The following is a 144,179-nucleotide window of genomic DNA, read 5'->3' on the forward strand; positions in this document are numbered from 1 at the left end:
AAATAAACGCAAGAAAAAGGACTAGGTTCTAGCTTTGTGACTCTCAATCCAACACTGAACACTCTGGGCTACTGTTCCCTCATCAGTTCCATGGAGCAAGTAAGGGGCCTCCAGCTGTTGCCCTCAAGGACATTGTCATTGGTCCACTGAGCAAATCAGGCTTGGCTTCATCAGTGTTTATGAGAAGCCACTAATCTGTTTCCTTATCTGTAACAAAAAGGATAAAATTGAAGAAGCCATCACGAGCAGTAAAGGAAAATGGAATTTAGATTTAGGCAGAGTCTCAATTCTTAGTCCTATATAAGCAGGTTACTTGACCTGAGCCTTACTCTCTTCACCTGCAAAATGGAGACAATCCTGTCTGTTCTAAGGGCTATAGAAGGATCTTGCTCACAAGGCCTTACGGTAGGTGCAAAGTAAGTATCAGTCTTCTTCCTTCTTATTCCACATTCGGAAATGTGAGGGGGGGGGATATGAATGTGCTGAAATGTCTACTAAAAAAAATTAAACCCTTCAAAAAAAAAAATGGTATCAGTGGGGACATCAGATAGAGTAACCTCCATCTCTGACAGAAGAGGGCCTAACTTCTGATCACCACACTCATCTCCGAGGCTATCAGGGACAGTCTGAAGGAGTGAGGACAAGAGACTGCAGGGAGCAGTGGGCGCCAAGGACAGAAGCACTGTGGTCCCATGGGCACCACCTCAGATGGGCTCTGCAGCAGCAGCAGGAGACTCAGGCAGGCAGTCTGGGCCCTCTGTCAGCAGGCACAGGAAACCTCCAGACTGGGGGGCTTTGCCATGATGCAGTGAGCTCCCTAACGTCCTGAGACCTGGCCCCCTGACGCAGCACAGGAAGAGGCACTACTCTAAAGTGCAGTTTTAGCTCTAAATTAACCACAGACAGAAAGATTCTCAGCACACAGAAAAATTTACAAGTTTCCAAAGCCAGCTATGGGAGGCAGTCACCTGAGGGGAATGGCGAGGGCCCATAAGCAGAGCTTAGGAAGGGACTCCTCCCAAGTTAGGGAGATGATGCTACACAGCCACCAGTCCTGGCCAGCACGCTTTCCATGTCCCCAACCTTCCCAGTGCCAGTTCTAGAACAAGTGATCCCAGCTTAGGCTCTCATACTCCACAAACTGGTACAGATGGCAATGGCTTTCCTGTATGGAGAAAACTCATCATTTATAACACAGCAACTGACCCGTCTGCTCCTCGTGAGAAGAATGTATTTTAAACCTCGAAAGAGTCATAATTCTGAGATGTTCCACATGTTGTCAGCTTTGCCTTCCACAGACACGGGGCCTCTCCCTGTGGATGAGGGACCCTGTGGCTGTGCTGAAGAAACAGCCGTGGGGAAGGGGGTGTTCTCCCTCCTGGCATGCGCCAGGTTCATGATCTGGAGTGTGTCCTGGGCAAACCGAGCTAGGGCAGTGGCAGTGAGGGAAACATTCTGTAGGTGGTGGTAACCAGAAAACTTGCCTATACGAAAGAACTCTGGGCATGACAACCCTAGTAGAGCCAGCAGGCAACTCCAGTTCTCATAAAACTCTGCCCTTGTTTGCCACTCACCACGTACCCTCATATGAAGTGTCAGCCCTTTCCTAGCTATGGCACCCTGCCAGCAAGTGAATGCTATAGGTCCCCAGGAGCCTCGCAGTGCTAAGGATGAAGACTCTAGTCAGGGAATGTCCTAGTGGTGGGTTCTAGGAAGCAGGTGGGTCCCAGTATAGTGCCCAGTCCCTGGAAGTGGCTACAGGTGCGAGGTAAAGGTACAAGTGGCTCGGGCATACTGACCCCCACGGAGGAAGCCAGGGCCCCCTCCCACATCTGCAGCAGCCACATGTATCAGAGGCCGGCAAGGTGGGACATATGAGAACCAGGTACATGCTAGCCGTGAACCCAGGATTCCCTCCCACCCCCAACTCCACGGCTGCAGGTGTCAGGGCCCCAGGGCCTGACCCTTCTAAGGCTCAGGTGGGCTCTGTGGCAGGACCAGCTTGACTTGCTTCAAGGACTGCAGTTCAGTAGCTGTGGACTCTCAGACAAACTGGGACAGGTTGGGGACTTTGATGTTCAGATCACCAATGTTGATGTTGCGAGGAATCTCTGGCAGATTGATGTTTTTCACAGCAGACACGGCCCGGGCAGGGGCTGCAGAAAGGCCACCCTGAGGAGAGACAGGAGGGGCATGAGACACGCTCAGCATCATCTGTCTAATGCTTAGGAACACAAGTGACGGAGACCTGGAACCGTCCATACTAAGTATACACAATGCGTGTTTTGATTTTTCCTCCTTATCCCTCAAAGATAGCCAACATAATGATCTTGAGGTTAGATGGGAGCTGTGGGGTAGGGACCTACACTCCGTGCTCTCAGAGGAGCTGTGGCTTATGCAGTGTTGTAGCCCCAGCACCTAAGAGTCCCCTGCATGCTGCAGGCGCTTAATAAATGCTTGCTGCAATAAACCTGAGATGGTTTAACCAAATCATAGTATTGGGGCACTTTTCAGGCTCTGAAACAAAATGCTTTCTTGAAGAGACTCTCAGAGACAAGTGTCATCACAGGGAAATTCATTCATTCATTCATTCATTCATTCATTCATTCATTCATTTCACAGGGAAATTCTTAAAAGTAAAAGGAAGTCAGCGCTTCGGGCAACTGCTTGCCAACTAACACAGTGAGATGGGAAAGAGCTGGCTTTGGAAATGTCATGTGGCGACAAGTGGGAGGAAGGATGTGGGTCCGATGTACCCACACCCATAGAAAGGCTGGTTAATAAACAGAGGAAGGTGTCCATGTTCGGCAAGCCCCTCTGGCTCATCCATGGAGGGCAGAGAAGGGGAGGAACCAATAAGACTTTCAGAACCATTTCCTCCTTAGTGACTGCTTTTAGGAGACCAACTCCAGTTACACTCTTGCCCAGCACGTCTCCATTCTTCCGCTTTCCAAACCCCTTGCCTCTGACTCACTTACTATTCCTGGAAGCTTCCCAGCCTGTATCTCTAAAAAAACTGTCATGCCACTCTAGCTGTGGACTGGAAAAGCTTCTTTAGCAGGGCTACCAGTCCTCAAAGAGGAATTCCTGGTTTTGCAAGATCAAGTTCCATTTCAAAAGGCAATGAAGCCTTTAAGACACTCAGCTCGTTAAAGAGGTAACTTCTTTTGTTCTCTCTGTCACGTATGAAGGTATATGCCTGTAGCCTCTACTCTCTGGTAAGGCTTATGGAGGTGACGGAGAGACTTCAGATGAGTAGGACAGAATTTATTGTGAGTTTTTTTTTTAAGTAACCTCTATGCCCAACGTTGGGGTCCAAACTTAGAACCCCAAGATCAGCATGCTCCATCAACTGAGCCAGCCAGGCATCCCTACTGAGCACTATACAGTGTTATTTGCAAACACTCTACTGCCCGAGTATAAAGCTAACTGGAAATAAGGAAACTGGCAACTCTGAGGTCTCAAAGACACTGAAAGAAATGGCCATGGGTAGATCAGACTGCCATAGCACTAGGAAACCATGCTGGGACCAGGAAAGGGCATTCTGGCTCCCTCCAGGGAATGTACAGCTTTAAAAGGAGGAATGACAAACCACAAATATGGGCCATAATCCCCATGTTGTTTGTCTTCCAGCGCCATCTGACTTTCCCGTTCATACTTTTAGCCATAATTCTTACAGGTTTAATTTTCACCACTGGCATTCATATCAATTGGTTTTGATGGACCAAGGAAGAAAGAAGAGCATAAATATCCCTAAGGTTCCATAGCAACACAAGCCAACACACATATCCATTCCCTATTCTGCCTCAGTCTCTTCGAACTGGCTGGGGCAAAATCATAGTGATGCACTCACCTCGGATTTCTCCAGTCTGTTTTGAGCTTCAATCTGAGCCACAATTTCATTCATGTTGGTTTCCAATACCATCCCACCCATCACCACCTCCTGAAGGATGTAGTGCACCTAAAGAGGAAATAAAAATAAGAAGGGTTAGAGCACTCTGTGGTAGCTGGGGTGTGGCCAAAACAGAGACCTCACGGCTTTTCCTGCACCAGCCCAGCAGCTGGACCTGACACTAGCTCCTGATTCCCAACAGATATCTGAGCCCCTTGGTCATTGACCTCTCCAGTGAGAGCAGACAGATGCTCCGCACGTCTCAGCATTCTCTAACATGAACCTCTTCCATGAACAGTGATAGCTCATTCTTACCAGCTGAATTGCCTGGCCACACTCAAGGCTGAGAGCACAGGCTCCAAAGTCAGACAGATCTTATTTAAATTTCAGCTCCGCTCTCTGTTAGCTGAGTGATTTGGGGCAAACTACCCTTTCAGTTCTCCAATTTCCTTCCAGAATTATGAGGACTGACTGCGATAACCTGTATCTAACACCTGGCCTGATGTCTGCCCCATAATGGTTTTTTTTTTTTTTTTTTTTTTTAAGGATTTTACTCATCCATTCATGAAAGACACAGAGAGAGAGAGAGAGAGGCAGAGACACAGGCAGAGGGAGAAGCAGGCTCCACGCAGGGAGCCCTACATGGGACTCGATCCAGGTCTCCAGGATCATGCCCTGGGCCAAAGGCAGGCACCAAACTGCTGAGCCACCCGGGCTGCCCCCCACAATGGGTTCTAAATGAGTCAGGATGGCTTTCATTACTAGTATCCCCATCATTGTCACCATTGATGACTAGTCCAGAACAAGCCCTGCCCAAGGGGTGTCTCCCAGCCTTCCTAAGATAGACCCTACAGAGCCTGTGCTCTACCGGGGGCAAAACAGGCCACTCCTTTGTACTTGTCCTCATCCCTTCCTTAGAGCCTGGATAAGAAACCAGCCTCAGCATGAATACTTTTCTGGTCAGCAGGCTCACGTGTGGGCCCAGGTTCCATCCAGCCAGTACTTCCCAACAAAGCTGAATCTCCGTGTACTCGACTGCTGTGCCAGTGGCCGTGCTGCTGACTCAACCACTGTACCCTACAGTGCAGCAGGAAGGTGGCCATGGAAACCCCCAGAGGGTTAGAGGTCACAGGTACCTGCCAGGGTGAGGGGTGGAACTTCCTCTTTCCAATCAAATCATATAAACATGGCCTTTGAGGTGCTTTCAGTCATGCTGGAAAGATCACAGGGACCACCTTCTATTATTAATTAAGCACCAAATTAGCAGTCTGAGAAGGAAGAGGGCAATGGCTTCAAGGACCAGAGAGAATCACTGAGATGGTGGGAGGGCTGAGTGGGGCTCTGACATCAAAGAAGCAGAGAGAAGGACTTTAGGTGAAAGGCACCGGAGGAAGCAATTCAGCTAGTGTTGGGTATGAGGAGCACTGGATCTGGCAGGAATTGCAGATTTATGCAATAGTCTAGAGACAATGCCAACAAGGTAGTTTGGGCCTAATGTCTGGGTACTACTGCCATTTGGGGCTGGATAATTTTCTGTTGCAGGGGCCTGTCCAGTACATTGTATCATATTTAGCAGCACCCCTAGACTCTGCTCACTACTTTCCACTAGCGCCCCTCCAGCTGTGACAACCAAAAATGCTTCCAGACACGGTCAATGTCTCCTGGTGAAATCGCCCCCAGATAAGACTCATTGGTCTAGCATCTAGAATGGACCATGGAGGATCTGAGGGCCAATTTATACTGCAGACAATGGAGAGTCAAGACAGTATATATGTCCATGTGCCTATGTGTGTGCATTTCTTTTTTTTTTTTTTAAGATTTTATTCATTTATTCACGAGAGACACAGAAAGAGAGAGAGAGAGAGGCAAAAAACACAGGCAGAGGGAGAAGCAGGCTCCATGCAGGGAGCCCGATGTGGGACTCGATCCCGGGTCTCCGGGATCACGCCCTAGGCTGAAGGCGGCACTAAACTGCTGAGCCACCTGGGCTGCCCTGTGTGTGCATTTTTGACACACGAAGCTCTCTGGCACATCAGTCCCTGGTATTTTGCCCAGATGTAACTAGGGTACTTCTTCTGGCTTCAGGGAGGAAGTGTAATAAAAACATATGTTTTTGGGTACCTGGGTGGCTCAGCTGGTTAACTACCTGACTCAATTTTGGCTCAGGTCATGATCTTGGGGTGGTAAAACTGAGCCCCTTGTTGGACTCTGTGCTTAGCAGGGAGTCTGCTTGAGATTCTCTCTCCCTCTGTTCCTCCCTACCGTGTGCTCTCGCTCTCTCTCTTGATATATATATGTATGATATACATATACATAAATAAATAAATAAATAAATAAATAAATAAGTAAATACATAAATAAAATCTTTTTAAAAATCATTGTTTAAATACAAAGTATATTGGTATGGTTGTTCCTCAAAAAATTTTAAAAAAGAGAATAACCATATAATCAAACAATTCCACCTCTGGACACATACTCAGAAGAATTAAAACCAAGTATTCCAAAAGACACTTGTATGCCTGTCTTCACAGCAGCATTATCCACAGAACAACCAAAAGGCAGAAGAACCCAAGTGCTCATCAATGGCTGAGTGGATGTGACATGTATGTACAAAGGAATATTATTTGGTCTTAAAAAGTTAGAAACCTCGGACACCAGCTACCACCTGGATTAACCCTGAAGACCTTACACTAAGTAAAATAAGCCAGAAACAGAAGGACAGATACAGATGATTTCCTGATCTGAGGTACCTAGTAGCCAAAAATAGAGGCAGAAAGTAGAATGGTGGTTGCCAGGCCTGACGGGAGGAGGGAATGGGGACAGTTTCAGTTGTACAAGATGAAGAGTTCTGGAGAAGACTTGCACAACCATGTGAATGTACTTAACATTGCTCAACAGTACACTTCAAAATGAAGATGGTAAACTTTATGTTACATAAAATTTACCACAACTAAAAGAAACAATTCTCTATACCAGTACTCCTAGTATTTTATTCCTTTTGTTTAATGAGCCCCTTCTTCATGGGCTTCTACTTCTTGTTGAGCATCTACTATACAATGAACACTTCGCGTGTAACTTAATTTTATAATATCCATGTGAGGTAGGTAATATAATCTTCACTTTATATATGAGGAAGTTGATGTACGGAAAAGTCAATCAACTATTCTGATGTCACATGTATTAGTAGCAGAACAGAGCACCGAGTCTAGGTCTGACTGACTCCAGAGCTCATGTTCTACAGGCTTTCCACCATTGTTCCTCAAAATCCCTAATGGTGTCTTTCATCCTGTCCATCCCTTACCGCTAGTCCATATGGAATCATTTTAAGACTTGCTTTTGGTATGTCAGAGATCTTGTGTGAATTCTTCCATGCTCTAACCCCAAGGCCTAGAACAATGCCTACTGAGAAGTAGGTATGTTGACTGAACAATGCCTAGTGAGAAGTAGGCATCTTTCCTAAGTCTGAGTAGTATATTCCTGGGGCTTTAGGTGCTTGGGAGATGGATGGAAGTGTGGTGGTGGAGGCTTGATGAGAAGGTGTAGTAAAAGGCCTAATACAGGATATCATGGTGACCAGCAACTGGTTAATAAAAAAACATGAGTTAAGATTTCTTTTAACATTGTATCACAAAATCATAATTTTAAGGTGCTATTCAAGATGTGTTTCTAAAAGCAAAAAGGAAAAATAAAAATGCAAACTCCATTTTTAAAATTTTTTTTAAAAATTTTATTTATTTACTAGACAGAGAGAGAGTACAAGTGGGGGGCCGGAGGGTGGCAGGCAGAGGGGGAGAGAGAAGCAGGCTCCCCACTGAGCAGGGAGCCTAATGTGGGGCTTGATCCCAGGAACTCAGGATCATGACCTGAGCCGAAGGCAGATGCTTAACTGACTGAGCCACCAGGTACCCCTCAAACTCCATTTTCAACACAACTGGAAGACAACCTAAATCTGACTCTAAGCTAGAAAAGCTGTCAAAAGTAGGGAGCGCAAACAAGATTCCTTTCCTTCACAGAAAGAAAAGAGGGGTGCCTGAGTGGCTCGGTGGTTGAGCATCTGCCTTTGAGTCAAGAGGCCTGATCCCAGAGTCCTGGGATCGAGTCCCGCATCAGGTTCCTCGAAGGGAGCCTGCTTCTCCCTCTGCGTATGTCTCTGCCTCTCTCTGTGTTTCTCATTAATAAATAAATAAAGATCTTAAAAAAAAAGAAGGAGAAGAAAAGATACTATGGAAATGGGACACGGGAGCTGGAGAGAAAGACCTGCCAAAATATACTTCCTGTAGGTAAAGGGCATGTTCTTTGGAACCAAACAGATTCCTTGTCTTGAGAGGCAGGAATTTCCATGGATCTGGAACTACTTGAGAAACCACACAAACAAGCTATATTCGCCTAACAGAGTTAAACTCTGTGGCAGCGTCTGCGTCGTGGAAAAGCTCACAGATGCCTATCTCTGCTGGCTGGATAGAGATAAAGGGTAAATGAACTCACCCAGAATCCTAAATCATGAGAATGACCACAGCCAGGCTGGAACACAGACTTGGCACCTCTTCTAAACAAGCATCCTGCAAACAGCTAGTCCCTGAAAAACTCACCTATTTAAAGATGAGTTATAAAAATGAAATCTGCACAGGATATATACAAAGATACAACAAGAAAAAATTAAGGAAGAAACTGGAAAACCAAAGGCAGACTAAGTCTACACACTGGAAAACGCTGTCACAGAGCAAATGAATGGCAATAAAATTTTTTACAAAACTGAAAAAAGAAAACCACAGAGCAAGCACTCAGAGCAGAAGAGCAAGAGCTCACAGGAGAGGTAGGGAGATGACAGTGTGAAGAGAAGGTGTCGACTAGCACAGCTCAGGGCAAAAGTGGAAGGAAAAAAATGACCCCAAATGAGGGTGAAACCAGAAGGAACAAAAGGGAGAAGAGACATTGTGGAAAGAATGGTAAGGAACCAAATGGAGGGACATGAAAAAAGCACATAAAATGAAACAGAAAAGGGGTTCAACAGAATAGAGAGAAGGGGAGCTACAGAAGACTGCCAAGGACTCCAGTGTATGCAGAAACAAGATCTGTAACATGCAGCAAACAAACAGGCAGATCTACTGGAAGATCTACTGCAGGATGTTATGAAACCAAAATCCACATACTAAAAGGGCACACTGCACCCCAGGAAAACTTCCAGAACAGTCAGTGCTAAGACAGACCCCAAGGGTAAGATTTCTGCAACTAGGCAAAAAGATCAAATCACTTAAAAGAGGGGCAAACTCTTAAAAATTCCCACAGTAAAATCCAGCACTAGCAGAAAAAGATGCAGTACTTACACAATTCCCAAAAAGAGAAAGTGCAATCCAAGAACTCTGTATGAGGCTGAGCAATAACAGAGGCCAATGCTACATGCCTTATGATGTCGAAAAACTACAGCTATAAAAAATTAGGACGAGGGCAAGAGACAGGAAAGAGGGAGAACAAGAACCCTGATTCTCTCCTCCTCAGTCACTGAGAACCAGAGGGTATCATCTAAAACAACAACTCATGTAATAAAGATACAGTTATCATGACTTTTACTGTGACCCCTCTCTCACCATGTCCAAGCCCAGAGTCACCTGCTATCAACAAAACTTTAAGAGCCACCAAACTTGTGACTTGAGGCCAACAAGATCTTCCCTGCAGACCAGAGTTCTATGCCACTTTTCTTCCATAAAAGTCACCCATATGCATCAGTTTCTCTAAAGCAGGGAGAACTCAGACCCCCATAAAGCAGTAAGCACAGACTCCTAGATTTTTAGGAGCCTCCACTTCTAGTCTTCTACACCTATCTTGCCCAAACCTGATTCAATTTCATTTCCTTTTTTAAGTAACTAGCCTTTCTAAAGGGTTCACCTTAGTTTTCAGAGAACAATTCTCTTTGCTCATTTATGGTTTACCTGTATACTATTAAGTTATATAATTACAATATCAGTTTGTCACCACAGGTCTACAAATATCACAGCTGATCTTTGGTCAGCATAGTGACTCATGTGCTATAAATGAGCAAAGGATGAGCAACTAAGAGTCAGCTTACCAGCTGCCTGGGTTAATCCAAGTCCATGAAGATGCCTTCCACTGAGCATGAAGTACACTGTGAAAGAGGAGTAACATTTCTTCAAGTGGAGACAGAGGGGACATGACAGAGTTGGAGGTTGCTAAGCATGGGTGTGTAGAAAAGGCAGCCAAGAGTCAGAACCACACACACACACACACACACACACACACACACACACAATATGACTTAGCAATAAAGACGAATGAGATCTTACCATTTATAACACAGATAGACCCAGAGGGTATTATGCTACGTGAAGTGAGTCAGAGAAAGACAAATACTATATGATTTCAATAATACGTGGAATTTAAAAAACTAAACAAACGAACAAGGAAAAAAGAGATATACAAAAAACCAGATTCTTTAAAACAGGGAACAAACTGGTAGTCACCAGAGGGGAGGTGGTGGGGGGAGGGGTAAAATAGATAAAGAGGATCATGACTACACCTGCCATGGTGAGCACTGAGTAATGTATAGAATTGTTGAACCACTATATTTTACACCTGAAAATAATGTAACACTGTGTTGTTAATTATACTCACACACACAAAAAAAAGAAAAATCAATATTAAACTCATGTACCTAAGAAACTAGATACAGGCAGATCACAAAGAATGGTTCTGTTAAATGATCAGAGCTGATGGATGGACTGACCTTGAGGACACCAGCAGAAATATAGGTGAGTACCTCAGAGAACACAGAGAGTCAAAAGTACCAAACCAACAAAAAGGAGACAGGGGAAAAGGAAATCTAAAATCTGAGTAATGCAGGTGGCAATAAAATTCACAAGAATAGAAGAAAGCGAAGAGTTAAAGGTCCTCAGGAGCCCTAAACCCAGCCTAACACCATGTGCGCTGAACAAACATGAATTATCAAGTAATAATAATTCATAGCTCTCTGATATTTTCACAACTGCCTAAAACAATGACAACAGCAAAATTCATTCAGAAGTACCTGTTAAGAGAATTTAAACAAAAGCACTACTGATTTCTTAGTTCTTGGCAAATCTAATGGTAATCTGACTTAGGAAATAATCACAACCAGGAGTTTCAATTGAACATAAGATTAAGATAACCCCAATAAACCAAATGGTCAACTTGATGTAAGAGGAAGGCAACAGAAAAGATACTAGGTGATGAATCTGAAATCTTAACAGGTAAAATGCAGGGTGGAAATGATATTTTATAAGATCAAAGAAGCATAAATTTGTGGCCATACTTTATTTTACCTTATTTTTATTTTATTTATTTATTTATTTATTTTTTAATTTTTTTTTTAATTTATTTATGATAGACACATAGTGAGAGAGAGAGAGGCAGAGACACAGGCAGAGGGTGAAGCAGGCTCCACGCACCGGGAGCCCGACGTGGGGTTTGATCCCGGGTCTCCAGGATCGCGCCCTGGGCCAAAGGCAGGCGCTAAACCGCTGCGCCACCCAGGGATCCCCTATTTTACCTTATTTTTAAAAGATTTTATTTATTTGACAGAGAGAGAGAGAGAGAGAGTACACAAGCAGGGGGAGCAGCAGAGGGAGAGGGAAAAGCAGACTCCCCACTAAATAGGAAGCCCAGTGCAGGGCTCAATCCCAAGACCCCGGGATCATGACTCCAGCTGAAGGCAGATGCTTAACCGACTAAGCCAGCCAGGTGCCCCTATGGTCACACTTTAATGAGCAAAAATTGGTTTTTATAGTTCTGTCCTATTTAAATTTTTCTCCTAAAATCCCTCAAAACAATCAAAAAGAAAGATATAGCTGAGTCCTGAACAACAAGAGTTTGAACTTTGTGGGTCCACTTATACAGATTTTTTTAAATAAATACACTCCAGTAGTGTTGATGTATTTTCTTTTCCTTACAATTTTTAAGATTTTATTTACTACTTGATGGAGAGAAAGCACCAGCGGGGGAGCTGGAGAGGGGGAGGGTGAAGCAGCCTCCCTGCTGAGCAAGGAGCCCAATGTGGGGCTCTATCCCAGGACCCTGGGATCATGACCCGAGCTGAAGGCAGAAGCTTAACCAACTGAGCCACCCAGGCGCCCTCCCTTATGATTTTCTTAATAACAATTTTTCTTCTCTGGCTTATTTTTTTTTTAAGATTGATTGATTGATTGATTGATTTATGATAGTCACAGAGAGAGAGAGAGAGAGGCAGAGACATAGGCAGAGGAAGAAGCAGGCTCCATGCACCGGGAGCCCGACGTGGGATTCGATCCTGCGTCTCCAGGATCTCGCCCTGGGCCAAAGGCAGGCGCTAAACTGCTGCGCCACCCAGGGATCCCAAGATTTATTTATTTATTCGTGAGAGACAGAGAGAGAGAGAGAGAGACAGAGACAGAGAGAGAGAGAGAGAGGCAGAGACACAGACAGAGGGAGAAGCAGGCTCTTCACAGGAGTCCAATGAAGGACTTGATCCCCAATCCCAGGAAAATGATCTGAGTCAAAGGCAGCCGCCCAACCGCTGAGCCACCCAGGCATCCCTCTGGCTTATTTTATTGTAAGAATATGGGATAGAATACATATAACATACAAAATATGTTTTAATCAACGTTCATGTTATTGGTAAGGCTTCTGGTCAACAGGTGGTTATTAGTAGTTAAGTTTCTGGGATAGTCAAAAGTTTTATTTGGATTCTTGTGTTGTGGATTGGTGCTCCCAACCCTGCATTGTTCAAGGATCAAATGTAATTACCAGAATCAAAATGACTATTCCTCTGGGGTGCCTGGGTGGCTCAGTGGTTAAGCTTTTGCCTTCAGCATGATCCCAGGGTCTGGGATTAAGCCCTGGGGCTGGCTCCCTCCTCAGCAGGGATAATCTGCCTTTCCCTTTCCCTGCCCCCTACCCCAATCAATCAAATCTTAAAAAAAAAAAAAAAAAAAAAGTCTATACCTCTAAAGGCAATCTAACCTATTAAACCTCTGTACTATCTTCCTAACACATCTGGATAACGGTCTTCTTTGTTTCTCTTCTCTAGGAAGCTGTTACATTGTCCTCTCTCCCCTGAAGATATCTACTTCTAGAACTGGATCCTATGGGCATCTGATGTGACCTCAATATAAGTTAACTGTCTGAGACCTTCCCCGTCTCATTTCCTACAGGCAATAATGAGTGTCCTTCAGGATGGAGGCCTACAAGATTGTGGCTTGTAGGGCGCCCCTAGGAAGTTTTTCTGTGACCCAGTTCATGGAGAGATGAAACAGGAAGAACAAATCTGGTGTGTCTGAGGATTCAGCAGTGCTTGGGCACAAGTTCTGGGATTCCTACTAGGAAGTGTGATTCTCCTGTTTTGAAGAGCCTGAGTCAGAGGTTCTGGACCAACAGAGGCTTGGCCAGCAGTTCCACTGCAAAGATGCAAAGAAAGGGGAAAATGATACAGGGAGGCAACAGTGGAGAGTTTAATGACTATTGAACATGCTGGGACCCCCTAAAGCAAAGAAAGCCCTTTTCCAAACTGGAACAAGGGCTGGCACTGTTACTGACTCTGCGGAGATTTCTAATCCTAACCTTTACTACCTTCTACCATTCTTTATGCTGATCATAGAAATCAGATTGACAGAAATCATTTCTGTCAAGAAATGCTATAAAAATCAGAGACATTCTTCTAGGATCTGAGGTGCTGAATACCCATGGCTTGGGTCAAGTAAACTCAAGAAAAGCTAAAGACTCTCTTGGTTGAGACCATCACATTCTTCTCAGTGATAGTACTGGGGCCAGTATGCATTTATACTGAGGTACTTAATATAGTTCACTGTCATATTTTTTACTTGTCTGCCTCTTCCCCTAGACCATGATTTTCCTTAAGGGTACATTTTTTTTGTTTTTGTTTTTTTTTTAACATTCAATTAATTAATTTCAGAGAGTAAGCGAGTGAGAGAGCAGAAGGAGGAATAGAGAGAGGGGGGCAAGCAGACTCCAACTGAGCAAGGAGCCCAACTTGGGGCTCAATCCCATGACCTTGAGATCATGTCCTTAGCCGAAACCAACCGTCAGGTCAATTGAATGTGTCACCCAGGTCCCTTGAGGGTAGATTCTAGGTCATATTCATCTTTGGGCCTCTAGTGCTAAGCACTGTGCTTGGTAACAGCAGAGCCTTCATTAATGCTGGCTGAATGGATGAAAGAAGCTCGTCTGGTTCAGAAGTCCTGATTTTGAGGAGACACAGCTTTTTGAGTTGGTCTGGTTTCCCATTTTGGCACTGAGAAACAAACTCTACTGCCCAGAACACAGAGTTATCCTCTACAGATAAAAGTGGGTTAAAATAAACTTGTTAGTTTTGTGTCAGGATCGAGAGTCTAAGAGGGTACATAAAAGTATCACTTCAAGGATAGAGATGCTCCTTAGATAGGGACACAGCTCCGGAACTGCTGGGGATGGAGATAAGTTGATTTCAACATCCCTATCCAAGGACAGAGGATTCCAGGATCTGCCAGAGTTCTACACTTGGTTATGTTTCTCACTAAGTCAAAAAAATTCCGAATCCAATCCTAGCTCAACATCTCTATCACTAAAACCAAACTGATCTGGAGCTTAAAGATAACAAACAAGACATTATTTTCTCCTCTAGTGAAAACACAGTCTTCACATCTTAAACTGCCATGTTCCATAAGTTTAAGTATTAAACTTACAATTAATTTTTCTATAGATATAAGTAAGGTTCTCATGCTAGCAGCTCATAAAAGCAGACTTAAATCCATAATGGTACCCAGAATATGGTACCAGTGAGCAGCCCTATGTCTACAGCTAAATAAATTTCTTTACAAATTTATAAAGTAAAATATATAAATTTCTATATCAGTTTCTTTTTTTTAATTAATTAATTAATTAATTTATTTATTTATGAGAGAGAGAGAGAGAGAGAGAGAGAGAGAGAGAGGCAGAGACACAGGAGGAGGGAGAAGCAGGCTCCATGCCGGGAGCCCGACACAGGACTCGATCCCGGGACTCCAGGACCACGCCCTGGGCCAAAGGCAGGCACCAAACCGCTGAGCCACACAGGGATCCCCTATATCAGTTTCTTTAGTAAAATGCAGTTCTTATTGGGATGACAGGAGCCTATCTAGTAGAACTCCTCACGCAGAGGGGATCAGTAAGATCTTCTGAGATACTAGTAGCACATTAAGCTTAGCACACCATACTCTAAGCTTAATCATATCCACAGAAACCTCTAGACTAGATAAACCCTTCCCCAGATTTTTGCATTAGAGGACAAAAGCCTATAGTACCACAAAAGGCAAGGGCTCTATTATCCATACTTTCATTTTTTTCTAAAAACTGTGTTATCACACAGAAAATAGTTAAAAACTAATCAAACAAAAAGAGCATGGTCACAGTCCTTATACTGGAACAGGAGGATATCAATATTTTAATATCTAAGTTTTAAGAAAGAATCACTGATAAGATATAGCTAAGTGCTGGGGTGCCTGCCTGGTTCAGTTAGAAGAGCATGTGGCTCTTGATCTCAGGGTTGTGAGTTCAAGCCTCACATCAAGCACAGAGATTACTTAAAAAAAAAAAAAAAAGGCAAATGCTGATAACTTTTTTGACCTCTTCCTGGTTTGGCTGGGAGAAAGGCTCCTAGGAAAGCCCAGGAATTAATGAAAGCCTCTGGAGAGTAAGGAGAGAAGAAATTCTTGGTAGGACGAGGTCTGCATCATCCACCTCCTTGTCCATGCTAGAGTGTAGTGGCTCTCAACAGACCAAAGCATGAAGGATACTCTAAGTGGGCTCAGTACTGACAGTAGAAATCATTTGAGTCATCTTGGCCAAGAGTCAGCCTCTAGTTCCCATATTTTCAATTTTAGAGAGAAATGAAAAGGGGAAGAGGACATAAAAGGCCTTTCAGAAACCTGATACCTAAGCCTTCTCTCTTCTCCCTACTTTCATTCCAAAGTCCAATATTTTATCAGTGTTTTGAAACATGCTAAGGACTGCCCATCCTCAACTCTGTGGTTTGCCTTTCATCTCACCTGTCTACAAATGAACCATGGTAATTAGACTTAACCACTGTCAGTCAAGTGTCTATGTAGATGCAACTGCAAAGAACAATATGGATCACACAGAGAAGTACCAGGCATACTTGATTCCACTAGGAAGTTGATTCTCTAGCTAGAGAGACAAAGCCATCTATGAAAAGCCCACAGCAAATATCATTCTCCATGGAGAAAAACTGAGAGCCTTACCCCTACGATCAGGAACACGACAGGGATGTCCACTCTCACCACTGTTATTCAACATAGTACTAGAAGGCCTAGCTTCAGCAATCAGACAACAAAAAGAAATAAAAGGCATTCAAATTAGCAAAGAAGTAAAACTCTCTCTCTTCATAGATGACTGTATATAGAAAACTCAAAAGACTCCACCCCAAGATTGCTAAAATTCATACAGCAATTTAGCAATGTGACAGGATACAAAATCAATGCACAGAAATCAGTGGCATTTCTTTTTTTTTTCTTTTTTTTTAAATTTTTATTTATTTATGATAGTCACAGAGAGAGAGAGAGAGGCAGAGACACAGGCAGAGGGAGAAGCAGGCTCCATGCACCAGGAGCCCGATGTGGGATTCGATCCCGGGCCTCCAGGATCACGCCCCAGGCCAAAGGCAGGCGCTAAACCGCTGCGCCACCCAGGGATCCCCATCAGTGGCATTTCTATACACTAACAATGAGACTAAACAAAGAGAAATTGGGGATCCCTGGGTGGCTCAGCGGTTTGGCACCTGTCTTCGGTCCAGGCATGATCTTGGGAGTCCCGGGATCGAGTCCCGGGATCGAGTCCCACATCGGGCTCCCTGCATGGAGCCTGCTTCTCCCTCTGCCTGTGTCTCTGCCTCTCTCTCTCTCTCTCTGTGTGTATGTCTATCATGAATAAATAAATAAATAAAAATCTTAAAAAAAAAAAAGAAAGCGAAATTAAGGAATCAATCCCATTTACAATTGCAACCAAAATCATAAGATACCTAGGAATAAACCTAACCAAAGAGGTAAAGGATCTCTACCCTAAAAACTACAGAACACTTCTGAAAGAAATTGAGGAAGACACAAAGACATGTAAAAATATTCCATGCTCATGGATTGGAAGAATGAATATTATGAAAATGTCTATGCTACCCAGGGTAATTTATACGTCCAATGCAATCCCTATCAAAATACCATGGACTTTCTTCAGAGGGTTGGAAAAAATAATCTTAAGATTTGTGTGGAATCAGAAAAGACCCCGAATAGCCAGGGGAATATTGAAAAAGAAAAATCTGGGGGCATCACAATGCCGGATTTCAAGCTGTACTACAAAGCTGTGATCATCAAGATAGTGTGTTATAGGCACAAAAACAGACACATAGATCAATGGAACAGAACAGAGATCCCAGAAATGGACTGTCAACTCTATGGTCAACTAATATTCGACAAAGCAGGAAAGAATATCCAATGGAAAAAGGACAGTCTTTTCAATAAATGGTGCTGGGAAAATTGGACAGCCACACGCAGAAGAATGAAACTAGACCATTCTCTTATACCATATAGAAAGATAAACTCAAAATGGATGAAAGACCTAAATCTGAGACAGGAATCCATCAAAATCTTAGAGGAAAACACAGCCAGCAACCTTATTTACCTCAGCCACAGCAACTTCTTACTAGACTTGTCTGTAAAGGTAAGGGAAACAAAAGCAAAAATGAACTACTAGGACTTCATCAAGATAAAAAGCTTCTGGGGACACCTGGGTGGCTCAACGGTTTGGCACCTGCCTTCGGCCCAGGGTGTGATCCTGGGGACCCGGGATCGAGTCCTATGTCAGGCTTCCTGCATGGAGCCTGCTTTTCTCTCTCTCTCTCACTCTCATAAGTAAATAAAATATTAAAAAAAAAAAAAAGAAAAGAAAAAAGGACAAATACCCACCATTTGCTTTGACATGGATGGAACTAGAGGGTATTATGTTGAGTGAAGTAAGTCAATTGGAGAAGGACAATCATCATATGGTTTCACTCACACAGGGAATATAAGAAATAGTGAAAGGGATTATAAGGAGAAGGAGGGAAAATGAGTGGGAAAAATTAAAGAGGGTGAAAAACATGAGAGACTCCTAACTCCGGGAAACAAACAAAGGGTAGTGGAAGGGGAGGCGGGAGGGGGCATGGAGTACTGGGTGACAGGCACTGAGGAGGGCACTTTATGGGATGAGCACTGGGTGTTATACTATATGTTGGCAAAACGAACTTTAATTTAAAAAAAAAGAAATGCTTTATATATCCATAAAAAAAGAGTCAAACAGTAAATTACCATTCCATTAAACTATTTTAACGGAAACCTTCAAGAATATAGACAATCTGAGTAAACATTTTTCGAAAGAAGACATACAGATGGCCAATACATATGCGAAACGATGCTCAAAATCACTAATTCTCAGAGAAATGCAAATCAACACCACAGGAGATCACCTCACATCAGAGTGGCTAATATCAAAAAGACAAGAAATAATTTGAGTATTGGTGAGGATGTGGAGAAAAGGGAATCGTCATGCATTGTTGGTGGGATGTAAACTGATGCAGCCACCTTGGAAAACAGTATGGATACGGAGGTTCTTCAAAAAATTAAAAATAGATTCAGCAATTCCACTTCTGGATATTTAGCTGAAGAAAATAAAAACATGAACTTGAAAAGATGTATGTACTCTCATGCTCACCATAGTATTATTTACAATAGCCAAGATATGAAAAAAATCTGTGTTCATCAATGTATGAATGGATAAAGAAACGGCAGAATATATATACATGACAGATTATTATTCAGCCACAAAAAGGAAATTTTGCCATTTGTGACAACATGAATGGACCTTGAGGGCATTATACTAAATGAAATAAGTCAGAAAAAGAAAGACAAATATTGTATGACCTCTTATATATGGAATCTTTTTTTAAAGTTTAATTAATTTATTTTAGAGAGGGAGAGCATACGTGCACCTGCAAGTGGGGGAAGAGGCAGACAGGGAGGCAAAGGATCCCAAGCAGACCCCACAGAGTGTGGAGCCCCACACAGAGCTTGATCTCACAACCCTAAGATCATGACCTAAGCCGAAACCAAGAGTTGGACGCTTAACTGAGTCAACCAAGTGCCCCTCTAATATATGGAATCTTAAAAACAAATAAACAAACAAACTCATAGAGAACAGATGGTGGTTGTCAGAGGTAGGAGGAAAGGGGATGATGGTGAAGGGGATGGGAGAAATATGTGAAGGAGGTCACAAAGTAAAAAAATTTTTAAAAGAGCGATACAATATGTATTACTGATATGCCAGAAAAAGAAATGGAACAATAGGAGAGAGAAAGTATACTCAAAGATTAATTAAAAAAACATGTAATTTGATTTTACATATTGAAAAGATCAGATGATATCCCAGAAAAACTGATTCAGAATGATTAACACAAGACTAGGAGCTTCAGGGGACACATGGGTGGCTCAGTGGTTGGGCACCTGCCTTTGGCTCAGGGTGTGACCCTTGGGTCTGGGACCAAGTCCCATATCGGGCTCCCTGCAACGAGCCTGCTTCTCCCTCTGCCTGTGTCTCTGCCTCTCCCTTTCTGTGTCTCTCATGAATAAAAAAAATCTTATAAAAAAAAAAAAGACTAAGAGCTTCAGGTTTTATATTGTTTGGAGGGATGAGAAAACTGACTTCCAAATTGGAATTTGTAGATTGATGCACCCAGCTATCATAAAAAATTAAAGGGCAAGCAAGGCAAAAAGAAAACCAAAAAAGAAGCAAGAAGTGTTTTATGATGCACACTTGAGTGTGTGTGTGTGTGCGCGTGTATATGCTTATGTATAAATGAGATAAACGACAGCAATGACACAAGGGACAGCAGAGAGGCATTAGGATTATTTTGCTACTATAAGATATCTGCACTGCCAAAAAATTATGCTGTAAAGAAATATTACCTAACAAAACTATGGATGCTGAATTACTAGGTAAAAAATAAACTGGGTATAGAATAGTAAGAAAAGACCGAAAAAGTATACTTCACATTCCTATGACTTCTAAAACAGAGTATCATGAACACAATTTAGCTTTTTCTTTGCTGCTCGCTGTTAACTTCTGTCAGTGAATGCACTCTGACTCTGAGATACCCTCTGGGAATGCAGGCACAGGGTTGTCTGGTCCCAAGCAACTCTGCTGAAGTAAAGAAAGCAGGCAAAGAAACAAACTGCTTTGTAAAGTTCGATTTTTCTGTTTTCCTTGTTATGAGTGTCTCCTGAACTACATTTATGACCTTCCTTAATCTTCAGATGGAGACAGGACATTTGCACTGTTTCCTCCAGATGTCCTCTTGTCATGTAACTCCACAAACCTCAATTCCTCGCCCTTGATTTTCCTTCCTTTTCACATTCACATAATCACACATTCTTTCAGTGAAACAGGAAGGGAATCTAGCGGAATCTCATCTTACATGAGTTTAAGCTGTAAGCCATCAAAAGAGGTGGAAACATACGTAGCCCCCCATCCCTGACATTGCCGTAGTCTTCCTTCCTCAATGGCACTGCTGCTTTTTTTCTTCCAGCTAGCACTAGCTAGGGACCATACAGACTGAAATCTGTATTGTGTCTATAAGCATTAAAGTCACTCCAAGCAGCAGAAGATGCTTATGAGAGGCACTTGACAGCCACATTAAGAGCAGAGACAGAGAAGAGCCGATCCCAGGCTCCTATTTCACACTCACTCCAGGCACACATGAATGGAGCAGAATTGTGCATGACATCAGTCTGTATTTGGAATTTTCATCCTTTATCTTTTTTCCAAATGGTGAGAGTTGAATCTGTATGAGCTAAATATGTTCATCTGAGCCCACCTGTACTCCCTACACACAAGAGGATGTGTTAGTTCGGGGCATTCACTCATTTTCACCAGAAGAATGTGACCTCAAGCAGTATCTGTTTTCAAATATGCTTAACATCACAAAATGGTAAGAGCTGGAAGGAGGAAATGAAGATAAGATGTGAACCCTGTCCTCAAAGGGTTTAGAATCAAATAAGGAAGATAAAGCATGGACAAAATGAACTGATAAAAGGAAGGCTGTAATAGTACTCTGATCCTAGTACAAAATGCTACGGAAGTTCAGAGGAGGGTGGGCCTCAAACTGGTAAATGGAGGAGAAGGTATATGGGCAGAGGAGACGGCACATTGCCCTGTAACTCATGAACTATTCTCCATGCTCCCCTAACAGTTCTTTAATAAAGGACTCCTCACTCACTGGCTTCATGTTTGACACTGTTTGAGTGTTTACAGTTGACTACAGCAAAGCATGCTCATTGTATATTATTCCTTTTTTCCAATTTTTTTCTTTTTCCCAAAGAATGCCTATTGTGAGTCAGAATGCTCCGTGAAATAAGTTCTTAAAGATATGCCAGCAAGACTTTCTTACTTGTCTACTGTTTCATCCTCCTTCACCTCCTGCCTATCTTCAGTATTTTGCAATGCTGGTCCCAAATGGTAAGCACAGTACTGGGTAAAGGAAATGACCCAGGCCTTGTCCTCTTGAGTTTCATCCTCTCTTTGATTGGTTATCTACTAACAAAACATGACCCAGATACATTTCTTTCCACACTGAGGATGCTAGAGCAGGAGACGACACTAAGGGCAACATGTGGCTCTGGAACCAGCAAATCCAGGGTCTGAATTCCATCTCTGCTACGTATCAGAATTGTGTGGCCTTCGAGAAACTGAGGTTTCCTATCTCTGAGCTCAGCTTCTTCTTTGGTAAAATGGAGAGAACTAGAGTTCTTACCTGAGAACTAGAGTTTTTGCCTAATCTAAAGACAAAATAAAATGATGCAGGAAATAAATGAGACATTGTATTTCAGGCACTTAGCTATTATGTGCTTGAAATGTAAATAAGCATTTGATGAATACTAGTTAATAATTAGTATTATTTTTAATTTTTATTTATTTATTCATGAGAGAGAGAGAGAGACACACACACACAGGCAAAGGGAGAAGCAGGCTCCCTGCGAGGAGCCAAATGTGGGACTCGATCCCAGGACCCCAGGATCACAACCTGAGCCAAAGGCAGACTTTCAACCACTGACCCACCCAGGCGTCCTGTCAATAGAGTAATTATAATCAAAATCATCTTGTCCAACCTCCTTCCCAATGCAGGAATTTATTCTTTAGGTCTTGAGGCAGAACAGATCCTTCCCCTAAGTGGAGAGAGTCCACTGCGTTTCTAAGCTGCCCAGCCTACTGTGGAGCAACAGTAATTGTCAGAAATGTTCTTAATCGTTCTGAGCTGTGATGTGCTTGGAACCATTTCCATCCCCTGCCCTTACCTCTGCCTGCTGAAGCCGCAAAAAATAAGTCCCTGCCCTCTACTCTGGGATTATCACTCTTCTTTATCTGACCAAATGGCAGGAAGTCAAGTAAGGGAAGCACAATTTATTTGACCATCAAGAAAAAATTTCAAGTGCCATGCTCTAATCCACAAACCTGTTTTTAAGGAGATGATCTACATCCCCTTAGCTCCCATTCCTTCTAAAGCACTGCTCCTGGGATGGTCATGGGCCCTGCTCCACTCTCTCTAGCCCTTTACATGCTGGATCAGAAACTTATGAATTTATTACATCCCTAAATACAAGTTATATCAGTAACTCAGTATTGCTGTAGCACAAAGTTCAAAGCAGGAAATGGTGAGAGAGAGGCAGGCTGGGACAGGTGTCAGAGGTCTTCGTAAACAATGTGAAAAGGCCTCAGTGCCATTACTTTGGCAATGGTCCCCAACTCTTTCTACACTAATGAAAATGCATTTGTATGACACGCTTCCTCAATCACACAGGTGTCATTTCGCATTCATAAGGCTTCTCAGGAGGCAGGGCAAGGAGTGAGGCAGGGGATGGAAATGGTTCTCTCTTTAAGAATCACTACTGTGGGACACCTTCTCTTTAAGAATCACTACTGTGGGACACCTGGGTAGCTCAGCGGTTTACAGCCGGCCTCTGGCCCAGGGCATGATCCTGGAGTCCTGGGATCAAGTCCCACATCGGGCTCCTTGCATGGAGCCTGCTTCTCCCTCTGCCTGTGTCTCTGCCTCTCTCTCTCTCTCTCTCTCTCTCTCTCTCTTTCTCTCTGTGTCTCTCATGAATAAATAAATAAACCTTAAAAAAAAAAAAAAGAATCACTACTGTATAGGATACAGAGCCACCGAATAACTCAAACAAGGGAGGCAGACAGTGAAAACACATTTTTAATGTCATTAGGCAGGTGTGTAAAGCACGGATTTAAGGGAGTAATATTGGAGGCAAAGAGAACAGTGGGAAAAAAGTAAAAATAAAGACAAGATCACTATTTCTTGAGATAGACAACCACTTACTAACTCCAATCCTCAAAATAACCAAAAGTGGTGGCTGTTACTGTATTTCACCAAAGTCAAGTTACTGTACTCCACCAATTATAAAAACACCATTATTTTATGTACCACTAAAAGAGAAAAATATTGCCAATTAAACTATGAAGTGCCAGTGAAGTAAGACAAATCCTGACCTGGGACATGAACATGACAAATATACCAAAAATGGGAGTGCAAGAATCAATGAAGTATGGTATCATCTCTGTTTTACAACTGATGACAGTGAGGCACTAGGATGTTTTTCTTCAAGAGGGTTGCTTATGTAGCACAACTAGAATCCAGTAAAGACAGAAGTCTACAAAGTCACTTCAGGCAGAACTTCCTCAAGGAATATAGGAACTCCTTCTGCATCCATTCAAAGACTATCCATCTCCCAAGGGAGCAAGAGCAAAGCAGAGTCCTACCTTGAAACTAGTGAGCATGCACAGGTCATAAACCTTAAAAGTCAAGGATTAATTAAAATCTGGTTTACAAAAAGAGGCCTCTCACTGTGCTGATCAGATATATCTAAAAAGCACTTTGAAAAGATTTTTAAAAACCACACATAGAGAGCAGCCCAGGTGGCTCAGCATTTTAGAACTGACTTCAGCCCAGGGCATGATCCTGGAGACCCAGGATCGAGTCCGATGTCGAGCTCCCTGCATGGAGCCTGCTTCGCCCTCTGCCTGTGTCTCTGCACCTCTCTCTCTGTGTCTCTCATGAATAAATAAATAAAATCTTAAAAAAAAAAACCCACACAAAGAGAATTAGGACACAAATTTATTACATGTCAACTGATCAACTATATTTCAGTGCCCTGTGCTGTTCAGAAAATCAACAAAGCATTACAAACTGACGCTCTTCCAAGAATTTTCAATATACTGGAAACAACGGAGACTAAAAACTTTAGAAGAAGGGCAAGACAAATAACCTGAAGAACTAGAACACTGAAATTCAGAGAAGACTTCATCAAAGGGCTGGGCCTTGAAGCCTGGAAAGCCTGACACGACGAAAAGTGAGGGTGTTGGGAGGAAGGGGGACTGGTGTGGGCACAGGCAAAGAGGTACAAATTGGCATAGTATGTATGGAAGTATGTATGGAAGACCTGTCTGATGGGCCTGAGAGGTCTGTGTCCCAAAGCAGAGAGATCCTAAGGGCAATGAGGGTCCACAATCCAGAGATCCTTGGACACAAAAGGGAAGAATGTCAACAGGAGGAAAAATGGGAGAAATATTTTCTATGGAAGATTAGACCAGTGAGGGAGGTTGGTGGAGAGACTGGATATAGCTGCTAGAACTATAATGTTAGTTACCTGGATTCAGGTCAGAGGAAGAAAAAAAAGAAAAAAGAGAAGAAAAAGAAGAAGTAGACCTTCTGAAAATACTGAAAGAACCAAGACCACCTGGTGATCACTTGGAACTGGAAGGTAAAGCAGGCATCTCTGAGACTGCATGCCCTGAAGGAAGATAATGTACTGACATGCTGGGGAAGTTGAGAAGATACTGGGTGGAGAAGTAGTGTGTGAAAGGTAGGCAGGAGAGGAGGTAGAGTGGGGAGGAGAATATGGGTGTGGTGGCAGATCATCCAGATGAAGGAGTATTGCACACTTTGGGAAATACAGCCTTTAACTTGGTTAGAATGAAATGTAGATGTCATGGGACACCTAGGTGTCTGCTGGTTGGGTGTCTGACTGTTGGCTTTGGCTCGAGTCATGTCCTTGGGGTCATGGGATTGAGCTGGGATTTTCTGCTTTTCCCTTTACCCCTCCCCCTGCTTGGCACACGCACTCTTGCTCTCTTGCTGTCTCTATAAAATAAAATTAAATAAATAAATAAAATCTTTTTTTTTTTTAAAGAAAGAAATGTAGATATCATCACCATTTTGATCAAAGCATATGTGTGCTCAAGGATGAATGCATAAAGAGAAAGCCAGCAGGGTGCCCAGGGACTGAGATATGGGCTACACACCCATTTTTCTCACTCTGTAGCTAGGAAAAGGAGCACCAGTCTTAAAGCCCAGGGGATCGGGCCCAGTCAGCAGAGAGCCTTCCTTTCTTGAGGTTTCCATAATCAACATTAAACATGACACATACAGGGTAAATTCAGGCATGTAGATTCTGAAAAATCTAAAGGGCCACACTTATGTAGTGACTGGGCAAAAAAACAGGCAAGTGCTCAGCTCCTGGCTTTGACAGGATAACTCTTCTTTAGTACTCTCAGCAGTTAAACCAGTGGGGGTGGACCAGGGCAGGCCTCTACCACAGCTGCTGAAAATATCTCATGGTACCATGGCACAACTGGCTGACATCACAAATGGGTTCAATAATTTGTTCTCCTCAGAATGTGAACCTTAATTCTTGAGGTCATAAATAGATAAGGCCACAAAGATTTCACAATGACTGAGAATTAAATGGAGTATATTGCTTTCACCAAGCCTATAGATCCATCTGCTTTCAGGCTTATAAATGTATCCTAAGGCACACTCTGGGCCATTACCCTTGCTCTGCACATACTCCCTTGGCCCTCCCCACTTGTGCTCTGGGCATAAATCATAGTTCCTAGGCTAGGGTAAAGCGACTAATTTGCAAACCATCTATCAATTTATCTGGCTTCAAGCTCAGACTCTGCCTTAGAGCAACAGAGAGCGATTTAACTGTTTACAATGCTAGGCAATAAAGCTTGTATAGAAAGAGAATTGCCTATATTCTTCAGTGGAGTTGGCCTTAAGACCCCAAGTAATAAACAGGCAATACATTGTCAAAAGTACAAACATTTGTCAAAAGTAATTCCCCACACTTACCTAGTTCCCCTCCCCAGAGGCAATAACTCTAATTTCTTCTGTAACAATGGCTTACAATGACCTAACTCTTATTACACAGGTGACCCTTGAATTACTTGGGAGCTAGGAGCACTGACCAACACCACCCCCTTCAACACACAGAGTAAAAAATCTGCATGGAAATTCTGACTTTCCCAAAACTTAACTCCTAATAGCCTACTGTTAAATGGGAGCCTTGCTGATAATATAAACAGTCAAGTAACATGTACTTTGTATGCTGTAACGTATTCTATAGTGTATTCTTACAATAAAGCTAGAGAAAACATTAAGAAAATCATAAGGAAGAGAAAATATAGAGTACTAGACTATATTTATTAAAAAAATAAAAACAAAAACTTGCATATAAGTGGGCCCATACAGTTCAAAACCATGTTGTTCAACGGTCACTATACCTCCCGTTTCTCACTTCCATCCAGCCATACTGGCCTCCAGGTCACTGTACCTGCTATTCTATCTACCCAGAATGCTTCTGTCCAGAAAGCCACATCTTGCTCACTTCTCCTAGTTTTTTGGATATTTACTCACATGCCACCTTATCAGAGATACCTTCCCCAGCCACCAGATATACCCAACCCTTAGCCGGCTCTATTTTCTCCCCTGCCTTATTACCACCTGATCTATATTTTGTCTTCCCCTACCAGATAAAAGGTTCATCAAGATAGGAATGTTTTATTAACTTTCCCAAGCACCTAGAATAGTGGATGGATAAATGTACTCAACGAATGAGTAACTAGAATGTTACCAAGTACTGTTAACCAGATTCACAGTAGTGAACGAGATAGTCTGATCTCCACCTTAATAATGGTATGAGGGAGAAAATGGGCAAACAAACAAGAGCTATGTGCTACCATGATTCCCTGTCCACATGTAAGTTCCTAAGGCATAACTCATACAGTTCCTATGTGGCGGAACCAGGATTCAAGCCCAGGGATGCAGGCTCTGGACTCTGTGCTCTTAATCAGATAAGTAAGCAAAAACACACTACATTAAAGGCAATCGCAAAAGTAGTTGAAGGGTGCTGAGGGGCGGGGGAGAACAAGGCAAGATACTCATTTCCATCTATGGGTAGGGAGAGGAATGTCAGAAAGGTTTTTTGAAGACTAGCTTCCTTGAAGGGTGAGTCAGAGTTGTCAGTCTGGGGATGCAGGGGGCTAGAGATTCAGTTTGGGACATAAGCGAGTTTGAACTGAAGTGAGTTCGGTTGGTAATTTAGAAGTTACCAACAGAGATAACAGATTTCCTGAGAGTGTCTAAAAGAAAAGAGAAGAGGGATTAATATACGAGGGGTCAGCAGCCCAAAAAGCCAGATGGAATGGTCAGTACGGTTGAACGTGTGCAATGGGGACTAGGAACCAATAATGTTTTTTTTTTTTTTTTTTTTTTTTATTTATGATAGTCACAGAGAGAGAGAGAGAGGCAGAGACACAGGCAGAGGGAGAAGCAGGCTCCATGCACCGGGAGTCCGATGTGGGATTCGATCCTGGGTCTCCAGGATCGCGCCCTGGGCCAAAGGCAGGCGCCAAACCGCTGCGCCACCCAGGGATCCCACCAATAATGTTTTAAGGAGGAAGTGTGGAAATGGCTTGATGAGAAGGTCCCTGGGAAATGCCCACTGGACTCACCACCACAGAGGATGAGGCTCTCTACATTCTGCTCACTATTCACTCCTTCAAACTGTGCCAGCACCCCATAGGGCATCTGCACATGTATCAGGCAGGAGCCCTACTGGCATTTAGTCTAGGGGGTCAGGGATGCTAAATACCAGCAATTCTATGAAAACCTACACTACCCAAAAGGTCAATAAGGCTCCATTGGCAGACCCTGAGTAGCTGAATGTTTGGTTGGGTCCAAGTCTCCCCTAATGTTCACAAACTCCTGCCCACCCTTTGCCATACCTTCATTTCCTACTGCTTTATCTCTTTGAATTCTGGTTTTAGAATGAAAAATGAACAATTCTTTGATTGTCTACATATCTATCATAATATTCATGCTTTAAAACTGTCAAATTCTGAAATTTAATGAAAGAACGTGGGTTTTTAATGTTCTAAGCATTTCAGCCTGAGACTTGGCTTGCTGATTTTTTTTTGTAAATTTATTTTTTATTGGTGTTCAACTTGCCAACATATAGAATAACACCCAGTGCTCATCCCATCAAGTGCCCCCCTCAGTGCCCATCACCCAGTCACCCCCACTGCCCCACCCACCTCCCTTTCAACCACCCCTAGTTCATTTCCCAGAGTTTGGAGTCTCATGTTCTGTCTCCCTTTCTGATATTTCCCACTCATTTTTCTCCTTTCCCCTTTGTTCCCTTTCACTATTTTTTATATTCCCCAAATGAGTGAGACCATATAATGTTTGTCCTTCTCTGATTGACTTATTTCACTCAGCATAATACCCTCCAGTTCCATCCATGTTGAAGCAAATGGTGGGTATTTGTCATTTCTAATGGCTGAGTAATATTCCATCGTATACATATACCGCATCTTCTTTATCCATTCATCTTTCGATGGACACCGAGGCTCCTTCCACAGTTTGGCTATTGTGGACATTGCTGCTATAAACCTCGGGGTGTAGGTGTCCCGGCGTTTCACTGCATCTGTATCTTTGGGGTAAATCCCCAGCAGTGCAATTGCTGGGTCATAGGGCAGATCTATTTTTAACTCTTTGAGGAACCTCCACACAGTTTTCCAGAGTGGCTGCACCAGTTCACATTCCCACCAACAGTGCAAGAGGGTGGCTTGCCGATTTGTTATACAGGAATATTACCACCTCCTTTACAAAAGATGACTGGGCATAAAGTTCCCAGGGTAATGTCTGGCACCAGGCAGCTGCCCAATCAATATTAATTTCCCTTTCTGTGACTACCCCTCCTCTTGATGAGTGCTCTACTCAGGAATTTATACAGCCTTCATTGCTCCTCTGTGGCAGCACTGATCTTCCACCTCAGGCTGCTAGGGTTTTTCCCCAGCTATTTGACTTTGGGCTGCCACACCTATGGTACTCTCCCAAGCTCACCCATGTTGTTACCAGAACAGACCGCTGCACTCACAGGCTGCCTAACACGCTCCCATGTCTAGGACCCGACACCTAGCCAAAAGTGGAGATGGGCCACCATCTACCCTGCCTACCTCCATTTCAGAGCCTAGCCTCAGAAATAGCCATCTCTTCAAAGTCCCACTCTTCTTTCTACCTCTGATTACATATCATTAAATAAAAGAACTCATGATTAGGTACTATATTTTTCTATATACATTTTCTATATATATATAAGCATACATATATACTTTAGTTTTATGAAATACTATATGCAAAGATAATATATATGTGTGTATATATATACACATGTGACTAAATGCAGTGCTTGTGTTCACTTCTATAAAAGGTGGTGTAAAAAGAGAGCCCCCTCATATAACACGCTGCCTACTGAGAAATTACACTCAACTTATGGAATCTTTTCCAAAAATGTTGCTTACTAAGGAATGCCTCTATGGGACCCACCTTTCTAGCTGGACTATGAGCTTCTTGAGGGTTGGGCATTTGTTCCATTTTTGTATCTCCATATCTAGCACAGCGTCCTTCTCATTAATGTTTCTTATTCATCTAATAATCAGAGGGAGGAAAAAGACAAAAAACATTCTCAACAGACATTAGTACTTTAGGTCAGAGAACCAAGGTAAGGATAGACAATTTGAGGAAAGCCTCTATAAGGAAGGAGGCAACTGTCTCCCAGATATGGAAGCAATTTATTCTGTTGAGAAATTTTAATTTTTTTAAAGGAATTTTAATTTCTTAAACATCTTAACTTTACATGATAGGTATAGGATATGAATGCCATAAATTCTGGTAGAGAAACTGAAAAGCTGCTACATGAGATGCATGAGATGAGATTGACTTTAAGAGTCAATCATGCTTCCTTCTTACATGAGCATTCTTCTATTTTTCAGATAACAAAACTTCTAAGTTCTTGCTTATAAAGTGATTCTGAAAATGTCAGCTTTTCTTCTAAGAAAATACACGAAAAAAGTGTGGTAGTCATTAGTATTATTTCTAACTATTTCAGGTTCCCTCTAACCCTGGGTGCATTGGAGGAGTGCACTTCTCTAGTCACTTAGGTGTAGGCAGGTAACTTCCCCGGACCAATGAAATTTGAGTACGGTGGGGTGGTGTGTCATTTTAAGAGCCAGGGCACAAGTGCCCAGCTGGAAGTAGAGGTTGAGGAGGCTTTCATCAGCCTAAACACCCAAGTGACTATAGTGAACAGAGACACCACAATGGCCACACAGCATAAGTGAGGAAACCCTGTGGCTATATAAGCTACTGGAATTATGGAGTTATATATTACCTTGTCTACCTAGATTGATACAAACATCAAGCCTGGCAAAGGGTTCTCAACTAGGGATTAAGAAATTCTGGGTTTTGTCTCAGAAATAGGCCAATTCTCTCTTGAATCATCAAGGATAACAGCAAGAACAATAGAATTAATCTCAATCCCAGCCTTTTAGGGGGCCTACAAATCAACAATATATAATTTGTTTTATCTGCAACATATCCCAGTAATATCATTAGTAATAAGCCTTGCCATTGACCACAATCTTGACAAACAGTGGGTTTTATTGAAAAGGAAGGATAACAAACGGAGGCCTCTAAAGGTCAGATTTTACTGTGTTGTGTACACTGTCATCCTAATGCCCTTAACCATTAATAAGGAATGATTAAACAAAGTAAATAGGCTCTGTGCAATTTCAATTGGCAGACAATGAGGCAGTGCAAAGTTCAAGTAAGGAAAGTAAAATGTGTAGTGTAGCAGACAATAAGAGTGGTTTGGAGCAGTCTTAGCTTTTCTTTCTTTCTAAACAAAGTATAGTGACATAGGAAATTTAAGAAATCATCATTGCTAGTCTCTGTCAGTTGTTCTGAAAGGATAAGATATTGGCCTCTGAAAAATATTGTTACAGAATTCTTATCTATCAAGCATCAGTAGAGAAGGGCTCAGGATGTGATGGGACAAAAGGCTGGCCTATGCTCCCCTCCTCTCTCTTAGGCATTTTCAGAAAGAAATAAGTAGCCAAGGATGCTTAGCAGGCCAACTAGCACCTTCTCAAGCACTAAAACTCAAACAGAATGTCTTATTCTTCTACGCCAAAACAGCAACTCCTTCATCACTAAAAACACACAAAATATGTGTCCCTCACTTTTTCTTCCATTCTTGGAGACTAGCAATCAGAGTACCTGCTTTATGTCACTAGGGTGTGGAGGACCTGACTGTCATTAAGGTGTGGAGAACCTTAATGGGCTCTGTTATCACAAGCTGTGTTCCCAGAAGGGACATTAAATGAGCACCCTCCTTTATTACGTTTATGATCCTTTCATCTTGGGCTCACCAGTTCTTTCTAATCTTGAGCAATCAGCATTTTTCCATTTCAGCAGCCTATACTTAGCAGAGATTTTTAAATTCCATACTGAGGTTTCTTGGCTTCAGACTCACCCAAAAGCATATGTTCCAAGTCTCCTGAGACAGCATTGCAAACTCAAGACTAGAAAAAGGCTAGATAAATTCCCTTGGCACCACCACTGAATTATAATTCTGATGACCAAATCTTGAAAGCCCAACGAGTGCCAAATCCAGCTTTGCTGATGAAGCACTAGTAGATCAAAATGTTAGGCTACCCACATAGTTTTCTTTGAACAAAACTCAATTCACCATAATTAACATCAACACCCAACTTAGTCATGACATTGAGCTGTGTTTGGGGATTTCTGAAAGCAAAAGGGAACTAACTATCCCAGGCAAGATAAGCTCCAAATGGCACAGTCTGTATTGAAGACTATCCCAAAGACTGTGAAATCAGACTTCATCCAGCCTGCAGCAGTTTAAATCATGAACAACTTTTTGAGTCTAGTTACCTGGGAATCTTTGGGACACTCATGTGACGACTACCCTACCCCACTCAGGTACCATGCTGGATTTAGTAAGGACGACAGGGCAAACCACGGTCTAACCAAGTAGGGAAAACATACCAACTTATATAGACTAAGGTACACATAGCCAGAAATAGCACTATAAATGGTCCACAGAGATCATGATAGGCTAGTGTAAGGAAGACAAGCTTTAGGGGGTAGGATTCGAGCTGAGCCTGAAAGACAGGCTGGATTCAGTTATAAAAAGATGTAAAAAAGCAATTCAGGCAGAGATTCTGAGCAGGAATTACAACATGACTAAGACTAGTCCAGTCTGGCTGCAGCAAGAGGTATGTGGCAAGAAGTAATGGTAAGCAAGGCTAAGATAAAATAGGGACAATTGTCGACACCCTTGAATGTCTGGCCAGCAGATCAAGGCTTGATAACAGGGACCAAAACTGGTCTGTGTTCAAGGGAACAGATAGTCCAACAGGTGCTTTAGGGAAAAAAATATAATTATGACATGCAGGGTCAACAAGAAGATAATGGAAATAAGGTTTGAAAGCCTGACAGACACAACTGAAACCATAACGAAAGACAGTGCTTGACCCATAGTTGGAACCAGTAACAAAAATATAATGGACATTACTGGGGTAAGAGAGGAAATTTAAATATGAGCTATGTATTGAGTAACAACATTTATTAGTTATGTTAAGTATGTTAAATATGTTAAGCATATTATGGTTAATTTATTACATTAATTACAGAATTATGTACAATATATTATATAAGACAATGTCCTTGCTCTCAGATGTCTGCTGAAGTATTTAGGGATGAGAGGTCATGATGTCCGCCACTAACTCAGATGGGTAGAGAAGAAAAGCATATATGTACGTAGAAAGATATAAAAGCAAGTATGCCAAATGTGAATAACTGGTGAATGTAAGAATGGATATAAGGAGTCTATGGAGAGAAGCAACAGATTTTAGCAACTGATTGGCTATTGGTGGTAAAGAGGGGCAAGGTTTTGAGGTTTTGAGTACATTTGCCAGAGTATGATAGCAGCACCACTGGAAAAGGAAGGCTGGAGGAGGAAATGGTTTTTAGGAGACACATGCTGAGTCTGGCTTTGTCTAAAAAGTAGCAGGGAGAAATAAAATGCTGGAATGAAAGGAGGAAGAAATGCCATCTGGCAGTGGGAAATTCAAAGATGGAACTCAGGCCATACCGGACTAGAAATTATAAGTTTGGGACTTACCCAGGCAGATAATAATTTAAGTCAAAGAAAAGGATGAGATCTAGGCTGAAAACAGGACAGCAAGAACGAGGTAAGAGATGACTGACAACGTAAGTTAGTGAGAGAGGTGGAAAGAGAATAAGAGAACAGCCAGGAGGCTTCTATGTAACAGAAGCAAAAAGTGGAGAAAGGACTAAGAAGGCAGTGCTCCACGGAAGGATCAGTAACATTGAGTGCTACAGAAATCTTCCAGGTGATACCGGCAAATAGGATTAGGAAATCATCAGTGCCTTTTGGGTCAGAGTGAAAACCTGGTAACAGGGCTCTGGAAAGGGAACAGATGAGGCAGAAATGCAAGACTGAGTGCAAATCACTCACGCATTCAAGACGTTCACCTTAAATGCAAGGGTGGAGATAAGACACCAGTTACTCTTTTAGTAGCAGCAGGACAGGGAGCTGGGTTCTGTGACGGAGTGCAGCCACAGCAGAAGGAACAGGTACAGACATTGTGGTGTATGCCAGGGAGAGACAGGAAAAGGATCTGGTTCTACATGTGGAATGAAAGAAACACTTTCCTCTAAGCCAGGAAGAAAGGAAGAGCGAGGAGGTAAAGAGACTTAGGATAGAGAGGTTTCTTCAAGGTGACATTCCTATTGTCCTCTGACAGGTCCTTTACCTACCTATCAGTAGAAGATACACCTGAATTAGCAACCACTCTACGTGAGGGCACATCACCTGCTGGAAGACACCTTCAGAGACTATAAAGGTGAGCAGGGTGAGGCCCTGGCTCCTTGTGCCATCACTTTCCAAAAATCTCAGGAAATATGGACGATAATTTCTTGACGTTAGGAACTAAAAATAGTTTTATAAACTATAAAAGGAATCTGCAGCCTTAGCAAACTACTTTATGGAGCTTATTTGAAGATAAGACACAGAAGAAAGAAAAAAAATTTGATGGCTTTTTATTTCCTTTTAAAGCCACGCCCACTAGCAGAGATGGACTCTGGGTTTGAACTATGGCTTTCCTTAAGAGAAATTATAATATAGCGCCTTGAACAACTAACAAGCTTAAAGCAACTCTACATGCTTGCAAAGAGGGCCAAAAAGGTCTCTGAAGTTTCTAAGATTCTTTCCTTTGAAAAGGGAGAGGGACCACCTCAAAAGCACCAGTGAGCTCTGGATGCCTTGAGCCTGTCAAGGAGTCCCAAGGCAAGGATCTCCAGTAAAAATGAGCTTCTGTGATTCTCTTGTACCAGGTTGTTCACAGACCCTCAGAGCCAAGCTAGGTGTTGAGAGAGAAAACTTCATTCCTTTCAACATCCAACCATAAGAATACACTCCCTGCATTCGCCAGAGTGTCATCTGAGAAACAGGAGAGCTGATGGAGACTCAAAATGACAAGAAAGTCCTCTAGATGGCAATGGCAATGGCAGATTTATGAACAACTACCTCGCTGGGATGAAAAGAGTAATGAAGGATCATGGCTCAGCAAGAAGCCATTGTCTCTTAAAAAAATCATTCACTCTCTCCACGGGCCACAGAGCATTGTGATGACAATCAACTGAAGAAAACCAGGACCAAGCACATCTAAGGTGAACAGCACAGGATACACCATAAGCTCAGCTCCATAAAATACACATGGCAGTTCCTGGCCCCTCGCTGGCTATCTCCCAACTTTAACTTGACACATGAGGACACAAGCCATGTCAAAGTTATGTCAGCAGCAGATCTGAGAACATGTACTTTGCACCACTTCAATTCTGCCTGATAGTCTGCTTCCCTACAGAATATCACCAACCTCAAACTACGTTATAAATGTCTGAGTCACTCTATATTACTCTTTGGGAAAGTTATAAACTTTACTGGCAAGATGAAAGACCGTGTGTCATGATTCTTCCGAAGTTTCACTGTCACTAGATTATGCCAAGGAAACTCATTTTACTATCAACATGAAACAATTTCTCTCACCTTTGTTGTGGCAGCCAGTCATTACAGTGACATTACTGCCTTCTACCAAAAAATCTGTCTGTAAAAAAAATGAACTGTGACATAGGCCCAGTAATCTCATGTGTGTGTTAAAAGTGGTAACTGATCTTGGCAAAACACTCCCAAAACTATTAATAAATTCTTAAATGAAACATGTCTGGGACTATACTTAGAGTAAAAAGCCAAAAGAAAGAACATAAAAGTGTAGAGGTAGATAGAGATATACTAGGCTTTTAGTTTTCTTTTCTTTCTTTTTTTTTTTTTTAAGATTTTAGTTATTTGTTCATGAGAGACACAGAGAGAGAGGCAGAGACATAGGCAGAGGGAAAAGCAGGCTCCTTAAGGGGAGCCTGATGTGGTACTCGATCCCAGGACCGTGGGATCATGACCTGAGCCAAAGGCAGACGCTCGACCACTGAGCCACCCAGGCATCCTAGGCTTTTAATTTTCTAATAACGCTGGTTAGAAAGAGAAGGTACCTTATCCATATGGAAGATCAAATCCAATTCACAAACATTTTCAAAACACTTATCCAAGGTCTCCACAAAAACCTAGGAAACAAGGAAAAATAGATCAAGAAATAGGAACATATTCACATCTTTATAAATGTCACATTTAAAAGTAAAGGGCGGCAGTCATGATACTATTTACCTTAGGATAAATCTCAAAACAAACCAAAAAACTACCAATTTTAGGCAATCATCTTACCTATCCCAATTTAGAGGGCACAGTCTAAGACAGGACAGTCTTGTTTTTGGTAGAGCAATACAACTGGTATTAAACACACGGGGTTTTCTTCCCCTCTCTATAAGGTGCTAATTTACATAGGAAAATAACAAATTGAAATATCAACTATTTGCAGTACTATGTCCTTTCCACAAGCCTCCATATATACCCATACAAAAAATTTTTATTATGGTATTGTCATAGTTTTGTCCTAATTTCAATTAACTCAAAATACCTTTCCACGAATCAATTAACATACAACTTTTTTTTAACTTAATATAACATTTAAACAGAAAAGTGTATAAATGATAAGGGTGCAGCTTAATGAATGTTCAGAATGAACATACCACATAACCAACCACCATCCAGATATTGCAATGGAATATTAACAGTTCCTAGATGATCTCCTCATGTCCCTTCAGACAAAACACCCTCTCCAAAGGTAGCCACCATCCTGATTCCAATCATCACAGCTTAGTTCTGCCTGTGAACTTACATAGGTGATTTCATACATGTCTGCTTTTTGTCTGACTTTTGTTCAACAGTGCTTGTGAATTCTTCTGTGTTGTCATAAAAGAGCTTGTTCATATTCACTGCTGAACAGTATTTAATAGAAATATTTATGTGTTCTCCTACAGATGGGACATTTGAGTTGTTTTCAGCTTTTGACTGGGTATAAACTAATATAAGTGGAAATCATATTTCTAACCACTTTGGAAAACTATTGGACATTATTTATATTATTTATTTACTTGCTACTCATTGTATTAGCAATTCTACTCCTAAGTACATACCCACCACAAATGTACACATGTATATGCCAAAAAAACATATAATAATTTCATAACAGCACTATCCATAACTTTTCACATTTTTAGCAGTGGCTGAATATTTTTCTGAAAGGATAACATCCTTGAACAGAGGCTTATTTTCAATCCTGTGCTAGGTGGGCATTTGGTGAGCTCTTACAATCCAGCAACTCCAAGTCCTTCAGTATGGGAAAATTTTATCAAATAATTTAGTTAAGAATTTCCTCCCTTTCCTGTCCCTAATATGTCTTTTGGAGCTGCTTCTACTGAGGTATTTGACCTCTTCAATTTCTTATCCTTTCTTTTCTTTCTTTAAGGAATGAATGAATGAATGAATGAATTTATTTGAGAGAGAGAACAAGAACAAGCAAGAGGAGTGGTTGACAGAGGGAGAGGGAGAAGCAGGCTCCCAGATGAGCAAGAAGCCTGACACAGGTCTCCATCCCAGGACTCTGGGATCATGACCTGAATTGAGTCACCCAGGCATCCCTTCTCATCCTTTCCCTTCCAGTTTTCTCTCAGGTTTTTAATTTTTCTAAAAAAAATTTTATTTGACACAGAGAGAGAGTGCACACACACGTGTGTACAAGCAGAGAGAGTGCATGCACGCGTGTGTACAAGCAGAAGCAGAGGGAGACGCAAGCTTCCTGCTGAGCAGGGAGCCTGATGAGGGAGCTTGATCCCAGGACCCCAGGATCATGACCCAAGGCAGACTCTTAACTGACTGAGCCACTCAGGTGTCCAGGTCTTTAATTTCTAAAAGAACATTTTGTTCCATTTTTCTTTTTTATTTAGCAGTCCGTTTTTTATTTCCCTGTGGCTTAAAGACAGGTTTGTTTGTTTTATTGTTTTCCTTTCTTTTATGGTCTCTATCTCCTCTACATTGCTCTTTATGGTTTGATCATTTAAGCTCCATCTGCAATGTTAGAGGCTTTTATCAGATTACTGATCATCCTTGTTTTTTTAATCAGAAGAATCAAAGGCTGATTGGAAGCTCCACAACTCTAGCTATTTGCTGGGGATCCTCCCCTTCATCCCCTTAAGCCTTTTTAAAATTCCTTCCCCTTAGATTGCTCAGATTTCCCAAAGAAATTTTACGATTTCCAGCCTGAAGACTAAAAGACTAGCTACCCAAAATTTGGGTGCTAAGTGGTGGCAAAGGGCTAGGAAGTCAGTATACAACATTTACAAGGTACATGTTCATTTGATCCCCATGACATGCACCATCAATCATGTCTGGTGTCCCCCAAACCGGAGAACCAGAACTAGGGAAAGGATTTAGGGATCTAACTGGTTCTCAGGCATCTTTCCCTGCCCACTCCACACCACACCCAGTGGCTGTGGTGCCAGCTCAGTGCCTTGTGAGGCTTCCATGCAGTGTAGCAGTTTGGCTGTCAGCCTTCTCTACGCTGGCCCAGGATGTGGCTTCCTTGGACTTACCAAGTCAATTACCAAGCATCCATATTCTTTCCTCCTTCCAAAAAGTTACTTGCTATTGTTTCCTCTCCTGTTCTATCCTTGTGTATATATATACATGGCCTCTAGTTTTAAAAGAAAAAAATGAACTTAGAAATCTGGAAGTTCCCAATAGGACTTAAAAGAATGACTAGTGTTACTAGGTATCAAAATTCACTGCATAGCTTTGCTCATTAAAATAGTAAAATACTAACATAGGAATAAAAGTATGGGACAGTATATAAAATACTGATATTTATAGATGTGTATGAGAAAATACATTCCCTTCCCCGAAGATGTAGCAAATCATTTTAATTACTGTCAAACGCATAATCCAGTTTTGGAAATTTGTTAAAGGGTTAAAATTCATACAAAACCTACTATAAATTAAGACAAAGGTAAATTAAAGTGCATTGTATCTATGTCTTAAAGCAAAACCTTCCATAAAAAGCAAAAGTGGGCTTTTGCCTTAAAGCTTAATAATGCTGGCTCTAGAAGTCTATGCAATTATGAACAAAAATGAATTCTCTGAAATTATTGGGTCAATAGACCAAATTCAAATCATGATAAAATCTACCATCGGCTTGAATTCTGTACTTCAAGAATTTCAGACAAGTTATGCTGAAAAGCCACTGTTGAGAAATCCAGTGAAGCACAGGGACACATCATGGGCATATCATGGGTTTTGAAGCCTAAGAAAATTAAAAAGTTGACTTTGTGTGTAATATTTTCAGAGGTACTCTAGGAAGACCAAAAGCATGAAAGCCACAGCAGTCTCTGAAAGAGTCACTGTAGCCTGCAGTTGCCCGGCTGCTTCCACGCCCAGCTGCTTCCAAGCCCAGAGCTCCCATACCTGTTGCCACATTCATGTAGCCTCCAGTGGCTGACACCACTAAATCCTCTTCCTCTCCCTTTACTGCGCATTGCCTTTCCTCTTCCCTGCCCTACCAGGTTTGGGGACACACTTCATCATACATGGGGCCTCTCATGCCAAGAAAATACAATTTTTGACAAAGTGATTTGACAAAATTTTTAATTGGTGGGGAAAAGATGCAATAGTTGACCGTACTGGGACAAATGGCTATTCTTCAGGGGAAAAATTAAAGGTAGCTACCTGTCCCAATACAGACATAGAACACCTTACAGATACTACTGAGCTAAATGTTAAAAACAAACTAGAAAAGCAATGGAAGATCTCCTTTGTGCCCCTCAGGTCTTGCAAAGGGAGCAGATTTAGTCAGTCCATGGGAAGCTTCTGGGTGGCTGGTATTGTTAAAATAGCACTGCCACAGCAACCAGGACTCTGGAGTAAGATGCCTGGAACATCACATAGGTGAGGAAAAGGAGACTGTATTTCTTAACAGCACTGTGCCAAGGGCCTGCTTTTATTAAAGAGGGTTAATGAAATTAAGATTGGTGTATTAGTTATCTTGGGCTGCCATAACAAAACACCACAGGCTATGTGGCTTAAACAACAGAAATTTATTTTCTCAGTGTCGAAGGCTAACAATCCCAGATCAAGGTCTGGCAGAACTGGTTCCTTGATGAGGGATTTCCTCCAGGCTCACAGACAGCCACCTTCTCACTGTCTTTGAAGGGACTTTCTATGGTTTGTGCACATGGAAAGAGAGAAATCTCTAGTGTCTGTTCCATTTCTTTTTTTTTTTTTAATTAATTTATTTATTTACGATAGTCACACAGAGAGAGAGACAGGCAGAGGGAGAAGCAGGCTCCATGCACCGGGAGCCCGACATGGGATTCGATCCCGGGTCTCCAGGATCGCGCCCTGGGCCAAAGGCAGGCGCTAAACCGCTGCGCCACCCAGGGATCCCTCTTCCACTTCTTATAAGAACACAAATTGTATCGGATCAGAGCCCCACCCCTATGATGTCATTTAACCATAATAACGTCCTTGAAAGCACTCATTTCTAAATATAGTCACACTGGGGGTTAGGGCCTCAACATATAAATTTGAGGAGACCCAATTTAATCCCTAAAAACTGGGTTCTCAAATAGGCCAGTAATACAGAATGAGATGGGATAGCTTCAGAAAAGATATTCCCAGATAAAGATAAAAAAAGAGCAGTCAGATGTATCTGTTTCTTTTAGAGCTTCAAGATACCATCATTCAAGATCATGATCAAGATCAAAAGAACATAAAATTCAGATAATGTAGGAAGAAAATGCAGGAGCCAGAGCAGAAGCAAAGAATATGCTAATGTATGAACAAACTGAAGATGCTACAGACTCAGATAGCAAAATAATAAGACATGAATCTAAAAATAAATCCTATAAGAAATACAAACTTGAGGAACATAATGACAAAGAACACTTTTCTTATAAAGGAAAGGAGAGGCTAAATTCATCTGAAAATGGTGTGGACAAAAAAAAAAAAAAAGAAAAGAAAAGAAAAAGAAAGAAAAGAAAATGGTGTGGACAGACACAAACACAAAGAAAGTAAGTCATCAAGAGGCAGAAGTCACTCAAGACCTACCGTCTCATTAAAGGCATCATCACAATAGAAGCAGGGAGTGGAAATGATCAAGAAGTCATAATCTAGAAGCAGAAAAACGAAGGAACAATGATCCAGAAGCAGGGGAAGCACTGTGGATCAGATCTAATTCCTGCTCAGCACCAACAGGCATAGGGGTAGAAGCAGGAGCAGCACAGGAAGAGATGACAGGTAGAAAGAAGACAATAGAAAAGGAGAAGTTTTTTTTTTTTTAAGATTTATTTATTTATTTATGATAGACAGAGAGAGAGAGAGAGAGAGGCAGAGACACAGGCAGAGGGAGAAGCAGGCTCCATGCCAGGAGCCTGACGCGGGACTCGATCCCGGGACTCCAGGACCGCCCTGGGTCAAAGGCAGGCGCTAAACCGCTGAGCTACCCAGGGATCCCTAGAATTCACAAAACTTTAAGCCAAACTCCTAGTCTAGCCTTCTTCAGAGACAGAAATAGCTATGGTTGCACAAAAAGCTTTAGCTAGGGGCCTGGAAAGGGCAGAGGCTGAAAATGACAAGACTGGCAAGAGGCAGTTGTTGAAAAACAAAAACAAGAAACAGCCACAGCGACAGGAGGCTGTTCTCAATGCTCTGGCCTTGTGGGTGGTACAGCAAGCTCCCCTTGTCCAGGGGGAGCACCTTGGGACCCCTGTGGGTGCTGAAACCACAAGCAATACCCAACCCTGTACAGACTATGGCCTATATGCATACATTTGTGATGGTTTAGTTTATGAGGCCCACTAAGAAATGAACAATAGAACAATTATAATAATATATTGTAACAAAAGTTACATAAATCTGGTCTCTTCCTTGCTCTCTCAAGATTTTACTGTTCTATACTCACTCTTCCTGTGATGACAAGAGATAAAAACATGCCTGCATGGTGAGATGAAGTGAGGTGAGTGATATAAGTGCTGTGACATAGTATCAGGCTACTACTGACCCTCTGATAAGTCAGAAGGACAAGCTTCTGGACCTTGGTTGACCCATGTGACTAAAGCCAGGAAAAGCAAAGCTGTGCATAGTGGGGGACTACTATGACTCCTCAAACAGCTATGGCTCAAATGTTAGCCCAAACTAACACTTTGGCAGAGATCAGAATAATCTTATCTAGTTATTACAACCTAGTAGTTGTGAATCCAGTGAAACCAGCTGAACAGGAGGAAAAAGCAGACGCTTCAGCATGGCAAGAAAGAAGGGGACAAATCCCAGCCTCCTTAAAATATAGAATATACTGAATTTTGAAAACAACCAAAATATCAAATTTAGAAAACTAAGTGGTATTGCAAGTGAAGATGAAGATGGATATAGCTCAGCTGATGTAGAAAGTTCCAAAACTAAGCAACAGGAAGAAGTATGGTTGACTTTAGAACATGGAGATTAGAAGCGCTGACCCTCCCACACTTCCCACACAGTCAAAAATCCATCTATAACTTGATTCCCCCCAAATTTAACTACTGATAGCCTACTACTAGTAGCTGGAAGTCTTACCAATAACAAAGACAATCAACCAACATATATTGTGTATGTTATATGTATTATACACTGCATTGTTACACTAAAGTAAGCTAAAAAAATGTTATTAAGATCATAAGGAAAATATACTTACAGTAGTGCACTATAATATTTTTTTAATAAGAAAATCCATGTATAAGTGGGTCTAGCACAGTTCAAGGGTCAACTGTATTTGGAAATCTAGCTATCAGTATGAAATGGCAAGATCGTAAACCTACACATAATGCAAGGAATGGATTCAGCTTGAAAAAAAAAATCACACTTTTAAAGTCTGGACTTTACAGACTTCTTGTTCTGATGTCAGGTCCTTGTACACCAGATGGCTGGCATTCTAGCTTGCATGGGTATCATACTGACTTTAATTTATTGAAAAATAGGATTCTCACTACAAAAATAAAAAAGGTAATTGTGTGATGCAATAAGAAGTGTTAGCTAATGATACAGTGCTAACCATTTTGCAACATGTAAGTGCACTGAACCAACAGACTATATATTTTAAACTCACACAATACTATATACATGTAATACTATACATCAATTATACTCAATAAAGCTGGGGGGGGAATATAACTTTATAAAAATCTAATCAGTGACACTGGTGTTAGTGTTACAATCAGGCTAAATCTCCTTCCATTAAACTTTATGGGACAATTTTTTTACATTTTATTTTATTTTATTTATTCATGAGAGGCACAGAGAGAGAGGCAGAAGGAAAAGCAGGCTCCTTGCCCGGAGCCTGATGTGGGACTCAATCCAGGACCCCGGGATCGCAACTTGAGCCAAAGGCAGATGCTCAACCACTGAGCCATCCAAGCATCCCTACAGGACAAATTTTTTAGTTTATGAATTCTACTTTTAAAATTTATAAAAGCTGCAGGTGGGATGAAGTTTCATACATGGATTATCTGTGCCATCTTGTGTACTTTTGTATTGAACCTTTTGCAGTTATTTTTGTCTCTTGAAACATGAAACAAATGTTATGCAGATGTTCTATAAGCAATCTGGCCATTTGCTACATAATCTAGTGCAAATAAACTGGGTGGTGATAGTGATAAAAATGGTTTTCTCAGGAGAACAAATACTGTTAAAATGGCCAGACCACCCTAAGCAATTCACACATTTAATTTAATCTCCATCAGAACACCAACAGCATATTTCATGGAACTAGAACACAAACAATTGTAAAATTTGTATAGAACCACAAAAGACTCCACATAGCCAAAGCATTCCTGAAAAAGAACAAAACAGGAAGTATCACAATCCCAGATTTCAAGATACAGTACAAAGCTATAGTAATTAAAACAGTATGGTACTGGCACAAAAACAGACACATAGATCAATGGAACAGACTAGATAGCCCAGAAATAAACCCACCCACGATTATATGGTCAATTATTCTGACAAAGGAGGCAAGAATATATACAATGGAGGGCAGCCCAGGTGGCTCAGCCGTTTAACGCCGCCTTCAGCCCAGGGCATGATCCTGGAGACCTGGAATTGAGTCCCGTATCGGGCTCCCTGCATGGAGCTTGCTTCTCCCTCTGCCTGTGTCTCTGCCTCTCTCTCTCTCTCTGTGTCTCTCCTCTGTGTCTCTCATGCATAAATAAAATCTTAAAAAAAAAAAAAGAAAACTATTATTTTAAAAAGAAAAAGAATATACAATGGAAGAAAGTCTCTTTAACAAATACTATTGGGAAAACTGGACAGCTCCATGCAAAAGAATGAAACTGGGACCACTTATATCATACACAAAAATAAACTCAAAATGGATTAAAGATCTAAATTTGAGACTAGAAACCATAAAAATCCTAGAAACAGTAATCTCTCTGACACTGACCATAGCAACATTTTTCTAGAAAGGTCCCCTAAGGCAAGGGAAACAAAAGGAAAAAAACTACGGGGACTACATCACAATAAAAAGCTTCTGCACAGCAACAGAAACAGTCAACAAAGTAAAAAGACAACCTAGAAAATGGGAGAAGTTATTTGCGAATGACATATCCAATAAGGAGTAACCAAAATACAAAAAGAACTTATACAACAGCAAAAAAAATTAATAAAAATTAATAATAATCCAATTTAAAAATGGGCAGAAAACACGAATAGACATTTCTCCAAAGAAGATATACAGATGGCCAACAGGCACAGGAAAAGATGCTCAACATCACTCATCCTCAGGGAAATGCAGAAGGAGGTATCACCTACACCAGTCAGAACGGCTAGAGTCAAAAACAAAAAAACAAGAAGCTTTAGCAAGGATGTGGAGAAAGGGACCCTTGTGCATTGCTGGTGGGAATGCAAACTGGTGCAGTCACTATAGAAAATTGTATGAAGTTTCTCAAAAAATTAAGAACAGAATTACCATATGATCCAAAAATTCCACTACTGGGTATTTATCCAAACAATATGAAAACACTAATTCAAAAAGGTATATGCATTATGTACAACAGCCAAGTATGGAAGCAACCAAGGCATCCAAAGATAGATAAATAAAGATGTGGTGTGCATACACACAGAGTATTACTCAACCATAAAAAGAAAAAAAAAAAAAAAAAGAAATCTTACCATTTCCAACAACATGGATGGAGCTAGAGAGTATTATGCTAAGTGAAACAAATCAGTCCAAGAAAAACAAATATTGTATGATATCACTCATGAGGAATTTAAGAAACAAATGAACAACAAAAAAAGAAACCAAAAAACTAACTCTTAAATACAGAATAAACTGGTTGGTTACCAGAAGAGAGGTGGAAGGGGGGTTGGGTAAACTGGTGAAGGGGATTAAGAGTATACTTAGAGGGGCACCTGGGTGGCTCAGTGGTTGAGCGCCTGCCTTTGGCTCAGGTCATGATCCTGGGGTCCTGGGATCGAGTCCCGCATCAGGTTCCCCACAGAGAGCCTGCTTCTTCCCCTATGTCTCTGCCTTTCTCTGTGTCTCTCATGAATAAATATAAAGTCTTAAAAAAAAAAAAAAAAAGAGTACACTTAGAGTGACAAACACTGAGTAATGCACAGAACTGCTGAATCACTATATTGTATACCTGAAGCTAATATAACACTGTATGTTAACTACACTGGAAATTTTTTTTAAATGAAAGAAAAGAGCTGAAGAATAAGGAGAACAAATAAGAGTTGTCTTTATATGTCATCAATCAAGTTTACGGAGTCTAAAAATATATATACATATATATATTTGAAGAAATTTTTAAAAATAGTTTTCTCAAAAGAAAAATAAAGGAACTGCAATATTGGAAAACCTTTTTATAGCTTGGAATTATCAGGAAAAATATCAACCGGCATAACTACCTAAAGTTAAAAGACCAATGGCTATGAGAAAATATTTGCAGCAAGTTTAACAGAAAAAGGATTGATATCCGAAAGTTAAGAAAAAATGCAACACTTACAAATGAATAAAACAAATGGCCATGAGAAAAGTGAACAAACGCTATGGTCAGATATTTTCAAATATAAATGACCAATAAACACTGAGAGCCATGAGGTTCATCAATATTCAAGAAAGCTAGGGAAAACAATGAATTTCTCTGTTTTCACCCATAAGATTTGCAAACATTTGGAAATAGTCTTCATATTGAAAGTTGGTGAAGTTATGGGGAAACAGGCCTTTTTCGGGGAAACAATCTGGTAATACCTATCAATTTAAAAAATACACATCCTTTAATCAAAGCAGCAATTCCAATGTTAGGAATCTATCCCAAAGAAACTATCACATGGGCATACAGATACATGTGCAAGGGTAGTAGTACTCAGTGCTGTTTGAAACAGATGCTGGAAAAAAAAAAAAAAAAACATATACTGGGTGCCGCATAAAAGATTATGGCAGACTCATTTATATTATTATAATTCATTTATATAATGTAATATATATATTATAATATATATAATATAATAAACTTTATTATAAAATCATGCACTAATAAAAAGTATATATGAAATGGAAAAAGCTCCAAGACTTATTATTAAGTGATAAAAAGCAAGTTACAGAACTAATATTGTGTGACTATTTTTTATTTTACAAAGTTAATGTGTATAACACGTGTGTGTACATGCATTGAGACTTAATAGGGGCTACCTCTAGAGAGGGGAGTGCTGTATGAGAGAGAAGGGATGAATGCCAAGGGAAGGACTTCTCCATTATACTTAATAAACTATTTGAATTTTTTATAAAAAGAATATATTGATGTAGTATTTGTAGGATTTTTAAAAATATTTTTTCTACTTATATAATTTTAAAAACCCAAAACAATAACCTTGAAATTCCAGGAATAGGCCTAAATCTATATAGAAATTTTAAGTTTAAGCTAGGGGTAGCAAAATGACAGGAAGCTGAATAATTTGGAGAAACTGGATAATGATATGGAAAAGAAGAAAGTTCCATATCTCAACATATATTGAAATAAATCTTGTGTTAAAAAGATTTAAATCTTTGTGCTAAAAAGCTTAATAACATATATACTTTTTAATTGGAAACAATGGTGATAGGAAGATAAACTTATGATTAGCGACTTATGATTAGCGAAGAAGAGGAGATAAGTATAGAGTTTCAATGGAGAGTGAACAGTTTAACAGAGTTAAAGGGAAAGTTGTATAATGATATGAAACATTTGTGAAGTTTTCATTCATTGTGAATGAAAACTTAATATCTTAAAATTTCAGAATAAACCATAAGATATTAGGACTTTATGTGAAAAGAAACAAGACTTTAATAGAGGATCTGAAAGAAGAAATGAATAAATGGAAAGAAATGTTATTTTTAATTCCTTTCTAAGTATAAATCCAACAGAGACTTCTGGGACTACTGCAAATTATTCAAGAATGTATACAGCTGGATAAATGGTTATAAATATCAGAGAATATATTGAAAAAGAACTGCATCTGGGGGAATAACTGATCTTACTAAGTATATGAACCTACATTAACAACAATAAATAAACAGCATGAAACTCATGCAGAAAGAGAAACAATTCTGGAACAAAATGATAAATAAAAACTAAATCTCACTAAGTATAATGTTTATTTAACCAACATTTAGTTGAGTGGTTACTACGTGCTAGACACAGATCATTCTACTCTACTGAGGGGCTGCCTCAGCCAACAAGTTATGTTCTCGTCAGGCTTATGTTCTTGGTGTGGAAAGAACAAGATATGAACAAGATCTTTTCTACTGTCATAAGTGCTCTAAAGGAAACGAGCAGCATGATGGGGTGGGAGTTACTTCAGACAAGCCTTCATGAAAGTCTTAGAGGATCAATGCTTGAGCAAAGTCATGAATAATGAAGCCAGTCATTTGAAGAGCAAAAGAGGAAAAGAACTCAAGCGAGAGCATTCTAATGGACAGAACAAGTGCAAAGGCCCTGAAGCAAAAATGTACTGTGTCTGAGGAACAGAAAGAAGGCAGAAATGGCTAGAATATCCTGAAGGTGTGCATGAATATGATGACTTCAAACAGAGAAAAACAAAGGAGCTAGATCATGACCGCCTTGTAGGCTGACAGGGAGTTTGGATTCTACTCTAAATCTTATAAATTAAGGTTTCTTCAACATGGGAAGTAAAATGGATTATTTACATTTTAATATAGTAGTTTAGAAAAAAGTTTTAAGATAAACTCAAAAATATACAGAGAATTACTTTTCATTGATTATAAGAGAAAACACTATTTTTGTGGTAAGAAAAAAAATGCTACCAATCTAAGGTGTCATTTATTGTAATATATCCTGATGTACGAGTTACTAAAGTGTGGGAAAATAAGTGTGTATCATAGAATAGATGAAATATGAAACTATAAATCAGGATCTAGGCTTTACTGGACAAGCGGTTCAATTATATTATAAAAGGTCTATCTGAAAATAACTGTAAATTTACACATGGAAAAAGTAGGCATGATTAATATGTAAAAATTCAGATATTTGAGGCACCACTCTACCTTTGAGTAGAGACTAAAAAGGACATATTTCAATGTTGGAAGTAGGAAGAAACATGAACTCAAACAGTCCTGGAGTCATTGTACATTAATATAGCTTTCCTGAGTATCTATCTTGCTACAGGCATTATAATTAGAAATATTCATCTCTTTGACTCAGGAATTCTGTTTTCAGCAGGATGTGAATAGACCTGTCTGCATAAAGACATACAATAGTTTTATTTGTGTTAAAAAGAAAAAGGAAAATGGAAATAATCTAATATCTCTTCTACTTCTCTGCTGCCTGAATCAGCTGATGACACACATTTTTTACCTTCACTGAAATGTGCTTTGACTTACTCTTGAAAACCTTGAGTATGGGGGCCCCTGGGTGACTCAGTCAGTTGAGCGTCTTCCTTCGGCTCAGGTCATGATCTCTAGGTCCTGGGATACAGCCCCGCAATGGGCTCCCTACTCTGTGGGGAGTCTGAATCTCCCTCTGCCCCTGCTCCTATGCTTGTTCATTTCTTTCTTTCTTTCTTTCTTTCTCTTTCTTTCTTTCTTTCTTTCTTTCTTTCTTTCTTTCTTTCTTTCTTTCTTTTTCTTTCTTTCTTTCTTTCTCTCTCTCTCTCCCCTTCTCAAATAAATAAATAAAATCATAAAAAAAAGAAAAGAAAGAAAAGAAAAGAGAAGAGAAGGGAAGGGAGGAAGGGAGGAAGGAAGAAAAGAAAGAAAAAGGAAAGGAAAGAAAGAAAAGAAAAGAAAGAAAAAGAAAAGAAAGAAAGAAAAAACAAACCAGGGGTATGGTCAGGACAAGCTGAGAGACAGTGTGGAGTGGTCCATTCCTCCCGGCCATGTTTCTGCTAGACAGCCAGAGCCTGATGCCTTGCCTATGGCAAGCTATATCTCCAGATGCACTCACACGACTTTGCCCTCAGATGTACCCAGAAGGAGCTTAGGTACACTCTCAGGGATGCTGAAGCCAGACCATGATCCAGATGCACTGTTCAACTTATCTTCTGTTGGGAGCCTTCATCTAAAAGTGGCAAGTTACCCTTACCTTACACAGCTAAATTTTGTGCCTGCCACTCAGATTTTCCAAACTAAGATAAATAACCATTAGGGAATGTACATCACATGGTAAAACCATAAAGAGAAGCAAAGGGATGACCAACACAAAAGTCTGAGGAGGGATGCAATGAATGAGTGGATGGAAGTAAGAAAGAGTATACAGGAGCTTTGATTTATGGAACTAGCAATGTACTGTTTCTTAATCTGGGTGATAGTTTCATTTTACTGGCATTCTTGAAACTATATTGGCATGTTTAGCATATCTTTTTTGTGAATTTATCAGGAAGAATGAATGGCCAAGAAATGCAAAGGTATGTTTTGAGGGAAAAGTTCAGTTAATGCAGGATTAGCTTTACGTGGCTTGCAGATGAAATTATTACATACCTAAGAAATCCAAAATAATCACTCAGAAGCCATTAGAGCTAATAATAAAGTTCAGTACGGGGACAAGTTTAACAAGCTTAAAAGAAAAATTTTAAACCACATAAATGTGTTATTTCTTCAACAATAAACAGTTTATAATAAACAAACATGCACTATATAATCAAATAAAAATGCTTTCTATTCCAATTCGAGAGCATTTCAGGGATATAATTTGGAAAATCATTTCTCTCTGATTCAACTCTGTCAGTCTCCACTATCTTTCTTACTGCTGTTAATAGATTCTAAGAACTTTCCTCTTGTTAAACTGGCTTGTATCCTTGGGATAAAGACAATTTGGACACAATGAATCATTCTTTTAGTATGCAGTATTCCCAAGAATACTTTCAGAACTAGAAAAGAACAACTAGTATACTTGTAAATTGAAACACAGAGGAGCCAAAGCATAAAACAAGAACCCTACAGCCAAAAATGCATAAATGATTTAAGGCCACACTGCTTATTAATAGGGCAGATAGAAACAAGAGTTAGGTCTCCTGACTCCTTGCTACAAATGACTATTGGCTAAAATCTTCTTTAAATAATTGCGTACCAAAACTAATATGCAATATTTGAGTAACATTTTTTTTTGAGAGGCTTTTGGATACTAACCATTTACACTGTAAAATATGCTTAAGTAGTCTGATTTTTTAATTCTCAGTTTAGGAAATACCTTATACAATGGAGGTTTTATTGTACTTCAACATTAAAAAAAATTCTACCTCATCTATTATGGAGTCAGTTTTTTTTTAATCCTTTCTTATTTCATCCTGATACTGGATTAAGTGCCTTGTTGATCTAATTTGGGTACTTACGTTTTGAACTCAGCTATTTCAAATACATTAGTAATACAACTATGTATATCATCCTCTAAAAACATGGTGATGTTTTCTGACTTTTATCCTCAAAACATTAGGCCAACTATTTATTGATTTTTTCTTTTTTTAAAAAAAGGATTTTATTTATTCATGAGAGACACACACAGAGAGAGAGAGAGAGAGGCAGAGACACAGGCAGAGGGAGAAGCAGGCTCCACGCAGGGAGCCCAATGTGGGACTTGATCCCGGGACCCCAGGATCACGCCCTGGGCCGAAGGCAGGAGCTAAACCGCTAAGCCACTCAGGCATCCCAATTTTATTGTCTTTTCAAAGACAAACCCGGGTTCCTATTATTTTCACCTTTTACATATCTATCTTCCCAAATCCAATGCACACTATTTAATAAATGCCCATTCCACTGTAGGGAGTGCATTTCCTCCAACAATTGCATCTTAGTTTTAAAAATATATTATCATTTCCTTTTTTATGTATTTCCTTTTTCTTCTAATACACTTATTACATGCACATTTCTATAGCATTCTACAGTTTATAATACTATAAAATACATTGTCACAATTGAATCCTAGAACCTATTACTTCTATATTCAGATGGTAGATCCAGGACTCAAATGCAGGTTTTCTGATTCTAGATCTTAAGCTCTTTCTTTTATGCCACACTGACTCTCAATGTTCAATCTGACTCAGGTGTTTTAAGAAAGCCTTTTAGGGGGCAGCCCCGGTGGCTTAGCAGTTTAGCGCCACCTTCAGCCCAGGGTGTGATCCTGGAGACCCAGGATCGAGTCCCACGTCGGGCTCCCAGCATAGAGCCTGCTTCTCTCTCTCTCTCAGTATCTCTAATAAATAAATAAAAAATATTAAAAATAAAAAAAGAAAAGAAAAGAAAAGAAAGCTTTTTAGGGATGTCTGGGTGGCTCAGAGGTTGGGCATCTGCCTTTGGCTAGGGCATGATCCCAGTTTGAGGGTCGGGTCCCACATTGGGGTCCCCGTGAGGAGCCTGCTTCTCCCTCTGCCTGTGTTTCTGCCTCTCTGTGTCTTTCATGAATAAATAAAATATTTTTTAAAATCTTTTTAAATCATCTTAGAGATACTCTTTTTTAGATAATTTGTACTGTTATATACTGTATGCGAATATAAGCATGATTTTAAATTAATCATCTTAAAATGATTTTCTGAATGTAAAATTTATATTTTTGTAGCTAGTTTTCTATAATTGTTAATTAGATTTTAATGCAAGCTTCTATTTCAGTGCTTTCTACTTAAGAAACTTAAGTCACTTAAAGGAAGCCTGCCTAAAATTTCATGTATAAAATGATGGAATAGGGGCACCTGGCTGACTTACTGATACAGTATGTGACTCTTGCTCTCAGGGTTCTGAGTTTGAGCCCTACACTGGATGCAGAAATTACTTAAAAAAAAAAAAAAAAAAAAAATTCCAGGAGCACCTGGTTGCCTCAGTCAGGTTAAGTGTCTGCCTTGGGCTTGAGTCATGATCCTAGGTTCCTAGGATCTAGCCCTGCATCAGACTCCCTGCTTGGTGGGGTGTCTGCTTCTCTCTCTGCCTCTCCCCCTGCTGATGCTTGCTTTCTCTCTCCATCTCTCGCAAATAAATTAATAAACAAACATGTAAATAAATAAAATCTTTTAAAAAATCTGTAAGCCATTTTCAAAAATCCTAAAGAAATCATGTTTACCTATGTCAAGATTGCACAGACTAACTAAAACATCAAGTCTCTTTGTCTTAGGCTAGAATTACAAGTGAAAATAAAAAGTATGAATTCTTAAATGTCAATCGGTTTGACAGTTGAAAAAAATTTCAAAAGATGATATGATACTATAATTTATAATAAGAAAATATTTGGGGGCAGCCCGGGTGGCTCAGCGGTTTAGTGCTGCCATCAACCCAGGGCCTGATCCTGGAGACCCAAGATCGAGTCCCATGTCAGGCTCCCTATACGGAGCCGGCTTCTCCCTCTGCCTGTGTCTCTCTCTCTGTGTCTCTCTCTCTGTGTCACTCATGAATAAATAAATAAAATCTTTAAAAAAAAAAAAAAAGAAAAGAAAATATTTGGTATTCATCTCTGTTTCTGGCATAGAGCTCTTAAATGATAAAGATGTCCTGTTTATGTTAATAAGATGATTTTTAGAAAGCACCTAACAATGGAGGCTGGTAGTCAGAGAACCAACCATACAATTAGAGGATTGGAACTTTCAGTCCCACCCTCAATCTCCAGAGAAATCCAACAGGACATTGTTTTGAGAGCTTCCGGGTTGGTGGACTTTGGAGAGTGGCCTGACTGGAAAGGGCATGTCCTTTCCTCACTTCCCCATTCTTTGCCCTGTAAATCTCTTCCATCTGGCTATTCCTGAGTTATATCCTTTTATAGTAAGCTGGTAATCTAGTAAGCAACATGTTCCTCTCAAGAGTTCTATGAGCCACTCTAGCAAATCAAACCCAAGGAGGAAGTCATGGGAACCTCCCTGATCTATAGCCAGTCAGAAGCACAGGTGATACCACCCTGGAGTTGTGATTGGTATCTATCTCCAGGTAGATAGTGTCAGAATTGAGTTAAATTTGTGGGACACCTAGTCACTGCCCACAGAGAACTGAGTTAACTGCTAGGTGGTGGTGGAGGGGGAAGCACACACATTGGAATTGGTGTCAGAATTGTACATGAAAACCAAAGGCAGTGAGAGGGCTCAGTAGAAACCAATGAGTCCAAAAGCTCTAGTTTTTAAGGGTTGCTAGGAGCTTTCTTACAGCACCATATGGTGGACATCTGGCAATTCTTACCAGCATCAATAAAGAGACTGACAAAAAGATCTACAGGATGGTTACTCAAAAATCCAGTGCAAATTCTCATTAGTGGCTGCCATCATTAGCTGACTACACATACCTGGATGAGGTCCAAGATTCCAAGTTCACTCTCTGATGAATCCACACAAAACACAAAGTAGAGTGTAGCATAGTGCCGATAAATCAATTTGTAGTCAGAGCCACCAATCAAACTGTGGAAGATGGGAAATGTTTAAATGGCTGTATCTTAAATGTATCGAAGAAAACTCCATGCCAAAGAATGAGAATAGGCGCAACAGAAAGGGGAAGACAGGCAAACAACAGGCCATTTCTACCAGGGGAACAGCAACCAGGTTTGGCAGAGGTACCTAAAACCACTTTACCTCACTTTTTCTTCTACCATCTTCCCGGAAACCAAACATCTAAATGAGTAACATCTGAAGCACAATCATTCAACAGCTTCCCAAACAGAACTGGGTCTCTTCCTGGGCAGCTCAGGTACCCACCTGACACTTGAGTACCACTTGAAGAGGCAACAGTGATGAAGAACACCCAACAGTAGATACACGGATAGAAAACTGAAGCCCATTATTTACCTTCCACCTTCCAAGAAGTTACAAATGTTGTCATCTCGCTTGAGAACTAGATGGAAGGTCTCTCGAACAATCTGTTGTTGAATTTCTTCTGGCTATGGAATAAAAGAAAGTGAATCAGTGGGGATGTCTGAAAAACTACATTCCATGGATGAACAGGGAGAGAAGTGCTTCTAAGCAGGAACGATCTAAAGATTTGGTACCAGTTTCCAGAAAAAATAAAAGGGGAATCTATGGAAAATGGTAAGACTCAGTTACAGGAATTAAGCTAGGGCACATTTATCTGGACATCAAGTCACTAACCATTACTGTCCTGAGAGGTAAAGCGACACTTCCTTATGGTTAATAACCAAGGAAAGGAGCAGGGTGCCTGAGTAGCTCAATTGGTTTAGCATCCGACTGGGTTTCGGCTCAGGTCATGATCTCAGGGTTGTGAGATGGAGTACCACCTCAGTCTCCATGCTTAGCGAAGAGTCTGCTTGAGATTCTCTCTCCCCTTCTCCCTCAGTCCCTCCTCCCACTCATACTCTCTTTCTAAAATAAATAAAATCTTAAAAAAAAAAAAAAAAAGAAACAAGGGAAGGAGAACTAATAAACTCTCATAAAAGACCAAAGAATAACTAGAAGATCCAGTCCTGGAGTATTTTGCCTTCCCCTAGAATATATCTACACCAGGGCAAATAACAAATGTCAATAGGTCTAACCTTTCAGGGAGGTCAAGATTTAATTGTGTAACCATGTTTTTAAAACCTGAATTTTCCATCTTTTGTACTGGTAAAATATGGTATTACATATAAGATGGGGTATTTACTCACCAACAAAGTATTATTGACAGAAAAAAATTCTATTTACAGATTAGAATTTTAAGTTATACTTTTCTTCACTACCATACACAAGAAAGCTCAACTGTAATGATACCTCTTGATAACTCATACTGATTTCTGTCTATACAGAGGAGGTTCATAGTAAATATGGTTTAAAAAAAAAAAAAAAGGACGATGGGGGGGCACCTGGGTGGCTCAGTCACCCAACTCTTGTTTTCAGCTCAAGTTACGATCTCAGAGTCGTGAGATTGGGCCCTGCCATGGGTTGTGCACTCAGAAGGGAATCTGCTTGAGATTCTCTCTCTGCCCCTCCCCCTGCTCTCTCTCAAATAAATAAATAAATCTTAAAAAAAATAAAAGGATGATGGAAGAAATACACTGATCATTAAGACAAAAGCAATTAAAAGCTCTAGACCAATGCCCTTACATTTCAATATGCAACGAATCACCTGGGAATGTTATTAAAATATAGGTTCTGATTTAGTAGGTTTGGGGTATATTCTAAGATTGCATTTCTTTTTATTTTTTTTATTTTTTCTATTTTATGATAGTCACAAAGAGAGAGAGAGAGACAGAGGCAGAGACATAGGCAGAGGGAGAAGCAGGCTCCATGCACCAGGAGCCCGACGTGGGATTCGATCCGGGGTCTCCAGGATCGCGCCCTGGGCCAAAGGCAGGCGCTAAACCGCTGCGCCACCCAGGGATCCCTAAGATTGCATTTCTAACAAGCGTCCAGGTAATACCAATGCTGGTACCAATGCTGCTGGTCTGGGTATACATTTTGAGTACCAAAGCTTAAGAAAACCTTCAGATTGGACTTGCCCTAAGAGTCAGAAAATAGACTCAAGTAATGTTAATCCCTTCTTTCTAAAGCATTGAATTTAAGTTTGAATTTAAGCACTGCCTTAAGTTTGAAAGGTTATTTAATAGACTGAAAAAAAAAAAACCAGGGAAAATGTCATTGTGGAGAAATTACATTTCATAATTTTGACTTAACATGGATAAACAATGGCTCAGTATTTACTGAATGAATGAAAACCTGCTAATCACTATTCGCTTTAAGTTTGAGTCAATCAGTCACTGTTTTCCGGGTTTCCATTTAAAGTCACAAAGCTAACTGACGCCAGGATACTGTAAAGGATTAACTCTGTGTACTTGGAAGTACAAAACATGCTAAAATATCAGCACTTTTTTTAACCTGACAAAAACATCTTTCAAACTAAAGCCATTTATCTGACCCTAGGAGGAGGTTGCAGCAGAGAAGTGCTATGAAATGGTGAAGCTAACTAATTTCTAATTTCAACAGAAAAGTGAACTAACACTTGCTTAGATATCTCAAAGACTTTTAACAACCCCTTATATCTCTTAGTTCTCTGCAATTTTCAAGGTAACTTTCACTTACAAGCTAATGTGGTTCTTATAAAAATCCTATGTCCTCCAAAGAAAGTTTACCAATGGCCAATAAGGACATGCAGAGTTGCTCAACATCATTAGTCATTAGGGAAACAAATTAAAACCATAATGAGAATCCACTTTATACCCATTAAAGTGTTTCTTATCAGAAAGATAGTAACAAATGTTGATAGGGAAGTGGAGAAATTGGAACTCCTATACATTGCTGAAGGGTACATAAATCAGTACAGCCACTTTGGAAAAACAGTTGGACAATTTCTCAAAATGTTCACCAGAGTTACTATACGACCCAGCAATTTTAGTGCTAGGTTTATAACCTAGAAAAATGAAAACAGGGGATCTCTGGGTGGCTCAGTGGTTTAGTGCTTGCCTTTGGCCCAGGGTGTGATCCTGGAGACCAGGGATCAAGTCCCACATCAGGCTCCCTGCATGGAGCCTGCTTCTCCCTCTCTCCCTCTCCCTCTCTCTCTCTCATGAATAAATAAATAAAATCTTAAAAAAAAAAGAAAAATGAAAACATATGTGCACATAAAAACTTGTACATGAATGTTCACAGCAGCATCATTCACAAGAGCCATAGGTAGAAACATCAACTGATGGACATCAAAATGTGGTATATCCATACAACAGAATATAATTTGGCAATAAAAAGGAATGAAAAAAAAAAAGAAAAAAAAAAAGGAATGAAGAACTAATACACGCTACAAGCCGGATTAACCTTAAAAACATACTGAGCAAAGAAGCCAATCATAAAAGACCACATATTGAATACCATTTATATGAAATGTCCAGAACAGGCAAATTTAGAGACAGAAAGTAGAAAGCAGACTAGTGGTTGTCTAGAACTGAGGGAGTTAAGAGGAAATAGGGAATGATTCCTAATGGGTATGGGCTTCTTTTTGGGGAATTGGAAATGTCCTAAAATGGACTGTGGTGATGGTTCCACAACTTTGTGAATATACTAAAATCCACTTTTTAAAAAGATTTTACTTATTTAAGAGAGAAAGGGAGAGAATAGTGGGAGAGTGAGAGAAAGAAGCAGATGCCCTGCTGAGCAGGGAGCTGGATGTGGGACTCGATCCTAGGACCCTGGGATCGTGACCTGCGCTGAAAGCAGATACTTCACCCAGTGAGCCACTCAGGCACCCCTGAACTGTATATTTTAAATGGTTGAACTATAGGGACGCCTGAGTGGCTTAGTCAGGTCATGACTGCTGGGTCCTGGGATCCAGCCGCATGTGGGGCTCTGTGCTCAGCCTGGAGCCTGACTCTCCCTCTGTTTGTCCCCCCTTGATTGCTCTAAGTAAATAAAATCTTAATAAAGTAGTAAGAATGAAAAGTAAATTTTAAAAAGTAAGTGAGCTATACATATGTGATTTATTTCTCAGTAATGCCCAAAGGTGGAAAAAGAAACACGCACAAAAACGCGAAGACAAATTGAATGGTTGTATTGAATGTCCATAGTTTTATCTCAAAAGCATTTAATAAAATGTCATCTAGCTTTAAAAATTCTATGAAGGGGCACCTGCGTGGTTCAGTGGTTGAGCCTCTGCCTTTGGCTCAGGGCAGGATCACCAGGATCCTGGGATCCAGTCTGGAATCAGGCTCTTCACAGGGAGCCTGCTTCTCCCTCTGCCTGTGTCTCTGCCTCTCTGTGTCTCTCGTGAATACATAAATAAAATCTTTTTTAAAAATTAAAAAAATAAAAATTCTATGAAAAAGGTTAAAATTATTTTGTTCATTTCTATTTGACAAAAAAAAAAAAGAAAGAAAGAAAGAAAAGAAACACGGAATCAACAGAGACAAAAAAAAAAAAAAAAAAGATGAGCTGATGCCTGAACAGTTTTCTGACTCTACCCTCTTCCTTTCACCAATTATGCCTGTAACACTGTGCAACCTTGTCACGAAGAAATCCAACACCAAAGGGCGGGAGGCAAATAATGACATTTGTGTTTTCCCAGAAGTTGTTTTTTTTTTTCTTTTTTTTTTCTTTTTTTAGGAAAACTCAAGTTTCCATTTATCAACTATTGAGCCCTCACGCGGCAGCATTTATAATTTCTCATCACTTCCCACTTTTAAGCAGACTTTCTTCAACTCTACAGGAGGAAGGGGGCAGCCAGTCCCTGGGCGGTCCTAGCCAGCACTGAAGCAAAATAAGCGCAGACCTTTTGGCTCAAGCAGAAACTCTTAAGCTGGTGTATTTCTTCCTGCTCCTACAACCGCGCTTGGGGACCAAGGAGATGAAAGGGACTTCCACCAGGCGAGAGCTCGGTGGGGCACACCCCCGCCGTCGTTCAGCGCGCCCTGAGACCTCAGGGGAAGTGTCACACGTAGCCGAGAGATGCGAGGGTCCAGGGAGGGGTGAGGGACCGCGAGGGTGGACAGACCGCCAGACAGCGCCCGCGTCCCTCCGGGAGCGCGGAGAGGGAGAGTCACGCCCCGGGCCGGAGCCGGCAGGGGAGCGAGGGGTGGGGACTACACGGGCGCGCCGAAGGGACGGGAGGAAGCTAGGCCGCACTCACGAAACGCTGGTAGAAGCGGACCAGCCGCGGCTTCCCGTGGTTGTTGAACACCAGAATCGCTTGAATCATCTTTGCGGGCCACGTTTCTTCAAGCGCCGGCGGCTCCCACAAAGCATCTCCTTCCGTCACAACACGGCCACTTCCGCTTGGTGCGCGGCGGCGCGGGGCCCGCGGAAACGTGCGCCCGCGCCCAAGGGTCCGGCTTCCCTGCGCCCCGAGGAGGAAGCTCCAGGTGGGGCGGCGAGGAGCGCGGCGAGGGGCTCGGCGAGGGCCGGGCCGGCGCGGACCGCGGGGCTGGGCCGGGTCGTCCCCTCGGCTAGCAGCGGCTCGCCCGTCAAGGTCTGGCCGGGGCGCGCGCCGGGATGGGCCGCCGGCCGCAGAGCCCCGGGCGGAGCACGTCAGAAGAGCGGATGCCGGAGCCGAGGCTCCGAGAACGGCCGCGCTCCCGGTCCCCGCGAAAACCTACGGTGCTGCCTTCACCGTGACCCCCGCGGGGCGGCTCGCCGCGCCACTGCCCGCCGGGGGGACGTTTGCTTCTTTGCCGCTCTTCCGTGTTGCACGCAGGGCTGCGGTGCATCGGACAGGTGCCTGCTCGTGCAAAGGGGCCGTTTCTCCGAGGTCGGCAGTGAATGGGCCAATTCAGGGATCTTCAGTAAATCCGTGCGGCGACCCCAAATTGGTAGATTTTGCTTCTCCTTTGAGTGACTCAGTGGGGGAGACGGGGAGCAGGTCCCTATCGCACTTAGAGCGACAAATTAGCATCACCCCGTCCAGAGGACAGGCAGTGGGCATCCAAAGCCTTTAAAATGTATAGAACATTAGGCCCAGCGATTTCCAGTTTTAGAATTTCTAATAAAAAGATTGTGGACGTGGGGCACCTCGGTGGCTCAGTTGGTTAAGCGTCTACCTTCTGCTCAGGTCCTGGGATCCAGACCCGAGTCCCGCTACTTGCTCAGCAGGGAGTCTGCTGCTCCTTCTCCCTCTGAGCCTGTGTGCACCTGCTCTTTCTCCTCTCATAAATAAAATCTTAAAAAAAAAAAAAAAGATCGTGTACATGGGAAAAGCCTCAAGAATTTACATCTCAGCAGTGTTAGCTGCAGGGAAAAATGGGAAACAAACTATTCGGAATCAAGTTATTTATTGAATGCCTTGTTCCACATGCACATGAGAAGTATTAAATGGTCATTAAAAATAATATTGTGAAAAGTTTAGGGTATAGATAAGTGTTCATGGCGTATCTCTAAGTGAAAAGATCACACAAGGTATGCACATGGATATCCCACTGTATAAAAGACTTAAAGTAGTCTGACAGCAAGAATGAATGTGAATAATTATCAAAATATTAATAATAATTATCGTGTCTGATGGAATGGCGGCAACACAAAGTGTTGAGCGTAGGTCACTGTAACAACACTGCCTACTTTGGTCAAGTGCCTTCATCTGTAAAACTGGCATAGTATCCGTTTCCTTTACTGCAAAACTACTATTCTTTACTATAAAACTTTTCCACTTGAAAAAAATTATTCTACTTAGATGGTTGTATACACAAAATTAGTTACTGTTTGTAAGCACTTGGAACAATGCATGGCATATGATTGAGTAGTACATAAGTTAATAAACAGTGAAATTCTGGTTTTCACTTTTTGAATTTTCTAGACTAATATGTATTACTCTTGTAGCCAGACTTTTTAACTCAAAAAAAAAAAAAAAATAGCCCAAGGGCACCTGGGTGGCTCAGTTGGTTAAGCCAACTCTTGATCTCGGCTCAGGGCTTGATCTCAGAGTGGTGAGTTCAAGCCCTGCATTGGGCTCCACCCTGGGCATGAAGCATATTTAAAAAAAAAAAAATCCCAAGTCAATAAATATGCATTGAAACTTGAAAAAATGTTTCAAATGTTGAGGAGAAATATTAAAGAAAATTCTAAAACAAGAATAATGAAGGGGACCTAGCTCTACCAACTATTAAAACCTATTATAATGCTTCAAATTGTCACTATATATAGGGAGACTAATTAAAATAGAATAATAATTTAGGTACAAATTAACTTTAATATGTGTTATAGGACACATCATAACTTGTGAGAAGGAATCCAACAAATATGCTGGAATAACTGCTTACCAATTTGAAAATAAGCTATTTAGTTGTCTCACTTTAATTAAGGACCTAAATGTAAAATCAGGTGATAATGGAAGAAATTGAAACTGAGTAACATTTGAAAAGAGAATATAAGCTTAGGTGCAATAAAAATCACAAAGAATCAATAGATATATCTATATAAAGAGTTGTTTGTAAAAAGATTAACTTTTTAAAAGTGGAAAAGAACTTCTTAAAATGGTCAGTGGTTATATTTAAAATGTAAATAACTGAAAGACTTTCTCCCTCAGTATATAAACAGGCAATGAAACTGAGTAAGCAAAGAGGAAACATACTTAGGTAATGAACATGAAAAAAATGCTTAAGCTCAGTATTAATTGGGGGGAAAGGCTAATCACAAAGTATTAACTTTAAAGTACTGTTTTTACCTTATCAAATATCATTTTTTAAATGTTATTACACCCAATTCTGGTAAGGGGAGCATGAAAATGGTCCTCTCCTACAGTGCTGGTGAAATTATAATTTAGAATAACCCTTTTGGAAAGCAATTTGACAACCTAAAAAGAGTTTTACAAAAAAAACTCCTAGACTCCCTGTAATGTGACTCCTGCAAATCTGTCCCTAAAGAAATGACCACAAAATACAAAAATATGGTGGTGGGGGATTTGGGGGTGCAGGGAGGTTCTATGGGTGATATTGAGGGAACTTTATAATCTAAAACAGTTACTAACACATTAATTATATTAGCTCTAAAGAGGAATCAATTAATTACCCCAAAATTGGACCATGTTAGAGCAATTAAATGATAGTCAATCTTAAAAAACAATGGCTATGAAATCTGTGTGGCAATATGGAAAGTGATTAGGTAACATTAATTGAAAAAGGATTATCAGGGATCCCTGGGTGGCCCAGCGGTTTGGCGCCTGCCTTTGGCCCAGGGCACGATCCTGGAGACCCAGGATTGAATCCCACGTTGGGCTCCCGGTGCATGGAGCCTGCTTTTCCCTCTGCCTATGTCTCTGCCTCTCTCTCTCTCTCTCTGACTATCATAAATAAATAAAAATTTTTTAAAAAGGATTATCAAATTTTATGTGTAGGTGTGGTATAACCACCATGTACAGAACTTGCATATTCAAGGAACGAGCCACTCCCCCACCTCCATGGCTTGGCAGATACTTTTGTCTTGCTGGGAAGTCCCTTTCCTCCTCTGTCTACCTGGATTTCTTTCCATCTCCACTCCCGCCACTATACACCAAACCACTCCAGCCTCTCACTGTGACAGTCTACCAGTGGGGCTCATTGCCTTCAGTTTCTCTGCAGTCAAGTGATCTTTGGTATAAACAAATCAAATCTTATCACTCTCCCCAGAATCACTGGCTTCTAGGAAGTTGAGGATAAAGTCCTAAAATACTTAACATGCTAAAAATGCCATGCCCGATCTCCTGCCTCATCTCAACAACCTCTAACTCCACCCATTCTCTGAGCTCCAGCCACAAAGGCTTTTTCCTTCCTTCCTTTCTTCCTCCCTCCCTCCTTTCATCTCTTCCCGATCCTCCCAGGACACCAAGTCCATTGGTTCCCTAGGGCTTCCCCCACTGACACACTGGGCCTCCTGTTTTGGGATGGTGGCCTACCTACCTAACCTTGTCACATCCTTTGGCCACAGTGCTTTGGACAGCAGGATGCCTTCACTGGGTATCTCCACGCCAGATCAGTATCTCCAGTCTTCCTGCTGTTTAACCACTTCCCTGGCCACACCCATGGTTGAGGCCCCAGCATGCTCAACAGCTAACTGGCCCCATTCAGACACAGGACACCAGGGGCGCAGCTTCTGTAATAGTCAAGGTGAGAGGTCACAGGGATCTGAACAAAGAGCAACAACAGTGCAGTCCAGTGACTGGTGAGTTCAGGTGGCCTCAATGAAGTGTGAATCCCAACCCTCACAGCCATATTGTCAAGCCCAGCCTCCAATATGCAAGACTGTAAATGAAAATTGGAACCATGATAATAAATTCTGGAAGCATAATAGGACCTGCTCAACTGCCAACAGCAATAGGACCAATTTTATCCTAGGCAGATCAGCAGTTAAGGGGTTAGGCAAGTTTCCTAAAGTCTAGGAATATAACCCCACTTCACAGGGCCAGGACTCCTCTGGCCCCTGTGTCCAATGTCCTTCTGTAGGCCAAGGAAGCAAAGGACAGTGGGGGTGGGGGTGGGGGTGGGGATGGGAAGAACATGAACTTTGTTTTTGACAGCTCTGGATTTGTTTTATTTTATTTATTTTTATTTATTATTTATGATAGTCACAGAGAGAGAGAGGCAGAGACATAGGCAGAGGGAGAAGCAGGCTCCATGCACTGGGAGCCCGACGTGGGATTCGATCCTGGGTCTCCAGGATCGTGCCCTGGGCCAAAGGCAGGCGCCAAACCGCTGCGCCACCCAGGGATCCCGACAGCTCTGGATTTGAATCCTGGCTGTGCCACTTATTAGCTGTGACTCTGAGCAAGTTGCTTTAACCTCTCTGAAGCCTCTTTTCTCTCCTGTAGTCTACATGTGGAAGCAGAATAACCCAGTGAAGAATATAGAGTTTGAAATATGACTGCCTGGGTTTAAATTCCTCACCTCCATATACTATGGATAGAGACTCTAAGCTTCAGAATCATATGAAAAAAAAAAAAAAAAAGAAAAGAAAAAGAATCACATGTACCTCATGGGTTAAAAGTGACAGTTAAAGTAGGCTATTGCAAGCACTTGGCAAATATGGGTTCCCCCACTATCCAAAAAAGTACAGCATTCCTATGAAACTTTTTGTAAACTGAAATGAGAGACAGTGGAGAAGCAATCACCATTAACTTACAGGGAAAATTTTTTGAGCCTTCTTAGGCTTTTCTGAAACCTTAGGGCAGCTCTTGCTAATGCATGCACAAAATCAATTGAGATAAAGCACAGATGCTCAGACACAGTTCAAAGCTATGGAGGCTTGATGCTTGAGTATAGTTCCCTAGGACGGTGACTGGTGGAGACATTCTCACTACTTGGGGTGCATACAGACTCTATAACGGCTCCCTGCAAAACAAATGCTGAATGCTATTTTCATTTTTTCCCTTCTTTCATAAAAATGAAAACCCACTGCAGATTTCTTTTGGTTAGAAAAAACAAGTACTAAGGTAGTTCTTTCCTAAAAGCCAAGTGTCATAATGTAAACTTTTGAAAAGTGGGAGATACGTGTGCTAGCACCAGGAATTACTCAACAGTCAGTGGCTAGAATTATTATTATGGAAAGCACCTAGTGCTGTGTTTGATACACTGGGGGACTCAATACTTTTTCATTTACCACCTTCTTCTCTTGTCCCTGAGGCCAGCAGGATCCATGCCACCAAGTCTCTGCCCATTCTTAGGACATGTGGATTTCAACTCCACATCTGGTCACAGATCTGTGTGGGCACACTAGCTACCAAGGCAGTGTTCATGATCAAAAAGTCATGGCTTCCTTCTCATAGGATCACTGCTCGGCTTGAAGACTGTTTGCACCTAACAGAACCCAGTCAATGCAGAGAATCCTTTTTTGGAGATTTACTCGCTCATAAAATATTCTCAAAGTACAAAAAAAATAACAACAAAGCTGTTATCAAAATGTGGCCTTGTAGAGTCTGAGAGGTGGGGACCTGGAGGACTCATCCACTTCCTACCTCTAGAAACAAGGCTGTTATTCAGGGCAAGGGCCACCATGGAAATGTCTAGATCTAGACTCACACCAAGGGAGGGCCCCTCCATGAGCCAAAGCATGGCACTACTGCTCATGTCATGGTCTTAGGTTTGATTTTAGCAGCACTTATTCAAAGGTTATTCCATTGCAGCTGTAGGAAGAACCAGGTAAGGTTTGGCAGACTGCTCCCTTGAGCTCTAGAGTAGATGTGGATGGAAGAGACTCTCAGCAGTGCTGGTGGGACCAGAGGCACTTCACTCCCACTCACTTCAGTCATCCTAGGGGTTAAGTAAAGAGGCGTTAACAGAGTACATTTCATAGAAGTCTCCTATAAATCATCAGATAAACAAGGGTTCAATTGAGTGGTACCAGTGGCACCCTCAGCCACCTTCCTTGGCTTCCCCTCGTTAGAGCTGGCTCAGGGAGCTGGCCTGGTAGCTCCAATTATTTTTCATTCTGAGACTCACTTTATTAAGACAAATGGGAATCTAGACACTTCCTGCCCTGCCTTCTCTGGTGAATGTCATCATCTGCATCACCTAGATAAATAGCCCATTTTTCTGTGACATTGTTTTATTTTATTTTATTTTTTTAATTTTTATTTATTTATGATAGTCACAGAGAGAGAGAGAGAGAGAGAGGGGCAGAGACACAGGCAGAGGGAGAAGCAGGCTCCATGCACCGGGAGCCTGACGTGGGATTTGATCCAGGGTCTCCAGGATCGCGCCCTGGGCCAAAGGCAGGCGCCAAACCATTGCGCCACCCAGGGATCCCTGTGACATTGTTTTAAATGTTCAATTAGGGGCCTTTTCACATCAACTCAAATCTTCAGGTGAAATACACTTCAGAAAAACATATCAACTGTGGATAGACTGGAGCTCAAGTAGGGGGCTGATCTTTGGCAAAAAACAAAACAAAACAACAACAAAAAAACCCTAGTAAGGACCAAGCCAGCCATTTTTCCAGCCACTTTGGGCAGGAAGCCCAGAATGAAGGAGGAAAAAAAATGCTCATTCAGCTCAGCTGCCACAACATGTCTAATGTATTCACTTGAAGTGAAAATGTTTAGAGATTTCATGGCATCAGGTTTCATTGGTTTCCCCTCCATAGTCCATTCTTTCCATATCTTGCTTTTATCAACCTTTGGGACTTTCTTGAAGATTGGCACAGTTCTGACCCACTAAAAAGAAAGGTCTCAGGTTGCCACCCTTCATTCCCTGAAAAGAATTTTCCTGAAGCTAACACACCCTCGGGAATTCCATGGAATTCCACTAAAGCTGGGAGCATAAAATTTATGGTGCTGTGTCCCTGTCCTACACCCAATCTCAGGCCATACATCCAGAACTCCTGTCAAGAGATAAGCTATACTGACGCCAGTTCCACAGTCAACTCCCCTGACCTACCCACTCCTCATCCTCTGCCCCGTCTCCCTGCTCTCGGGTCTCTGCCATGGCTCCCTCCGAAGACTTCTGGGCCATGATGCTGTCTGTCCAGGATGCCCCTGTCTTTCCATCACCAGCAAAATTACATTTGGTTACTGTTCCAGCGTCAAGTTTGGCTAATTACTCTGAAAGAAAGAAAGAAGTTGAATGGCCCATCTCCCTATTTTGGAAACGTAGTGGGGGCTGGCCTGCTCTGCTGGGGTCTCCAAGGCCTGGGTTATACCACTATTCTCTCAGGCCTGGGTGCCCTCAAGGAGGCCCTGAGTGTGACCCTCAAGGCCCTAGATTGGAGACTTCACCCACAGAACCCACGGGATTGGGCGGCACCCCAGGATTCAGAGTGTCTAGGCTGCTGGCCCCAGGGCACTTGTCCAGAGACTTAGGAATAAATCGCAGGAATGAGCAGACTTAGTGCGCTCACTTGAGTTCTAAGCAGGAGGGGTAGAGGAGCCTCTACAGGCCATGGGGACATGAGGCCTTGTGAGGCCAGTACTGCTCACCCAAGAAGGGGCCATCGCCTCGAGTTTTCAGCCGTACTCCAGTCCCCAGCTCAAGCTCCATCGCCTCCATCTCTGACTCAGGTATCCAGAACGCCACTGTCTGGTCAGGGGTAAGGCTCTCTGTCAGTGCAAGCAGCTCTGGCTTTTGTACCAGTGCCTTCAGCATGTCAGGTGTGAGTCTGTCGGTGTCTCCCATGGCTTCCACCTCTGCAGGCACACAGCACAAGGTCATTACTGCTGGGGTACCTGGGTGGTTCAGTAGTTGAGCATCTGCTTTGGCTTAGGTGGTGATCCCGGGTCCTGGAATCAAGTCTTACATCAGGCTTCCTGAGGGGTGCCTACTTCTCTCTCTGCCTATGTCTCTGCCTCTCTCTCTCTGTTTCTCATGAATAAATAAAAATCTTTAAAAAAAAAAAAAAGACAAGAAAAAAGAAGGAGGTCATTACTGCTGTAATAGCAAGCACATAGAGAGGGTCTTTTAGGAGACCAGGTGAGGCCTGAGTGTTTTACACAGTCATAACCACCTAAAGGTAGGGCTCTGCATCCCCATGGTGCCAGTACTCACCGAGGAACTCCAGGCAGAGGGGTAATGGGCATGTGCTCTGGAACCAGGCTGCCTGGTGCAAATCTGCATGCGAGCCACGTGAGCTTGGGCAAGTGACTTAACCTCTCTCTGTGCCTGACAAGTAGAAGTGAAAATGGTACCTACCTGATAGGGCTGACGTGAGGTGTCAATGAAATGACAAACATAAAGCACTTAGCACAGTGTCTGGCACGTGGTAAACCCTCAACGAGTATAAATGTTGTAATTACTCCTTTTTTTACACAAGAGAAAACAAAGGCTTAGAGAGCTGAAGTGAGTCGCCCCAGGTCATACAGCTAGTCAGTGGAAGAGGCAGGATTCAAACCCTCCATAAATTTCTGCCGCCCTGTTGAGTCTCCAGTGACTAGACAGGGTTCTCTCCAGGCTCTAGGGTCTCCTTGCTGGGCTAGGGTCTGCTGGAATGAGCAGCGAAATGTGGCGCTCCCCATACCCTCCATTGGACTGCTCATCCCAGCCCTGGGAAAGCTCAAGGCTCAGGGAGGATTCCAAGAGCCTCATCTGCCTGCCCCAAAATGTCCCAAATCTGCAGATCCCAGGTTGGAGACTTGGGGAGGGGGAGACCAGTGTCCTAGACTGAGAAGTGAGGCTTCACGGGGCCAGGAGGACTCACAAGGCCTTGAGATCTCACAAAGGTGTGCACAGCCAGCCCAGCTCAGCAACCCGAGGCTGTCCTGCAGGTGCCCTCTCCATGCCAAGAGACTGGGGCAGGGCTCTGCTGGAGACATCAAACCCATGGAGCCCACACCCTGTTCCAATCAGGATTCCATTCAAAACTCCCAAGCTTTTTCAGGGATGCTTCTGGGGTTCCCCAGATACCTCACTCCCACCAAGGGCTTTCAAATTGCCCTACTCCTCATTCCCCACCCTGCTCAATGTCCCTCGGATGAACCACCTCACCGCCACTTCCCAAGATAACAGAAGCCAGAGGTGGGGCTACTAGTCCCTGGCCAGCATCTACCTGTCAATTTACCCATAGGCATATGAAACCTCCTCTCCTTCCCTCTGTTTGTCTCAAAGGACCACATGTCCCCTTCCTGCCTAGAGCCAGCTCCTCCATCTGGGCTCCTGATCTAACACCCTCCCCCTCCTCACGGACCTGGCTCTTCTTCTCTACACTGGATCTTTCCTTCATGCCCTCCTGAATCCTGGCTCTGATACCGAGTACTGCAGACGCCCATCACCCCCAATCAGAGTCACTGGGAGCCCTTCACTGGGAGGCTGCTGGATCCTCTGCAGTCTTCACTTTACTGGGTCTCGGGCAGCACCTGATCCTTTTGCTACCTCCTCCTACATATCTCCCCGTGCCACCTTCACTGGGCCTCAGAGACACATAGGCTCCCCATCTCCCTCAGCCCCCTGCAGGGGTCCCTTCTGCTCCTTATGGGCTTCTTCCCTATTCTCCCATCATTGGTCTTCCCGAAAACAGCCTCCTGGGCTACTCCATCCATTTTTACAGTTTTAGTACTAGCAATGTGTCATGACTCCTCAACATGTGCTGCCAGCCCAGCCTACTTCCTGGGTTCTAGAACTGTATTTCCAAGACCTCAGGGGACATTGACCTTTGCCTAGAAGTGTGACCACACATCCCACGCAGAACTCTTCTTCCCCCAACACCTGCACCCAAGCCCAAACCCCAAGGTCATCCCTGATTCCTCCTCATTCTCCCCATCGCCAAACTCCAAGGCCACTGTCCCTCCTCTGTCTTGAGTCTGTCCAGTCTCTCCATCCTCACTGACAGGCCCTTATTCTGGCCATCGCAGCTCCCAACAGGCCTGCTGGTCTCCCTTGTTTTTAAAAACTATTCTATTCATGTTACTTGCCTACTTAGAACTACTCACGACTCTGGAGCCCTTCTCCACCTGGCCCCTGCCTCCCTAAGGGCTTCTCCTCACCTGCATCATGAGCCCCCAGCACCCAGCATGCCTTGGCACACAACCCCCTCCTGAAACACCCTTCCAAGCTCTAGTACCCTGCTGATTCCTACTTTCCTTTCAGCATCCTATAACAGTGTTCCCTTCTCCAGGGCAGCCCTTGACCATCCTGCCTGGGCCCAGAGCCCCTTCTCAGTCAGCTCCAGTCCTCGGCCTGTCCATCTCCTCTACCAGACTGAGGACATCTCGAGTGCAGGTCTAAGTGTTGTTCATCCCTGGACCCTTGGCATGTGGCTCAGGACCTGGCACAGGGCAGATGCTCATTAAATATTCAGAGAATGGGGGTACCTGGGTGGCTCAGTGGTTGAACGTCTGCCTTTGGCTCAGGTCAGGATCCTGGGGTCCTGGGATCAAGTCCCACATTGGGCTCCCTGCAGGAAGCCTGCTTCTCCCTCTGCCTATGTCTCTGCCTCTCTATCTATGTCTCTCATGAAAAAAAAAATCTAAATATTCAGAGAACGAACAGACAACTGAAATATGGACAGGATGATGGATGGATTCTCCTTCAACCTCGAAACCTCCTTCCACGGGGCAGACATCAAACAGGTCCTTGTAGAGCCACAATTGGAAAGATGGATGAGGTCACAAAGGGCCTCAGAATCTCAAGGGAATTTGGGCCAGAGAATGGAGGCTGCCAGGGGCCTGGCCTGGGCTCTGCACAAAGGTGGTGAGTCCCCAGAGCCAGGTACTTGGATGACTCTGCCAGACTGAGGGAATCGGCAGGAGTTGGAAGGCCAGTTAGGCCCTTGGGATTGAGGTGGGGCACTGGGGATCCTCTGAGTGAATGGTGGGCAGGAAAGAGTCCAGTCAGGGGCCCTCAGGCCAGACACACACTTCAAGGCCACCCACACTGAGAAGACACTCCAAGGGGCCCAGAGAACCCAGAGACACAGAAAGGCCACAGGGGGGCCCTAAGGGAGGAAGGATGGAAGATACCTACTGTAGGATGACATGAGGAAGCCCGTGTTCACCTTCCTGGTGGCGCTGAAGTTGGGCTCGATTTCATTTCCCTTGGGGTCAAACTTCCGGCAATGGATGCGATTGGGCCTGATGTACAGCACATAGTAGCGCTCCTGGGGCGAGAGAGAGAGAGAGAGAGAGAGAGAGAGAGAGAGGAGGCTTTTTCACTCCCCGTTCCCTCCAACACACGCACTCCCCACAGGGAGGGCTCCACTGCAAACCATCTCCAATCTCTCCCTCCACCCCGAATCCCACCTCAGCTCCAAAAGATATTCAAGCTGGGCAGATGCCCCCCTTCCAATCAATATTTATGGGTTAATCCAATCATGTGCTTAGTACAGCACCTGCCACACCTAATAAACCATGTAGACAGCTGTGAGATGGCCGACTCTGGGTCTGACTCCAAAGTCTCCACCCAGCCAGACACAGAAAACCATAACCCAAGCACCAAGAACCCCAAATACTGTGACACAGGAGTGAAAGAAGCCAAAGTGTCCTGGAAAGGGCATTGTAAGGGCCACGACTGTGCCCTTCCAACATAGGTGGGACCTGAAACAAAAATCCTTCCTAGCCTCAGTTTCTCCTGTGGCAAGGGGATAATATAGCACGTTATCCTATGTTCAGGAATGTTGTAAAGGTCCACTGAGATGATAGAGGAGCAAGCCCAGTGTAAAACACGGAGTGTGCTGTCAATGCTGTTTGCCAGCTACTCTAATCCAAGTAGGTGGATGACATGCTCCCAAAGATTGAAGAAGAGGAATCCACTTCATAGGAGAAACATAAAAGGGAAGGTCTCGAAGGGTGAAGAAACCCACAACTGCAAGATATAGGGTGTAGGGAGACTATTAGAAGCCTGGGACAGGTAAGAAATAAATTCAAGGTCCTGCATACGTGTCTGAGCCACAACTAGAGGGTGCTCAGAGCCATCATGGGTGCCCAGGCTGGCAATGCAAGTAGGATCAGTTTGAGATGGGCCTTAAATTGGTATTTGGAGTTTAGACTTTATCTGGTAGACAAGAAGGAATCTCAAAAGGTTTTTGAGCAGCAGTGAGATCCTCAGAGATGTCTTTCAGGAAACAAGTTGGCAGCAGGGCAAGAATGAGCGTTAGGAGCAGCCAGAAAGCAGGAGGGGCAGGTGCGAGGTGTGATGAGGACAGGCCAAGTTCCTGAGGCCTATCTGAGGCCAGTGGAAAGAGGAAGGGCAGGACAGGGGAAGGGATGGTCCAGGTAGGAGGCCAATAGGACCAGGCATTGCCGGCCTGGGGGAGAGGGGAGAGGAGGAAGAGACAGTGGAAGTCTGTAGGCCTGTGGCCAACTGCTGGCTGGAAGGTCTACTGCCTTATCATTAGGAAGGGAGAACTCAGAGAAAGCAAGTTTGGGCAGGGCTAAGAGAATGCTCTGCCCTGAGGGCAACTGAGGTAGGCCAACTACTCTACATTAGGCTGGAGCTACTACTACAGGCTTTGCAGCGCATGCACGGGGGGGGGGGGGGGGGGGGGGGGGGGGTTGTTGTCTGCATTGCTGTGTCCACCCTGCTGACTTGCATACTAAGGAAGGGGTGAGGGAGCAGAGGCTCTCCCTGGGGCTGTAGGACAGCAACAGGCTCTGAGAGTAGCACCAGGCCTCTAGCTTGCCTCCGGGACACTGAGGTGAGCTCAGCTTTACAGGTAAGGTGGTCAGCACAGTAGACAGGCGCTATATGAAAGGGGGTGGAAATTCAGAACTAGCGCTCTGGAGAGCGACACCAGCAAGAACAGCAGGTGTCTGTGTACACCCAAGATGGTGATAGAGGGCATGACCCCAAGGGCATGAGAAGGCACCCATGTGGGAACTGAAGCCCCCAGATAGACTTCCCAAGTAGGCTGGACAAAGGCCCCCCACACAGCAACTTGCATCCTGCCCCAGTGTCCCTGCCTGTCTGCACAAGGAGCTCCAGGTCTGGGGCTCCTGGGTGGCTTAGTGGTTGAGTGTCTGCCTTTGGCTCAGGCCGTGATCCTGGGGTCCTGGGATTGAGTCCCACATCAGGCTCCTGGCAGGGAGCCTGCTCCTCCCTCTGCCTATGTCTCTGCGTCTCTCATGAATAAATAAATAAAATCTGTTTAAAAAAAAAAAAAAAGGATCTCCAGATCCACAGTACTGACCTGCTGTATAAAAATCCAACATTCCAAAGTGTTTAACCACACACAGTGGTGTTCAAAAACCAGCGAGCCCATGCCAAGAGATTCACCACTTTGCAAATGGGGAACTTCAAGGCTCCTTCTCAAATTCACCAGAACATTTAAAATAATGCAATTCCAAAAGAATTCCAAGGACATGCAACCTCCCAAGAACAGATGGCATACCCAGAAAGGGGAAGGTCACTGCTGATCTCCCCCGCCCCCACCCCCCACATGCTGCTAACCCCACTCTGATCTTATCCATCAGGCCCTAGGGCAGTGGGAACCACCAGACCAGAAGCCAGGAATCTGCCCCCTCACTCAGCCCTCCCAGAATAAAGAGCCACTCATCCTGCCCACCCAGCAAGGCTCCCAGCACTCTAAACAGAAGTGACAGGACCTCTTTGGAGTACCTTCCAGCCTTGTAGCACCCAACACCTCAGCCAGTGAACCAATCACCTCACCCCTTCCTACTCTCAACCCTCCCAATCCCGGCCCCAAACCTGCCTTTGGGGTTAGGGCTGGTCTGTCTTGTCAGCAAGATCCCAGGCCTTGCCATCTGTTCTCAGCCCAGCACCATCTCAGTTGACCCCTTTCCACCCAGGGGCCCCTTTGGCCTACTGTCTCTCAACCCATCCCCTACCTGTCCACAAACCCCTCCGGGAGTGAGTTGCCCAAGTCTGGGCACTGGCAGAGCCAAGCACAGGGAGATGCCTTGGTGGGTGAGGACCGTGAAGCCAGTGCCCTGTGGGAGTCCCCAAGGAAGCCTCTCACCTTTTTGTCATGGGCATCCAAGATGCTGTGCCGAGACACATCTACCAGTTCTCCCTCCAGCAGGACGCCTTCTCCCCTGGGGATGAGAGAGAAAGAAGGGATTCACTGGTTCCGTCAGACCTCAGAGAAGAACTACAACTACAAGTTCAACGTCCCAAGCCAAAGTCTATACTGAGGACAGAAGTGTCTCCTACAGGCCTGGACCCTGAGCAGGCCTGGTACTGAGCAATGCTTTTCTTTGTGCTTCCCACAAAGAAAAGGGGAAGCACAAAGGAATGGGGGCCTCCATTCCTCCCAAGGCCCCAAAGGCTGGGGCTCTGCACAGAGGGTAGGGGGTTCCCCCTGGGGCTATAAGACCAAGCTGTGGCCCCTCCTGCAAGGGGTTACTGTAAGTAGAGCCTCAGAGTAACAGCCATTTCATTCTGCTTCTGTGATTATGACAGCATGAGACCATGTAAGCGAAGGTGTTTGTAAACTATTAAATGCTTACTCAATATAAAGGATTTTATTTTTGTATTTTAATTTGAGGGAGGGGTCTGAGCTGCTATAAAGTATCCTCCTTTTTCACCTGTTAAAAAGCACTTTCTATTCCTCTTCTCATTCATATCCACTTAGATGTGGGTAAACCCAAACTCCTAAGTTTTAGGACTAGCCCAAGATCGCCGGGTCCCTCTCAGAGAGGAACTAGATCAGCGCTTCCCGCTTCTAGTTTGCATTTTAAAAGCAGAACCTGGGGCTTCCTTTTGTAGAGCCACGGAAATGGAGAGGGGTGGGGACTCGATCGAAGGGATGGGGACCAAAATGGAAACTCCTACTTCACCTGCCCTACCCACCGCCTCACCTCCGAATACGTCAGTGTCCGTACCTGCAAATGGAATGACCCATTTGTTCCCCCCCGCGCCCCGAGCCCTCCCGCGGCCACGCCAGGCCGCCGCCCCGCGCTGGTTCCCCGCGTCCGGCTCCCGCACGGCGTCCTCCCTTCCGGGGCGGGAAGAGCGGCGGCCTGTGCCAGGGCCTGCGGACCCGGCGGCGAGGCAAGCGGCAGGAGCTCAGAGTCGCGGCCGGGGGGCGGGGACCGACAAAGGCCGGAGCCTCTGCGCTCCGTTGAGGCGTCGGGAGGGCCCTGGGGCCAGGGGGAGTCTCGCGCCGATCTGTGTCCTAGGGGGCGCGCTCCAGCCGCAGGGTCCCGCCTTCCCGCCCGGAGCCCGGAGCCCGGAGCCCGGCTGCGCGCCCCGCGGGGTCGGGGAGGCGGGCGCAGAGGGCGGCGGGCCTACCCCTGGTGGGCGGCGGGGTCCCAGGCCCCCGGGAGCCGCGCGCTCCGCACCGCCTTGTTCCGGAGGGCGCAGTCGTGGTAGATGCGGCTCATGACGCGCGCGGGGCCTCGGGCTGGGCGCGGGGGCAGCGCGGGGGACGGCGGCGGGGAGGGGCGCACCGGCTTCCCAGCGGCGGATCCAGGAAGGGCGCGGCCCCGGCCTGGCCCGGCCCGGCCCGGCCCGGCGGGATTTAAAGGGGCCGAGCCCCATTCCTGCGGCGGGACGGCGCGCGCGGGGGAGGTGGGCCTCCCGGAAGACCCGCGGCTGGGGGCTCGGCGTTGGGGAGTGCGGGGAGCCGCGTCCTCCTCTTTCTTGGTACTGGACGGAGACCCCCGCCCCAACACACGCATAAAGGGGAAATTGAGGCCGAGAGATCCTAATAGGATCGGCTCTGGAGGGAGCAGGAATGAAGAAAAGGGAACAGCCCTCTGGGATGGCGGGATGCTCAGCACTGAAGCCGCCCATTATGCTGCGGCTGTGGAAGGGGTTCCTGGGATCCGTGTCGAGGCTTGGGCGTCAGAGCAAGGACACATTAAGGTTGAATCCCAGCTGTGTGAGCGTGAGCAAGTTTCTCAACCTCTCGGAGCCCATGCTTCCTCCTCTAGGGGGTCAGTATCAGAGGGGTAATAAAGATTCTTTTTTTTTTAGATTTTATTTATTGAGAGACACACAGAGAGGCAGAGCCATAAGCAGAGGGAGAAGCAGGCTCCCTGCAGACAGCCGGATGCGGGATTTGATCCCAAAACCCCGGGATCACAACCTGAGCCAAAGGCAGATGCTCAACCACTAAGCCCCCCAGGTGCTCCGGTGGTAAAGATTCATAAATTCACTCTAGAACATAACATTTCCCCTCTCTGCCGTCCCACACAGTTCTTGAGCCCCTCCCCAGCTCCCTACTGCCTTTTGCCCATGTATGTAACAATGTAGAGAGGCACTTTCCAAGCCTAGGTTCAGGAGCTTATTTTGATCCTGGGAACTTGGGGAGCCTTGGTTCTGCCGTTTGAGAAGGAACCCTTGAACCCATTCATTCATGGAATTCATCTGTGGCCTCTGGGGGGAGCATTCAAAAGGGGAGTTGGCCATTTAGATACCTGGGAGCCGAAGATGAGCTGTCAGTGGTAAAAGCAGCACACTCCCCCCCCCGCCCCCCCCCACACACACATTAAAACTTTGGTGGGTCCTAGGCACTTTTGTTTTCAAGGCTCCTTCCTCGATTAAAAAAATATTTTTAATTATATTTTATGGGTGGGTTGACATAAAAATGAATGTATTAATATTATATATGAAAACATTTTCTTCAGCCTAAAAATTCTTTTTTTTCTTCTAATTTTAAAGAAATTAAAACATTTTCATGGGTCATAGGCTTTGTGTCAAGTGGATTAGCCCTTCCCTCCCCCCTCAGTCTGGCCAACCTGACTGTTCCAGAAAGTCTGAGAGAGAAGGACAAGAGCCCTAGTGGGAAGCCCTTCTGAGCAGAATCATCTTTGGGCTTTCTCTTTTCAAAACTCGCCCTGACTGATTAAGGGAACTCCTACAACTTAATAGCAAAAAAACCTAATAACCTGATCAAAAAATGGGTAAAGGAACTGAATAGATATTTCTCCAAAGAAGACATACATGGGGGGTACCTGGGTGACTCAGTGATTGAGCGTCTGCCTAGGTCCTGGGATGGAGTCCTGCATTGGGCTCCCTGCAGGGAGCCTGCTTCTCTCTCTGCCTGTGTCTTTGCCTCTCTCTCTGTGTCTCTCATGAATAAATAAACACAATCTTAAAAAAAAATAAAGACCTACAAATGGCCAACAGGTACATGAAAAGCTGCTTAACATCACTAATCAGCAGAGAAATGCAAACCCAAACCACAATGAGGTATCACCTCACACCTGTTAGGATGGCTAGTATCAAAAAGATGAAAGGAAAGTATTGGCAAGGATATAGAGAAAGGGGACTATTGATACACTGTTGGTGGGAATGTAGACTGGTGCAGCCACTGTGGAAAATCAGGTATGGAACTTTCGCAAGAAATTAAAAATAGAACTACCATATTATCCAGCAATCAGACTTCTGAATATACATCCCAAAGGAACTGAAATCAGGATCTCAAAGGGATGCCTGCCCTCCCATGTTCCTTGCAGCATTGTTCATAATAGCCAAGACATAGAAGCAATCTAAATGTTCATCAATGGGTAGCTGGGGGGAAAATGTAGTATATACATACAATGGAATATTATTCAGCCTTTAAAAAAAAGGAAGGAAGTCCTGCCATTTGCAACAATAAGGATGAACCTGGAAGAGAAAGAAACAAGACACGGGAAGACGAATACTGCATGATCTCATTTACATGGGGAATCTAAAATAGACTCGTGGAAGCAGAAAATAGAATGGTGGTTGTCAGGGGCTGGGGGAGGGGGAAATGGGGAGGTAGAAGTCAAAGGGGTGCAAAGTTTCAGGTATACACGATGAATTAAGACCTAGAGATCTTAAAAAAAAAAAAAAAGACCTAGAGATCTACCATACGGTGTAGTGCCTATAGATAATATTGATATATATACTTAAAAATTTACCAAGAGGGTAAATCTTAGGTTAAGTGTTCTTATTGCACATGTAAAATAATAATAGTAGTAAGCTTTTTGAGGCAATAGATATGTTTATGGCATAGATCGTGGTGATGGTTTTTTGGGTGTGTAATTATCTCCAGACTCATCAAGTTGTATACAATAAATATGTACAATTATTTGTATGTCAATTATGCCTCAATAAAATGATTTGAAAAATAAACAAAAAGCCCCAGGTTGGTTGCGGCCATGTGGCTGGAGTGGCCGGTCCCCCTTCTTCCCTTTTGTGTTGACTTCCCATTCCAATGGTTTCAAATCTCCACTGCCTTATATGGCAGCCACTAGCCACATGTGGCTGTTTTAATTTTAGTTTTAATTCATTAAATCTAAGTAAAATTCAGTTCTTCAGTCTCACTAGCCACATTTCAAGGGCTTAATAACTAGCAATATGTGGCTAGTGGCTACCATTTTGGATAACAGACAAGGACACTTCCATCACTACCGGAATTTCTATGGGACAGCACTGTTGTAAATCCTTTCTTGAGAAGAGAATCTCTTGCTTCCTGGGCTCTGTGACTTCACCCCATCAGCACAACTGGTAGACCAGGCACCGGCAAGACAGGAAGCTAAAAAAACCAAGAAAACATTTTTTTAAAGGTTTTGAGATTTATCTCCTAAAGAGTACCAGTCATCATGGGGAAGAGACCAGAACTTTGTTGGACTTTCTTATACCTATATGTAGGTTACTGATGTTTCTATCTTAAATTATAACATGGAGATAACCAACACTTTGGGTTCCTCACTTCCACAGCCCCTCTTAAGGAAAGAGTTGAGGATCCCTAATAATGTGTTCATATGGGCATATGCTTTTATAAAATTTTCACAGGTGGGGCAGTTTTTGGTGCAGTTAAGACCAATCTTTTGTTAAGTTATAGTTAAGACCTATCTTTTTTTTTTTTTTTTTGCCTGAATTTTCCTCATGTCTAATGGTATTGGAATGGACATGAATGAGAGAACAGTTAACACGAGATATGTTTAGTTTGGGTATTGTGGATAGGTTTGCAGGGTCTGTAGTCTTTCCCACCTATCGTTCAGTTTTTGCAAGCTGTCCTGGGGTAAGATGCCCTACCAGGCCTTTTGCTAACTCACCTAGCTGAGGGCACAGAGGTGTAGGGCAAGGGGTCATATCACAGTAGAAATGCATGCTGCAGGGCCTGACACTGAGACTTCGTGGGGAGAGGAGAAGAAACAAATTGTAGAACATAAGGAATCAGGAACTGCTGTGTAGAAAATTCGTCCGCTCACCAGACAGGTAACACTGTAAGTGGAGGATTGGTTCTTATTAACCCTAGCCAAATTGAAATTCTCTCAGGAATGTTCTCGCTAAAGCTACACATGTAATTATAAACCTACCACATTGTTTCCTTTTTTGGTGGGCATTGGGCAAAAGTGAATGTATCAGGCTTTCTGTAGAGCAGAAATAGGCAATAGCAAAACACACCAGAAGTGCCTGAGTGTGTCGTCTCAGGTTTTATGCATCACATCACATCTTAGCATATCTGACACATCTTGTCTTGACAAAGTCTGCTGGTTCCGGAAGAAAGAGAGTGCCAAATTGCCACAAATGCAGTGAAATCACCTGAAGAAAATACACATACACACCACAGAGCAAAAGATGCAAAACAAAGGAAGCAGTGAAGGGAGAAAGCATAATATAAAATAAGATGCCAGAAGAGAACTAAACCTATCCATCACATTACATCAATAAATGCAAATAGGACAAGCCTTGTTGGGAAAGAAAATCTATGACATGCCTTTGTATCAGACATCTCTTAATGCCACATCAGAGCCTCTGGTCTTCACATGCCTCCGGGGCCCTTGACCTGTCCTGTCCTAGCCTCTCTGCAGTGATCAACCCTGCTTGGGTTCCAACTGACTTCACACAAAAACCATCCTCCATGCCTCACCTCACAGCTACACTGCCATACTTGCCCCCTACAACAGTTGGTCCAAAGGGTGGCCCTTAAAAGAAGACTCTCAGGGTAGGATTGTGAAATTGAATTACCTATGTGGTCCAATGGCAGTCAGGACACTTGCTATGGAAAGTGGGTGGTGGTAACCCTTGTCATGAAGAGGTATTGCAATTACTGAGGTTTTCATCTGTGGTTAAATGGGGTGAGGTGCAGGTGGGAGGTGAAATTCAGCTGGGAGATGGAATGTCTACAGTGTCTGATTGCTCTGGGGGCAATGATAATTGTGAGAAATGTGGAATAGGCCAGCTTTTATGAACAATAAGGGAAACCTTGCAGAAAAGAAGATGATAGGCTCTGAGTAGCTCACAGCCAGCTTCGGGATATGGAAAAGCCATGGGGAGCTGTATGGCAGTTTTTAAGGAGACTCTCATCTCCTGCAGCTCCAGGGGAAACTGCTAAAAGGCTCTGCAGCTGATTATAAGGGTGACAGAGTTGCTCGTTTCAGCTGTTGGTGGGATGACAGAACTCACGTCATGCAAGTACAATCCAGCAGTGCCTTGAACCCTCCCGGGTGTGTCTCCCTGCTCTCGCCCCGTGGCAGCAGGACTCTAATGCAGGACTCAATCCCAGGACCCCAGGATCACGACCTGAGCCAAAGGCAGATGTTCAACCACTGAGCCACCCAGGGGCCCCAACAAAGTTAAACTTAACACAAAATGCATAAACTCAGGGGTCTTTTTAAATGGGATTGTATAGTGCTAAAAATTACAGTCCACAAAGGAACTGAGTGAAGATAATAATGGTATGTCAAACAAAGCAGGATTAGAATTCAAAAATAGAACATTATAGGACAAAATATGAATCAAAAGGGATCAATTGAGATCTGAATTCAGACCCATTAAGATTACTATTACATAAAAACAAAAACAGAAATAACAAAATTGATGAGAATGTAGAGAAATTGGAGCCTTTGTGCATTGCTGGTGGGTATGTAAATGGTGTAGCCACTGTGGAGAGGAGTATGGAGGTTCCTCAAAAAATTAAACATAGAATTACCATATGATCCAGCAATTCTACCTCTGGATATACACCCAAAAGAACTGAAAGCAGGGCTTCAAAGATTTACTTACATACCCATGTTCACAGCAGCATTATTTAGAAAAGCCGAAAGGTGAGAACAACCCATACGTCCATCACTGGATGAATGGATTAAAAAAAAATGTGCCATATACATACAATAGACTATTATTCAGCCTTAAAAAGGAAGGAAATGCATGGCACCTGGGTGGCTCAGTCAGTTAAGCACCCCAGCTCTTGATTTCAGCTTAGGTCTTAATCTTAGGGTTGTGAGATCAAGCCCTATGTCAGGATCCATGCTGGGTATGGGGCCTGCTTAAGGTTCTCTCTCTCTCTCTCTCCCTATCTCTCTTTTCTCTTTCCCTCCACCCCCACCCCTGGCTCTCCCCCCCCCAAAAAAAAGGAAATTCTGATACATACCACAACATGGATGAACCTGGAAGACATTACACTAAGTGAAATAAACCAGAAAAAAAAGGACAATATTATATAATTCGACCTACATGAGGTGCCTACAGTAGTCAAAGTCAGAGACAGAAAACTGAATGGTGGTTGCCAGGGGCCGGAGGAAGGGAAGAACAGGGAATTTTTGTTTAATGGATGTAGAGGAAAAAAATGGATAATGAGCTTCGGGGCACCTGGAAGGCTCAGTGGTTGAGTGTCTCTGCCTTTGGCTCAGGTCATGATCCTGAGGTCTTGGGATTGAGTCCCGCATCGGGCTCCTAGCCAGGAGCCTGTTTCTCCCTCTGTCTATGTCTCTGCCTCTCTCTGTGTGTCTCTTGTGAATAAATAAATAAAATCTTTTAAAAAATTGATGTAGGGATCCCTGGGTGACGCAGCGGTTTAGCGCCTGCCTTTGGCCCAGGGCGCGATCCTGGAGACCCGGGATCGAATCCCGCATCGGGCTCCCAGTGCATGGAGCCTGCTTCTCCCTCTGCCTGTGTCTCTGCCTGTCTCTCTCACTGTGTGCCTATCATAAATAAATAAATTAATTTTTTAAAAAAAGTCTTTTAAAAAAAATGGATGTAGAGTTTCAGTTTGTGAAAATGAAAAATTTCTGGAGAGGCATACATCACAGGAATGTGACTACACTTAACAACACAGAACTATACATTTAAAAATGGCTAAGATGGTAAATTTTATGTTAAATATATTTTGTCACAATAAAAAAATCAACATACACATGCACTGTAGAAAATATGATAAGCAAAAAGAAAACATTTTTAGAAAATGCACTAAGGGGGAAAAAAGAAACAGATTTGAGTCTATATCTAAGATGATATATGTAAATTAAAAAACAAACACATGCATACACCAACACTGGATGTCTTAGTTTACTAGGCTGCCATAACTAAGTCCAATAGCTTAGACGGCAGACATTTATTTCCTCACATTTCTGGAGCTAGAAGTCCAAGATCAAAGTGTCAGCAGGGTTGGTTCCTACCAAGGCCTCTCCCCTTAGCTTGTAGATAGCCATCTTCTCCCTGAATCTCACATGGTCTTTTCTTTGTGTACGTACATGCCTGTGTCTAAATGTCTTCTTCTTATGAGCACACCAGTCATACAGGATTTGGGCCAATCCTAAAGACCTCATTTTAACTTAATTATATCTTTAAAGGCTTCATCTCCAAATGCTATTTCATTCTGAGGTTCTAGGGATTAGAACTTCAACATAGGAACTTTGGTGGAGACACAATTCAGACATGATACATACCTAATGAAGGACATATAGTTAAATGCATAAAAGTGGGTGCTAGAGGTTGAGAGTGGCAGGGGAACAGAATTAGAATGGGAGGGGAAATAGTGAATGGAGGGGAAATGTCATTTCATTTTATTTTTAAAAGATTTTATTTATTTATTTATTTATTTATTTATTTATTTATGAGAAAGAGAGAGAGTCCAACCAGGGGGAGTGGCAGAGGGAGAGGGAGAAGCAGGCTCCCTGTTGAGCAGGGAGCCAGACATGGGGCTTGATCCCAGGACCCAGGTCCATGACCCAAGCTAAAAGCAGATGCTTAACCAACTGAGCCACCTAGGTGCCCCAGAAAATGCCATTTTTGAAAGTACAGGTCTATAGGGCACCTGGGTGGCTCAGTCAGTTAAGTGTCTGACTCTTGATTTTAGCTCAGATCATGAGCTCAGTGTTGTGAGACTGAGCCCCGCCTTGGGCTCTGCACTGGGCATGGAGCCTGCTTAAGATTTTCTCTCTCCCTCTCTCTCTCCCTCTCCCATCTAAAAAAAAGTTAAAATGTATATGTCTGTGTATATATGTATATTAGAAATATAATAGAACATGGGCAGCCTTGGTGGCTCAGCGGTTTAGCGCTGCCTTCAGCCCAGGGCATGATCCTGGAGACCCGGGATTGAGTCCCATGTCAGGCTCCATGCATGGAGCCTGCTCCTCCCTCTGCCTGTGTCTCTGCCTCTCTTTCTCTCTGTGTCTCTCATGAATAAAGAAATAAAATCTTCTAAAAAAAAGAAAGAAAGAAGAAAGAAAGAGAAAGAAAGAAAGAAAGAAAGAAAGAAAGAAAGAAAGAAAGAAAGAAAGAAAGAAAAAGAAATACAATAGAGTGAGATGACAAAGGAATTTATCCCAAATGAAAGAACAAGATAAGGCCACAGCCAGAGATCTAATTGAAACATAGGTTCACATCAGGCATATAAGTAACATGCCTGATGAAGAATTTAAAGCAACAATCATAAGGATGCTCACCGGACTTGAGAAAAGAATGGAAGACATCAGTGAGACCCTTACCACAGAGATAAAAGAGTTAAAAAAGAATCAATCAGGGACAAAGAGTGCAATAAATGAGATTAGAAACATGCTTGATGCAATGAACAGCAGGCTGGAAGAAGCAGAGAAACGAATTAATGACCTAGAAGACAAAGCAATGCAAAGCAATGAAGCTGAAAAAAGAGAGAAAGGAGAATTATGCAAAATGAGAATAGACTTAGGGAACTCAGTGACTCCAACAAATGTAATAACATGCGTATTGTAGGGGTGCCAGAAAAAGAGAACAAGGGGCAGAAAAGTTATTTGAAGAAAAAATAGTAAAAACTTCCCTAATCTAGTGAAGGAAACAGACATCCAGATGCAGGAGGCACAGAAAACTCCCATCAAAATCAACAAAAACAGGCCAAGGCCAAGACATATTATAAATAAATTGGCAAACTATAGTAATAAAAAAAATCCTAAAAGCAGCAAGACAAAAGTAGTCATTAACTTACAAGGGAAAATCCGTAAGTCTAGCTGGGGATACTTTCAACAGAAACTGTGCCAGCTGGAAGGGAGTGGCATGATATATTCAAAGTCCTAAAGGGAAAAATATGCAGCTACGAATACACTATGCAGTAAAGCTATCATTCAGAATAAGAGAAGAGATAAGGGAATTGCTCAGACAAACAAAAACTAAAGGAGTTCATGACCACAAAACCAGCCTGGCAAGAAATATTATAAAGGACTCTTTGAGTGGAAACACCAAAAGTGACAGTATAAAGGCAGGAAACACAAAAGCAGTAAAAATGAATATTTCTGTAAAAAAAATCCCAGTCAAGGAACTCATACCAAAAAAGAATATAAATATAATCATACATATGTAAAATGGGTATGAGTTCAAACTTAAGTGACCATCAACTTAATATAGACTGCTACATGCAGAAGAGGTTATATACAAACCATATAACCATATATCAAAAAACACTAATAAAAAAACACTAATAAACATGCAAAGAATAAAGACAAAGAAATCCAAATATATCACTAATTAGCAAACCATGAAAGAAAGACAAAAGAGGATCAGAGAAAATCTCCAGAAACAACCACAAAACAAGGAACAAAATGGCAACAAATAAAAGATCTACCAATAATTACTTTGAATGTAACTGAACTAAACCCTCCAATTAAAAAAAAAAAAAAACATAAGATGACAGACTGGATTGAAAAAAAAAAAGATCCAGGTGTATGCTGCCTACAAGAGACTCATTTGAGAACTGAAAGATACCAGCAAATTGAAAGTGAGGGGATGGAGAAACATCTATCATGCAAACAGATGTCAGAAGAAAGCTAGAGTACCAATATATGGACAAACCAGACTTTAAAACAAAGAATGTAACAAGAGACAAAGAAGGAGGGCAGCCCAGGTGGCCCAGCGGTTTACCGCTGCCTTCAGCCCGGGGTATGATCCTGGAGACCCAGGATGGAGCAGGCCCTGCATGGAGCCTGCTTCTCCCTCTGCCTGTGTCTCTGTCTCTCTCTCTTTGTCATGAATAAATAAATAAAATCTTTTTAAAAAGAGAGAGAGACAAAGAAGGACACTATATAACAATAAAGAGGATATAACAATTGTAAATATGTATGCGCCTAACATGGAAGCACCCAAATACATAAAACAATTAATAACAAACATAAAGGAACTAATTGATAATAATACAATAATAGTGGGGTCTTTGACACCCCACTTACATCAATGGACAGATCATCTAAACAAAATCAACAAGGAAACAGTGGCTTTGAAGGACACACTGGACCAGATGGATGTAACAGATACATTCAGAACATTCCATCCTAAAATGGCAGAATTCACATTATTTTCAAGTGTACATGGAACATTCTCCAAAACAGATCATCTATTAGGCCACAAAATAGGCCTCAACAGATTCAAGAATATTAAAGTCATACTATGCACCTTTTCTGACCACAACACTATGAAACTAGAAGCCAATCACAATAAAAAATCTGGAAAGACCTCAAATATATGAAGGTTAAAGAACATGCTACTAAACAATGAACATGTCAACAAGGAAATAAAAGAAGAAATTAAAAAATATATGGAAACAAATGAAAATGAAAACACAATGATTAAAAATCTCTGAGATATAGCAGAAGCAGTTCAAGGAGGAAGTTTATAGCAATACAGGCCCACCTCAGGAAGCAAGAAAAATCTCAAATAAATGATGTAACCTTACACCTAAAGGAGCTAGAAAAAGAACAACAAACAAAGCCTAAAACCAGCAGAAGGAAGGAAATAATAAAGTTTAGAGCACAAATACATGATATAGAAACTAAAAAATAATAGAACAGAACAATGAAACCAGGAACTACTTCTTTGAAAAAAATAATAAAATTGATAAACCTGTAGCCAGTATCAAAAAGAAAAAAGAAAGAGCCCAAACAAATAAAATCACAAATGAGAGAAAAGAAATAACAACCAGTACCACAGACATCAAACAATTACAAAAGAATATTATGAAAGCCTTAAGCCAACAAACTGGACAACCTAGAAGAAATAGATAAATTCCTAGGAACATATAAATTACCAAAAATGAAACAGGAAGAAATAGAAAATTTGAACAGATCTGTAACCAGCAAAGAAATTTAATCAGTAATCAAAAAACTCCCAACAAACAGAAATCCAGGACCAGATGGCTTCGCAGGCGAATCCTACCAAACATTTAAGGAAGAGTTAATATCTATTCTTTTCAAACTGTTCCAAAAAATACAAGAAGAAGGAAATCTTCCAAATTCATTCTATGAGGCCAGCATTACCCTGATACTCAAACCAAATAAAGACACCACAAAAAAGAGAACTACAGGCCAATATTTCTCACAAATATAGGTATAAAAATCTTCAACAAAATACCAGCAAAATGAATCCCACAATACATTAAAAGAATCATTTACCACTATCAAGTGGGATTTATTCCTGGGTTGCCAGGGTAGTTCAATATTTGCAAATCAATCAATATGATACATCACATCAATAAGAGAAAGGGTAAAAACCACATGATCATTTCAGTAGATTCAGAAAAAGCATTTGACAAAGTACAACATCCATTTAAAAAAAAAACCCTCAACAAAGTAGGTTTAGGTTTAAAAGCCATATATGAAATATAGTTAATATCATCCTTTACGGAGGAAAACTGAGAGCTTTTCCTCTATGGTAAGGAACAAGGCAGGGATGTCTACTCTCACCATTTTTTAATAAAGATTTTATTTATTTATTCATGAGAGACACAAAGAGAGAGGCAGAGACATAGTCAGAGGGAGAAGCAGGCTCCCCATAGGGAGCTGGATGCAGGGCTCTATCCCAGGACCCCAGGATCATGACCTGAGCCAAAGGCAGACACTCAACCATTGAGCCACCCAGGCATCACTACTCTCATCATTTTCATTCAACATAGTACTGGAAGTCCTAAACACAGCAATTAGATAACAGAAATAAAAGGCATCCAAATCATCAAGGAAGAAGTCAAACTTTCACTATTTGCAGATGACATGATACTATATATAGAAAACCTGAACGACTCCACAAAAAAACTGCTAGAACTGACAAATGGATTCAGTAAAGTTGTAGGACACAAAATCAATGTACAGAAGTCTAATGCATTTCTATACACCAATAATGAAGCAGCAGAAACAGAAATTAAGGAATCAATCCCATTTACAATTGTATTAAAAATGATAAGTTACCTAGGAATAAACCTAACCAAAGAGGTGAAAGACCTGTACTCTAAAAACTACAAAACAGGGATCCCTGGGTGGCGCAGCGGTTTGGCGCCTGCCTTTGGCCCAGGGCGCGATCCTGGAGACCCGGGATCGAATCCCACATCAGGCTCCCGGTGCATGGAGCCTGCTTCTCCCTCTGCCTGTGTCTCTGCCTCTCTCTCTCTCTCTGTGTGACTATCATAAATAAATAAATAAATAAATAAAAATTAAAAACTACAAAACAGTGATGAATGAAATCAAGAATGACACAAAGAACTAGAATGATATCCCATGCTCATAGACTGGAAGAACAAATATTGTTAAAATGCCTATGCTACCCAAAGCAATCTACATATTTATTGCAATCCTTATCAAAATACCAACAGCATTTTTCACAGAGCTAGAGCAAACAGTCCTAAAATGTGTATGGAACCACAAAAGAATAGCCAAAGCAACCTTGAAAAAGAAAAGAAAAGCTAGAGGCATCACAATTCTGGACTTTAAGCTATATTACAAAGCTGTGGTGATCAAAGCAATACGGTACTGGCACAAGAACACACACGGAGATCAATGAAACAGAATAGAAAACCCAGAAATGAACCCATAATTATATGATCAATTAATCTTTGAAAAAGCAGGAAAGAATATCCAATGGGAAAAAGACAATCTCTTCAACAAATGGTGCTGGGAAAACTGGAGAGCTCCATGCAAAATGAAACTAGAAAAGAACACATACAATAGCTTCTTTGACATCAGCCATAGCAAATTCTTTCTAAATATGTCTCCTGAGGCAAAAGAAATAAAAGCAAAGACAAACTGGGGGTGCCTTGCTGGCTCAGTCAGTGGAGCATAGGACTCTTAATCTTGGGGTTCTAAGTTCAAGTCTCACATTGGGTAAGAGATATAAATATAAATATAAAACCTTAAAAAATAAATTAACTATTGGGACTATATCAAAATAAAAAGCTTCTGTACAGCAAAGGAAACAACAAAATTAAAACGCAATGGGAGAAGGTATTTGCAAATGACATATCCAATAAAGTGTTAGTACCCAAAATATATAAAGAGTTTATATGACTCAACATGCAAAAAACAAACAATCTAATTTAAAAATGGGCAGAAGACATGAATAGACATTTTTCCAAATAAGACATATAAGATGGTCAACAGACACATGAAAAGATGCTCAACATCACTCATCATCAGAGAAATGCAAATCCAAACCACAATATCACCTTACACCCGTAAGAATGGCTAGAATCAACAAAACAAGAAATAACAGGTGTGATGAGGACGTGGAGAATCCCTCCTATACTGTTAGTGGGAATGTAAACTGGTGCAGTCACTTTGGAAAACAGCATGGAGTTTCCTCAAAAAGTGAAAAATAGACCTACCGTATGATCCAGCAATCACACTACTGGGTATTTACCCAAAGAATACAAAGACACTAATTCAAAGGGATACATACACCTCAATGTGTATAGCAGCATTGTCTATAATAGCCAATTTATGGAAACAGTCCAAATGTCCACCAACTGATGCATGGATAAAGGAGATGGGTATATATGTACAATGGAATATTACTCAGGCATAAGAAAGAATGAAATCCTGCCATTTGCAATGACATGGCTGGAGCTAGAGTATTATGCTAAGCAAAATATGTCAGAGAACGACAAATACCATATGATTTCACTCAATTATGGAATTTAAGAAACAAAACAAATGAGCAAAGGAAGAACAAAAGAGAGAGAGAAAGACAAACCAAGAAACGGGCCCTTAACTACAAAAAACTAACTGCTGGCTACCAGAGGGCAGGTGCGTGGAGGGATGTGGGAAATAGGTGATGGGGATGAAGGAGGGCAGTTGCTATGATGGGCACCCAGTGATGCAGTGGAGCATTGAATCACGATATTGTAACCTGACACTAATATTACACAGTATATGAACAAACTGGAATTTCAATAAAAACTTTAAAAAATACAATAGAAATTGTGGACTAATTTACTTTTCTCAGGCTAGAACAGATGAAATAGACAAAAATTATTTGTTAGTATCTTAGGATAGCATCTTGCCATGAGTGTGCTTTACCCTGTTTTCTGCACTGTTGTTTACCAGTTTTTAATTTTTTTCTTTTCAAAAACCATTCCTGTCCTGGCATTTTGAACCTCTTCTCTCAGCTACATAATTTCCTTCCTTTTGCTTTCCTTACACTTATTTTGTTATTCCTTTAAAAAATGCCCAGAATTGAATGCTAAAAACCCATTTGTTTTCATTCTATCTGGTTTAGTGACCTCAGTTTGTAAAGTTGTAAATTTCCCCTTGAGCCACTACCCCAAGCTCTAACCCTCTCAGGCCCTGCCACCAGCCCTGTGCCCTTCAGATAGAGGGCCAGGAGTGCTCCCCCCTGAGAGCTCTAGTTTTGGAATATATTCCTTTTCGGTACTTCTTTTCCCTCACCATGGCATTGTGCCTCAAGATTCCTGGGCTTCCCCACAATAAAATCTCTAGGAAGGGATCCCTGGGTGGCGCAGCGGTTTGGCGCCTGCCTTTGGCCCAGGGCGCGATCCTGGAGACCCGGGATCGAATCCCATGTCGGGCTCCCGGTGCATGGAGCCTGTTTCTCTCTCTGCCTGTGTCTCTGCCTCTCTCTCTCTCTCTGTGTGACTATCATAAATAAATAAAAAGTAAAAAAAAAAAAATCTCTAGGAAGATGGTGTCACAATTCATCTGTGACTTTACGTTCTCATAGCAAGTGTGTGTTAGATAAATGGAACACCAGTGTATGATAAAGGTACCATTGCAAATCAGCAGGGAAGAGATGGACAGATCAATAAGTGGTATTGGGAAAATTGAATCCCAGTTTATTAAAGGTGAAAATTCTAAAGTACTGTAGAAATACTAGAAAAAAACATGCAAGAAAAGCTTAATAATTTCAGAGTGGTATGGCTTCTCCAAACAAACCCTAAAGTCTCAGCCACAAAAAAAAAGGCACCAAAAAAAAAAAAAAAAAAAAAAAAAAGGCACCAACATGCAAATGGCCTAAAAGCAAGCTGGGGGGAGCACTGGTCTAGATTTATAATTGCCTTATAAACATGGTAAAAGATGTTCTTCCTCATTCATCATGAAAGCTATGCAAAAAAAAAAAAAGTAAGTAGGGTTGAGCATCTTTTAACATGTTTTATAAGCCATTTATATTTATATTTTCTGTGAAAGCTGATTTTTACTTGTATTCATATTTTCCCCCAGTTTGATGAAAATCAGAGCATTTGGTAATACAAATTTGGTTACAACATGGATAAACAGACACATACATCTCTGGGGAAAATACATGCATGAGTTGGTGTGACTTTTTTGAAAGGGCACTTGATCTATTAAAAGCACAAACACAGATCATTAAAGTTCTCATCACAAGAAAGAAAATTTTGTAACTATGTGTGGTGGAGGATGTTAACTACACTTACTGTGGTGATCCTTTTACAACATACACGAACACCGTACACCTGAAACTAGCATAATGGCATATGTCAATCACACCTCAACAAAATATAAAAACCTATACACACAACATGCCACTTAATCCAGCAATTCTATTTCCAGGAATATATTCCTATGTGTGTGAAATAATATATATGTGAGCATGTTCGAAATACCAAAATACTACAAATGATCTAATTGTCCGTCCATGGGGAACAGGCTAAATGAATTATGAAATATTTATGAAGCAGTAAAATGAATGGAACATATATACACACAACATACATATGTGTGTGCATGTGATACTGAACTACTTCACTCATTATGAAGTAAAAACAGCAAAGTACAGTACAGTGTGCCCAAGAGCCATTCATTCAACAAATATTAGTTGAGGACTTACTTTACGCCATGATCTGTCCTAGGCACTGGAGAAATGGAGATAAACAGAATGGCTCAAATTGAAGCTTATGTTCTGTCAGAGGACGGGCATAAGGAACAAATAAACTATTCAGAAATGAGATCATTTCACATAGTGGTAAATGCTGCAAAGGAAACTGTGCACAAAGGGATGTGACCATGAGAGATTGGGGGCAGTGGGACTGCTTTAGAACACGTGGTCGTGGGGACTTCTCTACAGGTGCCATTGGAGTAGAGGCAGTAGGGTGCAAGAAAAAAGACCCTGAGGCAGGAAAGAGCTCAGAGTGAGGGCTACAAAGACAGCCAGTCCAGTCAGAGTGTGGTGACTGGTGGGGAGGGCACCCCAGATGGGGTCTGAGCAGTAGGCAGGGCTTGGGATCTGTATTTCTCTCTAAAAACATGTTCTTGCTGTGTTACAAAAAAGATATATATGTATTTAGATGCATTTTTTTCTTGTGTTTGTGCTTGTTTATGTACATATTTCTGGAAGGAGAAACAAGAAACCGATCACTGTAACTGCCTCAGGAAGACTAGGGCTCCAGGACAGGAAGGAAACTTACGTTTCATAGTGTATGTTTTTATGCTGTTTGATATTTATACCATGTACATGAATTACTATTTCAATTAAAAACTTAATTTTTTAAACTTTGGAAACATCATAATATTCAATCTCAGTCATAGGGATCCCTGGGTGGCGCAGCGGTTTGGCGCCTGCCTTTGGCCCCGGGCGCGATCCTGGAGACCCGGGATCGAATCCCACGTCGGGCTCCCGGTGCATGGAGCCTGCTTCTCCCTCTGCCTGTGTCTCTGCCTCTCTCTCTCTCTCTCTGTGACTATCATAAATAAATAAAAATTAAAAAAAAATATTCAATCTCAGTCATAATCAGAGAAATGCAAATTAAAACATCAGGGAAATAAGACTTTTCAGAAAGGATTCAAAAACTCATAAGTCTCATAGTTGATGAGAATATGAGAAAACGGACTCATGTATTGTTTGTATATTAAGTCGTGGGCATGAGCATTGGTAAAACTTTCTTGAGCATCTCTGGACATTTTTGATATTAAAGGCTTTAACTTTTTAGTGTATTCACACCTCAACCATTCCATGTTCATGAATTTCTCCAGAGGAAAGAATCAGGAACAGGTACAAATAATAAACTATGAGGTTATTCAATCCAGCATGATAATAATAGGGAAATTATAGAAGCAAGTTAAATTCTAATGATAGCTACCTGTTTATTTATTTTTTTAGATTTATTTGAGAGAGAGAGAAAGAGAGAGAGAGAGTGAGTGAGCACCAGTGGGAGGGGCAGAGAGAGAGGGAGTGAGAACCTCAAGCAGACTCCACACTGAGCATGGAACCTGACATGGGGCTCGATCTCATGACCCTGAGATCATGACCTGAGCCAAAATCAAGAGTTGGACACTCAACCAGCTGGGCCACGCAGGCACCCCAGTAGTCACCTCTTTATTTTATTATTTTTTAAAATTTTATTTATTTACTCATAAGAGACATACACAGAGAGGCAGAAACATAGGCAAAGGGAGAATCAGGCTCCTGGTGGGGAGCCTGATGTGGGACTTGATCCTGGGACCCCAAGATCATGACCTGAGCCAAAGGCAGACACTCAATCACTGAGCCACCCAGGCAACCCAACAGTCACCTCTTTAAATGAACTATGGTATATCCATACAATGTATTTTATGACTACACTTAAAATACTGTTAAAGAATATTTAATGACATGCAAAAATGTTATTAATTTATTGTTAGGTGAAGAATAAAGTTATAAAAGAGAGTGCTTCATATTCCAATTTTAGCACAAATATATGTATACATAGTACCTATACAAAATGAAGACTGGAAAAATATTAACAATAGTTAATAAATCATGAGTGATTTAGAGTCTTTTCTTTTTTTAAAGTAATCTCTACACACAACCTAGGGCATAAGCCCACAACCCCGAGATCAAGAGTCACATGCTCCTTTGGCTGAGCCAGCCAGGTGCCCCTAGAGTCTCTTCGTTTTGCTTAAAGTGCATTTTTCAAATGTTTTTTTTTTACTTTTTTGGACCTAAAGTGCATGTAATTAGATTATAATTTTGAGATAAGAATGCACTGTCGTTGTTTAGCCCATGCATGGTCACTTTCATTTTATTTATTTTGATATGTTTTTGTACGCATTTCTATAGTGAACTCCCATGAATCTAGCACCCAACCAGAATATTGCCAATAACTATCCATGGGCTCTTTGCCTTTCTCATCTCCATCCTCCCACAACCAAAAGTAAATACCATCCGGAATTTTGTTTAGACCATTCCCTAGCTTTTCCCCATTTTTCTATTCTAAAAATGTGGTAAAATATACATCACATAAAAATTAACATATAAACCACTTTTAAGTGTACTGTTCAGGGGTATTAAAAACATTCATAATGTTATACAACCATCACCACCATCCATCTCCAGACCTTTTTTCATCTTCTTAAACTGAAATTCTGTATCTATTAAACAATAACCATGTTCCCCTTTGCCCAGCCCTTGGCAACCACCATTCTACTTTCTATCTCTATGAATTTCACTCCTCTAGATACTTCTTTTGAGAGAATCCTATGGTATTTTGTCCTGTTGTGACTGGCATATTTCACTTAGCATAATATCCTCAGGTTCACCCATGTTGTAGTAAGTGACTGAATTCCCAACCATTTTAAGGCTGAATAATATTCCATTATATGTATATACCACCTTTCTTTATCCATTCAACCCTCAGCAGACACTTGGGTTGCTTCTGTCACAATTTTTTCTATTGCAGTGTACAAGGATTTCAACCTCTCAAGACTTTCACAAATACTTTTTATTTTCTGTTTTTTTTTTTTATATCCACCCAATGTATGTGAGGTGCTATCTCTGTGCATTTGATTTGCATTTCCTAATGATTAGTGATGTTGAGCACCTTTCATGTGCTTATTGGCCATTAGTGTATCTCCCTTAGAGAAATATCTATATAAGAAATTGCCTATTTTTAAAATCAGGTTAGGGTTCTGTAGTTGTTTGAGGTTGTAGGAGTTCTTTATATATATTCTGGATTTTAATCCCTTATCAGATATATGATTTGCAAAAGTTTTCTCCCATCTTATGTGTTGCCTTTTCACTGTTGATCATGCCTTTCAATGCACAGGCGTTTGTCCAATTTATCTATTTTTTCTTGTGTTGCCTGTGCTTTTGATTTCATATCCATATGGCCCTTAAAAATGGTTTTATCACATATATGGATGCCTAAACAATGTATTGTTTTCCTTGTTTTAGAGTCTTCTAAAAAGTGTATTGTGGGGATCCCTGGGTGGCGCAGCGGTTTGGCGCCTGCCTTTGGCCCAGGGCGCGATCCTGGAGACCCGGGATCGAATCCCACGTCGGGCTCCCGGTGCATGGAGCCTGCTTCTCCCTCTGCCTGTGTCTCTGCCTCTCTCTCTCTCTCTCTCTCTCTCTGTGTGTGACTATCATAAATAAATTAAAAAAAAAATTAAAAAAAAAAAAGTGTATTGTGCTCCATATGGTCTTTTAAGAAGTACTCCTTTCATTCATATTATGTTACCCAGATTTATACCTGTTGTTGCCTGCAACTATATATGTAGCTCCTTCATATTCAGAGTTGCATATTATTCCATTGTGTGAATATACCAAAGTGTATTCATTCATTCTCCTACCAGTGGGCATTGCATCAGTTCCAGTGTTTCGCTACTCTGTACAATGCATCTGTAAACATCTTCATAGTGTTTCTTGGTGCATATATATGAGTCCTCACTGGACCATAGGGTATAAAAATGTTCATGTACAAAATAATGCCAAATTATGTCAAAGTAATTGAATCAATTTACAAACTCACTAACAATATTTATGAGTTCTCGTTGATCCATATTTTCTCTAACACTCTAACACGTAATTCAATTTCTTAATTTTTGTCAATCCCATGGATGTTAAATAGTATCTCCTTGTGGTCTTGATTTGCATTTCCCTAAATACGATGGAGATTGAGTATCTTTTCATGTTCTTATCAGCCATATGTGTTTTCTCTTTTGTGAAATGCCTATTCATGCCTTTTGTCTCTATTCCAATAACGTTATCTTTTTCTTGATAGATCTGAAGGCATTCTTTACCCATTCTTGACAACATTCTTTATTTGGATACATATGTTGTAAATATTTTTGCCCCTTCTTCCCTCAATTTTTTACATTGTCTTTTGATAATTAAGTGCCCTTAATTTAAATGCAATGTATACATCGTTTCCTTTATACTTAGAACTCTCTAGCCTCTGGATTAAGAAATCTATCCCTACTCTAAAATTAGAAAGATATTCCCTATATTGTTTTATAAAAGGTTTTAAGCTTTACTTCTGGCATTTGGATCTATAATATGCCCAGAGTTGATTTTTCATATTGGTTTGAGAAGAGATGTGGTATATTGTTTTTTTCCCCATATGGATAATCAATTTGCCAAGCTCCATTTATTGGTATTGAAGGTAGAATGGCAGAATGTGAGGAACAGATCAGGCAATAAATGGAACTGGGCAAGGAAACAAGGCCCTAAGAGAGGTCTGCAGTGGCTCCTAAGGCATCCTCCTTAATATTATTAATGGACAGGTGAAAGAAGACTGCTTTCTGGCATGTTGTCATATGAGCATTAGGTGCTAGGGGCTGTTGTAGCCATTGTGTCCCCCAGAGAGGAATGTTGTTGATACACAGAATATGGACAATTGAAAATCTATAAAAGACTAAAGTCTTGGGATCCCTGGGTGGCGCAGCGGTTTGGCGCCTGCCTTTGGCCCAGGGCGCGATCCTGGAGACCCGGGATCGAATCCCACATCAGGCTCCCGGTGCATGGAGCCTGCTTCTCCCTCTGCCTGTGTCTCTGCCTCTCTCTCTCTCTCTGTGACTATCATAAAAAAAAAAAAAAAAAACACACTAAAGTCTTGGGCAGCCCCGGTGGCGCAGCGGTTTAGCGCCACCTGCAGCCCAGGGAGTGATCCCGGAGACCTGGGATCGAGTCCCACGTCGGGCTCCCTCCATGGAGCCTGCTTCTCCCTCTGCCTATGTCTCTGTCTCTCTCTCTATGTCTCTCATGAATAAATAAATAAAATCTTAAAAAAAAAAAGGCTAAAGTCTTTGATCATATAATTGAGCTACTGAGCTAACTCTAGAAGCAAGCATCTGGAACCTATTAAGTCCTCAACAAATATTTTGGAATAAGCGAATGAATGAATACTTATTCCACACAGGACCACTCCCTGTGCCTCATACACCTAGTTCTTTTCTGCCTCTATGTCTTCATACTTTCTGTTCCTTCCACTGAGAAATTATTCCTTCAACATCTCCATCTCCTAAAATTTGACTCAACCTCCAAGACTCATCTAGAATGCCACCCCTTCTTTAAAACTTATCCCAAACTTCAAAGGCAAATGTGGTTTCTCCCTCTCTCAAATACTCATAGTACTTTGTATTTACCATATCTATCTTTTTAAATTTTTGACTTTTAATTATTTATGCCTAGTCTTGCTCTACAAAAGATTTGGAGGTGCTTATACAAATACAGAGGACAAAAAAAAAAAAAAAAGAATACAGAGGACCATCCAACTCAACTCAACTTTATGGTCAACTAATATTCGATAAAGGAGGAAAGACTATCCACTGGAAGAAAGACAGTCTCTTCAATAAATGGTGCTGGGAAAATTGGACATCCACATGCAGAAGAATGAAACTAGACCACTCTCTTTCACCATACACAAAGATAAACTCAAAATGGATGAAAGATCTAAATGTGAGACAAGATTCCATCAAAATCCTAGAGGAGGGGGATCCCTGGGTGGCTCCGCGGTTTAGCACCTGCCTTCGGCCCAGGGCGTGATCCTGGAGTCCCGGCATCGAGTCCCACATCGGGCTCCCTGCATGGAGCCTGCTTCTCTCTCTGCCTGTGTCTCTGTGTCTCTCATGAATAAATAAAGAAATAATTTTTTAAAAAGAATCCTAAAAAAAAAAATCCTAGAGGAGAACACAGGCAACACCCTTTTTGAACTCGGCCACAGTAACTTCTTGCAAGATACATCCATGAAGGCAAAAGAAACAAAAGCAAAAATGAACTATTGGGACTTCATCAAGATAAGAAGCTTTTGCACAGCAAAGGGTACAGTCAACAAAACTACAAGACAACCTACAGAACGGGAGAAGATATTTGCAAATGACGTATCAGATAAAGGGCTAGTTTCCAAGATCTATAAAGAACTTATTCAACTCAACAGCAAAGAAACAAGCAATCCAATCATGAAATGGGCAAAAGACATGAACAGAAATCTCACAGAGGAAGACATAGGCGTGGCCAACACGCACATGAGAAAATGCTCTGCATCACTTGCCATCAGGGAAATACAAATCAAAACCACAATGAGATACCACCTCACGCCAGTGAGAATGGGGAAAATTAACAAGGCAGGAAACCACAAATGTTGGAGAGGATGCGGAGAAAAGGGAACCCTCTTACACTGTTGGTGGGAATGTGAACTGGTGCAGCCACTCTGGAAAACTGTGTGGAGGTTCCTCAAAGAGTTAAAAATAGACCTGCCCTAAGACCCAGCAATTGCACTGCTGGGGATTTACCCCAAAGATATAGATGCAATGAAACGCCGGGACACCTGCACCCCGATGTTTATAGCAGCAATGTCCACAATAGCCAAACTATGGAAGGAGCCTCGATGTCCATCGAAAGATGAATGGATAAAGAAGATGTGGTCTATGTATACAATGGAATATTACTCAGCCATTAGAAATGACAAATACCCACCATTTGCTTCAACGTGGATGGAACTGGAGGGTATTATGCTGAGTGAAATGAGTCAATCGGAGAAGGACAAACATTATATGTTCTCATTCATTTGGGGAATATAAATAATAGTGAAAGGGAATAGAAGGGAAGGGAGAAGAAATGGATAGGAAATATCAGAAAGGGAGACAGAACATAAAGACTCCTAACTCTGGGAAACGAACTAGGAGTGGTGGAAGGGGAGGAGGGCAGGGGGTGGGGGTGAACGCATGACGGGCACTGAGGGGGGCACTTGACAGGATGAGCACTGGGTGTTATTCTGTATGTTGGCAAATTGAACACCAATAAAAAATAAATTTATTAAAAAAAAAAAAAAAGAATACAGAGGACCTCATTTCCAGCAGTGGTATGGGCAGGTCTTATTTTGGTTTTGTGGGGTTTTTTTTTAAGATTTTTATTTATTTATTCATGAGAGACACAGAGAGAGACAGAGACAGAGACAGAGGTGGAGGGAGAAGCAGGCTCCATGCAGGGAGCCTGATGTGGGACTCAAACCTGGGACTCCAGGATCACACCCTGGGGTGAAGGCAGCACTAAACCGCTGAGCCACCCTGGCTGCCTACAGGTCTTAATTTTTAAGGAGACCACTACACACCTTGCTCTCCAAATAGGCAAATAGAGCCTCTGCAGACAACTGGACTGAAAGAAAAAAGGCCAACACTCAACAGTCGAGCACATGCAACCCACATAGGAGACACTCCCCGAAGGCCAGGCCCTGGAGAGCAAGGGCACTATCCCAGACCTCTTGTCTTAAAAGTAAGAGAAGTAGCTGACTTTCCTAACACAGAGAAACAGACACAGAAAATCAGGCAAGGAGTACCTGGGTGGCTCAGCGGTTGAGCATCTGCCTTTGGTTCAGGTCATAATCCCGGGGTCCTGGGATTGAATCCCCTTTCTTCCTCTGCCTGTGTCTCTGCCTCTCTCTCTGTGTCCCTCATGAATAAATAAATAAAAATCTTTTAAAAAAATCAGACAAAATGAGAAAACAGAGGAATATGTCCCAAATGAAAGAATAGGAACAAACCACAGCGAGAGACTGAAGTGAAACAGATACAAGTAAAATGCCTGATAGAGAATTTAAAGTCATGATCATGGGGTGCCTGGGTAGCCTAGTCAGTTAGGCTCTAGGCTCTTGGTTTCAACTCAGGTCATGATCTCAGAGTCCTGGGATTGAGCCCCACATCTGGCTCTGTGTTCTGCAGGGAATCTGCTGGAGGATTCTATCTCTCTCTTCCTGAGCCCCTCCTCCTGCTCATGCTTGTGTGTGTACCCATACTCTCTCTCCCTCTCCAAATTAAATAAATAAATCTTTAAAAGATAAATAATTTTTAAAATGTTTTAAATAAAATAATGATCATAATGATACTCACTGGATTTGAGAAAAGAATGGAGAACATCAGTGAGATCCTTAACACAGAGACAAAAAGGAACCAGTGATCAAGAACACAATAAATGAAATTAAAAATACACTTGATGGACTAAATAGCAGACTAGATGAAGCAGAATGAAGTAATGCTTTATTCTGGAGGACAGAGTAATGGAAAGTAACCAAGCTGAGGAAAGGAGAAGGAAGAAAATTATGTAAATTGAGAATAGCCTTAGGGAACTCCGTGACTCCATCAAAAGCGATAACAGTCCCATTTTAAGAAAAAGGAGAGGGAGATGGGGGCAGAAAATTCATTTGAAGAAATAATAGCTGAAAACTTCCCTAATCTGGGTAAAGAAACAGATATTCAGTTCTAGGAGGCAGAGATCTCCTCAAAAATTCAGCCCAAGGAGGTCCACATCAAGACCCATAGTAAGGGGGATCCCTGGGTGGCGCAGCGGTCTGGCGCCTGCCTTTGGCCCAGGGCGCGATCCTGGAGACCCGGGATCGAATCCCACGTCGGGCTCCCGGTGCATGGAGCCTGCTTCTCCCTCTGCCTGTGTCTCTGCCTCTCTCTCTCTCTGACTATCATAAATAAATAAAAAAAAAATTAAAAAAAAAAAAAAAAGACCCATAGTAATTAAAATGGCAAAAAGTGGGGTGCCCGGCTGGCTCAATTGCTAGAGCACATGACTCTTGATCTTGGGGTCATTAGTTCAAGCCCACATTGGGCATAGACTTTACTTAAAAATAAATAAATAAATAAATAAATAAATAAATAAATAAATAAATAAAATGGCAAAAAGTAGCAATAAAGAAAAAATTTAAAAGCAGAAAGAGAAGGGGCACCTGGGTGGTTCAACTGGTTAAGCATCTGAATATTGATTTCAGCTCAGGTCATGATCTCAAGGTCATGAAATCAACCCCATATCAGGCTCCATGCTTGGTGGGATTCTGCTTCTCTCTCTCTTTCCTTCTGCTCTCCCCCTGCTTGTGCTCTCTTTCTCTGAAATAAATAAATCTTCAAAAAATAATAATAAAAATAAAAGCAGCAATGAAAGAGAAAACAATTTTGAACAAGGGAAACCCTGTAAAGCCATTGGTAGATGTTTCAGCACTCCCAGAAGGGAGTGGCATGATATATTCATGTGCTGAAAAGGAAAAATCTGCAGCCAAGAAAACTATGCAGCAAGGCTATCAGTTCAGAATAAAAGGAGAGATAAGGAGTTGCTCAGATAAACAAAAACTAAAGAGTTCATGACCACTAAATCAGCCCTACAAGAAATATTAAAGGGGACTTTAGAGTGGCAAGGAAGACTATAAGTGACAGTATGAAAAGTAAAATAACACAAAAGCAGTAAAAATCAATATTTCTGTAAAATTCAGTCCAGGGATTCATAAAATATAAATATGTAAAACATGCACCATATACCTAAAATGTGGAAGGGAGAGAAATAAAGATTGGGTTTAAACTAAGTGACCATCAACTTTTTTTTTTTTTTTTTTTTTAAGATTTTATTTATTTATTTATTCATGAAAGACTGGGAGACAGAGAGCGCCAGAGACAAAGGCAGAGGGAGAAGCAGGCTCCATGCACCGGGAGCCTGATGTGGGATTCGATCCCGGGTCTCCAGGATCGCGCCCTGGGCCAAAGGCAGGCGCCAAACCGCTGCGCCACCCAGGGATCCCTAAACTAAGTGACCATCAACTTAATATAGATGGCTGCATGCAGAAGATGTTATATACAAACCTAATGATAACCACAAATCAAAAACCAGCAATACATATGCAAAGAATAAAGAGAAAGGAATCCAAGTATACGACTAAAGAAAGCCAACAAACAATGAAAGAAAGAGAAGAAAGGATCAGAGAAAAATCAATAGAAAGAACCACAAAACAAGTAACAAAATGGCAATAAATACATATCTATCAATAATTACTTTGAATGTAAATGGACTAAAAGCTCTGATCAAAAGTCATAGAGTGGCAGAATGGGTTTAAAAAATAATAATAATAAGGCCCATCTATATGATGCCTATAAGAGCCTCATTTCAGGCTGAAAGCCACCTGCAGATTGAAAGTGAGGGAATAGAGAACATTTATCATGCAAATGGATGTGAAAAGACAGCTGGGGTAGCAATTCTGATATGGGACAAAATAGACTTTAAGAACAAGGAAGAGGACTAAGTCAGTTAATCAGCTGCCTTCAGCTCAGGTCATGAATCCAGAGCCCTGGGATGTAGCCCCACATCAGGGCTCCCTGCTCAGCGGGGAGTCTGCCTCTCCCTCTCCTTCTGCCTCTCCCTCTCTACTCGTGCTCCCTCTCAAATAAATAGATAAAATCTTAAAAAAAAAATAACAAAAAGAACACTATATAATAATAAACAGGACAATTCAACAAGAAAATATAACAATTATAAATATCTGTGCACCCAACATGGGAACACCCAAACACATAAAGCAGTTAATAACAAACACAAAGGAAATAATCAATAGTATTACAATATTAGGGGACTTTAACAACCCACTTACATCAATGGACAGATCATCCAAACACAAAATCAACAAGAAAACAATAGCTTTGAATGATACACTGGAACAGATGGATTTAACAGACGTATTCAGAACATTCCATCTTAAAACAGCAGAATATATATTCTTTTCCAGTGCACATGGAATATTTTCCAGATTAGATCACATATTAGGCACCAAAACAAGTCCCAACAAATTCAAAAAAATTGAAGTAATACCATGTATCTTTTTTGACCACAATGCTGTTAAACTGAAAATCAACCACACGGAAAAAATCTAGAAAGAGCAAATATATGGAGGTTAAATAACATGTTACTAAACAGTGAGTGGGTCAACCAAGAAATCAAAGAAGAAATAAAAAATTATATGAAGACAAATGAAAGTGAAAAAGCAATGCTCCAAAACCTTTGGGATGCAAAAAAAAACAAAAAACAAACAAAAAACAGTTCTTAGAGGGAAGTTTATAGCAACACAGGCCAACCTCAAGAAGCAGAAAAAATCTCAAGTAAATAACCCAACATTACACCTAAAGGAGCCTGAAAAAGAACAACAACAAAACCCAAATCCAGCAAAGGAAGGAAATAAAGATCAGAGCAGAAACATATGATATAGAAACTAAAACAGCAGTAGAACAGATCAATGAAACCAGAAGCTTGTTCTTTGAAAAAATTAACAAATTCTACTCCTGAGACTACAGGGATAGTACACAGTATATTAACTAACTGGAATTTAAATTCAAAAAAATAATAAAATTGAGACAGCTCTAGCAAGATACATTAAAAAAAGAGAGTGAGGACTGAAATAAAATTACTAATGAAAGAGGAGAAATAACCAGTATCACAGAAATACGAACAATTGTAACAGATTATTATGAAAACCTATATGACAACGAATTGGACAACTTGAAGAAATGGATAAAGTCTTAGAAACATGGAACCTATCAAAACTAAAGCAGGAAGAAATAGAAGATTTGAACACACCAATCTCCAGGAATGAAATTGAATCAGTAATAAAGAAAAAAAAAAAAAGCTTCCAACCAACAAAAGCCCAGACCAAGTGGCTTCACAGACAAATTCTACCCAGCAGTCATTTATTTGTTTTTAAAGACTTATTTATTTATGCAGTGCATGGATGGCTCAGTCGGTTGAGCTTCCAACTCTTGGTTTCAGCTCAGGTCATGATCTCAGGGTTGTGGGACCAAGCCCCCTGTTAGGGTGAGAATGGAGTCTGCTTAAGTCTCTCCCTCTGCCCACCCCCAAATTTATTTATTTATTTGTTTATTTGAGAGCTAGTGCACATTCACTAGAGCCAAGCGGGGGCAGAGGGAGAGGAAAAGAAGGAATCCTCAAGCAGACCCCCACTGAGCAGAGCCCCCTACAGACCTGGATCCCAGGACCCCAAGATCATGACCTGACCCAAAATCAAAAGTCAGACACTTATCCAACTGAACCATTCAGGCATCCCAATTCTATCAAACATTTATTTTTTTTTTATTTTTATTTATTTATGATAGTCACACACAGATAGAGAGAGAGAGGCAGAGACACAGGCAGAGGGAGAAGCAGGCTCCATGCACCGGGAGCCCGACGTGGGATTCGATCCCGGGTCTCCAGGATCGCGCCCTGGGCCAAAGGCAGGCGCCAGACCGCTGCGCCACCCAGGGATCCCCCAATTCTATCAAACATTTAAAGAAGAGTTCATACCATTCTTCTCAAACTATTTCAAAAAATACAAGAAGAAAGAAAGCTTCCAAATTCATTCTATGAGGCCATTACCCTGATACCAAAACCAGATAAAGACACTATAAAAAAAGAGAACTATAGGCCAGGATCTCTTGTGAATTGATGCAAAAAATCCTCAACAAAACATTAGCAAACTGAATCTAACAATATATTTTTTTAAAAAAATCATTCTCCATGAGCAAATGGGATTTATTCCCAGGATGCAAGGGTGATTTACTATTTGTAAAACAGTCAACATGATACGTCATATCAATAAGAGAAAGAATAAGAACCATTTCAATAGATGCAGAAAAAGCAGTTGACAAAGTACAACAACCATTCATGATAAAAAACCCTGTGCAAAGTAGGTTTAGAAAGAGCATATCTCAACATAATAAAGGCCCTATATGAAAAATCCACAGCCAACATAATACTCAATGGTAAAAAACTGAAAGCTTTTTCCCTAAGGTCAGGAACAAGATAACAATGTCCACTCTCATCACTTTTTAAAAAATTCTTTTTTTTTTTTAAGATTTTATTTATTTGACAGAAAGAGAGAGAGAGCCAGAAAGCACAAGCAGGGGGAATGGCAGAGGGAGAGGGAGAAGCAGGCTCCCCATTGAGCAGGGAGCCTGATGCGGGGCTCCATCCCACAACCCTGAGATCACGACCCCAGCAGAAGGCAGACACCCAATCAACTGAGCCACCCAGGTGCCCTATTTTTTTCATTCTCACCACTTTTATTCAACATAGTGCTGGAAGTCCTAGCCACATCAATTTGATAACATAAAGAAATAAAAGGCATCCAAATCGTAAGAAATAAGTAAAATTGTCACCATATGCAGATGACAGGATATTATATATAGAAAACTCTAAAGATTCCACCAAACAACTACTAGAACTGATAAATAAATTCAGTAAATGTGTAGGATACAAAATCAATGTATGGAAATCTGTTGCATTCCTATACATGAATAATGAAGCAGAAAGTGAAAATAATTTATAATTGCACCAAAACCATTTATAATTGCATCAAAACCAGTAAAATATCTAAGGAATAAACTTGACCAAAGATATGAAAGACCTATCCTCTGAAAACTATAAAAGACTGATGAAAGAAATTCAAGACCACACAAAGAAATGGAAGGACATTCCATGCTCTTAAGTTAGAAGAACAACATTTTTTTAAAAGATTTTATTTTTAAGTAATCTCTACATCCAATCTGTGGCTTGAACTCACAACCCCAAGATCAAGAGTCACATGCTCCACCAATGGAGCCAGCCAGGTGCCTTGGAAAAACAAATATTGTTAAAATGTCTTATACCATCCAAATCAATCTACACATTTAATACAATCCCTATCAAAATATGAACAGCATTTTTCACAAAGCTAGAACAAACAATCCTAAATGTGTATGGAACCCCATAAGACCCCAAATAGCCAAAGCAACCTTAAAAAAGAAAAGTAAAGCATAACAATTCTGGATTTCAAGTTATATGACAAAGCTGTAGCAAACAAAACAGTATGGTACTGGCATGAAAACAGACACACAGATCATTGGAATAGAATGTAAATCCCAGAAGTAAACCCACAATTATATGGTCAATTAGTCTTCAACAAAAGAAGCAAGAATATGCAACAGGAGAAAATCTCTTCAACAAATGGTGTTGGGAAAACAGAGCAGCTGCATACAAAAGAATGAAACTGGGTCACTTTCTTATACTACACACAAAAATTCAAAATGGATTAAACATCCAAACGTGAGACCTGAAACTGTAAAAATCCTAGCAGAGAGCACAGGCAGTAATTTCTCTAACATTGGTCATAGCTACATTTTCAAGATCTGTCTCCTGAGAGAAGGGAAACAAAAGCAAAAATAAACTGTAGGACTTCATCAAAATAAAATGTTTCTGCACAGTGAAGGAAACAATCAACAAAACTAAAAGGTAACCTACTGAATGGGAGAAGATATTTGCAAATGACATATCTGATTAAAAGTGTTAGTATCCTAAATATATAAAGAACTTATAAAACTCATTACCCAAAAAACAAATAATCTAATTTAAAAGTGGGCAGAAGACATGAATAGACATTTCTCCAAATAAGACATACAAGATGGTCAGCAGACATATGAAAAGATGCTCAACATCACTCATCCTCAGGGAAATGCAAATCAAAACCACAATGAGATATCACCTCACACCTGTCAGAATGGATAAAATCAACAACACAAGCAATAACAGGTGTTGGTGAGGATGTGGAGAAAGGGGAACCCTCATGCACAGTTGGTGGGAATGCAAAGTGGTGCAGGCACTTTGGAAACAGTGTGGAAGGTCCTCAAAAAATTAAAAATAGAATTACCTTATGATCCAGCAATCACACTGCTAGGAATTTACCCAAGGCATACAAAAATACTAATTCAAAGGGATACAGGCACCCCAATGTTTACTGCAGCATTATCTATAAGCCAAACTAGGAAAGCAGCCCAATTGTCCATTGACTGATGAACAGACAAAGAAGATATGGTGTATATACACAATGAAATATTACTCAGCCATGGAAAAGAATGAAATCTTGCCATTTGCAACAACATGGATGAAGCTAGAGAGTGTAGTGCTATGCCAAATAAGTCAGTCAAAGACAAATACCATATGAATTCACTCATGTGTGGACTTTAAAAAACAAAACAACCAAGGGGAGAAGGAGAGAAAGAGAGAGAGAGACAAACCAAAAAATAGACTCAACTCTAGAGAACAAATTGATGGTCACCAGAGGAGTGATGGTAGGGGAGTGAAATAGGGTGTGGGGATTAAGGAGTACATTTATTATGATGAAAAAATAAACTAAAATGAAAATGATGTTTTTAAAAAAGGAAAAGCACTTACTCATGTAAAAAAATAAAACAGAAGTAAAAATTTAAAAATCAAGACCCAAAATAAATAAACCAGAAGACCAAAGCATGGAGGGTGTTAGAAAGCATGTATGTAAGCCATAGAGTTCACAGTTACTAAGTATATGCACTAATTTTTATCAATCTATAGCAGCTCCTGATATTCCCCAACCCCCAGTTTTGCCTGAATATAATATTCAGAACTGAATACATCCCTACTTGAAATGCCATCTTTGTTCCATCCTTTTTTGCTTTTCCTTTTTTTTTTTTTAAATGTGGGTGCTCTACTCGCAAATATTTCTTGGCTTTATATTCTGGCCCACTGATCTATCCGTGTAGTACCAGACTATTTTAATTTCTGTAGTCCTATGGGATATTCCAATAACCGATAAGGCAAGTTCCTCTTTGTAACTCTTCTCAATTTCACCTTGAATTTTCCTCCTACACCTCTTTTCCTAGTGTATCAATCTATTCTAGACAAATCAGAGCCCCTGGGGTGACACTTGACCTTCAAGGCTTAGAGCATGGTGATGCTGGGCTCCCAAGCAGGTGTAGGTCTGCCCAACAGGAATTTCTATGCTAAGGCAAGTCTGAGTGACAGTAGCCGTCCCCCCAACCTTTGAAGCAGGGTGTCCTTAAGGGGATTCCCATTTATTGCCAGACTCACATTCCAGAAGGCTAAAGAGCATCCTTTTCCAATTGCTGGTCTGCTGCATCTCACCCAGGTGTGATTGATCTGCTCAGAGCACCTGAAACCTGCCTGTTTCAAGGAAGAGATTAAACCTACTTCTTTCCTAACCTAGAAGGTCCCCTACACTGGGCACAGGTCTGCCAAGGGAGCTGTGGTGTTAGAGACTCCTGACACAGTATTAGGTGTCTCTATCTTTGATGCTTTTTGCAAGACGCTGAGTTTTAGAAAATAAATGTCCTCATGTTCAAAGTTGTAAATGTTGTCATGCTGCCTGTAAAGGAAACTGTTTGACAGAGCAGAAGCAGGATAGGCCAGGGTGAGCTTAGTGAGTGTCACTTTAGGGGCCTCTGGCCACGCTCCCCTGCTCTGACCACTGGACTCTGTCCTTCCTGATCACACAGACAGGCTGTCTTCATCTGGTCACATTTTGTTTGTATTTACATCTGCATTCATCTTAGGGGCCTATGGAGAAGTAAATAGTAAATTATTTCTGGGACTTAGAATGCCAGAATCAGGGGCTCTCCTAGAGCTACCAGCTTGGATGCCAGCGTAAATGGGAAATGTGTCACTGACGTGTTCATAAAGAAATGGGTGGTGTTATGTGGTAGGGTGTGGGGACGATCTTGAAGAAACTACTCCCGTATTTCTGCTTTGAGGGCTGGTGGTATAGAAATATCCTGTCAGTTTTTCCCAGAAAACTGTCATACTTGGGCTGGATATTAGGGAACAGGAAAAAAGGGATCATTTCTCACAATCTCCCCTCAGCCAAGTCGCCCACATCTGGTTGCAGGTGGGTTATGTTTGAGAAGAGCGAGGTGCTTCCAAAACCCATTTGTGACATTTGCTACATAAGATTTTATTTTTAAATGTTTTTATTATTTTTTCAGCTTTACATACTCATTGTAGAAAACTTGAAACATACAGAGAAGTATAAAGAATTATTTTTTTTAAGATTTAATTTTTTTTATTCATGAGAGACACAGAGACACAGGCAGAGGGAGTAGCAGGCTCCCTGCAGGAAGCCCAATGTGGGAGTCTATCCCAGGACCCCGGGATCACGCCCTGAGCCGAAGGTAGATGTTCAACCACTGAGCCACCCAGGTGTCCCAAGAAGTATAAAGAATTAAAATTACGCATACTTCTCTTTTCAGAGTACCACTGTTAACATTTAAGTGAATTTCCTCCAGTCTGTTTTTATTTATAACTGAGGTCTTTCAGTATATACACATTTAATTCCTGATTCCCACTTTATGTATAATTAGAATAGTCCATAAAGATCATGTTAATAAATGTGCAGTTATGTTTATGCATGTGTAATAACTGGCTAAACCATCCTTCTGTTACAATACATCCAATTGTTTCCAGCTTTTACTTCTATCAATGTAGCAGGGTCTCAAAATGCAACTGTATCTGGGGGGGGTGGTCAAGAAAAATGTAGCTCTTTCGTTTTGGGGGGTCTCCTCATTCTCTGGCTAGTCTGGGGGAAAAAGTTACCTTTCAAATATCAGTCCTAGTCAATTATACATGAGGCTCAGTCTTTCCAAGGAGCCTGGGAAGGAGTATGGCTTCTGGGATCCCAGGGCCAAGGGTGGAAGGGATGCTCAGGGTTTCTTGGCCAGGGGGTTCCTCAGCTCCCTTCTGAGTCCCAGGTGATGTCCCATCACAGCGATCCCCTCCAGCAGCTCTCTCTCAGCTCCTCCTGGATCCCATGTGGGGGCAGTACAGAGGCTGGAGGAGTCAGAGGCAGGGCCCCTCCACTGGGACTGCGCCTGGGTTAGTTACAGGGCTTTACTGTGGGGCTGCCTCTTCCAGGGGCTCCAAGCAGGAAGAGAGGCAAACTGCACCCCCCCCCCCCCCCCCCGCCATCATGGGTGCGATGAGTTACTGACTTCTCCCATCTCATTCTGCCTGATGTGCCCTCTCCCGGCACCCCTCACCCCCCTCCTGCTTTGCTTTTATGTTCCTGCTTTTCCCAGGGCCTTACACAGGCGGCTTCCACTGGGCTTTGCCTCCTGTCCCTACAGTGAAGAGTGGCAAGCCTCCTGGCCTGCCTTCCAGAGATGGAAGGATTATCTCCTCCACTTAGGGAGGACCCCACAGGCTGAGTCTCTGAGCTCTGCTCTTGAAATGCTGAAGAAGGGGGGTTGTGGGGATACCTAGGATCAAAAGGAAATAATTTAGAAGATCTTCTTTTAAGACAGACACCCGTTTTGCAAGGCTAATGTCGTGCGCATAATTCTATTCTGAATGTCAGAAGCTGGATATTAATTCCTTCTTTCTGTCTTCATTCTTTCTGTAATTTTGCATTTCACTGAAATGAATGCCATCAGTTGTAAGATGCACTGTTATTTTAGGTACTCCCAAGAAAGAAAAACAAGCTGCCAATTAAATTATGAGTGATGCTTTCTTATAACTTAGAATTTTGGTTTATACTTATTGCAAAAGCTCTTTTTTGGACTTATTTAGACATACTTTTTTATCGTATATCACCCCTGATTTTTACTTTGAATGCAAACCCCTCTTTTATTTATCTGAGGTTATTATATATAAGTTATTATATATATATCACCCCTGTGCATCAATATAAAGGAAAACAGAAGTGAAATAAATTGGAAAGTATTCCTAAAACTTCTTTACAGTAAAGAAAAACTTCTTTACAGAAGAGACTGATACAGAGGGTTCTTCTGATCCCCTTTCAACTCAAAGTTGTGCATTGAGAGTGTTGTCAACACAGGATCTCTTAACTCAGAGACGAATTAAGAGATCTGCCACTGCCTCTAGAATTTTCTTCCAAACTGCTGACACTCATCCTGCAAGTTTTCATGCTACCTCTCCCCAGCATTTTAAAAGCCTTATAAAAGGTGTTAATAGAAGGTTTCAGACCAAGTTTGCATATACACCGACAATGACAACCATGTCACGACTGTTGCCAAGCCAACAGCTACTGTCAGCCAACATTGATTACAGGACACACCCAATTTCAAAGAAATATAAGTCTTAGAAATGATGCATTATATAGTAAACCTTAATATTTCTCCTTCCCACACCTCATCTTCTACCTCTAGGCATGTGGATGCTTCCAGTCAAACAGAAAGTCGTGTTCTTGGAAAGATTCTAATACTTTCTGAGATATTAATCCTCTTAACCTCATTAATGCTGCTGGAAACAAACTCTGAATATACAACCTTGACCACAATTCTGTTTCTTCTTCAAACAGATTCTTAGAAGAGGGTTTAGATATTTAAAAGTTGGGCAATTTTCTTGGTGAATATATGTCACAGCTATGGGATCAAGTGTGAGATAGTCAGACACAGGCGCAGGCTCGTGCACACACACATGCATGCTAGGGCGGCACTAGAATATGAGTGCTCTCAGTAGGCCAGACATGATCAGGAACTCTTAAAAGACAGAAGGACAATGAGACGAGACTGGAGGAGGAAACCACATGCAAGAGAAGACAACTTAAAGAAGTTGAGAGCAGCTGAGAGGCTCTAAGCTTAGAAATGGTAGATACAGAAAACAGAAAAAAAGATTTCTGGCTTCTTGAAAGTGGTTTGTGGAACCACTTTCATTACAGTAGGAACAGGAAACTGGCTCTCTGTTTTCCTACCCTTATTATGCCAAGAAGAGGACAACAGAAGTATCTGCTGGCACTCAGTGGAAAAGTGGGCATTTGAGCTTAAAAATAATGATAGTCCCTGTGAAGGCCATCAACGCTTAGGAGCAAGGAGTTTCTTTGGTCAAACATAAGCTCCTGGGGACTCCTGAGTAGTTCAGCGGTTAAGTATCTGCCTTCGGCTCAGGGTGTGATCCTGGACTCCCGAGATCGAGTCTCACATCGGGCTCCCTGCATGGAGCTTGCTTCTCCCTCTGCCTGTGTCTCTGCCTCTCTCTGTGCGTCTCATGAATAAATAAATAAAATCTTTAAAAAAAAAAAAAAAGTTCCTGGTTTGTCCCAACCAGTGGAATCTTCCATCCCTCCACCAGAATCCCTGGATTCAGGATGTAGGAAACAGGTACAATGTTTGCACACTGGCCCTAGTTGTCAGAAATCTTTAATGATTAATAACAGATATGACTAATCCTGGCTGAAGCAAAAAAGACATTTCATTAAACCACATCACAGGATGTCTAGAGGCAGTTTTAGGTTTGGCAGCTCTGACCCAATTAAAGCTATCCACAAAATCAATTTCATACTTTCCACTTCAGCATCCTCAGTGTATAGCTGCCTCATGGTCACATAATGGCTGCAGTGCTCCAGGCATTATATCTATGTCAAAGGAAGGAAGAAAGGAAAAGAGGAAGTACCATTGACTTCTCCTCAAACAAGCATCCCTTTTACAACAAAAGATTTCCCTGAGATTTCCACTTTTATCTCATTGGCTAGAAGTTTGTCACATGCCAGGCTTAGCTGCAGAGGAGGCTGGGAAAGAGAGGCACTGGAACTAGAATTGACTTAGTACAATCAGGATCTGTCACCTAAGGTGGTTGGGCATATGACTGCCCAGACACAATCAGGGTTCTGTTAGAAGCAAGAAGTGAGGAACACCTATCTGTAGCCCATTCATCTTCTGTAGAAGTTAATAGGAGCCTTGAACACAGAGACAATCACACATCCAAGAGTCAAAAAAACTTGAGAATTCACAACACCTTGAAACAGAGATCCCAAACCCAATAAGTAGAAGAAACAATAAGACATTACTTATATATAATAACCTCAGATAAATAAAAGAGGGGTTTGCATTCAAAGTAAAAATCAGGGCACCTGGATGGCTCAGCCAGTTAAGCATCTACCTTTGGCTCCATCATGATCTCAGAGTCCTGGGATCAAGCCCCACATCGGGCTCCCTACTCAGCAGGGACCCTGCTTCTCCCTCTCCCTCTGGTGAATATATGTCACAGCTATGGGATCATAGCTGTCAAATAAATAAATAAAATCTTTAAAAAATAATAATCACTAGAGATTTTGGCAAAAAGTTCAATCAGATACTAAAAAAAAAAAAAAAAAAAAAAAAACCAATCTCAAAGTCAGAACGGACATACTTGAAATGTGAAGCATAGAGCAGAAAGATAGACCAATCAAGAGAAAAGGAAAAAAATGATCTACACCTAGAGACAGAGTGGTAATATTTCATGACACCAAGGATAAAAAAGAAATCCTTAAGAGAGGCAAAATGCCTCCACTAAAACTAAAAAAGAAAAAAAGTATAAAAAAGGGACATTTCAGGAATAAAAAATAAGCTTCTGGGAAATTAAAAACATGACAGTAGAAGTGAAGAGTTGGAAATTAAGGTGGAAGAAATCTCCCAGCAAACAGTGCAAGAGACAAGGAGACAGAAGATATAAAATAGAGGATCCATTCAGGAGATCCAATGGTCCAATAATTACCCCAGACAGAGAAAACCAGGAAAATGGAGGAGTGGAAATTATTTACAAAACAATGTAATTTGATGAAATGTTCCAGAATTGCTGCCATGAAGCACAGTCTGCTGTGAACACTTTTACAGTGCTAAGAACACGCTGTCATTGCGTAGCTCATGCATGTTCTCTCATTTGATTCACTTAGACTTGCATTATGTATGCAGTGCACATCTGTCTACATAATAAACTCCTATCAACCCACCAACCAACCAGCCAACTAGCCAACAACCCTCTGCAGCCCCTTGCTTTCCCCATCCCCAGGACCCCCCAGTGAAAGGTAGCCACACACACACACACACAAAGGTAGCCACCATCCTGAAATTTGTGTTTATCATTCTTTACTTTTTTAAAAATGTTTTTTTAATCACACATAGAAGGGCCTGAACAATGAAGGTTTTATTTTATTTGGTTTAGAATCTTATTTTTTAAAAAAGAGTGTCACTTTGTGTGGTTGTCTGAAATGTGGTTTTCCTCTCATTATTAGACTGTTGAGATTCATGTCTGTTGTTGCCTGGAGCTATAGTTCAGTCCTTTCCACAGCTTTGTGAACATACCAAAGTTTATTCTCTCCTTCTCCTACCTCCTACCAGCTTGGGAGGATTAGGAGGAGGGGTTTTGTGCGCATGTATGTGCGTACATGTGTACTAATAAAAGAGTTCCATCTTCATCCTTGCCAGCTGAAACTCAACGGATGATGACCAAAACTGAAAGATAAAGAGGAGCAGTACATGCATATTATGCACATATAAAGAAGTATATATAAGAAGAATCAGCTACTGGAGTGAAAGTGGTTTCCGGTGGTGAGGAGGAAATGTAGGGGGGAGGAAGGGCGAGACTGCTATTTTTCATAACAGAACTTGAACAGTGATTGGACTCTTACACTAAGCACATATACAATATTCAATAAAGGTGAACATGTTAAGGTTAACCACCAGAATTATAAAAATAGGATATAGATCTTGCAAACCATCTGTAAGAAAAAAAATGGAATAAATAAAATGTGATCAAGCCAACAAGTGGTAGAAAAAGAAACAACAGGGGTGTCTGACTGGCTCAGTTGGTACAGCATGAGACTCCTGATCTCCAGGTCGTGAGTTCAAGTCCCACACTGAGTGTAGAGTTTACTTGAAAAAAATAAAAAATATATAATAAAATGGCTTTTTAAATGGCTTCCCTAAAAAAGAAAAACAACTTTTAAGTGTGTTAGGGTTTTTAAAAATGTATTCGTGGGACACCTGGGTGGCTCAGTGGTTGAGTGTCTGCCTTTGGCTCAGGGCGTGATCCTGGACTCCAGGGGTTAAGTCCCGCATCAGGCTCCCCACAGGGAGTCTGCTTCTCCCTCTGCCTATGTCTCTGCCTCTCTCTGTGTGTCTTTCATGAATAAATAAAAACCTTTTAAAAAAAGGCATATTTGTTTCTGATTGTTACTATCACAGATCATCACAAACTTAGTGTCTTAAAACAACACAAATTTGTTAGCTTACTGTTCCAGAAGTTTAAAAGTCCAAAATGGATCTCACTGGGCTAAAATCAAGAGGTGGGTGGGGCTGCATTCCTTGTTGGTGGCTCTAGGATAGAATCCATATTCTTAGCTTTTCCAGCTCCAGAGGTCCCACCCCATCCTAGGGGATGGTCCCTCACATTCCTGGGCTCATGGCCCTTCCTCCATCTTGCACATCAGCATGGCTGAGTCTGTCCCACTTCTCATCACTCCAACACAACTCACCTACTTCCCTCTTTCACACTTAGGGACCCACATTATTATGTTGGCCCCACCTGGACAATTCAGGATACTCTCCCCAGTTCAAGGTTCGCTGATTAGCCACCTGAATTCCATCTGCAGCCTTAACTCCCCTCTGCCAAGTCAAGTAACATAGTCACAGATTCTGGGGATTAGGAGGCTGATGTCTTTGGGAGGATATGATTCTGTCCACTGCAAAAAAGTATAGCCAATAGAAAACATATTTAAACAGAAAAAAAAAAATAGTTGAAACTTTAGAAAAGGGGAAAAAGTAGAGAGGAATAAATAATTGAAAAACAGGGGATCCCTGGGTGGATCAGCGGTTTGGCGCCTGCCTTTGGCCCAGGGTACGATCCTGGAGTTCCCGGATCGAGTCCCGCGTCGGGCTCCTAGCATGGAGCCTGCTTCTCCCTCTGCCTGTGTCTCTGCCTCTCTCTCTCTGTCTCTCTATCATAAATAAATAAATAAATAAATCTTTTTAAAAAAGAAAAGAAAAACAGTAAAGACAAATTCACTAGAATTATGCTAAGAAGAAGGATTTCAGATTGAAATGGGCCATGAGGGCCCCAGAAGAGAGATAAGGAAACCTCACACCTAGAGCAATCATAGTGAGATTGAAGAATGTCAAAGACAAAGAGAAATTTTAAAATTTACAGGAAAAAGAACAGATTTTATCACAGGAACAAAGATCAGATTTAAATCAAACTTTTCAATACTGGTGTTGGATGCAGAATGGCAAAAGAGCCTTCTTTTCAAGCTGTTGGAGGAAAAGGATTTAGAAACATAAAATTTTACATCCAGCCAAAGTTTCACTCAAGTAGAAGGGCATGATAAGAAATATCATGAAGTATCCCAGACTGGAGGAGATTTGCCACAGAAAGATTCGCACTAGAAATACTTTTGCATAAAGTATTTGAATAGCAGCAGAGACAAATCTCATAGATGCTGTAAGAGATACAAGAACTAAAAGTACTTATGCTTGTCTTTAAAAAAAAAAAAAAAAAGAGACTCCACACCCAGCATGGAGGCCATTGGGTGGCTCGAACTCAAGACCCTGAGATCAAGACCTGAGCTGACGGGCACCTGGCTGGCTCGGTGGATAGAGCATGCAACTCTTGATCTTGGGGTTGTAAGTCAGAGCTCCATGTTGGGGGTTGAGATTGCTTAAAAAAGAAAAGAAAAGACCTGAGTTGAGCTCAAGAGTTGGATACTTAACCAACTGAGCCACCCAGTTGCCCCTGGTCAAGCTTGTCTTTAAAAAATTTTAAGATGAGGGGCACCTGGGTTGCTCAGTGGTTGAGTGTCTGCCTTTGGCTCAGGTCGTGATCCTGGGGTCCTGGGATCGAGTCCTGCATCAGGCTCCCCACAGAGAGCCTGCTTCTCCCTCTCCTTGTGTCTTTGCCTCTCTGTGTCCCTCATGAATAAATAAATAAAATCTTCTGGGCAGCCCGCGTGGCTCAGCGGTTTAGTGCCGCCTTCAGCCCAGGATGTGGTCCTGGAGGCCGGGGATCGAGTCCCAGCATGAAGCCTGCTCCTCCCTCTGCCTGTGTCTCTGCCTCTCTGTGTGTGTGTGTCTCTCATGAATAAATAAATAAAAATCTTTAAAAAAAATAATAAAAATAAAATCTTCTAAAAAACTTTTTAAAGATAAAACTAAAAGGTAAACATACCCGTAATATTAATATGATAGGGGTATTGTGTTATTGAGGGGGAGATGTAGACCTCAATCTTTGGGGAAAAAAAAAAACAAGAAAAACAAAAAGAAACAGAAATCTTATGATTTATTTATTTAAGAGAGAGAGAGAGCGGGATCCCTGGGTGGCGCAGCGGTTTGGCGCCTGCCTTTGGCCCAGGGCGCGATCCTGGAGACCCGGGATCGAATCCCACGTCGGGCTCCTGGTGCAGGGAGCCTGCTTCTCCCTCTGCCTGTGTCTCTGCCTCTCTCTCTTTCTCTCTGTGTGACTATCATAAATAAATTTTTAAAAAAAAATTAAAAAAAAAAAAAGAGAGAGAGAGAGAGCACATACATGTGAGTGGGAGGAGGGCTAGAGGGAGAGAATCTTCAAGCTGACTCCCCATTGAGCATGGAGCTCAACGAAGAGTTCTATCTCATGATCCAGGAGATCATGACCCCAGCCGAAGCCAAGTGTCAGATGCCCAAACAACTGAACCCTATAGAGAAATTCTTATGTGTAACTCCAACAGAGTGGGAGATTTCATCACATCTCTCTTGACTATTGATAGGTCAAGCAGAAAAACATTCAGTGAAGATGTTCAAGATCTGAACAACACAATGAACAGATTTGATCTGGGGCACCCAGGTGGCTTAGATGGTTAAGCATCTGCCTCTAGGTCAGGTCATGAACTCCAGGTCCTGGGATGGAGGGCACTGCAAATCTTTGTTTCAAGTTGCTTAAATATTAGAAGAGAGGAAAGCCTTAAAACTTACCAACTAAGTGATCATGTTAAGAAGCTAAAAAAAGAACAATGGAATAGAAAGAAAAAGACTATAAAAACAGAAACTAATAAAATAGAAAACAAAGATTCAACAGAATTGATCAAAAAGTAAACATTGTTTCTTTGAAAAGAAACAAATAAAATTGACAAACTTCTAGCAACATCGGTCAAGAGAAAAGACACAAAATTCTATGAATGAAAATAGAGATATAACTACACATAAAGTACAGATGAAGAAGAGAAGAAACAACAATTAGCAGTTTTGAGAACTTGGACAAAATATTCAGAGTTTTAGGAAAATAGAACTAATCATTATTAACTCAAAAAGAAAAAGCTTGAATGGTCCCATAAGTATTTTAAGAAGTTAATCGGTGCTCAAAAATCTTTCCACAAAGGAAAGAATAGGCCTGAAACATTTTTTTTTAAGTAAGCTCAATGTATGATATGGAGCTTAAACTTACAACCCCAAGATCAAGAGTTGCATGCTCCACCGACTGAGTCAATCAGGCATCCCTCAGCCCATAAATTTTAAAGAGAGTTCTACCAAACTTTCAAGGAACAGACCAAACCAATTTAGTACACGCATTCTACAGCGGCAGCATAATCTTTTTTTTTTTTTTTTAATTTTTATTTATTTATGATAGTCACACAGAGAGAGAGAGAGAGGCAGAGACACAGGCAGAGGGAGAAGCAGGCTCCATGCACCGGGAGCCCGATGTGGGATTCGATCCCGGGTCTCCAGGATCGCGCCCTGGGCCAAAGGCAGGCGCTAAACTGCAGCGCCACCCAGGGATCCCACGGCAGCATAATCTTGATGCTAAAACCAGACAAAGATTATGAGAAAGGACAATTACATAAATATAGATGCAAAAATTCTAAACAAAATATTATCAAACCAAATCCAAAGTGTATAAAAAAGACAATACACAATGGCCAAGGTAGGTTTGTCCCAGGAATCAAAAGATGATAGAAAATCCCCAAATATAATTTACCATATTAAAAGATTATGAGAGGAGTGCCTGGGTGGCTCAGTCAATTAAGGATCTGCCTTTGGATCAGGTCATGATCCCAGGGTCCTGGGATCAAGCCCTACATCAGGTTCCTTGCTCAGTGGGGAGTCTGCTTCTCCCTCTCTCTCTGTCCCTCCTCACAGCTCATTCTATCTCTCTCTCTCCTCTCTCTAATAAATAAATAAAAATCTTAAAAAAAATTATGAGAGAGAAATCCATATATGCTCAATAGATACAGAAAAAGTATTGCAAAAATTCAACACCCATATGGATTTTTTTTAAGTCTTAGTAAATTAGAAACAGAAAGAAGCTCCTAGATCAGAAAAACCAAAGCAAACATGATTCTAAAGGGGATGTTTTAAAAATATTCCCTTTAAACTCAGAAATGAGATAAGGGTGCCCACTATCTTCACTCTCATTTAACACTATAGGTGAGCTCTAGGCAACAATCTGAGAAACATTAATTGGAGGCCTAAGGATTGAGAAAAAACAAAGCTTGCATTATTTGTAGGTAATACATTATTAACACAGAAAACTCAAAAGAATATACAGGTAAGTATCAAAAACAATGAGATTTGGGGGCAGTCCTGGTGGCTCAGCGGTTTAGCGCTGCCTTCAGCCCAGGGTGTGATCCTGGAGATCTGGGATGGAGTCCACATCAGGTTCCCTGCATGGAGCCTGCTTGTGTCTCTGCCTCTCCTCTCTGTGTCTGTCATGAATAAATAAATAAAATCTTTTAAAAAAATGAGATTTTAACAAAATGAAAGGATATAAGATTACTATACAAAAATCAAGTGCATTTTGATACCCCAACAGCAAACAACTAGAAAATATAATTCAAGAGAAGATATTCAAGAACTTTAAGGAAAATAATTAATCATAATTAAGACATATTAAGGATAACCTAAATAAATATAAAGATGTATCATGTTTATGGGTAGGAAAATGTATTATTATGAAGATACCAATCTTCCCCCAGACTGATCTGTATATTCTTTTTTTTTTTTAATTTTTTTTTTATTTATTTATGATAGGCACACAGTGAGAGAGAGAGAGGCAGAGACACAGGCAGAGGGAGAAGCAGGCTCCATGCACCGGGAGCCCGACGTGGGATTCGATCCCGGGTCTCCAGGATCGCGCCCTGGGCCAAAGGCAGGCGCCAAACCGCTGCGCCACCCAGGGATCCCCCTGATCTGTATATTCTAGGCATGTTCAATCAATACTTCAATCACGTTTGCCATAGAACTTGTTAAGATTATTCTAACATGCACATGGAAAACTAAAAAGCCAAAGATAGCCAGGATATTTTTAAAGACAAAAAGGCTAGAGTAAGATTTTCCCTACCCGATATCAGGGTTTAATATGAAGTTACTATAATTAAAATAGTTTGACATAGGTGTATGATACACAAATGACAGAGATAATGTGTCAGATTAGTGAGAAAGGAGCTGGAAAACGGACTATGTAGGAAAAAGGATCCCTACCTTATTATCATACACAAAAATCAATTCCAGAAAAATTAAGAATTTAGATTTTGAAACAAAACTGGAAAAATTGAACAGAAAATGTAGAGGCCTATCCTTTGGAACATTGAATACAGAAAAATTTCTCAAGCAAGCTGTAAGAAACATTGACAATAAAATATGATTGACAAATTGGCTATATTAAATTTAAGATTTATTATCTCAAAGGAAAACTTAAGAAAACAAAGGCACACACTGGCAAAGAATTCAGCCCAAAAATGGATAAAGAACATTCATTAATATAAAAAGGACAATCAGCCCACTAAAAAAATAGGTAAAAGATGTGAACAGGCGTTTTATAGAAAGAAAACCATATATATAAATAAATCTATGAAGGGATATTCAAAAGTGATCTGGCAAATGCAACTCAAGACCACAAAGAGATACTATTTCACATATATCTGATTGGCAAAAATGTGAAAGTTTGATACCATCAAGCATTAGAAAAGATGTGAATCTATAATATCTCTTAAATATTGCTGATGGAAATGTAAGTTGATGCAAACACTTTAGAAAACAACAAAGTTATTATGACTAAGTCTACTCCTAGATATATATTGAGAAACTCTTACACATGCACATCCTGAGAAACACATAAAAAATGTTTATAGCAGTATTATCAAAAACTGAAATAATTGTGACAGTCTGTACACTGAAAAAGATAAGAGGGGTCAAGTTTGAAAGAATCCTCCACATGCTGGGACAATATGTGGAAAAAGATTCGCACACTGTCACATCCTGAAGGAGCCTCCAAATTCCAAGAAAAAGAGAAAAATTGTGAAGCAAACAAACAAAACCTGGAAATAATCTAGATGCCCATCAGTAGAGGAGTAGATGAATTAACTATGGAGAAGTCATAGAAATCAAATATCTAGCAGTCAGATGAATGAACTATAGTGAGACAGATAATACTCATCTTGGTAGAAGTCTGGAAGAGAGGTATGGTGGGGACACATGGTTAGATGCAAAATATTGTCACAGTTTTTGTTTTCCTTTTAGGTGATGGGTTAATGGGTACCCCCTATATTATTAAAACTAAGTATATAAAGGTAGGCCCAGGGCACCTGGGTGGCTCAGTCAGTTAAGCACCTGCCTTTTGCTTGGGTCATGATGATCTCATGGTCCCAGGATCCAGTGTGTGTGGGGTCCCTCCTCAGTGGGGAGTCTGCTTCTCCCTCTCTGTTTGCCCCTCCCCACCGCTCATGCTCATGAGTACTCCTTCTCTCTCAAATAAATAAAAAAAGTCTTAAACTAATAAAAAAATAAGTAAATAAAAATAAAGGCAGGCCCTGCTTGGAGAATGTGTTATGAGCCAAGGAGTAATGGTTAATCCAAATATAAATGTTACTACTATTTGGGAATAACTAATTGAAAGTTATAACACCATTAAGTCTTTTTTCCAATAATATAGAACATTATAGAATGGCCTTCTCAGGGGCTCCTGGGTGGCCCAGTGGTTGAACGTCTATCTTTGGCTCTGGATGTGATCTCGGGGTCCCTAGATCGAGTCCCTCATCAGACTCCACACAGGGAGCCTGTTTCTCCCTCTGCTATGTCTCTGCCTCTCTCTGTGTGTCTCTCGTGAATAAATAAATAAATAAAATCTTAAAAAAAAAAAAAAAGAGCAGCCTTTTCCTCCCTGAAAAATTCAATATCAAAGCTTAGATGGTCAGAGCAAAGTCCACACAGAGGGACAGCCTGGCTAGGGTTATCAGAGCCCATAGAGGGTGAGAGCTTGTCTACCAGAAGGGACAGCACCAGCAAGGTGAGGGGGTGTCCCCACCAAGGGGCAGCTTAGGGTAGAGCATCAGAGTCTGAACAAGGTTAGGAACCACTGAGGGGGGGTTACAACTTAGCATGAATTGAGGGGCAAGGAGGCTTTCATGGGGGAAGTGACCCTCATGGGGAGATAGAGCCCAAGAGGGGTGAGGGAGACATCCATGGGGGAGAAGAGGTGACAGCAGTAAGAGATTAGCTACATACAAGGGGGTTAACTATATAACTTAGTATAGCAAAGACAAGGGGAACCAAGTTTCCCACTGTCAGAAAAGGCAGTTACAGATATTCACAGAGAGCACTACAGTGCACTCCGTAGGGTTAGATTGGAATTGGAGATACCATGTGTGAAGCCTGTTTTCAATATAAATAGGTAAGAAATTGACATAGGAATTGACATATAGAAATTGACATATCTATATGTTTGCATATAGATATACTCTTACATGTAGTTCCCAGTTCTGTCCACTGAGAGGGCCTGGGAGAAGTGACACTCCGAAACTACGCACACACCTAAGCATCCATAGCCACAGGGCAGGCAAGGGACAACTGTCCAAGAGCTCTAAGCCCAACAGTGCCCATAGCCATTCAGGGTGCAGAGATGTTAGAGCTCCAGTAAGCCTGATTGGAAGGGTCTTGTGGAATACCCTGGGTGTTCCTTAAAAAAGTCACTGAAAAAAAAAAAACAACAACACAGATTGTAAAAACTAGAATATGGAGAAATAGACCATTGGAATATCCTTGTGTCTATTAAAGAAATTGGCTTTGTAATTTGAAAACAAAGTCTTCACAAGCATGCCACATTCTTAGAGGGAAATTTATAGCTGGGCAAGTATGTGTATTCAAAAAGAAGAAATTTCTAGAATAAGGGTAAATTAAACTCAAAGCAAGTAGAGAGGAAGAAATTAGATGAGAGCAAAAATCAATACATTAGAGAACATTAGAGAAAAATCAATGAGGCCAAAAGCTGGTTCTCTGAAAAGATCGATAAAATTGATCAACCTCTAGACAGACTGATCAAGAAAAAAGAAAGGAAGACACAAATTCCCGATACATTTTGATTTAAGTTTGTTTTACTCTTATGCCAAACATTCACATAATTCTAGAGTCAAATCTACAAAACAAGGTTGGTTCAGAGAAGTGCATCTTCTACCACTGTCCCTCCCATCTCGTCTCATTCCTCTCCTATGGGTAATCATTTTATTTATTTTTGTGGCTCATCAATTCCATGTTTTGGCATGAAAAAAAATCATGCATAGGGAATATATCTGTATATTCAAAGAATGTTAGGTTTCTCAGATGGGAGCACTCATGGGTTGGTTTAAGCTTTTTGTGAATATAGTCATGTTCAAATATAATCAATCTATCCCAACAAAAACCTTTCAGTGTGTTCAAAAACACATGCAAGAGTGTGTTCAATAGGTCAATGAATATGGTTACATTTGATACATATCTGCAGAGAATATCAAAGGGGCTTATCCTGACTCTGCAGGGAGAGTGTTCCAACTTTTTGTTGACTGTATGTAGAGTGAAAAAGCATCTGGCCATCTGAATTAGGTCTCTGTGGAAAATCTGTCCTGTTTATTTTTTTCCAATCCTATTTTGTATTCTCAAGTTCCTGCTAATTCTGAGTGATGCAGATTCCCTTCATAATTTGGCCAGTAAAGTCTGTGACCCTGGTACTGTCAATGAACAAGTGCATTCTCATTGGGGGATGGGATCTTTCAAAAGCCTTTTGTTGTCAGTGTTTAAATTTCTTACCCTTTTCCTTTTGTAAAGTAGTAAGCCTTAATTAAAACTCTTGACTAAAACTATAATTGCTTATTTGTTTTATCCCAAGATGAAATATAATCCCAACATGGGTAATATAACTAGGGCGTGCATAATGAAATTTCGTATTATGGCTGTCCTTGGTAGCCATCTGGTGAATTTATCGACCTGGTGATGGGTATTGGTAATAATTCCCAATTCTGCTGTGATTGTATAAACACTTGTCTAGCTTGATCCAATTGTTTATACTTATTTTCAAATTAAAAGTGATACTGCTCTAGTAATTTACAATTTATGCTTCTTACTTGACAGATATATTTAGTTGCTAACATGAAAAGAAATGGATGGAAAACATGGGCCACCATCATGTACAAGAATTTGGATGGGCCTCTCTCTCTGGTTCAGCAACTGGTTGCAAGTGCAAAGTTTCTACATAAGAATTCTTGCGAGATCATCTCCATTTGGCTACTGTTTATAAAAGCAAACTTTACATTTATCTCCACTACCACACCTCCTGTTTGAATTACCAGGATTCTTTGTTGGTCTGTTTGTTGTTTCTTTTAGTCCTGATTCACATATATATGTATACAATCATACATGTAAAACATAGTACATTAAACTTTGTAAAGGGATGTGGGTTTATGACAGATTTTAAAAATTAATAGTTCATTCAGGATATGGGGAGAAGTAGAAGCAAAGTAAGCTTATTCTTTCTCGATAGATGATAGATAGATGATAGATAGATAGATAGATAGAGATATACATATATATACACATCCCACACATATAAATATACATAGGTATGAGAGATTGTTATAGCAAACTATAGTGAATTATTATCTTACTTAGAGCTTTAAAAATCATAATTGTAGGGGATCCCTGGGTGGCTCAGTGGTTTAGCACCTGCTTTCAGCCCAGGACATGATCCTGGAATCCCAGGATCAAGTCCCACATTGGGCTCCCTGCATGGAACCTGCTTCTCCCTCTGCCTGTGTCTCTGCCTCTCTCTCTCTCTCTATCTCTCATGAATAAATAAATATAATCTTTAAAAAAAATCATAATTTTAAAACATAATTAAATTTTAAGTGGTAAAATTATACTGTCAAACCTACAACACATTGTTTTACTAGTAAGTACCTAGTAACATTTTGGGTTTAGGAATAACTGGTTTATTTTAAAATTAGACAAAAATACAGAGTTAGATCTCACATAGGGATTGTGTTGTGCAATAAATCCTTTTTCCTTTACTTGTAGGGTCACATGTATTGACACTGATTTCTAGTATAGAGATCTAGATGATTTTCATGATCAGCATCATTGTGAACACAACAATGGTTATTTTTAAAAGAAAAGAAGTTTTAATATACCCTAAGGGACATATTAGGGAGAATACCTATTTGTTGACAGAGTTTAATAAGAGTAATAAAAGTTGGGGATCCCTGGGTGGCGCAGCGGTTTGGCGCCTGCCTTTGGCCCAGGGCGTGATCCTGGAGACCCGGGATCGAATCCCACGTCAGGCTCCCTGCATGGAGCCTGCTTCTCCCTCTACCTGTGTCTCTGCCTCTCTGTCTCTCTCTGTGTGACTATCATGAATAAACAAATAAAATCTTTAAAAAAAAAAAAAAGAGTAATAAAAGTTGGAATATAGAGAAATACACACTTTTGAGGTATAAGCAAAATCTCCTTTTGCTTTTAGGTTGAAGAGGTAAATATGGACTCTTGAAAAATTTAGTGAATACATTTATCTATAACATTATTTATCTTTTATCACAGGAATTATTCTGTTAAACTCCAACTATTCACAAATCTTTGGATAAACTGAAATTATTTTGTTTTACTATTTTTTAAGATTTTATTTTTAAGTAAGATCCACACACAATGTGGAGCTCAAACTCACAACCCTGAGATCAAGAGTCACATGCTCCTCCAACTGAGCCAGCCAGGCACCCCAAACTGACATAATTTTAAAATTAGTATTGTTTTTGTCTGAAATCCCCGAAGCATAAGATTGTCAAAAAATAAAATCAAGTGACTATAAACATAATATATTAATATAATGTTAATAATAATTAGAGAAATATTACAGTTTAATAAGTTTACCCAGAAAGTTTAAGTAGAAATTTTCTATAGGTCTATAGTAAAATATCATTTGAGGGGCTCCTGGGTAGTTCACTCAGTTAAGTGTCTGACTCTTAATCTCAATTCAGGTCTTGATCTCAGGGCTGTGAATTCACAGCCAGCATGGAGCCCACTTAAAAAAAACCTAAACAAAATTTGAGTTTGATTGGGACCAATTTATTAAAGGCACAATTGGATTATAACAGAACTTAATTTTATTTCATTTTTTAAAATTTTAAAAGATTTTACTTATAAAATCTTTATTCATAAAAAAAAAAATTATAAATGAGGGGCAGAGGGAGAGGGAGAAGCAGACTCTGTGCTGAGCAGGGAGCCTGACACAGAGCTCAATCCCAGAACCCTGGGAACATGACCTGAGCCAAAGTCAGACTCTTAACTGGCCCAGCCATCCAGACACCCCTCATTTATAAATTTTTAAACATGATTTAATTTTTTAAGCCCATGTTTACTTATAATATTTATATGTTCCAAATTTTGCATTTTGTTTTCATTGTAAAATTATCTCACCTTGCAAACAATTGTGGTATAAAACACATAACATTAAAAAAAACATAACATTAAATTTACAATCTTAGCCATTTTTAATGAAGTTCAGGGTTATGTACATTCATATTTTTGTGCAACCAGCACCACCATCTATCCTCAGAACTCTTTAAATTACAAAACTGAAACTCTGTTTCTATTAAACAACATCTCCCATGTCCTCCTTCCCCACAGGCCCTGACAACCACCATCCTACCTACTCCTCTATGCACCTCATATAAGTGGAATCATACAGTATTTGTCTTTCTTTTTTTTCTCTTTTTTTTTTTTTTTTTTTTAGCTTTTTTTGTGTTTATTCATGAGAGACACAGAGAGAAGCAGAAGCAGGCTCCTTGTGGGAAGCCCAGTGCGGAACTCAACCCCAGGCCACCAGGATCACAACCTGAGCCAAGGTAGAGACACTCAACCACTGAGCCACCCAGGAGCCCCCATATTTGTCTTTTTGTGACTGGCTTGTTTCACTTATCCCAGTGTCCTCAAGGTTCATCCATGTTGCAGCATGTGACAGGATCTCCTTCCCTTTTAAGGCTGAATAGTATTCCATTGTATGTATATGTCACATTTTGTTTATCTACTTATCTGTAGATGGACATTGGGTTGCTCCCACCTGTTGACTATTATGAATAATGCTACTCTGAACACAGGCACACAAATATCTACTCAAGTCTCTGCTTTTAATTCTTTTGAGTATATGCCTAGAAGTGGAGTTGCTGGGTCATAGAGTATTTCTAATTTCAAATTTTGGAGGAAACTCCATACTGTTTTCCATAGTAGTGGCACCATTTTACATTCCCAACAAAATTGCCAACAATTCCAATTTTTCCACATCCTTGTCAACACTTGTTATTTTCTGATTTTGTTTTGTTTTTAGATTTTATTTATTTATTCATGAGAGACAGAGAGAGAGAGAGGCAGAGACACAGGCAGAGGGAGAAGCAGGCTCCATGAAGGGAGTCTGATGTAGGACTCAATTCGGGGACTCCAGGATCATGCCCTGAGTCAAAGGCAGATGCTCAACTGCTGAGTCATCCAGGGATCCCTATTTTCTGTTTAGTTGTTGTTTTTTTTAATTTGTTTTTTGATAGTAGCCATCCTAATGGTATCTCATTGTAGTTTTTTTAAAATATATTTAATTTACTTATTTGTTTGACCCAGAGAGAGAAAGAGAAAGCACAAACAGGAGAAGCATCAGGCAGAAGGAAAGGGAGAAGCAGTTTCCCCACTGAGCAGGGAGCCCAACATGGGACTCAGTCCCAGGACCCTGGGATCATGACCTGAGCCAAAGGCAGATATTTAACCAACTAAGTCACCCAGGTGCCCCTGTAGTTTGTTTGTTTGTTTGTTTGTTTGTTTGTTTAAGTAAACTCTACCCCCAAGGTTAAAGCTCAAGCTCACGACTCCAAGATAATGAGTCCTATGCTCCACCAGACTGAGACAGCCAGGCGTCCCTCTCATTGTGGTTTTAACTTGCATTTCCCTAATGATTAGAGATGTTGATCATCTTTCTATGTGCTTATGGCCATTTGTAGATCTTCTCTGGAGAAACATGTTCCTATATTTTAATCCTCACATCTTATTATAATACCATATTAGTTTTCAAAATGGTATTAGTTCTTAGCAGCATAAAAGTTAATTTTTTAATGTTTTCAATATTTTATCTTTTATTCTAGTGATACAACTAAATAGTTCATTGTGAAGGCCACTAGAACCAAAAGACTTCTGGTGGAAAGCAGCAATTTTGGCTCTCCTCTCTCATCATACCCTCAGTCTCATTGCTCAACAGCAATCATTTTAACTTCAGGAATTATTCTTTCTGGTATCTAGCTTGATAGCGTTGAAGACATGCTATCTCCAAATATGGCACTGTGGCATATGAAATATCTTAAGCTGAAGGAATTTTTTTAAATGGCAGAAAGGTCACTCTGATCACCCCTCCTCCCATTAACCTTCTACTGTGAAACAGGTCATAAATGTCCTAAGTGAAGGTACCTTCCTGTACCAGAAGGAAGGAAGGAAGACATTCTTATCACCAGAGATGGGAAACTGGAGGCCAAGAGGCTGTATAAATAAACCTTGTTAAACTAACCCTTCTCTTCCTAGTTACTTCTTCAATATATACTACCTCTTTGTCTTATCAACTCTTCACAAATTCATTGTTTCTTTGTCTTAAAGGTATAAAAGCTTCATGCTCTGGTCACTACTTTGAGTCTTCATTCTCTTCTGAAGGCTCCCTTGAACATGTAAACATTCAATAAAATGTGTAGGCTTTTCTCCTCTTAATCTTTGTCAGTTTAATTTCCAGACCCAGCCAGGGATGCTAAGAGGGTCAAGGAAAGCTTTTCCTTTCCCTATAATCTCTTCTTACAAGTAGGTTGTGTGTAAACAAGTGTTTTGTGATTTTTCAGTTTGGAATATTACCATTTGACTTTCCACCACAGAAGATTAGGATTAGCTACCATGCACACACACAAATCCCAGCCACATACCCCCACCAGATGGACATAGAGACACCTGTCCCTCCTCTTCTCTCTCTCTCCTTTCCATTGAGCCAAAATAGGTACATCACAGTTTGGGGTTAAACTATTGTTCTGTGCTTACCTTACTATGACGAAATAAATATTTGTAGCTGAGCCATGTATGGTTCTATAATTATATTTCTTTTCTGGAAACAACCTTTTGTTGTTTTTATATCCCTGGAATTAGTAATTACTTTATTTTTAAATTTGCAGGATCCCTGGGTGGCGCAGCGGTTTGGTGCCTGCCTTTGGCCCAGGGCGTGATCCTGGAGACCCGGGATCGAATCCCACATCGGGCTCCCGGTGCATGGAGCCTGCTTCTCCCTCTGCCTGTGTCTCTGCCTCTCTCTCTCTCTCTCTCTCTCTGTGACTATCATAAATAAATAAAAATTAAATAAAATAAAAACTTATTTTTAAATTTGCTTGCTTTTCTATGTGCTTATCATGAATGCATACCCAAATTCTCTAGCAGAACTCCTAAACGCCTCTCAATACTATCAAACATATCAGATAACATATCAGTGTTTTTAATACTTTGGGGACATCCATCCTGGAGCCAGCCATCATTCATTAATTTCAAAAATATTTATTAAATGCCTCCTGTGCATTTTAGACTGGAGACACAGCCCGGAACAGAATAGGCAGGCAAGTCACTTTTACTGAGCTTCCATTCAAGCTGAAGAAAGGGAAGTTAAATAACAAGTACATAATTAAATATTATGTTATGTGCTGTGAAAGAAAATAAAGCTGTGTCATGGGAACTAGGTAGTGCTGGGGGAGGGGAATTCTATATGGTCTGATAAGGACCTTTCCAAAGAGGTGATCTGAGCAGAGACCTAATCAAATAATGGAGTGAACCATTTGACCTCTGGTGGAGGATCATTCCTTATAGAAGGAACAGTCAAGAGGACATACAGATGTTTGGTCATAATTTAAAAGTGAGATGATTCCACATGACCCTGACTTTTCATTGGTTAGCTCATGTGCAGCTACAGAGTTAGCAGAAGGTTGGTGGTAAGTCGGGGCAGAGTTTTTCCAGACAAGTTGGGGGTACAAAGTGTGGTTATAATGATGTGATGGTGGGAGCTAAACTGTGTCCCAGAGTCGTGGGAGGGAGGGGCCCAGAGAGAGAACTGTGGGTGCACACTGAGAAAGTGGCTGTGGGTGTACTGGAGGTTCCCACAGGGTTGAGGCATTGAGGAAACAGGAAGGATGGGAGGAGGTGGGCAGAGAGCATAGTGCTTAAGAATTGAGCTTTTGGGAGGGGGTCAAGATTTTACTTTTAAGTAATCTCTATACCCAGTGTGGGGCTTGAACTTACAGCCCTGAGAAGAGTCATGTGTTCTCCCAACTGAGCCAGCCAGGTACCTCAAGAATTCAGCCTTATGAGGTGAAAGATGATGAGGACAGGATAAAACCACACTTCAGCCAGGAGTGTGCCCTGCATAGGGTATGCAGGGAGAAGGCCAGTGGGGGAGGAGACCCGTCCACACTCCCCTCACCATCCCTGTGCCTGGGGCTCTGCCCTCCAGAGGGGCTGGCTTTTTCTAACTTACCAGAAAGCCCTCTCCAGTCAAGCCTCCCACCCTGAGTTCAGGAGGATTCTCCAGGGAAAGCCAGGATTCTTCCAGAGGAAGCAGGTGACAGTGACGGTAGCATTCAAAGAAAGTGTTGAAGATGCAAGGGATTTGCTGGTAAGAGGTCTGGAATCTCAGATGGTACAGTGGCAGGTTCAGGGGTAAAATCTATCAGGGGAAAACAGAAAAACAGCTTTATCACCTTGGGTGGAGAGGGAGGCAGGATCTTTTAAACAAGATTTTTAAATTACATAAAGTTAAAAAAAAATCAATGGATTTAACCATTCAAAGATTTGAGTTCAGTAAAGTGCCCCATAGACAAGGGAGCAGACTGACAGCCTGAGAGAAATCTGTACAAAGCCAAGAACAGAGTCATAGCTAGAACATTCAAGAACTGCAGATCAGCAAGAAAAAGACAAGAAACCCAATTCTTTCTTTCTTTTCTTCTTTCTTTCTCTTTCTTTCTTTCTTTCTTTCTTTCTTTCTTTCTTTCTTTCTTTCTTTCTTTCTTTCTTTCTTTCTTTCTTTCTTTCTTTCTTTCTTTCTTTTACAGGAAACCCAATTTTATAAATGGGCAAAGGATTTGATAGATAATTCACTGAAGGGGAAACTCACCCTCCGGTAAGCGTTTGATCTTACCAGTAATGAGAACAATGCAAATCAAAACAACAGATACCACTTCACTAAAATCAGGAAGTGAGATGTTATCAAGTTCTGGAGAAGGTGGGGGAATAAAAGGCCCTCAGGTCTTGCTGATATGACTCTAAAGCAGTGTAGCTGTGGCAAAGCAGTATGATAGTGAAATAAAGAACACACAGTCCCTACAATACAGCGATCTCTCCCCTCCTTACCTCTCAAAACACTGTCTTGCAAAAGTTTGTAACCTTTACAACAACACAATGTGTGTCATAACAAATTGCTGGTTCTGATATCAACAGGATGAATGAGGAAAAGATGGAGTATGTTTTTGGTGGAATGTTATGCAGCACTCTGGACAAACAACCTGGATTCCATGAAACAATATTGTGAGATCTCAGAAACTTACGAATTTAGTGCAAAAAAAAATTTTTTTTAATGAACATGGCTTATAGTACAATACCAATTCTATAACTTTAAAGGTATATACAGGGCAGCCCGGGTGGCTCAGCAGTTTAGCACTGACTTCAGCCCAGGGCCTGATCCTGGAGACCCCGGGTCGAGTCCCGAATCAGGCTCCCTGCATGGAGCCTGCTTCTCCCTCTGCCTGTGTCTCTGCCTCTCTCTGTGTGCCTCTCATGAATAAATAAATAAATATTTTTTTAAAAAATAAATACATGTATATAAAAAAACAGGACTTGCTATATTTTTAAGAAGAGACATATATCTAAATAAATAGACGTGGTAGTTTGAAAGAGTACATGTCAGACACCTATAATAAATTCCTACAAGAACAGAAGAATAGAAGAAAAAAGTAATAAAAGAGAACAAAAGAGAATTTGTACAGACCAATGAGAAAGAAACCTCGAATTTTGTGCATCTGGAGTTAAATAAATAAATAAATAAATAAATAAATAAAATGAAGGTGATTGACTTGTATTAATATTGTTCCAGCTAGCTATTGATTGCCATGTAACAAACTGCCCTGAAACTTAGTATTTTTGTTGTTTTGTTTTTTGACAAAGAGAGAGAGAGATTGAGAGCACAAGTAAAAGGAGCAGCAGAGGCGGGGGAGAAACAGGCTCCCCACTGAGCAGGGAGCCCAATGTGGGGCTTATTCCCAGGACCCTGGGATCATGTCGTAAGCCAAAGGCAGATGCTTAACTGACTGAGCCACCTGGGTGCCCTTAGTGACTTAAAAAATAAAATTAGGGATCCCTGGGTGGCGCAGCGGTTTGGCGCCTGCCTTTTGCCCCGGCGCCTGCCTTTGGCCCCGGGCGCGATCCTGGAGACCCGGGATCGAATCCCACGTCGGGCTCCCGGTGCATGGAGCCTGCTTCTCCCTCTGCCTATGTCTCTGCCTCTCTCTCTCTCTCTCTGTGGCTATCATAAATAAATAAAAAATTAAATTAAATTTAAAAATTTCTAAAGCCTTTTAAATATCTCACAATATTTTGGATCAAGAATTTGAGCAAGGCTGATTCTTCAGCTTCCACATGATATTGATAAGCATTTCTGGGTGGTATTCACCTGGCATCTGGGCTGGGTGGGAAAGTCCAGGAAGGCTTCCTTCTCATGTCTAGTGCTCTAGGGAGAAGAGCTGAAAATATCAGCTCAGTTTGGCCCTTCTTTCTGTCAATATAGTCTCAGCTCCCTCCACGGAGTCTTCCCAACAGGGTGGCCAGATTTCTTATACAGCCCAGGGCTCCAAGAGAGAGTGTTGGGGAGACAGAACAAGGCAGGAACTGCAGAGCTTCTTTTGACCCAGCCTTGGAAACTGTGAAGCTTCCTTGTTGCCACGGTATATTGGTTACATGGCTCAATAAGAATCTCTGAATTCTGGAGGGATCAGGCAATGGTGTAGTCCATTCACACTGCTGTAACAGAACCCTCCGGACTAGGTGGCTTACAGACAACAGAAATTTAGTTCTCACACTTCTGAAAGCTGGGAAGCCCCAGATCACATTGCCAACAGATTCAGTGTCTGGCGGGCACCTCCTTCCTAGTTCACAGACAGCGGTCTTCTCATTGTGTCCACACGTGGCCGAAGGAGTGAGGGAGCTCTCTGGGGTCTCTGGGCAGTAGTTGCATTCATGAGGTCTCCACCTTCGGGGCCTGACCATTTCCCAAAGACCCACCTCCACACACCATAGTGTTGGGAATCCCAGTCTCTCAGGTTGGGAGAAAAAATAATGTGTTATTTTTGTTTACAAAGAAACGATCTATGCATTGCTGTACGTTGTAAATAGCTTGTGAGAAAAGAGAAAAAGTGTTTCCTATATCCAGAAAATAGAACATTAAAGAGCCAGCAAAAATTCAAACAAAAAGGCCATTTAAAAATGTCTAATCATCTTCATCAGTTTATTCAGTCCTCCATGATTACTTCTTGTTCTACTTAATCTTTCTTAAGCTTTTTATTTTGATACCAGTTAGTTAACACAGTGTCACAGTAGTTTCAGGTGTGCAATATAGTGATTCAACACTTCCTTTTTTAAAAAAGATTTTATTTATTTATTCATGACAGACGGAGAGAGAGGCAGAGACACAGGCAGACACAGGCTTCCCCACAGAGGGGGAAGCAGGCTCCCTATGGGGAGCCCGATGTGGGACTCGATTCCAGGACCCCAGGATCATGCCCTGAGCCGAAGGCAGATGCTCAACCACTGAGCCACCCAGATGCCCCATTCATCTCTTCTGTATGTCACCTGGTGCTCATCACTGACAAAGGCCCCCTCCTTCACCTCCACCACCTGTTTCCCCCATCCCCCCAACCCCCTTCCTGTCTGGTAACCAGCAGTGTGTTCTCCATAGTTAAGTCTCTCTCTTGGTTTGGCTTTCTCCTTTTTTTCCCCCTTTACTCATTTATTGTGTTTCTTAAATTCCACATATGACTTATTTTGCTCAGCATCATACTCTTTAGCTCTAATCCATATTGCTGCAATGGGCAAGATTTCATCCTTTTTATGGCTGAGTAATATTCCATTGTAATCTATGCCACATCTTCTTTATCTCTCCATCTATCAATGGACACTTGCGCTGCTTCCATAATTTGGCTGTTATAGATAATGTTCTTCTACCTGACCTGAGTCAGCAGTTTTATGTAGTCTTCCATTTCTTTATTAGAGTTCTGGAAATTCTTACCTAGTCAAGGGGTATGCTTTGAAAGTTATCAGAAAACTGTACTCCAGAGTGTTTGTCTGAGGCTTCTCAACAGACTTCTTTAGGATTAAGTACTTTTGGATTACAGCTGATTATAAAAGATTTCAAGGAAGTGTCTATGAATTACAAAAGACTTAAAATGCCACAGTGAAATGTCTGATGAGAGTTCATTATAATGCAATTGACAAGGAAATTTTGTTACTTCTGTGGCATGTAAGATTTTAATTGAAATTATGACTGAGTACATGGATAATAACATTAACACAATTCTAGGAATTTCGTGCAATTGCTAAAATTGCAATTTTATATTATATTAATATATAATTATAATTATATTATAATATTATATAATATTATAATTATATAATATTATATAATATTATATATTAATATATTAATAACATATCTCCATACAATTACAACCTAAAGAAGGTTAAACCACTTCTTATTTGGCAATGCTTTCTGTGTAATTTGACATGTAAAATAAACCTAATCAGCTTAACATCTCTGTTTTTACCAGGTAAGAGAACAAATCCTTGGAGATTTCCCAAGGACCTTCAAAAACAAAACAAAACCTCAAAGTCAGTTTGAAATCAAAGACTTTATTTAGAATTTGGCTTTGTAAAGTTTGCAGAAAATGCCAAAAGTTTTAAGCACTTGATTACAGACAGTTCCCTACTTACAACGGTTTGACTTAGATTTTTCAACTTAACAATGGTGCAGAAGCAATACACATTCAGAAACTATACTTCAAATCATGAATTTAGATCTTTTCCCAGGGCTAGTAATAGGAAGTACGGTAATCTCTCATGATGCTGGGCAGCGACAGCAAGTCACAGCTCCCACTCAGCCACTAGATCAGGAGTGTGATCACAACCGACACACTGACAACCATGCGCTATTCATACAGCCATTCTGTTTTTCACTTTCAGTGCAGTATTCAATAAATTATATGAGATATTCAGCACTTTATTATAAAAATAGGCTTTGTGTTAGGTTATCTTCCCCAGCCATAGGCTAATGTAAGTGTTCTGAGTGCATTTAAGGTAGACAAAGCTAAGCTATGATGTTCAGTAAGTTAGGTGCATTAAATGCATTTTCAATTTATGATTTTCAACTTACAGTAGATTGGTCAGGACATAATTCCATAGTAAATTGAGGAAGATCAGTAAATAGGATTACAGATCACTAAGAAGCAATACTTACTTACTCATTTACCGAAGTGACAATAAAAGATGTCAAAAACAAACATAGGAAGTAAGGTAGCTGAGGGGAAAAGAAAAACAAAAAAACCCAAAAAACCTTAGCAGTTTTAATACTGAGAAGACTGTTTTCATAACTAATCGAAGACTTGCTAGAGATAACATGAAATGCAGGAAATTATTTTGATAAAGCGATTTTTGCTTCTTAGCCATATTACTCAGTAGATTAAAAGACAAACACTTTTTTACATTTTTTATTAAGAACAGACCAATAATCCCAGGAAACTTTATCTTTTTAACAGAGAAAGAAAATCAAATTCTACATTTGCATTGGTATTTTATTGATATTAAAGCTTCTTTATACCCTTATGATAAATCCATGCAGTTTTAGCCAGCTTGACACCACAAGGTAAGATATTCTCTTTCTTTTTTTTAGCTTCCTACACCCTTTAGAATTTTGTCCTTTATTTTCCTCTTTCTCAATCTGAAACAACCTTAAATAACCTCTAAATGAGGACAAAATTTCTCTCCTTTCCCTCAGCAAACTGTACCCATCCTGGGGTGCCTAGATGGCTCAGTCAGTGGAGTATGTAACTCTTGACCTTAGGGTTGTGAGTTTGAGCCCCACGTTGGGCGCAAAGGTGACTTAAAAATAAAATCTAAAGAAACATTTTTAAAAAATTGAAGCTGTCATACCTTTCATCTTTCCTTAAAAATCTATCTTACTTTCCTTGCATGCTCTGCACATAGAGTTTTTCCCTTTACCCATAGTATTCTTGTAGGTCATTTACATGTATAGATTAGAATACTTAAGTCTTAATGACCTTAATTTCCAGCGAAAATTGGGGAGCAGGCAATTGTGAACTGTCGTATGTCAGCATTCTTCAGATTAGTAAATTTATTAATATACCATTTCATAATTTCTACATAATTTTCATAGTATAATTTTTCAGTGTGGTAAAAAAGACATGCTTATGAACAGATCCAAGTACTTTTTGCCTCTCTTTAAAAATTGAGAAGCCAAAGTAGATAAGTTTACATTTATGTTACAATTAATGTTTCAGTATTTTATCTTTTTTGGAAATGATCTAGATAGTGAATGAATATCTATCACTTAACTAAACTTAGTATACTAACTTAAAGGTTTCAAGTTACCAAATAGATTGTGCAAACTATTTTTTTAAAGATTTTATTTATTCATAAGGGAAACAAAGAGAGACATAGAGATATAGGCAAAGGGAGAAGCAGCCTCCCTTTGGCTGCTTCAAGTCCCACATGGGACTTAATCCCAGGACCCCAAGATCATGACCTGAGCCATAGGTAGATGCTCAACCTCTGAGTTACACAGGTGCCCCTGGAAACTATTTTTAAGTGGATATATTTTAAGACATAATTATTGTTAAAAACTTCATTTACAGGGGTTCCTGGGTGGCTCAGTCCAAGGAGCATGTGACTCTTGATCTCAGGGTTATAAGTTTGAACCCTATGTTGGGTGTAGAGATTACTTTTTTTATTTATTTATTTATGATAGTCACAGAGAGAGAGAGGCAGAGACATAGGCAGAGGGAGAAGCAGGCTCCATGCACCGGGAGCCCGACGTGGGATTCGATCCTGGGTCTCCAGGATCGCTCCCTGGGCCAAAGGCAGGCGCCAAACCGCTGCGCCATCCAGGGATCCCTAGAGATTACTTTAAATAAACAAACTTATTTTTAGAAAGTTCATTTATAAATGCTTTCCCACTTACATTTATTTAATTCACTTGGCCTTAATAATTATGTTTGGATTGCTCATGAAAACCTCATGAGACATTAAAATAAAGCTAGCCATCATCCTGATTTTTTGTTGTTGACAAATCAGGCAAGTATCAAAAAAAAAAAAAAATCACAGAAACAAAAAACCTAGAAGTTAAATATGTCTCTCCCTTCTCCCCTGTTTTTATTTTTACTGACATGTTCGATATACATCAAGCAATTCATCTTTATTGTATCTTTTGTTCTTAGGTTGAATTTATAATTTTATGATCTTAGATATCTAGAAGAAGATTATTTGACTAGTAAACCCAGACAGAATAACTATAAGTCTACACTCTGTCTAGTGCTGACAATTCTGAAAACGTACTTACTTTTTTAAAAAAGATTTTACTTATTTGAGAGAGAGAAGGAGTGGGGAGGAGAGGCAGAGGGAGAAGCAAGCTCTCCACTGAGCAAAGAGCCTGATGTGAGGCTTGATCCCAGGACCCCAGGATCATGACCTGAGCTGAAGGCCGATTCTTAATCCACTGAGCCACCCAGCCACTCACTTTTATCTAACCAACAATTGTAAACTATCCTTATTTACTAACGATAATATTACATCATGTGAACCTGAAACACATTGAAGTTAGTTTTTATTTTCTTTTAAAGTGTTAGAAAGACTTAATTTATACAAGCACTTACTTTTCCTTTAAAAAAATTTTTTATATGTAATCTCTATACCCAAAGTGGGACTTTAACTCATAATCACAAGGTCAAGAGTCACGCACTCCACTGACTGAGCCAGCCAGATGCCCCCAAGCACTTACTTATTAAAGTCAGTTAGTAGAGGGGTACCTTCTTGGGTGCAGTCAGGTAAGCCTCCAACTCTTGGTTTCCACTAGGGTCATAATTTCATGGGTCCTGAAGATTGAGTCCCATGTAGGAGGTGGCATGAAGTTACTCTCCCCACTCTCATGTGTGCTCTCTCTGTTTCTAAGATAAATTTTAAAAATCTTTTTTTTTAAGTCAATTAATAGAACTTTGTTACAAATGAATTTGGGTGATACCATCAGGACTTAGAATAATATCACATGTACACAACATAAATGCATAAACATACAAATGTAAATAGAGATCTTAAAGTTTTTATTCTAAATATTAGCTATGAGTTAGGTATAAAAATTTATGTTTCTATAAAGATAGAAACATAAATTTCACTAATTTTTTTCTTATTTATTTACTTATGAGAGAGAGCACGAATGGAGGGGGAAGGAGAAGCAGGCCCCTCAATGAACAGGGACCCTGTCATGAGGCTCAATCTCAGAACCCCAGGACCACAACCCCAGCTGAAGCCCAATGCCTAACTGACTGAGCCACCCAGGCACCCCAAATTTCACTAACTTTTATGAGTTGATCCTCGTCCTTGTCTCATTTTGGTTTTAATCAGAATTAGTTTCTGGCAGATGGAACAGGTTAAGGTTACCTGTTCGACGAGGGCTAAAGTTTTTGCCAACACCTGTGGAGAATTTTAGGCTTCTTATTTGTCCTGAGATGCAGTATTACGGAAAGTGTGGACTACATTTTGAGCCAGGGGCCTTTTGGAAACACTAAGTGGAAGTTTATTTCCAAAAAGTTTCCTTTTAACAACAACAACAAAAACAACAACAACAACAACAACAACAACAAAAGTTTCCTTTTTCCCCCCTTTTAATTTGCTTCCATCTCAGGTGACTGCATAGCCAAGAGTTATCTCCTTGGATGTTTCATATTTCAAAGATGTAGTAAGATTTACATCTCAAAGGGACAGAGAAAGGATGTAGGTTTTCTCTGAGAAGGAATTCAGGGAGCCTATTTATCTATTATCAAAAATCTAGGACCATTACTACTTAATTTCCCCTCCCTTTTATTCTCACATGTAGGACAATTGTTTTTCCAATGTCATGGCTTTTTCCAGTATCTGCAGTGTCCTGAGATAAATAAGAAAGCTCCTGCAATTGGTGAGGAGGCTTTGAGTCATCTTTAAAAAAAAAAAAAAAAAGTAATAGTTTATTTTTTAGGATAGATTTAGATTCATGACAAAATTAAGAAAGGTAGCGACGGCTGGGTGGCTCAGCTGTTGAGCATCTGCCTTCAGCGCAGGGCCTGATCCCGGGGTCCTGGGATCGAGTTCCGTATCAGGGTCCCCACAGGGAGTCTGCTTCTCCTCTGCCTATGTCTCTGCCTTCTCTCTGTGTCTCTCATGAATAAATAAATAAAATCTTTTTTAAAAACTAAGGAAGGTAATTTCCCATGTATCCCCTGTCCCCACACATGCACAACCACCCCATTATCCACACCTCCCACCAAAGGGTGCATTTGTGACAACTGATGAGCCTACATGGACATGTCATCATCATGCAAAGTCCATAGTTTACACTGGAGTAAACTTTGGTTTACTTTGGTACATTCTGTGGACGTGGACAAATGTATAATGACAAGTACCCACCATTACAGTATCATAAAGAATAGTTTCACTGCCCTAAAAATCCTCTGTGCCATTTGTTATTTATCCCTCCTTCCCTCCAAATCCTTGATAGCCATTGATTTTTTTTGTACTGTCTCTATAGTTTTGCCTTTTCCAGAATACCATATAGTTGGAATCTTACAATATATAGCCTTTTCAGATTGACTTCTTTCACTAAATAATATGCACTTGTAGGGGAAGGAAAAGTTATTCCTTGATCCCTTTAGGGTCTCTGATGGTGTCTGACAATTATACCGACAAAGACAGGTTAACAGGGAAAAGGTAAGTTTATTTAACATGAGTTTTAGGGACACCTGGGTGGCTCAGTGGTTGAGCATCTGCCTTCAGCTCAGGGCCTGATCCCGGGGTCCTGGGATCAAGTTCCACATCCGGATCCCCGAGGGGAGCGTGCTTCTCCCTCTTCCTATGTCTCTGTCTTCTCTCTGTGTCTCTCATGAACAAATAACTAAAATCTTTTTTTTTTAATTTAACATGTGTTTTACATGACACCTGAGCCTTCATAAGGAGATGAAAACTTGTGTGTTTCTATGGTAGGTTTGATGAAAAGTAGGCAGTGGTGAAGTATGTTAAGTTAGGAGTATAAGCTAATTGTAGTAAACTGGGGGAACTTTGCAAATCCTGATTGTTAGGATCCTTCTTGGCACCCCTTGTCTTCAGAGATAAGGATCCTCCTTTCCTCCAGGTATAGGGAGGGCACTTCTCATATGACTGTTTTACGATGTGTTTCAAGGAAGAAGAATGAGGGATTGTGGATGTCACAGAGACCTTCCTGTTTCTACGATTTTCTCAAACTTTTTCAGCTTAAAATATTCAATATCCCAAGGTGTGCCATATTTGAGAAATATCTCCATATTTGAGGATAGCATACCTGAACCCCAGCACATTTAAATTTCTTCCATGTCTTTTCATGACTGGATAGCTCATTCCTTTTTAGTGCTGAATAATACCCCATTATCTGGACATGCCACAGTTTATTTATCTGTTCACCTAGTGAAGGACATCTTGGTGGCTTCCAGATTTTGGCAATTATGAGCAAAGCCACTATAGACATCCCAACTCGGGAATTTCGTGGACATAAGTTTCCAACTCTTTTGGGTAAAGACCAAGGAGCACAGTTACTGGATCATATGATAAGAATACTTTTATTTTGTTTTATTTTATTTTTAAGATTTTATTTATTTGAGAGGGAGAGAGAGCATGAGTGGGGCGGGAGGGGCAGAGGGAGAGGAAGAAGCAAACTCTCTACAGAGCAGGCAGGGAGGCCAACTCAACTATGGGGGACAGGCTTGATCCCAGGACCCTGGGATCATGACCTGAGCCAAAGGCAGAAGCTTAACCAACTGAGCTACCCAAGCACCCTGAGTATTTTTATTCTTGTAAGAAATTACCAACTGTCTTCCAAAGTGAGTACACCATGTGGCATTCCCACCAGTATTGAATGAAAGTTTTTGTTGCTCCACAGCATTTGGTACTGTGGGTATTATGAATTTTGGCAGACCCACTATTCTGCAGTACCAGGAAGGCAGTGCTAGGATGGGATTTTCCCAGCACTGACATGGTAGTGAGAAAGACAACAAAGTCTTCTTATGGGCTGTGACCCCTTCTCCAGACAAATTCCCCTGATTGCTGGCCCACTTGGTAAGGAAGTATCTCAGATTCCTAGTCTGATGGCTCATCACCTATGGGATGCGGGCCCCAACAATCTGCACTCCTGAGGAGTCAGAAAAAAACAAGGAATGTACACTCTCACAGGATCTAAGCCAAGCTCTTAAGACATGAAATGAGATAGGAGAATTTCATCTCGTTGTTTTTTGTTTTTGCTTTGTTTTATTGGTGACCCAGAGCAAAGTTTGTCCAAATATCAGTCCGGGGAGAAGTTAACTCACCAATCTGTGAGGCCAATTCAAACAAGGGACTTTTAGGACCTATACTTAGGTTTTATCTTATGATTCTCCCCACTATGGCAAATGACACAAAAGATAAAGACAAAGAAAAATTATGTCTGCCTTTGGGAGAGAATCAGATCAATCAATAACAAATAGCAAAAACAGCACAAACTCAAAGAACTATCTCACACAAATGTTTTCTCCTGTTAATCTAAATTTTGAGGGAAAAAAGATAAGGAGAAATTCTTACCTTCCTCTCTCAAGCAGCCACTGCCAACAGGCATCCAGAGGATTGACATGACAAACGAATTCTTACCTCTTTCCAGCTTTTGTTTTATTTTGTTTTGTTTGTTTTTTTGTGTTTTGTTTTGTTTTGTTTTCTCTCCAGCTTTTATCTGTTGTTCTAGGATTTCATCTGTAGGTTCCAGAGTCAGTGGGGCATCTCAGGCTTTTACTGTCCCTTCACACTTGTCAAAATGGTAGCAGAGGAAAAGTGTTTTTCCTCTACCCATCTTGAGTTCACTGGTTGGGACCCTGCAAATGAGACTGAAGAAAAAACAAAAACAAATTAACAAGAGGAAAATAGGGGCACTGGGCGGCTCAGTTGTTTGGGCTTCCAACTCTTGATTTTGGCTCAGGTCATGATCTCAGGGTTGTGAGATGGAGTCCCACATCAGACTCTGCACCCAGTATGGAACCTGCTTAAGATTCTACCTCTCCTTCCCGTCTTCCCCTGCTTGCACATGTGCTCTCTCTCTCTATATATATATATATAAATAAACAAATAAAATATTAAAAAAAAAAACAACCAAGAGGAAAACAGAAGCTGATTAACACCTGCATCACATATACACATAGGTCTTGACAATGAGCAACTGAAAAGGCTAGTTAGAACTTGGACTTCTATAGCATCTTTAGAAAAGAGCAATAAATTATACAGAAGCAACAAAACAAAAGAAATGGACTTTGAGCTTCCGAGACAACAAATTATGGGAAAGTGAGTATACAAGGGATTAAGATTTGTTATGTAGACTCCTCTGGCCCCATCTCCAGACTGAAAAGACTTTAGAGTTGTTTGTGTTGGTTAAGAATCATCCTGTCTTTCCTACTGAGGGTGGCACAGGGAAGTAGAGTTTTTCTTGTGTTTGGTTCTTTTGAATTGCTTTTAGCTCAAAATCATCCTTAAGCAAGAGTGGCATATTTTGGAGTGGCAAACTCTGCTGCCCCTCATCTGTAGCTGAAAATTATTAAAAGAATTAATTCATGGGATCCCTGGGTGGCGCAGCGGTTTGGCGTCTGTCTTTGGCCCAGGGCACGATCCTGGAGACCCGGAATCGAATCCCACGTCGGGCTCCCGGTGCATGGAGCCTGCTTCTCCCTCTGCCTGTGTCTCTGCCTCTCTCTCTCTCTCTCTTTCTGTGACTATCATAAATAAATAAATAAATAAAAATTTAAAAAAAAGAATTAATTCATAAGAATTCAGAAGATTAGGACATTATTAGCAAACCTGACTTAATTGACATGTAGGACACTGCATTGAACGACCACAGAATCCATATTATTTTCAAGTGCAAATGGAATGTTTACAAAAATCAGTGACAGACTGGGCCATAAAGCAAGTCTCAACATATTTCAAAGTATTGAGATCATATATTTTCTGACTGCAGTGGAATTAAACTAGAAATCACAAGGTAACTTGAAAAGCCACAAATGTGCAGAAATTAAGCAACATGCTTCTAAGTAACCCAGAAGTCAAAGATGAAATCACAAAGAAAAATAAAAAATCTTTTGAACTGAAGAATAATAAAAATATGACATCAAAATTGTGAGATGAAGCAAAAACTATGAATAGAGTGCAATTTATAGCTTTAAATGCATGTGCTAGAAAAGAAAAAATCCATTATCTAAGGATCTTTCCTTAAAACGCTAGAAAAGAAAAGCAAAACCCAAAGAAAGGAGAAAAAGGGATAAAGAGCAAAAATTAATAAAATAAAAGACAAACTTTGTTTTCTTGGAAAAAAATAATAAAATGTATGAGCTTTGTTCCAGAGAGAAAGAGAATGCAAATAACCAGTATCAGAAATTGGAAAGAGAATGTCATTAGAGAATCAACAGACTTCAAGAAGGTAGTAAGAGGAAATTATGGAACACTATGCCAACAAATCCAAAAATGAACTAATTCCAAGAAAAACATTTTACCAAAAACAGATTTAAGAAGAAATAGAAAATCTGAGTAGTCTTATAACTAATTAGGAATTGAATCTGAGGTCCAATGCTTCCAAATATTTACTGGAAAAATAATTCTAATCTTATACAAACTCTTTCAAAGAATAGGTAAGAAAAGAATACTTTTATAACCCATTTTATAAAGTCTACATAACCTTGATACTAAAAGGACATTACCAGGAAGAAAAAATACAGATAAATCTTTCTCATAACTATAAATACAAAATCCTAAATTTTTAAAAAATAAAATACTAGCAAACTAATTGGCCAACAGGTATACATACAGCTTCTCAATGTCACTAATCATCAGGGAAACACAAATCAAAACCACGATGAGATATCCCCTCATACTTGTTAGAATGACTATGATCAAAAAGACAAAAGATATGTTGGCAAGGATGTGGAGAAAAGGGAATCCCATGATAAACTGTCAATGGGAATATAAATTGGTACAGCCACCATAAATATACTATATACTATATATACTATAAATAGTACTACCCTATAATCCAGCAATCTTACTTCTGGAAGTGTATCCAAAGGAAATGAAATCAGTATCTCAAGGAGGTAACTTGGACTTCCATGTCTTTAAAGCAATATTCACAATAGCCAAGGAATGGAGACAATCTAAATATCTGTCAATAGGTAAATGAATAGAGAAAATGTGCTATATTAGAATATTAGAATAATATTACAGTTTTAGTCTCAAAAAAGAAGGAAATATGCCATTTGCAACAATCTGAATGACTTTGGAGGACATTATGCTAAGTGAAATAAGCCAGACACAGAAAGAGAAATAATGCATGATTTCACTTATTTCTGGACTCTAAAAAGTTAAATTAATAGAAACAGAGAGGGGCACCTGGCTGGCTCAGTTGGAAGAGTGTGCAACTCTTGGCCTGAGGGTTGTGAGTTCGAGTCCCACATTGGGTGTACAGATTACTTAAAAATAAAAAATCTTGGGGAGCCTGGGTGGCTCAGATGGTTAAGCAACCAACTCTTGACTTCAGCTTAGGTCATGATCTCAAGGTTGTGAGATTGAGCCCTGTGTTGGGCTCACTGCTTAGCATGGAGTCTTCTTAGGATTCTCTCTCCCTTCTTTCTCTCTCAAAGTAAATAAAAAAATTTTTATTTAAAAATCTTCTTTAAAAAAGTCTAGAAACAAACAAAAAAGTCTAGAAACAATCCAGATGTGCATAGAAATAGAATTGTAAATAAATTGTGATATAGTCCTCTAATGAAGTACTGCACAGCCATAAAAGTGAAGGAAATCCTGTATATCAACATAGAAGTTTGTTATGAATATAATGTCAAGTGAAAGAAGCCAGTCACAAAAAAACTCAGAGACTGTGTAATTCCATTTCCACAGAGTTCAAAATTAGGCGGAATTAACTATATTAGGGGTAAAAGCACAGGTGGTAAAACTCTAAAAAAGTAAGGAAAATATCCTGGTGGAAGAAGTAAGGAAATGACAGCCCATAAGATGGACTTTTGAGGTGCTGACATATGGTATTTCCCGATTTCAGTCATGGTTACATGGGTGTTCACTTTGTGATAAATCACTGAGTTCAGTGAGTGTGTTTTTTGTGCCTGAGTGTTATACTTTTTAATAAAAATGTTTTAAAAAGAGTATTTATTAGGGAGCACCATTATAAAATCTTTTATTTATTTATTAGCTCAGTCAGTTGAGTGTCCAACTCTTGATTTTGGCTCAGGTCATGATCTTAAGGTGGTGAGATCAAGCCTCATGTAGGGCTCAACGCTCAGCATGGAGTCTGGTTGAGATTCTCTCTCTCCTTCTGCCTGTGCCCCTTCCACCTCTCATATCCTCTCTCCCTCTCTGTTTTATTTTTTTATTTAAATTCAATTAGCCAACATACAGTACATTATTGGTTTCAGATATAGTTTTCAATATTTCATCAGTTGTATATAACATCCAGTGCTCATCATATCACATTCCCTCCTTAATGTCCATCACACAATTACCCTGTCCCCTATCCATCGCCTCTTCAGCAAGTTTATTACCCAGAGTTAGTGTTTCCCATGAATTGTCTCACTCTGATTTTTCCCTATTCAGTTTTCCCTCCCTTCCCTTATGGACCTCTGCACTATTTCTTATA

At 41.1% G+C, this 144,179-nt stretch overlaps 2 protein-coding genes and 2 long non-coding RNA genes across 5 annotated transcripts; 1 reads left to right on the forward strand and 3 right to left on the reverse strand.

The window, feature by feature from the left end:
- Positions 1-1,214: 1,214 nt before the first annotated feature.
- On the reverse strand, positions 1,215-58,855 carry AP3S2 (adaptor related protein complex 3 subunit sigma 2). Of its 2 annotated transcripts, XM_072799949.1 has the most exons (6): positions 58,697-58,855; positions 53,941-54,032; positions 53,445-53,556; positions 35,775-35,846; positions 3,854-3,961; positions 1,215-2,172 (listed from the first exon to the last, which is right to left on the reverse strand). In XM_072799949.1, exons 1-6 carry the CDS (start codon positions 58,763-58,765, stop codon positions 2,044-2,046), a joined length of 582 nt encoding a protein of 193 aa, XP_072656050.1. In that variant the 5' UTR covers positions 58,766-58,855; the 3' UTR covers positions 1,215-2,043. The 2 variants fall into 2 exon arrangements, with proteins under 2 accessions (XP_072656050.1, XP_072656060.1); XM_072799959.1 differs by lacking the exon at positions 35,775-35,846.
- Positions 58,856-64,349: 5,494 nt separating this feature from the next.
- Positions 64,350-74,318, reverse strand: ARPIN (actin related protein 2/3 complex inhibitor). Its single transcript, XM_072799972.1, has 6 exons — positions 74,139-74,318; positions 72,865-72,940; positions 69,915-70,047; positions 66,440-66,646; positions 65,901-66,064; positions 64,350-64,775 (listed from the first exon to the last, which is right to left on the reverse strand). Exons 1-5 carry the CDS (start codon positions 74,228-74,230, stop codon positions 66,060-66,062), a joined length of 513 nt encoding a protein of 170 aa, XP_072656073.1. The 5' UTR covers positions 74,231-74,318; the 3' UTR covers positions 64,350-64,775; positions 65,901-66,059.
- On the reverse strand, positions 66,653-69,908 carry LOC140618037 (uncharacterized). Its single transcript, XR_012018178.1, has 3 exons — positions 69,263-69,908; positions 67,005-67,118; positions 66,653-66,840 (listed from the first exon to the last, which is right to left on the reverse strand). It is a non-coding gene; the product is annotated as an uncharacterized lncRNA (long non-coding RNA).
- Positions 69,593-73,364, forward strand: LOC140618031 (uncharacterized). Its single transcript, XR_012018176.1, has 2 exons — positions 69,593-69,731; positions 72,928-73,364. It is a non-coding gene; the product is annotated as an uncharacterized lncRNA (long non-coding RNA).
- Positions 74,319-144,179: the final 69,861 nt, after the last annotated feature.

The sequence above is a fragment of the Canis lupus genome, chromosome 2 (assembly GCF_048164855.1).
Source record: "Canis lupus baileyi chromosome 2, mCanLup2.hap1, whole genome shotgun sequence".
NCBI classification, from domain to species: Eukaryota; Metazoa; Chordata; class Mammalia; order Carnivora; family Canidae; genus Canis; species Canis lupus.

What these genes read in the sequence shown, in the direction of transcription:
- AP3S2 (XM_072799949.1), bottom strand. Translation starts at nt 58,765, where the DNA reads ATGATTCAAGCGATTCTGGTGTTCAACAACCACGGGAAGCCGCGGCTG. An exon ending in AACTTCTTGGAAGGTGGAAG is followed by an intron (nt 53,557 to 53,940) that starts GTAAATAATGGG and finishes CATCTTCCACAG; the next exon opens with TTTGATTGGTGGCTCTGACT. An exon ending in TGATCTTCCATATGGATAAG is followed by an intron (nt 3,962 to 35,774) that starts GTACCTTCTCTT and finishes TTTCCTCTTTAG; the next exon opens with GTGCACTACATCCTTCAGGA.
- ARPIN (XM_072799972.1), bottom strand. Translation starts at nt 74,230, where the DNA reads ATGAGCCGCATCTACCACGACTGCGCCCTCCGGAACAAGGCGGTGCGG. An exon ending in GACCCCGCCGCCCACCAGGG is followed by an intron (nt 72,941 to 74,138) that starts GTAGGCCCGCCG and finishes TCTCATCCCCAG; the next exon opens with GGGAGAAGGCGTCCTGCTGG. An exon ending in CTTCCTCATGTCATCCTACA is followed by an intron (nt 66,647 to 69,914) that starts GTAGGTATCTTC and finishes GTGTGCCTGCAG; the next exon opens with AGGTGGAAGCCATGGGAGAC.